Source organism: Notechis scutatus, chromosome 1 (assembly GCF_049901735.1).
Source record: "Notechis scutatus isolate UNSWTSFEM ecotype Mainland chromosome 1, rNotScu1.2, whole genome shotgun sequence".
NCBI lineage: Eukaryota > Metazoa > Chordata > Lepidosauria > Squamata > Elapidae > Notechis > Notechis scutatus.
Genome location: NC_142009.1, coordinates 291974446 through 292118624, shown reverse-complemented (window position 1 = coordinate 292118624; position 144179 = coordinate 291974446). Strand labels below are relative to the sequence as shown.

Genomic DNA, 144179 nt, shown 5'->3' with positions numbered 1-144179 from the left:
ACCAATACTGCAGAGGATGAGGAGCAAGTGGAACTTTATCCATGCTATTCTGAAAAGTTCACTACAAATTAAGGAAAGCAAAATCGTTTTGTAATTTTTATATAGAGGAATAGGCGAAAGCGGACAAAAGAGTAGACCATGAAGACAACCTGAAGTCATTAAGATTTTATAGCTGTAAAGTATCTTAACCTAAATTTGCGCATGATATTGTGCAAAAGACATCGTGTGAATACAATTGACACCATTTCTTTCTTCGTTGTTTTAGTCGACTAAAAAAAATGGCAAAAGCAAAATAAATGCAAGCAATTCTAAAATATTATTTTTTTAAACTATGTACTTAAAGACCAAGCTGAAAAACAGTATAGTGAAATAAGGGGGGAGAAAAAGAGAGATCTTTTTTTTAAAGGTTGCACCATAGTATGGAAGCTGGCTCTGAAAATCGAAACACACTTTTGGCATGTCTATTAGAAATACCCTCTATTAAAATAAATAAGATCCATCTGAAAGCAAAACTGAAGATAGCTTGCAGAAATATAAAAACCACAAAATAAAAATTCAACTCACACTGAAAGACTAAATTGTCAACAAATCTATAGTAGAACTTGCATGAAGCAAAAGTGCAAAAATAAGGATTTAAGAGCTTGGCATATTGTTGACTATGAAAACATACTATGATGTCAAGCTCAGAAAATAGCCAGATTGCTACAAAGGCAGAAATAGCCAGGAGTAGCTTACTGTATTGCATATAGATTTCACTTTAGCTAATGAAGACTGATATACCTAAAAGCTACAGTGCTCAGATTAATAAAATCACTTTTAAAATACAAGGGATGTTATGATGCTTTATATACCGTAATGGGTTTTTAAAGAAGCAAGATTTTATTAATTGATGTTCCATATAAATGCAATTATTTGTTGACTTTGCATGATGTAAATCTAATAGGTTATTCAGTTAAAATATATGAATGCATAACATTGTTCATCAGTGGAACTTGCTGTTCCTGGAAATAATTTCAAAGGGGATAGATAATATATGTTGTAAGAGTACATGAAACCAATTCAATAGCCTTTGCCATCACATTGTAACAAATGCAGCATCTTTCACTCTTAATTATTTATACTTTTGGTTTGAGGTCAGATGAAATTAAGCTGTTATTTGAAAAAGATACGAGAGGCACATAGCCTATATGTATCCAGTGTATGATCATAGAAAATCATTGTGCCCAAATTGGTTCCATGTTATGGTAGCCAGGTGTTCATTAGCTATTTGATACATTATGAGTCATGAACAATACAAAAATAGAAAAACTAATAAGCAATTTATTTCCAATAGTCATATGTAGGAGAAGCACATATCATATTTTTGCAGTGATCATATCATTCAGACGTCTTAAATACAACACATCAGATTGAACTGCAAAAAATAAAACTGCAGTGATTTTGTGGTAAACAGATATTAGAGAAAAAGCTAAACATATTCTGATACTCAAAGTCAATGCCTCCAGAAATTAATTTATCTGCTTTCAGTTTATCTTTTTCGCAAACTGCTGTAGTACTGATGAGAGCAGCAAATGCTACTGGGGAATTCTGGAAATGAAGCATAACTGATTAAGGATAGCAAAGAAGGCATGCAGAGTTTCCCTTTCTAAATATGGATTTAGACAGACATGCCTCAAAACTACAAATTTCCAAGAAACTCAACTTTGTGTCTCACAATGGAATGTTTCCTGTCCTGATCCATTTCAAGACTGTTGGCTTTGCCATTCTCAGATCCCATAATATATCTGAATGGCAATCCATTAACAGGATTCACCATTGAACAATTGCAGGGAGAGAGAAAAGTAACACTTGTGTAAATGTGGCCCATTATTTACATATTCTTAAGTGCTTAGCTGAACCTCCAAGAACAAATACTGAATTTTAAGGGAGGTGCTGGCTTCCAGTAGCAGAAGTTTTTAATTTATCAGGGCCTGGTAGAGTAAACCACCTGATTGGCTGGCACTGATTTCATGTAGTCTAATTAACTGATAACAGAAATACAATGAAGGTTTGTGCTCAGATAATAGACTCTTGCTGACAGAAAAATGCCCATGTAAAAAAGAAAAGGATTTATGAAAAGGGCTCAATAGAACTATTACTGGTAGAAAAATTAATTTTGCTTTATATAAGTGTAAAGGGAAAAATTGAACTTTCCCTTTTTCTGGACTCAGCCTCTAAGAAACCACTAGTCTGAATTGTCTCTATTTTTCATGAACTTCCCAAGATTTATACATAAGAATGGATCATATTAGAGTAAAATGTCTAGAATATTTCTCATATTCCTGATTTACTGTAGCTCTTTGTTATCATATATATGTTGAAGGCAGTGGGAAAAGCTCTTAAATAGGTGAAGATGGGCTTATACTAAGCTATATAGATCTGTTAGTACAAGATCCTCAAAATGAGTGTGATTTAATTTATGAAAAAAGTACATTTTAACTTCATGACAAAAATAACTATCAGTTTACCTGTATTAATACAATCCTATACATATTTGTTCAGAAATAAATTCCAAATAAATAGATAAAAGTGTTTCTATTTCATATAGTTCTCGGATATGTTGGCACAAAATAGTAACCTACATATACTGTACTTACACCTAGAAGTTTACAGCCTGATTATTACAGGCTATAATACAAAATGTTGAGGCAGGGTGTTTATCTATCTATCTATCTATCTATCTATCTATCTATCTATCTATCTATCTATCTATCTATCTATCTATCTATCTATCTCACATTCCCAAAACCAAATAGACACAGTTAACATCTTCGGTTGAACATTGCTAGGTCATGGATACCAAAGTATGTAAGATGCACAACCAATAATTTCCCACATTGGGAAGTATTCTAAATCTGGGATGGAAAAGATTTTGGGCAACCTGACTGATAGCAATAGCACTTAGACTTACATACCAATTCACAGTGCTTTACTGCCCTCTCTAAGTGGTTTACGGAGTCGGCCCTATTGCCCCCAACAATCTGGTTCTCATTTTACCGACCTCGGAAGGATGGAAGGCTGCGCCAACCTTGAGCCTGGTGAGATTCGAACTGGCGAGCTGATGATAGAAAATGAAGTCCAATGACATTTTGAAGACTGCTGATTCTGAAACTCTAGTTCTTAAATAAATACTTTTATAACATCCTGTCTTTGACTTCTGAAAACATAACAATAACTTCTCCATTTCTGTACTACTCTGCAAAAAATGTAAGTGTAAAGTAACTAAAATGCAGTTTCCTGTTTGTAGGAATTTCTGCCTCATCCAGTTTAGTAGATTAAATTACCAAAAGTAATTTCATTTCATCCTGTAGATCTCAGTCCATACTTGCCATACTTGTTCTTTTTTGTGAATTCAAGCCACCAAAACAAACTGCTTTAAAAAAGAAAAAAAAAGTGAAAGTACTGCAGATGAAGAAAATAAGCACAGAAAGTCGAATGTTAATATAGATATTGAAGAAGTCCAGAAAGTTTATTTTTTTAATTAATTGATCATGCTAAACAATCAGTGTTTTCAGCTCTACTGTCAAAATGCAAAAACCAAAAGCCCAGATTTTGGGGCTTTATTCAAGCGCAGCCCTGCATGTGCCAAAGACACACACTAGTCTGTCTGAAAGTCACAGCAATTTGAGCAGTTTGGTTAATAGCACCTCTTCTTCATCCTCTATCTTGTCAGACTTTGCAATGAGCAAGAAAGGACTACAGTGGCGTGCAAGTTCCCCCCAGAATAAACCCAAGGAAAGTCACAAAAAAGGGAAGGTCTCCCACGGCCTCTATTTCAATCAAGGGTCAACGCAAGAAAAAACAAAAAGAGGGGGATGCCCCCAATACTTTCTGGCTTTCTCCAATCCCTTCCCAAATTGAATGCTAAAAGCTTCCCACTCTCTCAAGAATTCTCTCTCTTCTCTTAGGAAGATTTTCCAAACAGTTTTAGACCCTTATGAAGAAGTTCTGTCAGTCAAGTGTGCACTCTTAAGGCATGCACATCTTGCTGTGTTCATGTGGCTCTTGCGCTCTTCTGCCCCTGGTGAGATGTGTCAGCCTTTAAACTGAAGAAACACAACACTGTGAAGCCTACAAACAAACTTCTTATGTCTGCCAATTGATAATTCCTCTCTGATCTTTATTGAAGGTGCAATTTGGTGGGCTCCTTCCAAATTGGGCCCCCCTATGGAACATTCATACATTTATATTCTTGTTTACATTTATATTGAAAGACAGGCCAGAAATCATTTAAATTATCTGAATTCTTAAGCTAAGGAATGAAAAATCTGTAGCCCTTCTAAAGTTATTGGACTAAGTGCAAGTTTGTTAATCTGACTGAACCCGATCAGATTTGTTGTACAAAATATCTAAGGAATGCTGCACTCTATCCTGGCTTTAAAATATAGATGAACTTTGATCACACACTTCAGCAACTATCTTGACTTTTTGACACACAGACACACACATCCTGTGACACACACATCCTGTGTAGATGTTTCTGAGACCAAAGGCAGACTGAAATATCAGATGTGCCTTGACGAGCTTATTTAAAACAGTGATTCTCATCCTTGGGAATTCTGTTGTTTGTGCTTCAACTCCCAGAAATCCCCAGCCAACATGAACTGAAGTTCACACATCTTAAGTCAAGGTTGAGAAGCACTTCCTTAAAGCATACAACTATAGTTCTGGTTCTCAAGGGAGTTTTCTCCTAACTGCAGTTCCTAATTCCTATTAATGCACATCCCAATACCCTTCTGTTTTTATTTCCCAGTCTTTCTCCAACCGATCTATTTTGTTGATATTTATGTTATTCATTGCCCCATTTGTAGAAAGTGCTTCCACGTTACAATGCCTGGAGCTGTGGCACCATTGCAGCAGTTCAGTCTTCTTATTGCAAGGTAACATTTATAACAATCAGTTCAGAAGCTCCAAACTCATAGTTTAGTTTGTTCAGCTTTTGATTTATATTTTCTGTTGCCTGAGGACATTTTCCCATGGAGGTGGGGAAACTGACCATCTAGGATTACAATGGCTAGTAACCTGAACCAAAATGATTATCGGTGCAGAATGCCAAAGTTGCAGTTTAACAGGAACTGGAAGGCCACAAGTTCCCTACACAAGTCTACATATAAATAAATGTGTAGTTTGATGGAAAATTAGAAAATACTATTATTTATACAGATATGTTCATGGTGTCTAATGCATTTCAGAAGTTCACTCTAATCCAAACCTCTGCATCTGCATGTTCAAATTGTTGTCCTCATTGGGCTGTCCACCAACTGATTTTGCTAATCGAACACTGGAATTTGAAGGCCAGTGGTTTTCTCTTAGTAGGAATTCCTGTTTCATCCAATGTAGCAAATCAAAGTATAATGAGTGAGTAATATGGGGATAGAAGGAAGTTAGGAGCGAATGAGGCTAAGTCAAATCCTGACTCCTTAGAATTTATTTTAGGTCTCCTTCCTATCAAACCATAGCATGAATTAAGACAATCCAGTTTGGTTTTGAATAAAAATAAACAGGAATGGTTTTGATATAAGAATAATCACCTAAAATGGACATTATAACTGACAGTTTGCATCATCCAGTGAATCACTGCTTAAGATTGTAAGGAAAGATTGCTACAGTTCCCCAGGTCTATCCACAGAAATATGAATAAAGCGGGTACAAATTTTAAAAGAGATGTAAGTACAAGGTAGAATGGTTTATTGCCTTAATTCAGATGCAGCTTTAGCATCTTCACATGTGTTCATTGTGGAATGCAAATTCAACCTCATGCAGGACAAAAGAAAATTTAGCTGGCCCAAGACTGAGTGGCAATGATGTTAAGATTAAAACATGACCATAACAGATAACAATGTCTTAAGTATGCAAAATGGAAGGAAAAAAATATCAATTTTGAACCAATGTTTACTTGCTTTTCTCTAGTCTCTTATCTCCTTAACTTTGACCTTGGATGACCTTGAAAAGCTCAAGAGGCTCAAATGTGGTTTTTACTTGGATGAGAGACCACCAGGAAATCCTGCAGCTGTAGGATTGCTGGGAAATCAAAAGACAATCTAGAAAGCAAGGGGAAATCACCTTTTTTGCCAAGAAAACAACATGGATATGCCCATGATGTCGCCAAGAGTCAAACTCAGTTTGAAAGGTGAATGATGTCGGGAAGTAATTTGCATGTCAGAAAAGAATCCAGCAGTACATTATCATCAAAGGCATACTTTCATTTCTGAACTACAGCACTTCTAACTTAACTAGTCAGAAAGAATTATATCAACAATAAAATAGTTTCATCCCTGTTTCTGGCAAACACTGGATGCTGTCAGGATCTTGTTGATGACAATAATGTTTTTGATATGCTACATTCCACAACCAAAACATGATTTTATAGGATTGCTCTGAAGATCTGCTACAGCTTTCAAGTATGCACAGTTCTTGTGCTTCTCATTGCCATTAAATACTCAGAAAGATACTCCCCCAGTATGTTTTGATCTGTCATCAAATTCTGCTGTTTCTGGAGACTGGGCAACCTTAAGTTTCTAAAGCATGCTAATAATGAGGTGAAATTTGTCTCAGTAATCTTACTGTCTTAGGCCCAGTACTCTTCGACATCTTCATAAATGATCTAGATGAAGGGATACAAGGAGAACTCATCAAATTTGCAGACGACACCAAGCTGGAGGGGACAGCTAACACTAGATGATAGACTCAAGATTCAGAGGAACTTTAACAGACTTGAAAACTGGGCCCTATCCACAAAATACAATTCAGTTGTGAGAAAAATACAATTTTACACTTAGGCAAGAAAAAGCAAATGCACAGGTATGAAATAGCTGGTACCTGGCTCAACAGTAGCAAGAGGGAGAGGGATCTAGGTGTTCTAATAGACCACCCCTTAAGTATGACCTAGCAGTGTGCTGCAGCTGCTAAAAAGGCTAATGCAGTCCTAGGTTGCATCAACAGAGGGATAGCATCTAGATCATGAGAAGTGATAGTACCGCTTTATACTGCACTAGTGAGGCCACATTTGGAATGCTGTGTTCACTTTTGGTCACCATGATACAAAAAGATGTTGAGACCCTAGAAAGAATTCAGAGAAGAGAATTTTGTTTTCAAATCTGAAGATAAGTACCTGAATCTGGTCTTGGTAAAGTATTAGAAACTCAAGTAAAAAGATAAAAACCCTTTAATCTGAACTTAACTCCTGATGACTAAATAAATAAGTGTGCAGGTGGAAGGGTGGTGATTTTTATTTTGTTTTGTTGGCCAATACGAATGGGATTGGCCAATGTCTTCTACAACATCTCAGTTTAACCTATGCTATGGGTGGTTTCCCATTTAACAACTAACCAAGTCCATCTCTGCTTACCTTTTTTCAAGATCTGCCAAAGTCAGCCAGGTGTTTCTGCTACTTGAAAAGGACCCAAAAGGCAGCAGCCTATAGTAGAAAATTTGCCAAGCTGAAGTAAAAAAAAAAAAACACTAGAGAAATAAAGTGAAACTCTAAACCCCACACAAATTCTCTGCTTTCTCTAAATGGGCACAAGGCCCCCCAAAATGTATAACCCTGATCTTGTGCCATGATATGCAATCAGACTGAAATTCCTGTCATCATAAGGCTCCAATTTCCAGCTGATGCATAGGTAAGATAACCATTTAATATAATAAAAGGGCAGCCTTAGCTACTTCTAAGTGTGACCTTGCCAAAAGAAGGCAGAGGGAGGAGGACAGGAAGCATAGAGAATGGCAGGGAATACATTTTATATGTAGAATGTCCCAGTTGAATCCCTTGGCATTCCAGCTCAATAAAACCATTAGAAATTGGATGAAGGAAAAAGGTGTTTATGGCCTGTGATTAGAGAGCTATGGCCAGAAGAAACACTGCCAACTGTCTGAAGAGGAGAAAATGAAAACCAGCCTTCTTAGCAAAGAGGGAAATAAACCAACTTTGTTTCTGGAATAGGGGGAACTCTCATCTATCTGTTCCTGCTTGGGCAATTCAAACAAGTGTTTGTTGTGAGATTGTTGCATCACAAGGATAAGGAGTAGCTATACACACACACACACACACACACACACACACCATGCTATTTTCAGATATCAGTTCATGAAATTGGTTTTCTGCTCCTATGATAGATTTATTTCTTTTTAATTTTTAATTTTAAAAATTACTTTTTAATTTTAGATTTATTTCTTACGTTTTAATTTTTATGTTGCAGTAGTGGCCACTACTTCCTAATGAGTGACAAGATAACTGACAGAAATTGCATTTGTTATAATACACATGAGAAGCTGATAAGCGTGCTACGTAAATCTGATTTTATTGCTTAATAACAAAATGTAGCAAAATAATAAAAAAGGACTATAAAAACTTGCATTTTCAATTGCCTTTTGCTGACATCTTAAGGCACTCAGGCCTAACAAGGTACTTTCTAGACATGTTGAGCTTGCAATTTTCAAACTTCCTAGCCAGTCAATTATCCACAATGGCTATTAACTTTGCTGGTTGGGAATTCTAGAATCCCAGACCTAAGACATTTGGAGGATACCATGTTGGAAAATTTGTTCCACTGAAAGTTCTTAGGGGGCAGGAAAACATGGAAACATTGCACAGTCTTACAGAACAGGTTAAAAATCAACACAGTGTAAGTCACATGAAAAATAATTATATTTTCCATCAGATAAAATGGGCAAACAATTATGAGACTGAAAAGGGAAGAGTCAAGGAAAAAATAACTTCATTTATACATAATAATTCAAAGCAAAGAAAGGGCCTAAATTCAAAGCTATTCTGTGTATATAAAGTGTAGAAGAATTTGGGGCTTTAACAAAGATCTATGTAAGCATCACCAAAATGTAACCCAAATGAGGGCAGAGTTTTCATATTTTATTACATATAGATACATCATATTGTTAGAAACATATAGTTACATGGCGCAAAAATCCAAATTAAAGAGCCCCTTACAGATAGCTGTCCAGTATCTATTAATGTACAATTAATGAAGGGAAACTCACCATGTTGCTTGGTATTTGGGTCTGCTGCTAAACTGCTGCTACACTAGGAAGTTTTTCATTACATTTTAGGGGACTCTGCCTTCTTACGACTTAACACCATTCTACCTAAGATGATTGAGAACAAGTCCTGACACTCTTCTGTCTAAGACTACTTGAAAAGTGCTATCATCTCACCCTTCAATCGTCTTGTCTCAAGGCTAAACAAACCCAATTCCTTCCGTTTTTCCTTGTACAGATGTATATGCTTCATTAACTTTCAATGACACTAGTCAACTTTAGTTGCTCTCAGAAAGGCAAAACAAAATTAGTATGAGTGGGTTAATATGTCTGATGGGATCACTAGAAAATTCCAGAGTTGTATGCTGGACTGAAAAGTATAAAGAGAAATTGCAGAAGAAAGTAATAGCAAAGTCTTCCAAATTGTGGCAAAAACAAACAAAAACCTCTCAAAACATATGAATCCATGATCAACAGGAGTTAAGATCTAGTCAGAGGTATTTTTTACATCTTAATAATCTTGTTTTTAGAATAACTTTTTCAAAAGTGGCATATACTGCTGTTTAATGAATAGCGAACTGATACTACACAGCATTCAACATCTGCCTAAGGCCTTTATCTGACAAAGTTGGAATTTGGACACAGATCTTCTGGGATTTTGTTTCTTTACTAGATAGCTAGATTTATGTCCCTGCCTTAGTTGATTTCTAACATTTTTTAAGCCACAGGAGGAGAGGGAGGTGATCATTTACAATTATAATAATGTCATTAGTTTTCCAAAGTTGGTAATTTAGTATTTACAGAGCTGACCCTTCATGTATAGCAATGAGCCATTGCAGATCTGTTAGGCAACATGTTACACAACCGATCAATTACAATCAATTAGGACTCCATCCTGTTTTTCTTTATTTGCATACTCTCCTGCTCTCCTGGCCAACTATTGATTTGCTATTATCTCCATTCACCTACCATAGAGATCCACCATCACTTTTACTGCCCAAAAGTAATTGATGCCATTCCTTCAATGACCTCTTTGCTACAGCCTCATTCTGAGAGGGTATTGTGGACGTGGTGGACATAACACTAGTGTTTTCTACAATAGCGGTATTATATAAAATATAGCGGTATAATATATAGTTACACAGGTAGCTGAGTAAAGGGAGGAGGTAGCAGTATAATCCAACAGTATTATTAAAATTACAACTTGTCATTTGTCACCAATGAATTCCATTGTGCATGTCAGAACATCTCTATTCTTTTTTTTCCGAAGTACATATTTTTGTTTTTGTTCAGTTTCAGTGCTTAGACAACCTTGGGAACAATTTATTTGGAATTTTTGTTCAATCTTTTTGAAATGAATAGGTACTGTGCAAGAATGCAGCAATTTCCATTCATTTTTATGGAGCTAGCTTCTTAGTGAACTGTAGCCTTTTGTATGGCATCGTAAGATAAGATAAATGTTACCACACATCTCATTTAATACAAATTAATTAAAAATCTGGCTAATCACTATTCCTTGTTAGCCAGGCACTACTGCTTTTCTGTCACTGGGTGCCTTTTTTGCTCCTCCATTAATTTCATCATATTTAGAATCATAGAGCTAGTGATGCCTCATAGTTCATTTAGTCTAATCCTTCACCAAATCAGACCACCAAAAATGGAATTATTGTATTTAGTGTAATGTTTAATATTACAGTTCCAATTGGATCCTGTGTAATGTCCATTCCTGTTTGTGTTCATGTATATGAAAATAAATGTTCAGAGCCAGTGCCCATGCATTTGGCCCTCTTCAAACCAATCGTAGTCACTCTTCCCAAAATGCTGGGTGAGGATTCTACCAGTTGCAGCCTCACTGCATGTGGACGGCACCAGCTGAGGGCAGGCTTTGTCAAAAGTGCTTATATCTGAAGATATGTGGCTATTTACAGTATAGCAAAAGTAAGGCACACTTGGGTCTGCCCCAAAAGTGTATGCACGACAGTACACCGAAAAACAAAGAGCTCTTAAAAAGAAGAGTGACAAAAAGGCATTCATTTTCAAGTATGGTCAAAAGCACATTTACAAGTAATCATCTTCAAAACATCAAGGCATTGCCTCATGAATATATTTTGTGTTTGTGGAAACTGGGCAGTTTTGACAGTCACCGTCATGGTATAATAGATCCTGTACAGAAGTTGATCATCTAACAAATGTCATTTCAGGACTCTGTTGCAAAAGAAATTAAGCACAATTTTGCAAAGGGTTCTAGAAGAGGAAGGGCACCTCTTCTCAGATTAACAGTCCCGTTTTTATCTCTTGCTCTTGGTGCAAGCAGCCAAGAGATGATGTTACGTTCCTGTCCTAGCTTCTGAGCTGTGGTCCTGGGTCAGCACAAGACATTTTGCCATTTGAATCAGATCAGGAAATGGGCCCACCACCACCCTGATCCAGATGCCTAATTGCTAAAATCAGTCAAATTATTTGCATATATTAGGCAAACAATCCAGAAACACTTTTTCCCTCTTAGAGGCAGTAAGCATATATCTTAGATTTTGCTGGTTTCCCATGATGCACTATTTCATTCTGCCTAACAGCCAGATCAATTTTGCTCGGCATCTCAAAATATGTCTCTACTCTTGTCAACTTAACCATGCCCTAAGATGATCAGTGGAAATCTTTTTTTCAGGTGCCCCTTTCAGTTGGAAATCCCAAAAGGTATCTCTGAGAAAGAAAGCTTTTTAAATTTCCCCTCCAGGTGTAGAAAGCTTTATGGCAGAAAACTGCATGAACTATGGCAGTTCATGCAGTTAAATCAGAGATTTGCAGCATTATGGTTTAGTTTGCACATAAACACACATTGGCATTTCATCATTTCAAGGACACAGCAAGCAAGTTACAAGAAAAGATGAGCTATTTTTTTTTAAAAAAAAAAAGCAGTTAAATATTAAGTATATTTATTATAGTCAGTGACTATAATATAGACTAGTGACTATAAACAACATTTATTTGTTTCAATTTGCATTTCCCAGATAGTTTGGCAACATAAGTATTTCCTAACTGAGTACTGAGAAGAGCCAGTTTGGTGTAGTGTTTAAGGCAGGGCCCCCCCAAACTTGGCAACTTTAAGTCTTGTGGACTTCAACTTCCAGAATTTTCCACTGGAGAATTCTGGGAGTTGAAGTCCACGAGTCTTAAAGTTGCCAAGTTTGGAGACCTCTGGTTTAAGGCATTGGGCTAGAAAGCAGAAAAACATGGGTTCTAGTCCCACCTTAGGCACAAAGCCAGCTGGGTGACCTTGGACAAATCCCTACCTCTCAATCAGAAGTCAACAATAACTCAAAGGCAACACATAGACAAAAATGAGCACTGCAATGGTCCTGTAGTAGCATAAGTAGAAATTTCAAAGGCTTTTAGTAGATCAAGTAGATGTCAGTCACATCCTTCCTGAAATTTTCAGAAGCCCCTCCTTGTGCTCACATTAATAAGAATGACCTCTTCCTAAAGATCCTTAGATGAAAGATAGTGAAAGTTGTAATTGATGAGTATAAATAAAGGCTGGTTTTCATCTTAATTCATGGATGGATGGATTCCCTTGATTGTCTGTGTGGACAGTTTTATATCTCTAAAAGAACAGTCATGTCAAGCAGCCCAGAGAATAAAAATCTTATTTGCCTAACCAATACAATAGGCTAACATTTCTGAATAAATAACACTAAAAGGAGAGTAAGCAGGCTCATAACCTATCACTCCATTTCCTGATCCATTATTTTATAGACTGACCAGTTTAGGAAAGCAGTTAATCTTTCTCTGCCTTTGTGGGGAAATAGGTATCTTAAAGCTGCCCTTGCAGCACATGGTGAGGGTTAATTAATTAATACTTATACATGGAATAAAACTGTCTTTGAATGATGGGTGATGATATATGTTACATGCTGAAATACCCATGGGAAGAAACGGCACATTGTAAAAAGTAAGAGCCTTGCTGTGTGCTCCCTGAATGTCATTCGGCCAGGCCTCCATCAGATGGCTGGGTAGAAGAGCCTCAAGCCAGCGAAGATTTCAGCCTCAAGAAGAATCACCAAAAGGACAAGACCACAAGGAGAGGAATAGGGAGGGGAAAGAACAAAGACTTGCAAATGCTGTAATCTAATGAATTAGCAGGTAACAAAGGAGTGAGTGGGGGGAAAAAAACACCCCACTCTCCATGGAAAACATAGCACCTTGATCATGAACAAAATTTAGATACAGCTCCCAGAGTTTATAGTACCCCAAAATTGAATGTGGTGTTTGGATTGTCTCTCAAGAGCAGGTCTAGCCCAGATCCAATGACTTTACACTGAGAAAATAATTGATTGCTGCCAACTCACTCAGATAAAGTTCCCATACAGCTATGCCGGTATTGTTCTCACTCCAGTGTGTGTTGATGACGGGCACCAAAAAAATGTGGTCATAAATGTGTGCATTTGCCAGAAAATGCTTTTTTTTAAAAAATTACCAACATATTTGCCAGTGGTCACTAACAAATGTGATTGTTTAATAACGAGTGGGAATATTTCAGTACTGCATTATAAGATTTCCACAGCATGGCAAAGGAGTAACTTCTTCTACCATATACAGCCACCTATGAACTAAGTCTTGCTTCACTGTATCTCATTATATTGTAGACCTGGGTACACATCACATTAGGCTTTGCACAGAATGCCAAGAACGACTCAAACCAGGATCGCAATTGTTGAGTTCTTCAGTACTGAAATAGTGCCTTCAGATTCTTCTGTCTTGAAACCCAGTTATCAGTACAGCTTTTTAGAAGAAGAAAAAATGTTTTCTTCTCACAGGCATATTGGCTTTCGAACAATGTTGTCTGAAATGTTTAAAAGCTTTGCAATTGGTTGAGAGAACATTTGATACTGATAAGACTTTATGTATATAATAAACATGCAATTAATTGATTAATTAATTAATTAGATTACACACAAGATTAGTTATCCTCATTTACACTCCAAATGTTTCCAGAGCTGCCCACCCAGCATCAGTCATTGGGTTGCATAACAACCCAAAGGAGTATAAATGGAATTAGGAAGCTATCCATATTCTTTGCTTGCTACATTTATTTAACCCAAAGACTTAAATTCCTATATTTTATATTCTCACACACACACACACACACACACACACAGAGAGAGAGAGAGAGAGAGAGAGAGAGAGAGAGAGAGAGAGAGAGAGAGAGAATGTACTATTTTTAGGGAAGGTGAAAAGAATTGAATTCAGGGAAGCCCTTGAGAATGTCAGTCTGGAGGGGACCAAGAATGCTATGGGGGTAGATTGACAAAATAATGTGGGTCTTTCTGCCTCTTCTCCTGTAAGTACATATGTGATTTCAATTCCACATTTAGGTCTCTTAGGAGGACTGCTCTTAATGTAAAAGTTATGCATGTGTAGAACAGATAAAAATAGCAAGGATCTTACAAGGCAGATTTTTCACTTGTGAAAAATGGTCTTCAGATAAAAGATCTTATGTATGCTTTCTGGAATATTTTGGAAGACAAGCTGCCGCCTGAGTAACACAGAGATGGGCTTAACTGAGGAAAGTGAGGAAGTTTGGTCGAGTGTTTTTAAAGCAAGATCCAATGAATCTGGAAAAGGGGGGGGTATTTTCTTACAAGTTTCCTTTGGAGCTTCATATTTTCTAGATTCCATATCTTCTTCTTCTTCTCCCTCCAGAGAAATCCAAAATGTACCATGAGACTCTTCTAAATTAAAAGCTAGAAAATGACTAATCCCCACTCTCCTAGCTTCCTAGATCCTAGGAAAGTTGTGGGGATGTCATTAACCACTAGAGGGTGCTAACCATCTCAAAGACGGAGTCAATGTCACGGAGCAAGCTCCCAAGTCACGAAATAATGGAGTCAGTTAAGAAAACCCTTATTTCCAGCAGTTGGAGAAATACGAGCAGAGAAAAATTAGAATATGAATAATAAATAAATCCGACCATGTATGCCTCTCCTTCTCCAGCTGCACCACACAAGCTAGAGAGTTTTGTCCCATTTGTCCTCTGCTGCTGTAAGAAGTCAGCACCCACCCCTCTCCTAGAAAAATGAAATATACTAGGAAATATTAAAAAGGCAGAATATTTCCCCTAAAAAGAGTAGAAACTCAGAAGCAGAAATGCACCTCAGAAGTAGAAGCTCACCCACACCTTTGTTAATGGGTGGGCCCCATTAATTCTGGTTTGGGCCAGAATTTTACATAACAAAGCTCTCCAGGTAGAGCTATAATAGAAATTGCCCAAAGGCCTTTCATTACATCATCATCCAGCAAGGCTCAACCAAGCCTGGCACTCAGGACAGCTTACAGAGTTGCCCCTGCATGGCCCCATGGGAGTCTGACAACCAATCAGAATACAAGCTCAAATTCAAATCCCAACAGAAGGTATATAAGGGACTCTCAGCATCTCGGCCCTCCCTCCTTTTCCTCCACCCCACATCTTGAAGCATGTGATCACTTTGGAGCTCCAAGCCACGTGGTCCTGTCCACCATTAAAACATCTTTCCAAATAGCCTCCATGTTTCCAGTGTCTTTCTTCCCCATTTGGAACTGAACCCAGAAGGATATTTCTTCCAACACTGCTTTGCCTGCCTGCACAGTCAGATGATTCCCAAGTCTGGTTTATGCTTTCCACCTAAATCTGGAATCCAAAGCCCCCCCCCCCAAAAAAAAAATGAGCACTTGATCTGCATGAAAGACATCTGCATCTAGTGTAGAATCCCTACCCTAAAACCAAGGAGGATGTTTCTGCACCATAGTAAGTCATCTCAGGAGAAGGAAGGGCCTGTTAAAAAGCAAAGAGAGATGAATCCTACACAAGTTCTGCCAGACAAATCCTGTTCGTTTTTACCCCTTTTGAAATGGAAGACTCTTGCACTGTTTATATACAAATCCATACACTGGGCTTGCACTGAATACACTCAAGCACCACAGAGCTATCATGCTAATCTGTATTGTAGCATGAAACAACATGAGTTACTAAGAGAAGAGGGGAGGTGTGAAAGCAATGCTACTTTTTTTGCCAGGTGACTGCCAAGCACTCTTCTTCTTTAACCCCATGTAATCAGGAAGCTGATGTAGTGTGAAGCCATCAGGTCTTGCAAGTCCTCTGTGCACATTTCAGCAAACACTTCATCATCATCATTCATTTACAGATTAACAGAGTTGGAGGTGACCTTGTAGGTCATCTCGTCCACCCCGTAGTCCACCCCCCCACCCCGCTTAAGCAGGAGACCCTACACCATTTCTGACTAATGGCAGTCCAATCTCTTCTTGAAGGTCTCAAGTGATGGCGCTCCCACAACTTCCGAGAGAAAGCTGTTCCATTGGTTGATTGTTCTCACTGTCAGAAAGTTTCTCCTTATTTCTAGGTTGAATCTCTCCTAGAGAAAGGTTCATCTCTGGACCAAACTAATATTAATAAACATTCCAGAATAAGAGAATCGGAAGGGACCTTGGAGGTTGTCTAGTCTAACCCCCTTGATCAAGCACCCTATACCATGTCAGACAAATGGCTGTCCGATCTCTTCGTGAAAACTTCCAATGATGGAGCATCCACAAGTTCTGAAGGCAAGCCATTTAATTGTGCTCATGTTAGGAAATTTCTCCTTAGTTCTAGGTTGGACTTCTACTTGATTTGAGTTTTAAACTGTGGAATAATTCACTAGTGAACCTTATCTCACTCATTATCTCTGTGCCCAAAGCAACTCACCTGCCATTCTGTATGGAAACAGATTGTTGGGTTCAATTAACCTGGAATTTTTACACCTATATGTGGAATTATTTACACATGAGTTTCCACATTTCGGGTTAGAGTTTGTCTTGCTCAGTTTGGCAAAGCCAGAACTCATTCTTAAGACTATTTGCATGTGCTGTATCTCAGAGCCACACACTTTTATTACTGCCCAAAATATAAACATTTAAAAAAAAAAGTTGGAACATTTGCAAATAACCATAACATCATATCTTCAGTTGTATGTATAGTAGATTAGATAATATATTTGGTAGTGTTCGTATTGATTTTAACAGATAACAGATAATCAGAGTTGGAAGGGACCTTATAGTTCATTTAGTCCAACCCCCTGCCCAAGCGGGAGGGGGTTGGACTAACTCTACACCATTTCTGACAAATGGCAGTCCAATCTGTTCTTGAAAGTCTCAAGCGATGATGCTCCCACAACTTCGGAGGGCAAGCTGTTCCATTGCTTGATTGTTCTCACTGTCAGAAAGTTTCTCCTTATTTCCAAGTTAAATCTCTCCTTGTTCAGTTTCCATCCATTATTCCTTGTCTGGCCTACAGGCGCTTTAGAAAATAGCTTCCTCTCTTGGGCAGCCCCTCAAATATTGGAAGACCGCTATCATGTCTCCCCTGGTCCTTCTCTTCACTAGACTAGCCATGCCCAGTTCCTGTAACTGTTCTTCATATGTTTTAGTCTCCAGTCCCCTATCATCCTGGTTGCTCTTCTCTGCAGTTTTTCTAGAGTCTCAACAACTTTTTTATAGTGTGGTGACCAAAACTGGATGCAGTACTCTAGGTGTGGTCTAACTAAGGCTTCTAAATATAGGCTACAAACCAACAATGACCATATGAAAATTTGTAATGACAACAGTAAATTTTATTTGATCTCAGTAAAGTTAGTTTCATTAAATCCAAGGGTTTTTTTTTGTTTTTTTATTTGTCAATTGCTTACAAGATAATAGGTATAAGTAAAAACATAGTTATGAATACATGGATACATATAAGAAAAAAAATAAAAATAAACAATAAAACAGGGACGGTAGGCACTTTGGTGTGCTTATGCACGCTCCCTACAGACCTCTTAGGAAAGGGGTGAGGTCCATAGTAGACAGTCTAAGGTTAAAGTTCATTAAAATAGTTCAAGATGGTGGTGGTGGTAATTTATTTAAGTTGGACTCCATCATTCAACCCAAAAGAAGGACCAAATGTATCGAAGCTGGAGAAATAATGAAATATTTATCCTTTTTAAAATAAATAAAGTAAGCACTGAAAACTTCTCTTGGCAGGGCAATCTGTAACAGGGACACCATCCCTGGAAGGTCTCCATTTCTCAGTAAGCCACTTACCACAACAAGGAGACCCAGAAAAAGATCTTCCAGAAAACATAGCATTCCAGTAGCTACAGTATATAAGCTATGTAACGTAGACTATTTGGACCTTCTGAGGACAGAATAACACAGAGATATTTTGCCTTGTGGTTACAAGTGTCCTTACCTCTGTTAAGAGATGCCTCACAGAGTCAAGTCATGCTACACTGGTGGTGCTGAAGAAGGCATTGAAGCATGCCAATCAGCCTCAGTCAGCCTGTTCACTTCAAGAAAGGGCATGGTGGGCCTATGCCATGCATGGTTAGAAGAACCTGTTGCCAGCTGAAGCAAAGCAGGGTCATTATTGTGCTTCAACAACTACAAAATTGAGCGCTTTGCTTCACTACGGAAGGATACCTCCCTCAAAAGTCTGATGCAGAAAAGTATGCGTAGTCTGATTAAATAAAAGCCAGTAGCCATGTAAGTGTCTTTATATTAAATTCATTCAAAATTTATTGGGTGGCGGGGTCAAGAAAACAAAGTACAGATGCCTTTCATGCTATTAAAAATGGATATAAACATAAAAAAAAAAAAAAACAATGGCACCCAATATGCATCCTTTGGGATATGAACTGTGTTATCCTGGCACTACTTGCAAGTTGCCAGTGAGAATCCAGATGATAAACGAGGTGTCAGTTTTCAGGAAATCTTTCTAGGAAGGTGATGAAGAGGAATTCTATAGAGACTATACTTCACACCATATGCTTGTTATATATTGTATGTGTCTGAGAAAAAGAGTAAGTGTACATAAAGCACACCCCCAGATTAAAGTATTCACAGGCAACAGCTAACAATAAATAAGATAACAGGGCTTGATTCATGAGAACTGACAGGAAATCTATAATAGGTGGGCTCAATAATCTGTTTGTTCCTTGCGTAGCAAAATGGAAGAACAATAAGCTAATTACGATGACTTTTCTGCTTTAGGGAGCATCTGCTGCTGGGGTCTTAGAACCAATAGGAAAAGTCTGTTGAAATCAGTTTTCAGGCTATTCAAAATCATGAACTTAGTTCCCCCAACCTGTTGCTTTCTAGATGGGTTGAAGGCATTTAATAGTTGTAGAATATAAAATACTGGTGTAGATTAGCCTAGACACGGTCTGCCTTTATACAAGACTATTTACTTTGTAAGTGAAATTCAAAGAGAGTCAACTAGTTTTCTAGATCTATGGAGCCACTGTCAAATCAATTTGAGGGATGCATGGCAGTTATCTTGATTTTCTAGCTGATATAACCATTTTATTTATAGCATAGTTTCTATTTATAGCCTATAGATTGAACTTTTCAGACAGCACTTCTTTGTTCTGCAAGGTTATTTTTATATGAAAATAAGAAACAATAAGAAAAGAGACCCAATTTGATCCAGTGATTACGGCACCAGATTAGAAACTGGAAGACCGTGAGATCTAGTCCTGTCTTAGGCATGAAAACCAGCTGACTGACTTTGGGCTGGTCACTCTCTCACCTCCAGGGCTGTAGGGAAGAAAGGAGGTGGAAAGAGTATTATGTACATTCACCATCTTAAATTATTGAATTATTTATAAAAAATAATGACAGAATAAAAATATGTTAAAATTACTATAGCACATTTCCTCTTTACAACAGATCCGTTGCCTCTGAGCCTGAAAATCTGATGTAATTTGTGAGATCTGACAGCCAGTGTAGTTTATGCATACTACCAAGCCATAATGTGGTTGCTTATTTTGTTAGGATGATGAGAGCTTCTGCCATTATTCCTTGGTGTTGTATACAAAATAGACCACGGAGGCCTGTTTGGCAAACAGGAGTTTAAAATCTTGGTTTGCCATTATCTTTGAAAGTAGTCACTATAGGGCAAGAGTTAAATTTCACAAACTCATTTAAACCAACCAGAGAAATCAGGAAATGGAAGCAAAACTATTGTGGATCAGGCTTCAATAACCTCAAGAAGGTCCCCCACAAAATGAGAGGTTGGTATGTATATGTAGTCATCACATTCAGTTTCATTTCCTACCCGCTTGACCAAATCTTTGATGTGGAGCAGATGGAGGGACGACTTCCTAATATTTTTACTTCCCACCAGGGTTCCCCTACCCTTTTCCTGGACAATGTCCAGACATCTTTAATTTTATTGTTGTTGTTGCTCATAAATTCACAAACAGTGGAAATGGATAAATTGGCAGCTGTTGAGCACGGAAGTAATAAAACATGGCCCCAATTTATTGGTCCTATTACATGTGTACATGTCTCCGTGTCTGTTCCATGTCTCGTGGCATTGACAGATGCTTCTTATAGGAAGGAGGAAAGATCATCTGCATAACACAATCAATACACCAGACTTCTGGAATTAACATGTGGCCATAGTTTCTTTCCTGAAACAAATCCAATCCTAAGCAACTGGTTGGACCCATAGCCCAAAGCACCAAAAATTTCCTTTCAAGTGCCAAGAAAAAGTCATGGGTTTTGCAGTGCAAGGATATTCTGGGTGTGCTGCTGCCCTTTCTCTGACACCTCTGCCACCCCCAGCCCCACTCCTTGTTATCTGTCAGTAAACAGTAATTAAAGATGTGGCCTGTTTGATAACACTCCTGCCCGCCCTCACATCGTGTGCCCTCTTGGACGTGTCTAATTAAAATCCTGATGAGAAGATGAAGAAATCTCAGCAGCCGGGCATCTGCCGATTCTCCCTGTACTCTGCCTCTTCATTAGCCATGACAAGGCAAGAGATATAAAGGACCCCAGGAAACATTCTGACAGCCCAATCGATAGGTTCTTTTGTGGAATGCGACAGGCCATTCTGGGCTGTCTTTTCAACTACATGGGAGAACAGGGCCGCCACAGTGGGGGACTAACTGACCAGGAGCTGATATCCAACTGATATCCAACTGTTGCCCCTGTGAAAGAAGTGAGGTTTAAGATTACTCTGAGGCAATTTCAGTGCACCTTCTTGTGGTGAAATGTAAGGGATGGGGTAGGTAAATAGTTATGGTATGGATCTTTTAAAAACAAAAACACAAAAAAGAGTACTCAGCCCTGGGAAAGAAGAAAGCATGGGTGGGGGGGAGAAACCTTCAAAATAATTCACCTAGGTTTTGTCCATGGAGATTCTCAGCCACTCAGGTCAAGAAGCAACTGGACTTTCTGGTTTTTCTTTGAAGATGCTTCGCTTCTCATCTGAGAAGCTTCTTCAGCTGAAGACTGGTATTTTGCCAGGTTTGTTTGGTTCACGTGACTTGTTGTGTTAGGATGTTTTAATGATATTTTTTGCTTTAAATTTGTTTTTTGATTATATTTATATATATTTTTAATGTTAGCCTCACAGCAATTATGCAATCAGGCAGGCTCTAAATAATGTAAATAAATAAATCGTACAGAAGCAATGGAATGATCTCACGGTTATTTACTTTTTGGAACCAAATGTCAGTAATATAACAATTATACCAGGGTCAACAAAAATATTTTTTTAAAAAATAGGCTGTCAAATTCCAGATGACCAGTAGTTGGGGGCAAAGAGAATTTTCTGCATCTCTTTGTTGATGCATAACATTTTGCATTCCAGATGTGATAGCTCTACAAAATGACCTAGCTAAATTCAGTTAGCACGACAAATGCTAAGTAGTATATAGCGTAAGCTGTTACAAAATTGGCAGGGGAAGGATACTGCAAAATCCCATTCCCTTCCCACCCCACTAACCTGCTTTCCAGCTCCGTTCTCCTATGCAGGGCAACAAAAGAAGACGCAGCCGATCAGCTGGGACTCGGGAGGCAGAGAATAGATGGGGGCGAGGCGAGTCAGAGGGGGTATTTCCCGGTTCTCTGAACTACTCAAACTGGTCAGAACCTGCTGAATACCATCTCTGCTCATTTCAGGTAGAAATGATCATAGAAATGAGAGCATGCAAAGAAATGATTCCATGGAACACTCCTCGTCTGCTGGATTCTAATGTCAGTTTACAAGGTCTAATGAAATCGTTCAGGCATGTTCAAATGCAAACATTTCATATTCTTTTTTTCTTACTTTGAAAGCAGCACAAATATGTTTCCAAAGCTTTTCCAAATGGGATCTCTTGCAATTTTTTGTCAGAAAATTGATAGCTCAGGGGTGAGGGGAGAAGAGTTTGCCATGGGACCAAGAAGTCACAAACTGATGGTGCGTTCAGAAAAGCGCCATATGCAGGATGCTTAAATATCTGTATTTTTGGATCTAGGTTAGAGATTTTGCCACTTTGTTCACATGATGGCCCAAGACAAAATATAAGAACAATGGCAATGGCAGAGGGAATATAGTCATTTCAGTGTCTCAATCCAGGTTATAATAACATTAACAGGATTAAAGATTAACAGAGTTTGGAAGGGACTTTGTAGTGATCTAGTCCAACCCCCCACCTCATCCAAACAGAAGACTACACCATTTCTGACAAATGGCAGAAAGCCTCCAGTGATGAAGCTCCCACAACTTTTGAAGACAAGCTGTTCCATTGGTTGCTTGTTCTCACTGTCAGAAGATTTCTCCTTCTTTCTAGGTTGAATCTCTCCTTGATCAGTTTCCATCCATTATTCCTTGTCTGGTCTTTGGGTGCCTTGGAAAATAGCTTGACCCCCTTCCTCTCTGTGGCAGCCCCTCAGATATTAGAACACTGCTATCATGTCCCCCCAGGTCCTTCTCTTCACTAGACTAGCCAGGCCCAGTTCCTGTAACCGTTCTTCATGTTTTAGTCTTCAGTCCCCTAATCATCCTGGTTGCTCTTCTCTGCACTTTTTCTAGAGTCTCACATCTTTTCTATAGTGTGGTGACCAAAACTGGATGCAGTATTCTAGATGTGGTCTTACTAAGGCTTTATAGAGTGATATTAGTATCTCACTTGATCTTGATTGTATCCCTCTGTAAATGCAACTTGAATAACATGAGGGTCAACTGGGAATTAAGGCTAAATTGTGCATAATGCTTGAACATATTTATAAAACTTTATTTTTAGTATTATTGCCATTATCCAGAAGCAACTTTAGAACAGAATAAGTAAAATTCTAAACAATGACATGCTGTGTCATTATTTCTTTATTAATCTTGTACAGTATGTCACTTGATTCTCAAGAACCATGACCCATGATTCTAGAACAAAGAAAGTATAATGCTGTCGTTATTTCTTTATTAATCTTGTACAGTATGTCACTTGACTCTCAAGAACCATGAGCCATGATTCTGTAACAAAAAAACGTATAAATGCTGGGATTTTATGTTGATATTTGATGTGCTTCCCTCTGTCGTATATATACTCCTTCAAGAACAATCAGTCCTAACAGTCAGTCATAGTGCAAAAACAGGAAAGACACTGGGGAGAGGGACACTGTCCAATTATGAACCTAGTAATTGGGGACACTCACCTACATAAAACTTGATTTTTTAAAAAATAATATAATAAACGACTACTTCTCAAGACTCATGCAAATGTTTCTCAACACTGATTTTGTAAAGGATCAACAGGTTGGGGGCAGGGGAAATACAATAATACATTCTATTTCCATTTATTTTATTAACTAAAATTGGCAGGGAGGGGGAATCATGAAAATATAGCTTAGTTATAGGATCTAATTCCACAGTCATTGAATGAGCAGTGATTGGGACCAAAAAAAAAACCTAAAAAATGTTTTAGTAAATCAGCATTTCTCAAAAGAAGCAGGGTGATAGTGAAGGAGTCAAGTGGATAAACATAATTCATAATAATCTGTATTTTTCATGAGATCTGAATGGCCTCCAGATGTCTACAGTAGAATTTAGAGAGGCAGTAAAGCTGCTGCTACTTTGCTATGCTTCTTTAAAATGTATGTTTCCACAATGTTCTACACTTAACAACTTTTGAAAGAAAATAGTGGATTATATAAATATTATTGTGCAACAAAAGCTAACATTTTCAGAGAATATTTGTTTGAAGTATATATATACATTACATGGAATTTGACAATTGGACAATGTAGATGGATTCCCTGTGCTCATATTGTGTCTAAAAGACTGATATTGCAGTAATGGAAAGCTATATGTATGGCTGTATTTATTCAAAATGCAGCCTGGTTGCTCTTGCCATTTATGAGTGAATTGCCTTGCAACACAGACTTTATACAGTGAAGTATAATAAATGTATACAGAACACAGTAGGTTAAAAACATATAAATGTAGTGTGTCATATAAATGTATTAGAAAATTAAATGTACTTGAATATTTGCACTAGACAAGCATATATACAATTGTAACTTTATTGTTAATAATGACCATTTTGTCATATTTTTTCACTTTTTTGTTAGAGCACGTTTTATGCTTTTTCTTCTCTTTGACAATTAATCAATATCAGTATTATTTTTGTGTTTTGTTCTTTTGTCTTTGTTATTAAATAAATAAATAAATAAATAAATAAATAAATAAATAAATAAATAACCTTGAAGTTTTGTGAACTCTGTTTTAACTACGTAATTTTTATGATTGGGTTTTATGCTATTGTTTTTATACAAGCACCTGGAGTTTGTAAAATTGGGCAGGATGTAAACTATATTAATAATCATTACATTAGCAATATTAGCAATAATTGTTCTAATCTCGTGAAACTAGAATTTTGCGACATGGAAGGAAATACGATAGCACTGTAATATAATGACTTGGCGTGCTGATTTTCAACTGCAGCTCTAAGACACCCCCGTCACTGTTGTACTGAAGCTGCCTCCTGAAGCAACAGCTAAATTCACCTGCTAACCACAACTACTGACTACTGAGCTCTTCTTTTGCTGCAAAATTGCCATACTGGAAAAGAGAACTCTAGGCTATTCTAAAGCAAAATCCCCTGGCTTCAAAGGACCACTCAAAACATTTGCAGTGCACCTAATGCAGTGCCACAGCTATGCTTTTTTCTAAAACGGTGCCAGATCTTACAAGATCACTGTGTTTAATCAGGAGCTACCCTATTTTAGAATTGCAGTATTTTTCCAGCTTTTTTTAAACAATCACTTGAAGAGCCACTTTTCAGCAGACCAAGACTTCAATGGGGATTATAGTGATACATGCTTGGGGAGGGTAGGGAGGGGATTTTCTCTCTTTTACTAGATAGGTTCAGCCTGTCTGAGGCTCAATATACTCACGGTATCTTCTTTTTTTTCTCTCCACAAAAGAGGGATTAATAGGAGCCCCATGCTACAAACTGCTCACCAGAAAATAAGTTTCTTTACACTATATTCATATCATTCAGTTGCAATTGTTCAAAATTTAACCCTCAGTCTCCAATATATTTGTGCTTCTCCCACAGCTACACCTTTGTTCACACGTTTAATTATTTCGGGATGCACTAGGAAGGTAACTGTGTACACAAATCTAGATTTTTTTCATCATCTCTGAATTCATTTCAAAATGTGCTGTTTGCTCACCAGCATTTAAACAGGATAGGAACAACATCCTCCCCGTTTTTTCTCTCTCTCTTCCTAATATGGTAAAAACCTGGATTCAACAGTAAAACGTAAAATTACCAGCAGGATTAAAAGCGAACAGGATAAGTTTAAGGAGAACGGGATAAACTTTTCTGCAAGGGAGAGGAGAGAAGAGACAGGGAAAGGAAAAACTCACTTTGAATTCCCTTGCACGCACAAGAGGAGACACTAAAGGGATAAACTCCTGGTGGAGAACAGCTTCCTGCCCTGCCCCAATACCTGCCTTGTTAAAATGGCACTGGGGCTACTGCAGGCTAATAAATAGAAGTAATTAACTAGCGATAAGATCCTGACAAACCCCTTTTTAATGCATTTCTGGAGCAAGATGAAATTGTTTCATTTGGGAAGAGACCTCCCCCCCCACTCCTTTCCCAGGGGGAGTTGCCTCCAAGCTCTTTTAGTGAGAGGGGAAAATATGACAATCATTAATGAAGGGAGAATTACAGGGCTTTTAATGCAATCAGAAAAGAGGTGCCCTGGCCAACTGGGGAATAAAAACCGTCCTTAAATTAGAGACTGGTTGCTGGAGTACAGGACGACAAGCAATGCTCAGCCGTAAACATCAAGTCATCCACATATTACGAATGAAATAAAGCAAATCATTTTAAGACTCATCCACTTACACCAATCTCTTATTCAAAATGAATTAATGCAAATATTAAAATAGCAATACAAGTCTAAAATGCAACCAGAGCCATTGCAGAACTGCAGAAAAACTTCAAAACCATCCATTTTTTTTGATAAGTCTTTAATATGTAGATGACCCAAATAAGTCACATTTTAAAGGAATATCATCTCTAAATAAAGGAAGCACAATATTCCAGTGGGCTTACAGTTGATACCCCACACTTGTGTCTCATAGTTCACACTTGCCACCTTCAAATCATTTCATCATCATAATATATGTTGTTATGCTATTTACAAGTTACTGTATATGAGTTCTACAAGGAAACATTCACAAAGAAAGACAAATATGTGGCCCATGGATTAAAATAATAAATCATGGTTGAGTGATCTGCATCCCTCTGCCCAATTTTAAGAACCATTTAGAAATAATGAGATCCTTGTTAAGAGCAATCTTTCCTTTCTACAAGAGCCCACTTGAGAAGGAGGACGAAAGAGACGACTGTTGAAAGAGACGAGAATGACAGGAAGAGAAAAATAAATAAATGGCAAATAGAGGAAGAGAAAGAATGAGAAGATAACAACTCTGGGCATGACTTTGGTCCTGCTTGTCACTATCATGCAGCTTCTAACAAACTCTCTGAGGAATATAACCATCAATGAAAATATTCCTCCGTCCTTTGTTAATATACCAAACTATTTGAATGTGGCATTTTCCTTATGATTTTGACTCAATGAAATAAGAAGATAAGGTCTCCTCTATGATTCAGTTATCTCAACCAGTGGTAAACTTGTCCTTTTGATTCAAATATTAACATTCTCCAACTATAAATCTCCAGCTCCATCAGTAAGGAAGGCCATGACCAGGAAATCGCCTTCCGTGCTCCATATTTGGCATCAATTCTCTTGGAGTAGTTCATTTAGATCACTAGAAACCTTTTATATCATGGCCAGTGCTACTGGTGCCACTTCCCATTAGCTGCTTTGCCTAGTGTATCACAACATGCTGAACCACCTCTGCAACACAATTGCGAAGTGAATGTGATGTTTGACATTCCACACTGGATAAACATGGGTATAATAGGAGTTGATTTTCCTTAACTTTTTGGGACCTTCATTTATTCATTGGATTAATGTTCTGCCTTCACTGGAGGATAACTAAATTACAGTTTTTGTTTTCTTTTAACCATTTAGTCATGTCCAGCTCTTTATAGGCAAATGCTCTCCATGCTATCCTGCCAAGCACAGCTTCTTTCAATTCTATCAGATTTGATGTTATCAAGCCAACATATTCTTTGCTTGCCCCTTCTTCTTTGTCCACTAACCATTCCTAGCATCATTGCCTTCTCCAATGAATTTTGCACACATAACATGGCCAAAGTAAATCACACTGGTCTTATGATTCTAGCTTCTATTGGTGTCTGGTTTTATATGAATTAACACTTGTTAGTTCTCTGGCTTTTTGTAGTTATATCAATATCTCTGCTTTTCCAGAACTTATTCATGTTAATCATTGCAGTGTGGCCTAAGGTTATCCTGCATTTGATTTCAGAAGTAGAAGTGCCATTGCAAACAATTTTGGATCCAAGGAAAATTAAATTACTACCAAATGATATTTTCAATTGAACATATAAATATCTAAATATCTCATGAAAAAATGTATGTATAATTGATTTCATTGTGATCTCTACTACTGCTCTCTCTCTCTCTCTCCTTCCCTCCCTCTCTCCCTCTCCTACTTTATTCTTTTATATATTTAATATATCCTGAAAGTAGATATTTAACATCTGCAGGGTAGTGATAGGATGACAGTCAGTTTTCTACTTTCTAAAGCAGTTACATTGCAAATACTTTTTGTTTGGGGGGGGGAAGTAGGAAAATGATATAATCAGTTAAGGAACACGTTAATTTGGAGAAAACCAGCTCTGTAGGCACATTTTCACTCCAGCCTCTATTTTGTTTTACCAAACCAGAATCCATTCTGATTTGATTCAAAAGCACAAAACAAGTTCCTACTAGACATGCTCAAGAAATTCCATCTCTAAATATGGAACTGCACTTGATAAATGCACAAATCAGCTGTAGCTATGGGTTGTTGCACTACGCTCATTTCCAAATACATAGTAGAGATTTGGATTTTAGGTGAATATTGAAATAAAATGTGTTTAGAACAGAAGGTTGAAAAAAATGTATGCTGATCCCTGATTACCCCACCATTTTCCAGCAATCACAAGATTTTTGTCTTCAGCTGCCTGGAAATCCACCAAATAATGTCATACTTATAGAGGGAAGGCGTTTGAAGAAGAGCACGGAAACTTAGTAACATAGTCTAATGCAGGGGTGTCCAACCTTGGCAACTTTAAGACTTGTGGACTTCAACTCCCAGAATTCCTCAGCCAGCTTTGCTGGCTGAGGAATTCTGGGAGTTGAAGTCCACAAGTCTTAAAGTTGCCAAGGTTGGACACCCCTGGTCTAATGCAACCAAAAAGAAAGAGTCAGAATAAAATCAAAGTTATAAAGAAATCATGATGAAAAGAGGTGAAATAACATTTGGTTACATTTTCTTCCAAACTGGAACACAGTGATCCCTGAAAGATGATGGAGAGTAGATTCCATTCAAATGGTGTCACAAAGCACAATTTTCCCTTAAGAAGGAAGGGAGGTATACACAAGATGCATCACACTCAGCAGCTCTACACACAAAGCTGCTCCATCGTAAATGCCTCTTCATTCGAGTTTGTTATGATTAAAAATGCTCGTCTTCCAGCGAAGCCTTGGAGTGGAACCCAGCTGGAAATTGAATCATTAATATTCCCCTCTCCTGTCCATTGCTACAATTTCTTGCCTTTTCATAAGCAATTGCTCCTCATGCAACAGTTTGTGCTTGGAAATTCAAGGAGTGGAAAGAGAGCCTTACGGTCTGTCCGGATCCTTTTCAGCAATTCCCAATAGATGCCAAATCTGACATGTTTTCCAGACAGGCACCACCACTCTCAATATTTATTTTATTTATTTATTTGATTTGTCAATCGCTTACAAGATAATAGATATAAGTATAAACATGAGTAAGAATACAGAATAGAATAGAATAGAATAGAATAGAATAGAATAGAATAGAATAGAATAGAATAGAATAGAATAGAATAGAATAGAATAGAATAGAATAGCTTTATTGGCCAAGTGTGATTGGACACACAAGGAATTTGTCTTGGTGTAAATACTCTCAGTATACATAAAGAAAAGGTACGTTCATTAAGAATCAAGAATCATAACGTACAACACTTAATGATAGTCATAGGGTACATAAACATGAGTAAGAATACAGGAAATAGGTACGAATAAATAGGGACAATAGGACAGGGATGGTAGGCACGATGGTGCATTTATGCACGCCCCTTACAGGCCTCTTAGGAATGGGGTGAGGTCAATAGTGGTTAGTTTGAGGTTAAAGGAGTGGGGGTTAGAGCATGTAACAACAGAGTCAGGTAGTGCACTCCAGGCAATACTGGTGGGGTTTTTTATTTACTTTTTTAGTCATTCTGTGCATCTCACTTGTCCTTTGCTTGGCCAAAGAAGCTCAAAGTCCTAACAGCTCTAACTCTTTCAGAAGAATGCTTCAATTTTATATAAATGTTGTAACTTAAGAAAATTGTACCTCAAGAGAAGTTTGTCACACATGTGGGCAACTTGGGGTGAGTCTCCAATAAATCTGTTTGATAGAACTTTTATCCTCTGCAACAGGGGTGTCAAACTCTATTTCATTGAGGGCTGCATCAGGTTGTGTTTGACTTGGGGAGGCGTGGCCGGGGGGGGGCATGGCCAGCTCGACATCCTGCAGCCCTCTCCCACGCAACCCTCCTGAGCTCCATTTTCAGCTGTGACGGCCTCCTGCAGCCCTCTGCCAGTGAAAACAGAGCTCCCCTTTCACTGGTAGAGACACTGCAAGCCGGTCCTTCACTGTTTGCAGGGTGGCCCCACGGGCCAGATCTAAGCCGCATCCGGCCAGCAGGCCTTGAATTTGACACCCTGCTCTACAATATTCTCTTCTAAATGTATACTATATTCATCATCCAAGATGATGCCGATGACAGCTGCCTCAGTGAAATGCTCTCTAATGGTTTTACTGAGAGTATTTGCGCCAAGACAAATTCCTTGTGTGTCCAACCACATTTGGCCAATAAAGAATTCTATTCTATTCTATTCTATTCTATTCTATTCTATTCTATTCTATTATTCTATTCTATTCTATTCTATTCCATTCCATTCCATTCCATTCCATATATTCCATTCCATTCCATATATTCCATTCCATTCTATTCTATTCTATTCTATTCTATTCTATTCTATTCTATTCTATTCTATTCTATTCCATTCTATTCCATTCCATTCCATTCCATTCCATTCCACATATTCTATTCTACTCTACTCTACTCTACTCTACTCTATTCTAAAGTAAAGACCTTGCTAAAAGCAGACTGAAGACTCTTTTCATTGTTGTGCTTTCTAGGCAGCGTCACAATCTGACTGGGGATTCTATCTATAGTTGGGAGAACCAATTGAACTAGAAGGTACCAATTCCCCTTATAAAGTAAATCTCCTGTGTGTCACTGCTCACACCATTGATATCCACCATGAGATTAGGAAAGAATTTGATGATGGAGAAAACATATGAATGCAATGAAAAACACCAGTCTGACCTCCCCTTCTTCCCTCTCTTTAGCTAAAGCCTAATCAGTGAGAAATATGACAACATATTAAAACAGCTTTTCTGTTACCACTTTATTTCTACAGCTGTCACCTACACATTTTTAGGAAGACTCTTTCACCCAGAATCTTGTGGAATTGGGCAGCCTTCTAAACTTAAGTGAGCAAATTTAGCAAAATAAAATGACATCGTGGCTTTGAGGTTCACTGAATTAGAGACTCTCAATTTTTGCTGTAGTACAACCCTCTAAAGGGATAAATGAAATTGTGCAAAACTCTTTGTAATATTACCTCTCTCTACTATAGGCCATATGGGCAAAGCAAGGAATAAAGTCCAGAATAAATTAATTTTTTATTTGTCTGGGCAAATGTGATTTCCCCACCCCCCACCCTAAATTGCTCACGATGTCTTAGGCAGCTGAACCACCATTTGAGAATTCCTGCACTAGATGACACTATACAAGGAAGGAGGGAAAAAAGACCTTACTTGATCTTATGCATGGCAGTCATAGATACTTCAAATCAACGTATTCCATTGTAGCTTCAACATATGAGATACTGTATATTGCTCTGGATCTTTCCCATGCACTAAGTCCAACTTCAACATAGCTAACACAACTCCAAATCTAAAATATGCCTTAGTAAAACTGTTTTACATACCAATGGCAGTTCCATGGGTGATGGCAGTTCCATGTATGTAAACATGGAACTAATCTAGCCATGTGGAAATGGGACTTATTTTTTCATTTCAAAACCTTTTATAGAGTTTGATGGTTACGATGGTATTTCTTTGGTTACAATTTTTTCCTAAATTCTAAATGCAACAAACATTTCCTATAACTCCCGCCCAGAATGCTTTGCTCTCAAAGGGCTTTTGTTTATATCCCTTCCCAGAGCAAATTTCAGCAAAAAATACAATAAGTCATTGCAAGGCAAAAGGGTAAATAATTGAACCTTATACTAATTTAAAGGAAGGATTAGATTCCACTTACTTTCTGAAATGTCCATAATGACAAAGAAGTATCTTTGACTGTTCTTTAAGTTTAAAAAGTTTACAGGGTGTTTGAAAACTAAAGGCTTCTTTTTGGGGTGATTCCAAAAGTGACAGTGGGTACAGTGGTCACATATCCAATTCCCCAGAAGTTTTAAAAACAGCCTGGCACTGAAATTGGCTGAATTTATTTTTTAAAAAAAAGTTTACAAAAGAGAAGACAGTCTTTTGTTTTTGTTTTATTTGTTTTGGGGTTTTTTTCGTTCTTTCTTTTGGAGAAGGACAAACACTAGTTTTGTCCTAGCTAGCATTTACCCTTCTGTAGATCTGCCGCTGTTGAAACCCTGATTCACTTCCTCCAGGACTTATCTGTCTCTTAACACTGAGATACTTGAGGTGGCCTTTCCCATCAATCTTCTTCCCTCGTATTATACCCAGGTAACCAGATATGGAAATTGATCAACTGTCCTAAGTTTGATCAAATGTCTAATTACAGAAACAAAGCCTGAAGTCGTCTTCATTTCCTCCTCCTTCCTCCTCCTCCTCGTTGTTGTTATATGTTGTTGTTGTTATTGTTGTTGTTGTTGTTGTCACTCTAACCTCAGCTTCATTATTCTGCTATGCTGGGACATTACAACCTGTTAATATTCAACCCTGGGTTGTTGTCCACCACCCTTGGAGCTGGTGGTTTTCACAGAGAAGAAAGCAGAAAGACTCACCTGGGATGGTCTCCCCTTCCCAGCTAATTCTCCCCGTCCTCCTCGGACCCTGGCTGGGCTCCCACTTCCCCGGGTCCCGAGCAAGCACTGGTTGGCTGACTTCTCCCGCTCTGGTCTTACCTCCACGCTCCCCAAGGACAAACAAAGTTATTACGGTAATGAATTAGCCCGGCTGCTTACCGCTGCCAGTGGCGAAGGCAATTATCCCACTCCCTGTCCCCAGCCACCGCTCAGTTCCCTCATAAAGGGAGGCTTTGGGGCTGCTTTGTGCTTTGATTGGAAATGAAGAGATTGCTAATTAGGGAATCCCTGCTGGGATCCGGCTGGCAGGAAGAATGGCAAAACGGACAGTGCGAGTCCGTTTCGGGGAGGGAGGGAGGGAGGGAGCTGACAGGAATTTGCATATCTCCGGAAGGTAGTTGCATCCACGCAAGCCACCCTAAACAATTAGGGAGGCCATTTTATTGGGCTTTTCACCTCTTAAGACAGGCTGATTTGTTGGGAGGGGAGGGCCTGTAGTTTGGTTAAATGCTGGCCCAAGTCAGTAGCCAAATACACGCACGTGCCGGCAGAATCGGCTTGAATCGCAGTCCTTTGAAATGCACGCTCTGCCTTTCTGTTTCACCCCCCCCCCCACCTCCCCTCACTGCCCCAGATAATATTATTCCAATGTAATTTTTAAAGGGAAGGTCCCAAAGGGTTTACTGTGTACATGTTTCTGAAACAAACAAAAAAATCCACAATTAACTTTTTTTTCCCCCTTTAGGTTGACTATCCATTCTCTCCACTCGCATCTTTTCTCAAGCAACAGAACGCTGCTTAGTTTGGTCCACAAGGAGACAGAGTATTTTGGGGGGGAGGATGTCTTGCTGAAGGGAAAGAGGGGTGTTGTATTGCTGAAATCGTGCTACTGCATGCTTCCCCTCCACCTTTCTCCCCCCTTTCTCATTTTAATGTAAGTAGATATGTGTTCCAATCCCGGAATAAGAAATTGCAAAAGTAAAAGGGAACTGAGTCAAAATTGGGCTCTTTAATCTGCCAATTCTGTGTGGATTCTAATTTCCCCTTTCAAAATAAGACATTTTTCTTTTCCTTGTTGGATTTCAGATTTCAGGTGCAAAAACAAAAGCAGCTTAAAAAAATTGATGATAATGATAATGGTGTCGTTATCACTATCACATCGGGTAATTATTCAGAAAGGATTGCAGTTTTCTCCATTGCAATTATCAAGATCCTTCTTGATGACATAACATTGTCACAGATGCCGTTTGAATGATAGGAAATTCCTGAATGAAATGCGTGAGATACAGAAAACCTGGTGGACTGTTTGTCTCACTGAAGAACCAACTGTACAGCACAGAGCTGAAGGGAGAGAGGAAGGCAGGAAAAATGCTTGTACTGCTCTTATTCTCCATTTGATCTGTACGCCCTTGGAAAAAAATAAAATTGGAGAAGGCCAAGAAAATCAGCAATACATCATTTACCCTGGATTCCACTGCAGTATTAAAACACTGGTATGTGAGTGGGTGCAATTACTACTTTCTTTCATGAGATTAACTGTGATGCAAATCACCCTTGTCCAGACTGTGGCTCTCTAGCTATAGTATCAACTCACATAATCCTCAGTAATCATGGCTTTTCTCCAGAAGACTACAAAAACTGGCCTAACTGAGCACTGAAAACTTGCCTTTTACTGTAACAATTTTATTTCATAAACCATTTCATATAATTTGCTTCTTCTAGTCCTGGAAGACTGAATACGTCCAAATTCCCTGAATCATCATGTGTTTCCTAGTTCTACCTATTATTACAACCCCTTGTCTAGTAGAGAAGATCATGTATTTTTACATAACTTCCATACCCTGAAACTTTAGAGATGTTTCTCCCCAAATGTTACTACTCCCAGAGTTACTCCGAGATGAGCACTCAAAGAACTATATATATAAAACTAACATTCTAATTATGATTACTATTGTTGTATAAGAGGTTAATTTATTTGCAGTCTTTGAGGCAAAAGTCCAGTTTCCTTTAATTAATCTGGTCATTTCTAAATATTTTCATAGTTGTAAAAAAAAATCCAATCATCAACACAAAATATGAAGGCAATTCCTACTGTGTAGACACCATGGCTCAGAGGTTTCCAAATTTGGCAACTTTAAGACTTGTGGACTTCAAATCCCAGAATCCTCCAGCCAGCATAGAATAGAGAATTCTGGAAGTTGAAAGTCCACAAGTCTTAAAGTGGCCAAGTTTGGGGACCCTTGCCATGGCTGGCCTCAAATCCTTTGGTTCCTGTGAGGATGTGATAATGGCAGTCTTTCTTCCAAGTAAAGGCATGGATTGCTCAAAGAGATCAAGTCATTTAGGCAACTAAAGCAGAGCCTGATTATTTTCAATGCTGTCCACAGCACACAGAATTAGCATCATGAGACAGTGATGTTTCACTCTCCAAATGTAGGATCTGGATTACTGATGGTGCAAGTTTCTAATACAGATGCCAATTATTTAATCATTGGAGTCATGCAGATACATTTATTCATTTATACAGATACATTTATTCATTTATGCTATTTCTACAGTCACAATACAGCTAAAACAGGGCAAGTTACCATATATGAACAGACAGAAAACAGCATTCTAACATTGGAGACATTATCTAGTATGATAACAAACATCTACAAGCAAACAACCAAGCTCAGAAAACATCAAGAACTCCACAATAGAATAGCACATTTCACATAGACAATTACTGACTTCCTAAGTAAAGTTAAGCTAAGTTTTAAATCTGGTTTGCTGAACAAAACATATGGTTTGGTTCTCATATAATATTCACCCATATTAATAAACTTGTACATTACACTAAATTCAAAAGCATGCAAGACATATTGTGGCTTAGCATTATGTTTGGGCAAATCATTGTAGTTGAACCATGGTGCTATTCTCCTCTAAACTGTTACTCTCTATATATTTCCATCCTGTTCTTTACTTCCTGGTTTAATATGGCTATATTTTAATGTGACATCCAAATTATGGAATTCATAGTTTCTGCAAAACATGGTTTGCCATCCAAACAAGCCAGGAAACCCACCTCCAAAGTTGTTTCCATTCATGATTTAGAGGTAAACCCTAATTTGCAATAATCATATTGTGCCCATTCAATCTCCTCAACCAACTGTGGGCATTCCCCAAAACTAATGGCAATGACATTGAGCATATGAGGAAAAAAAGGAGGATGGAGAAGAAATCAAAGTAAAAAAGTGGAGGGATACAGTTCTTGAGACAATACTCTGAGATTAAAATATCTTTCTGATCTATGCACAGCATTGTCTAAGTGATAAGGGAACATATTGGTAATGCTGATTAGCAAAGTTGCAGAAGTCTAAACTACATAGACTGCTGGCTATGAAATTCAGCTTCCATACAACCTCTTTTTTTTTTTAAAAAAATGCATAAAATAAGATAAAAATCACCATGTGTAAATCAAGTGTTTATCTTCATCTGGGTTAGTGCTCATGGTTTGTGCTTCTTGTCTGGATTACCTCTATAGGTGGTTGCCTCCAGAAGTTGTGCGTGCACAATCACTGGAGGTTTTAAAGAAGAAATTGGACAATCATTTGTCTGGAATGGTATAGACTAGAGCAGGGCTTTCCAACCTTAGCAACTTTAAGACTTCTGGACTTCAACTCCCAGAATTCCTCAGCCAGCAAAGCAGGCTGGGGAATTCTGGAAGTTGAGAGTCCAGAAATGTCTTAAAGTGCCAAGGTTGGAGACCCCTGGACTAGAGTATCCTGCTTGAGCAGGGGTTGGACTAGAAGACCTCCAAGGTCCTTTCCATTATTCTGTATTCTGAAACCTTGAAGGGTTGATATCAATTTTACAAGTCCAAAAGCACTTCTTTACTTTTACTTTCAAGAAAACTAGTGAGGATTCCTTCTGAGACATTTCCCATGCCCCTTTTCCTTCAGTGGGCTTTTGCATTATGGTTTGCAGCTTTTTCTCCTGTCTCCCAAGGTCACTCTCATATACCATTACAATCTGCCTTCTCAATACTGTGACTTCGCAAAGTATTTTGAGTACAGTTCTCAACATTAGAGTCTGGTGCTTATCCCTTGCTGATTGGGAATTCAGGGAGTTAGAATCCTACACATCTGGCAGGTACCAAAGACATACTGTAGACATAGGGAAGAGCAAGTAGAAAGTGTCCAAATTGGAGCTGAAGGAGAAAAGGAAGAATATGAGCATATGAGTTGGTGCCAGAGAGAGCCAAGATGAGGAAAAACTTAGGAAACAACCTTCAGATTATCTGTATCTGTATCTAACTTCCCCCAAAAAAATGTTCTGTATCTAACATCCAAAAAAAAAATGTTCTCTGTGCAAAATTGGTGTTGTTAGAAAAACTTCCAATTACATAAATAATTCTAGTTGTGATCTCTTGGAAGTGTAAAGCTCCTTATAAACAGAAAGGATTACAGTATATGAAAGCAACTGTCAATTGATTTTTTTAACAAGGTGTCCTCCTAATTCATAAGACAGTGTCACAGTGTGCCACATGAAGGTTGTAGAAGAACCTCTGACATCAGACTAAAGCTCTTAAAAGTTCATGGAAAAACTCTTTGGAATGCCAAGTTGCTCCTAGGATACCTAGATTTGGTAATAGATTAGGGAAAGTGAGATAGAGATCATAAGAAAGCCAATCTCCCCACGGTCTCACAGTCTGTCTATATGGCAGGGGGGTTTCCTCCTTCCCTTCTGCTTGAACATTACTAACCTGATTTTGTGGCTTTCCCGCGTTTTATAGGATGTTGTACCAAAGGATGATTTATACTTTGCCTGTTACAATCAGTGCTGAAAATAGCAGCCAGGTCTCTTTCTGCTTGCTCTCTCTTTCTCTCATTATGTTTAGCAAGAAAAGGTCATGTGATGTACCACTGTGTGATCATGAGCTTTCCTAACTCTGAACCACTTGATCATTGGGCTGTGGGGGAGGGAAGTGAAATGCAGGGGCATCATGGCATATTTTTGCCTTAAGAAACTTCACAGAGGCACACAGAAGAGAAGAAGGGACAAAGCTGCCACAAGACACAGCTTGGACTACAACAAGAAGTAATCCAAAGTAACAGTGAACAATGGGTCAGTGTACACATATGTAACTTATTTTAATTTGTAGGTTTTTAGCATTCTGAAACTGCACAAGAGAGGCAGAAATTTAGAGTAACATTAGAGAGACAGACAGATGCCAAGATGCTAGCTGGGTTAGCTGACTTTTTCTTCTCTCCATTTCAGGAATGATCTTTCAATAAATGAGAGCTTAGTTTCATTTGAAAGAAGAGCTGTCTATACAGGAAAATCTTACTGTTGTCTACTCTCAAGGGAAATATCAGATTTTGGAAAATGGCATACTTGGCAGACAGTAACAGAGAATGTGAATCCATTTTATAGCCCAGCACCAGAAACCTAATCTTGACATTTAAGAAAATCCAGGAAGTAGTACTCATGAAAGGAGCAAGAGAAAAAGAAAATGGCATATACAGCCCCATATAAATGTCCACTGAGATCAGCTATGGAGAAACACTAGCAGGATTTGATAAGGCGGCTGCTGCTGCTGCGTTTGCAGCTGGCGAGGGAGAAGGCGTGGAGGAGGACAATACTAATTCACAATCTTTATTGATTACTAGGATGCATATATTTAGCAGTGCCTAATGTTGTGATTTAATATCAGGAAGACGTATGTTGATTTGATAGACCACACTGCCCCTCCTCACCTCAAGCCCCGATTAGATGATTAGACGGGCTATCTTTAATTCAATTAGCACTTGCATGAAGGGCTCCTCTCAAAATAAAAAGCAAATGTGGGGAGCCCAGTCCAGATATTAATTTCTCCATTACGGTCACTCCTCCATTCTCTCACGTTTTTGCCATTTGTGCAAAAAGGAAAGTTTAAAATAGCACAACGTCCCTTTCTCTTCCAATACAAGGATGAGTGCAGGAAAATGGAGTAACACAGAATTGAAAATATGATTAATATATTACAACAAATAAGGAGAGCAATGGAAAGATTAATCGAAGCAATCATCAAAGCTCGACTTTAAAACCAAGGTGATATTTCAAACACAAAGAGATTGGGAACAGGCTTAGGATCAATCCACACAGTGAAATGAATTCAACAAAAACATATAACTAAACAATCTAAAAAAAGGGTAGTCTTAGTCAAGCTTAACTCCCAGTGACAAAATGGGCATGATTTTACATATTTCTTTGGCAACATAGGTGGTTTGCCAGTGGCTTCTTCCAAGATGTGTTTATTTCTTTGTTTCCCAATCTAGCCTACAGTCTTCAGCTTTGCCAGTGTTCTCCCATTATACTATACTCATCCAAATCTGAGCATTTTTTTTCAAGGCCAGTCAAGATTGGTAAAATGATGATGCCATGTCTGGGGGAAACTTCCAGCATTTTGTCAACAATATCATCCACATTCTGGACAGAGAGGACCGCTGGTTTGAAGAGGGGTCAAAGAGGCCATCTACTCTACGTTAAGATTGAACACCTGTGTCTCAACAGAAGGGGAGAGATACAACATCACCTATCTCCTGTTTACAATGCAGTCCTTTCAGCAGTTCCAAGAAGATTCCACCCCCATTTGCACTATTCAGGTGATTCTCGGGGCACAGATAAACCTTCAAGAGGCTTCAATGATTCTTAGAAATAGTGCTAATGACTAGATGACTGCACAGAACATAAATTCTTCCATCTTCCACCATTCAGTCAGAACTGAAGAAGCTTCTTGGATGAGAAGCAAAATATCTTCAAACAAAAACAAAGTTCAATTGCCTTTTGAAAAAGCAACTTTGGAAAATCATGACCTGGATGATTGAGAAGCTCCATAGACATTTGTCCACAATATTTACAGACTCCTCACATCCCGGACATAAACTGTTTCAACTCCTTCCCTCAAAACGACGCTAAAGAGCACTGCACACTAGAACAACTAGAGACAAGAACATTTTTTCCCCGAAAGCCATCACTCTGCTAAATAATTTCCTCAACACTGTTCAACTATTACAAAGTCTGCACTACTATTACTGTTAATCTTCTCATCGCTCCTTATCACCCATCCCCTCCCACTCATGATTGTAGGACTGTAACTTTGTCACTTGTATCCTTACAATTTATATCAACTGTTTCTTAGTATGATTTGATTGCTGATTGTACCCTATGACTATCATTAAGTGTTGTACGTTATGATTCTGATTCTTAATGAATCTATCTTTTCTTTTCTGTATACTGAGAGTATTTACACCAAGATAAATTCCTTGTGTGTCCAATCACATTTGGCCAATAAAGAATTCTATTCTATTCTATTCTATTCTATTCAATATAGTTTTCACAGAGGTAGGTCTATCTTCTCTGGCTTATGCATTCCTGATTTAATTGTATGACCCCTTCCCATATTGGGGCAGCATGAGAAAACCCACAAGCTGAAATCTTTCTTTAGCCTCGAAGTCAATCAAGCTTCAAAATATATTTCTTTCATGTTTTGCTGTCCAGCAGATATCCTGTGAGTTCAGATATTTTCTAGTTTTGAGGACATATGTGACAGACAGCTGATTATGTTTGATTTTTAACACTTGATTCCCTAATTGACATTTTGCACTATATAATACTCTGCACATGAAGGTTATGTTTGGTATTTTGCAGGATTCAAACTTAACATGCAGCGATGTATCAGAAGGGATATCTTGTTCCAGCTTTTAGGCATAACCATAATCAATGCCAATAGAAATACTGAACATTTCACTAGGAAAATTATTGTGTAGCCAAATGTCTTTCAGCTATTTTTCTACCTGGAGTACAATTTGCGAGTTACTGATATCCATATCTGTCAAGGCTTGGTAATTCACATTTACTCTTATAATGAATTATAGATAATACACAATAGTTAACATGCAACCTAGGAGCAATTGGTGGGAGAACATGTGGGACTGATTCCCTCTGCCTTTTCAAAAGTCCCCTGGTTCCCTCCTCTTCCAATTTTTAACCAGTATATTTTGATGGCCACTTCCAGAGATTGAAACATTATGCTAGTACACACTTGAAGCTTTTTTTAAGCTTTATATCTAAATAGAGAAGTGGGGGTTCCATAAAGCATTCTCAGGGTTTCTCTTCTCTGCCTTGAGCTGCCAGACAGCTTAAAGAAGCCCCTCTCCGATTTTCATTCTGTTATGTTCGGAAGGTCGGGCTCATAAAGACGAGAGACTTCGGTTCAGTAACAACAGCTCTTTATTTGTCGGCTAGAACAAGCTAAAAGAAATAGCAGCCGCGGCGGCTCTTTTATAGAGCTCGCTGTGGCTTGGCAGCCAATGACACCGCTTCAAGTCTCCCGTGCTTGGTTTTGACCAATCGCGACAGACTCTTAGCGAGCCAATCATAACTGCCCAGGCTGTCCAATCAGGTAGCGGTTGAAATGGACCAATGGGAATGCAGGGTTTCAAGTCTGCAAATATGGAACACATTCTGTACCTCTATTTTGACACAGAATTGGCCTAGTGTTCTATACTTCAATTTGTTTACCACTGCCCTATACTGGTGGATTCTCCTGCTTTTTAAGCCCTCCTAGACCTCAAAGTCAAGATTCTAGCATTGTTTGGGGCATCATATTCTTAATGACAAGCCCCACATATAAACCATGAAGTTGGTTCCCTCAGTGTATAATACATGATCTGAGAGTAATAATAATTAAACTAGGATGAGATGGAGATTTATCAGCCCTTGAATATGGGTTGCTAGCTGAAACATTTAAAATAGTAGAAATATGATATATGCTTGGCTATACAGAAATCAGCATGCACATATCATATCTAGCAAGAGTTCATTTAAAGAGATGCAATACATATCTGAACTGGTTTCTACACAATCATGCAAATTCTATCAGAATTATATTCTGGGCAGACATGCGGTAGTTATATGGACTGGCTTCTATTCAATCATTGAGTATTTCATTCATTCATTCATTCATTTATATATTCCAAATACATAATCCCAGTAAAACTGTAAAAATACCCCACCCACTGAGGATTTATTATCTGATAGACATTGGAACTTATTCCTCTACACTGCCATACTAGATATCTAAACTGAATATCATGCACCTATGCAATATACATCTGCAAAGGCTCTTATATAGATGCCTGTCCTAGATCAGAATTAAATATCAGGCTACATATGTATTTTATTTAAATAGTTTGTTTATTTATTTATTTTATATTTGTTCGTTTGGCTGACCATCTTAAATAACTCTGAGCAGCTCACAATAATAATAAAACCAATAAATGTAATAATCATAAAGCAATGTAAAAAAACAATGAAACATTAAAATAAAACCCTTGTACCATAATCATCCTCCTGGGATTCCCCACAGCCGACGCACTGCCCACTTTGCATACTTACTACCAGTATCTATATTGTCCCAGTGCCTAAGTAAAGAACCATGCCTTAATGATGTTCCAAAAGGATAGAAGGGTGGGGGCCCTATCAAATCACCAATGGGATGATGTTCCACAAGGTAGGGGCAGCTGTGGAAAGGGCATACTTTTGAGCTCACTATGGCAAGATTTCAGGGAGAGGATTTGGAGTGAGCTCATCCGGTCTAACCTATTGGGACAGGTAGATATTCTTAAGGAGAGGCGGTCCTGAAAATAACCAAGTCATATGCCATGTAGGGTTTCCAAAGTGATAACCAGCACCTTGAATTGCAACTAGAAGAAAATTGGGAGCCAGTGCAGCTTGCACAATAAAGTTGTAACAGGAGTGAACCTATGGGAACTGAATACTGTACACTCTGTTGCATTCTGGACCATTATGTCTTTCATATGTGTTCATTTTTCAATGGTTGACTTGACCTCCAGTTATTTCCTCCCAGGGACTAGCTAAATAATGAAGCCTGAAGGAGGCAACAGAGTGTTTGAGGATTCAGAGAAACTGCCTTAATAAAGAGACTGCCTGACAAAGACTGTGGAAATCTGTAAAGCTGTATACAATACAACATGAATTTTATAAGGTGAGGGAATCTGCTTTAGGAATATTCCATGATGAGGTACATGGGCTTATTATTTTAATGCCAAGCAAATGCTCTTCACTGCACTGAAATCAATATAGTATTTCCTTAACGAATCTTCCTCATTATTAGACCTTTCTATAATTGCATCCATTCAATCCTTTAATAAGAATAGTTTGTTAATCCTTAACAGAAGTTAATCTCTCTCTCTCTCTCTCTCTCTCTCTCTCTGTGTGTGTGTGTGTGTGTGTGTGTGTGTGTGTAAAAACAATGCTTTCTCTTATGGTTTGTTTTTTAATACAAGATGCAAATGTATTCCTCACATGTAAGAACCAAGTGCACATGATAGTAAATATCAATAGGAAATAGTTGTGTATTTATGAGAATTCATACCTGAAACATATTTGAACTGAAACATTCAAGGAATACTGAATGTATATATTGTGAACTTGAATTTCATTTCAAAAAATTACTGACAAAAATTAACCAAACTTCTAACCCATTAATTATTAATAGTTACTAAAGAAGGTGTGAAAATATTTACAGACCCCTCACATCCCAGACATAAGCTGTTTCAACTCCTACCCTCAAAACAACACTATAGAGCACTGCACACCAGAACAACTAGACACAAGAACAGTTTTTTCCCAAAAGCCATCACTCTGCTAAACAAATAATTCCCTCAACACTGTTCAACTATTTACAAAGTCTGCACTACTATTACTATTAAACTTCTCATCACTCCTTATCACCCATCCCCTTCGACTCGTGATTGTAGGACTGTAACTCTGTCGCTTGTATCCTTACAATTTATATCGACTGTTTCCTAGTATGATTTGATTGCTTATTGTACCCTATGACTATTATTAAGTGTTGTACCTTATGATTCTTGACTCTTGATGAATGTATCTTTTCTTTTATGTACACTGAGAGCATATGTACCAAAACAAATTCCTTGTGTGTCCAAACACACTTGGCCAATAAAGAATTCTATCTATTCTATCTATCTAATGTTAAATTCAGTTTCTATCTTCTAGCCACATTGGCATGTCTGGAACAAAGCAATCTGTTAAGAGAGAGTTCAATCAATCTCATCTATCAGCCAGAAAGAAACATATATAGGTAGTCCTTACAACCACAATGGGAAACAGAATTTCTGTTTCTAAACAAGGCAATTGTCTCATCAAATTTTACAACCTTTTGGGCAAGTCAAGTGAATCACTGCAGTTGATAAGTGAACAGTGGGATTGTTGAGTGACTTTGCTTGTCGGAAGTCATCTGGGAAGGTTGCAAATAGTGATCATATGTCCTTGGCATGCTGCCATTATCATGAAGATATGTCAGTGGCCTAGTGCCTGAACTTCAATCTTGTGATCGTGGGGATGCCACAAGATTCAAAAATGTGAGAACCGGCTATAAGTCACTTTTTTCTGTCCTGTTGTAACTTCGAACAGTCACTAAACGAATGATTGTAAGCCAAGGACTACCCATCTATTGGATATAATGGAGGGAAGACCAGTCACATGATTGTGCTGTAATCCACAGCACAAAACTCATTTCACTAAGCCACCCTGCTCTGAAGTAGCTCCAAAACTGGATACATGTGTGCAAACGACATGAATTACACATATTCTTTGAATTATTTAAGAAAAGGAAACGTTTTTTAAATGCGATGAATTTTTAATACGTCAACCCTGTTTTAAACAAACAGGGGGAGAAAAACCCTTGTTCCTGGCACTCAAAATATCCACTATTTGTATGATTATTTATTGTATCTTCCCGGCCTCTACACATCCTTGCTTTCCATATGTGTCTACCTCAGGAAAAGTATTCTTGAGCATCATTTGATTTTGTTTTAAATACCTCACTGCTGTTTCCATTTTTTCTTCACTTCCCACAGCCCAACCGAAGAGAAGTTGTACAACAGTTGAAAATGCTGATGGCTTAACTTTTCAATATTTTTCCACGGCAGCCCTGAGGGGGTTTAACTCTTTCCACTGTGCTGAGATCTTTCTTTTGGAGTTCAATGTTTAACTCAGGCTGGGAGACTCATAAATATTCGGAGTCACTCTCTCCCTCTCTGTTTGATTAGGAAATGAGCATTTAACTCAATGTAATCCCCAAGCCATTAACAAAAAAGCCCTCAACAGCTCCACTATTAGAATTTCACTTCTAACCCACCGAGGATTGAATTAGATTAACATAACTACCAGCAATCTGAGTTTATTTTCTGTGCCAGAAAGAAATGTATTTTCCAGGAGAAAAAAAAAGTGTGCTCACAGCAGGGGAAGAGAAGCGATAGAAAGAGTAAGCATAATGAAATGTAAAACTGAGATATGATAAAAAGACAGGGTGAGGTATAAGTGAAGAGATAGCAGAAGAAAGTGAAATAGATGGCTGCATAATCTTTTTAAAATGTGCAGTTCCAAAGTCCTCCCATTCTAGAAGCCTTCATGATTTATAACTAAGCAATTATCCAACTGATATTTCTTACCTTCCAGGTGTCCATTTCATCATTTCAAGTTTACAAACAGAGGAAACCAACAGGTACATTTTACACACCTGTGTGAGGTTCAGCTTTGCATGCAAATGTTATAGAATATTCATGATGGGAAATTCAATAGAACGATATTTCTTAAAACAAGTCAAAGGCCATTACTCATGATTTTATTCATGACTTTAAAGGCAAACAGATAGAAGAGGGAAGGCTTCCTTCTCAGAATCATGAACAGACTCATTTTTTAAAAAAACTGTATTTGAGAAGAAAATTCAGATGGGATAGTGCTGGGACGGGGTTCCAGCCTGAAAAGAATAATTGCTATAGAAGTGGCTATTAAGTAATATCAATCAGCAAGGTACCCAATTAATATTTCAGAAAGTTCTTATCATTTATCTAAGAATCCATAAAGACAAAGAAGAATGTCCAATATTCCCTAAAAGGACTTGTGTTTTTCAAAAGCAAGAAAAAGAATCTACTTACTGAACAGAAGGGGAAATAAGTAGCAGATCACACAAATATTCAGAGAGCTAAACATACTTCTAGGCATGCCAAGAGATGCCTCAAAAATGCCAGAAGAAAATAGTTTAAAATATTTCCCTCAATTACCCAAAAGCCAACATTTTTAATAAGCAAGAATACTGAAATGGCATATCAGTAGGGATTTATTCCTGTTTTGTATATCTTTGCTAGTAAAGAAATGGGGGTTACTTGAACCTGCAAATAACATTCGTTTTTAAAAGTAATAAATGTAGCAGGAACAAGTCTAAAGAAAGGGGTTCTGAGCATAGTCTATGTTTTAATCTTATTGCAAAAAACAAAAACAAAATTCTTTCCTTTTAGCTGCTAGGTAAAATTACAATTGTGCATTTGTCTTCATGGGAAAATTCAACCGCCACTCCTGAACATGAAGAATGAAACAAGGAAAAAAAATCTAGTGATGACTTTATGTAAAACCAACATACAATGGCTTGGGACAGAGTAAATACATTTAATTTTGTATTTGAATAACAAATAAGTACAAAGAATACTTGATTAAATTGCTAGATTTTTCAGGATTCTAGGTTACCTTCCTTAAATTGTTTTCTACAGAAATATAAATCATTCTTTATGTTAAATTGCATTAAATAAACTTACAGCCCTGTTGTACTACACTAATACAGACATTTATAGGGCTCCCTTTATTTTTTCTAAGAATAAATATAACACAATAAAGTAAACTTATGTGAAGGAGTAATGTGTTAACTGTAAAATTTTAGTTCAACACAAATGAGGAATTGGTTACAGTGAAAATGTATTTAAGATATTTCTCAACTATTCACATGTTAACAATCCTTAGCTATTTCATAACATCTTCACATCCACTCTAACTTAATATAATATATATATTTGTCCAATTAATGCAAAGACATTGTTTATTGCTGTTCCATTAAGTTCATTCACACACTCTTTGAAAAAATAGAGGTATCTTTACAAATTGGACAGATTAATTTTGAGATTACTTTAAAGCAAATGGAAAAGAATTTGAATAGGAAAATTAAGAGGAAAAAAATAAAATTTGCAGCTTTTAAAAAGCATCCAATAAGAATTTCTTTCCTATTCAATAAAATGAACTAAAAAGGAATTTAATTAGAAATTTACAAAGCTCTGAGTGATAGCTATTGAATACAAATTATTCTCACTGTATTAAAAATATATACCTATAAACAGTAATTACTGATGTTCTTTGCATTTTCAATTGGCAATTATCTGCAATTTTGCTTGTATAACAGGCATATCACAAAAGGAATTTTTGTATATTCAATTTTTTAAAAGAATTCACTATATTAATAAAGGTAATCTCTAAATGGTTTCCACTCTTGGGACATCATATACTAATCAGGTATATATACACATAGAGCTCCCAAATTTTAAAAATATCCCCTTTTTCACATGATTTCAATACATTTTTACAAGTGTTTGTAGTTATCAATATCAAGATGCACATTTCTTGCAAGAGGTCTTTAGTGCTAAAGTTTTTTTCCCTTTTTGGATTTTACAAGGCTGCTGGAAAATTGATTACCTGTCCTTGATAAGCCCTTAAGCCCAGTTCCCTTCCTATTTGCCATGTGGAATGCTGGCAATCTATTTGCATTTCCCAATTAATAGTATAAGGCACAAACTTTCACTGGCATAGTTCAAAATAACCTGAAACTATTTTATACACTGTTAAAAGTTCTGAAATTGCCCTCTGTGAGCTTCCTTTTAAAAGGCAACTGGCAGGGTGGGAATCCTATCTCCTCCTTCAGTTCTGTGTCTGAAAGGGTATGCATCCATAATTTCAAGTTCAGATAAAAGAGCAAAAATAGCTGAGGAAAAGAAGCCAGAGCCTCAAGATACTTACATGCTTTGGGCTGAGAGATCCTCAAGGTAGGGGAGACTTTCTCAGGTGCTGTTGAGTGAGTATCTTTCAGCTCTGCTTGCACAAACCAGAAGTCCCTTCCGTGTCTCTGGCTCTCTTTGTAACTGAGGACACAGCACTCTGAGTCCCAACCTATAAATAGATCCCAGCTCCGTGATTGATATAACAGGCAGCTGACAAAGAAAAAATAATAGTAATAAGTAGGTCTTAGGCAAAGCAGCAAATGCTGGGTTCTGAGTTCACCCTGCATCTGAGAAGGAATCTCCCCACACACACACACACACATATACACACAAGGTCCTAGGTGGGCTCAGGAAAGGAAAAAGTGCAAAGCAATTACTTCCCCAGCAGCATTGCGGGGAATGTGAAGCAAGGAAAGCAAAATGAACAATATCTGATTCATGAAAAATGCAAAATGCAAGCCAGTCTCAGATTGGTCTGTGTCTTCAGAAACAGAGTTGCCAGGTCTCAGAAATACTTTTTTTCTTCCCAAAGTGGAAGATTTACACCTTGGCTGGCTCAAGCAGTTTTCTTTGACAGGGGCTTGAAAGAAAAATAGCAGAGTGGCCTCTTCTTAGCATACCTGTTGATCACTCACTGCCAGGAGTTTCTTCTCCCCAAAAATATTGTCCCAGCTGAAGGTATTTCCCAACCGTGATTAATCGTCTCACATGCTTTGCTTTTGGCTCTAGCTAATATGTACACAAACGGCTATAGCAAATTTGGAAGAATGCAGATCTGGGGTTTTTAAAATAATTTTCAAAGACTTTTTCAACTCCCAAGAGAACTTCTTACAACTAAAGGGCCATAGAATAGAACTCAGAGCCATTTGGCATTACAGTTACACTGTAACTGTTGGTAATTTTGGAGTCAAGATAAAGTTGAATGAACTTTTGTCACTCCCTGTTTTTATTGATTGTATACAAGTTGCTTGCATACATATTGCAAAAGTGGGGGAGGAAATAGTAGCTTGAACTACACTTGGGAGAAGGGACAGAATACTGATTTTTTATATATATAAGAGTAGAAGCCCATGCATATTTATGGATTATAGCCACTGACTAAATCTTGGGGACAATGCACACCCTATGAAAGTTTGATAAGTAACTCCCAGAAGTTGTTCAGAACTTGTCTCCAAAGGACAAAAATATTAACTATATGAGGATATTTTATGAATGTTATTAATTTTAATTATAGTTTATGTCCTGACTGTGACTTTTTTTCCTCTGATCCAGATCTTTTATTAGCTACCTGTAACATGGCCCAAAACGACTTGCGTGCTTCAGTTTTGCCCTACAAACATTGGGGTCCATGCATCATAGCAACATTAAAAGAGCAGTGGCGATCAATCAAACCATATGGAGTCTGTAGTCCTTTCGTCACTGCTGCAATTTGAAAAAGTTCACATCTGCAATAGATTGGCTACCGTATTCCTCTATGTTACAGTTTACCATATGGTTATATATGCTTCCGCATTTGTGTGGGTAGATCAGAATCTGATGCACTCCAGATGTTTCCACTTTGTGGAACTTCAGTGAAGTTTGGCACCTGTAAGAATAGTTTTTACTGGTAGAGCGGGGCAGGGAAGCTCAGGCAAAGTGATTTCAGATATCAGCCTTTGCAAATTTGGCTTCACAAGCATCCTCAGAGAGTTTCCCTAAAGACCAGAAAGTTGTCTCCTGTTTCTTGGAAAATTGTGTTACTGTTTTGTTCCCTAAAATTCTAGCAGTGAAACCGTTAGTACTTTGCAAGATATAATAAAACAGCTTCTATCTCGACTGGTGTCTTAACCGATCTCATTCAGCAAGGAAATTAAACTAACCACGAAGGGAAACAGACACCAAATGCTGGAAGGTGGAACTACATCCAAGGCAATTTCTCCATCTTCCAGACCTCTGCCTCTCTTGGTGCTCTCCAAGGTGCTGGTCATCAACTTGTCTAATTTCACCATGTTCTTTCTCTGTCCATGGAACCTGGATCCAGCAATGCCTAATATTTTCCCCCAGACACTGATAATGTTGAAAAAATATTCCCTTACTTTACACTCCCCAAATCTGTGATGGACAACTTAGAAATTGCTGGAGATTTAGGCTGAGATGGCAAACTGGTGGCAAGGAGAGGAGAAGAGCAGAAAGTATAATACAGGTATTCCTTGACTTATGACCACAATGGAGCCCAAATTTAATGTTGTTAAGTGAGTTTTACCCCATTTTACGACCTTTCTTGGCACAGTTGTTAAGTGAATCACTGCAGTTGATAAGTTAGTAACCTGGTTGTTAAGTGAATCTGGCTTCCCCATTGACTTTGCTTGTGAAAGGTTGCAGAAGGTGATCACGTGACCCTGGGACACAACAACAGTCACAAATATGAATTTTGATCACGTGATCCTGAGGATGCTACAAAGGTTGTAATTGTGAAAAATGGCCACAAGTCAATTTTTTTTCACTAAATTGAACTGTTGTAAATTGAGGACTACCTGTGCTAAAAAAAAGGACTTCAGGTTCTGTGGTGCTGTATTTCATTTTTAAAGGAATCATTTTAGGTTGATCCACAATTGCAGTCGGGGTAGGAGAAGAACCACAGGTTGCATTTCCACACACACTCAATTGTAAGTTTGGGGAATCCTTGCAAGATTGCAGAATGAACCAGTTTTTCTGTTGTAAAAAGGAGTGGTGAGAAATAGTATGAACAATAAAACTTAATTAGCCTTTTTAAGATAAATTGTAATAAAATACGTAGTATGACCAGCAAGAAATAGTTTTAATGGCAGCCCAGAAGCTAAACTGTTGTTATAAAGTTCATATTTTAACTTGAAAATGTTAATGAAATATGGACACTTATTTTGTGCTGCCTAACAGAATGTCATTTTTTTCACAGAATTCCTCTTAAATATTTATCTATTTGTTTATATTTTGTTTTATGGCAAAACTAGTCACCTCACAGACTTCTCAGGTATTAAAACATAAGAACAATACAGTTATTGAATTTCAATGCAAGCAGCTTATGATATTTAATTATCATTCAAAAATGTAATTCTGTGTAAGTTATGCTTGCACTCACTTTGAGTGTGGGAAACAATTTCTGAGCAAAGTATATGCAGTTGGGTAGTAGATGTGGGGAAAGCAAGTTGGGATCGTATCAGCTTGTCATAATAGAGCCCTATTTCATTATAAGACCACTGAAAGCTGCATTAAAAATTGTGTTGTGAATTCTGCTGTTCAACATTCTGCCTATGCTTTTCCAACAACAAAATGTGTCTCCTCCTTTTCTCCCCAAGAAAACAAAAAGGAAAGGAATGTAGTTAAATCTAGTTTATACAGGATTTATATACATCTCTTCGTACCCTTCTATCCTTGCAAACCATCTTTGCTTCTATTATGAGCCTCAGTGGCACAGTGGTTAGAGTGCAGTACTGCAGGCTACTTCTGCTGCCTGCCAGCTGCCTGCAATTTGGCAGATTGAATCTCACCAGGCTCAAGGTTGAGTCAGTCTTCCATCCTTCTGAGGTGGGTAAAATGAGGATCCAAATTGTTGGGGACAATATGCTGACTCTGTAAACCGCTTAGAGAGGGCTGTAAAGCACTACAAAGCAGTATATAAGTCTAAGTGCTATTGCTATTGCTATGTCCATATAAGCTCCATATATTTTATTCTCTCTTTTTGAGTATCTTATCTTGCTTTTCCCTCTGTGTCCCTTCACTTTTCCTTCATATATTTATTTTTTATTTGATCTTCAGTAAGTAAGTACCAGTAGTAATTCTTTCTAGACAACCAAGGTGCCTCAACCTACTTCTTTTGTATTGATCTCTTATTTTTGTATTCTACACACATTCATTCTCTATCCATTGCTTCTTGGCCTTATCTCTTTTCTGCTTAATCACAAATACTCCTTAAGTATCCCTTTTCATTGTGTTCAAATTAATTTTACATTTCTTCTGACATACCCAACTCTTACTTCCATCTAACCAAATGGACAGATTTGTACACAACTCTTATATGTATTAGTTTCACTTTTTAATAAACATAAACCTTCCCAACAGATTTCACATTATCCATAGCTTTTTTTTTACTAGTGTTACACATCTTGAAATTTCCCTATTCATTTATCCACATTTTATCAAGGCACAATATGTGATTTGATGTAGTTTTTCACCACTTCCTATGATATACAGTCATTCATTCCCTTTTTCCATTACACACAACTACCTTGGTCTTTGATTCATTAATTTTCAAATCCATGTCCTTTGTTGCATCATGCAATCTAATATTTGCGACAGATCATCCTGCTTCTCGGACAACAACATGGCATTGTCTGCATACAAAAGAATATCTGCATTCACATCCCCAACCAACATACCTCTACTGTCACCACAAGCATTCTTTAAAATTTGCCTGTAAATAAACACCTTAAATAACCAAACAGACATCACGTATTCTTGTCTTACTCCTAAATGCATACTCCACCATTCGTTTCCTAAATTTTGCTCATTACCACCTCTCATACAATTTGATCAGAATTATGCCAATCCCCCCTCCAGGCATAATTAACAAGCTAACCCCCTGCAGTTTTTGCATACTCTGTTGTTACTTTTCTCTTTGTTTCCTGGAACAACCCCCCCCACACACACACACACACACACTTTCCAGGCACAGTGGCAGTGTTTACCCAAATGTTAAATATGACACAAATATGAAACCTTACTGGAACATTTCTTCAGCTATATCATCTACACCTGCAGCCTTACCTTTTGTCAACATTCTTACAGTATTGATATTTGCATTTAATTGTTTTCTTTTGGTCATTAAAATTATATTGTCTGTTTCAGTTCTACAACTTAACAGATCACTGTCATTTAAACACAGGTGACTAAAATACATTCCCAGCAATCTCTCATTCCAGTTTCCTCTCAAAATGTTTCATTACTTTTATTTTAATGCCATTCAGTAAAATGGAGGCTGCTTATTTAGTCTTCTTTGCCAATCCCAAAATATTTTATATATTTCTATCAAAGTTGTTCAGCATTTTCTCTGCCTCTTTTAATCTTACCCATTCCTGCCTGTGAGAGTAGCTCACTCTGTATTTCATTATTATTGAGGTATCTGCTGTTGTTACATGTTACTGATTTAGTATTTTTACAATAAGCATTGGAAGGGACCTTGAAGGTCATCTGGTCTGATCTTTTGCCAAGTCCGTGAATATGCTACTAATCTTCTACAACAGCCTGATAAATGGTAATTCAGCCTGTTTAAATAACATCAGTGAAGGAGTTTCTACTACCCCCCAAAGGTATATTTTTGTTATATAAATATGTTGATACATAACTATGTAATCAATGTAGGAAGCTGACAGTGTTAGTTGCATTCCGTTATCCAGCTCTGCAGGTTTTCTAATTCACAACACTTCCAATTTGTCCAGGAAGAGTTCTGCACCTATCTCCAGTCTCCAAAATTGTATGTTGTGAGGAATGTCCAATATCCCATTAATTCTGAGATCCTTCCATTCTCCACCATCCAGTCAGAGTTGAAGAAAATTCTTGGATGAGAAGCAAAATGTCTTCAAAGAAAAACCAGGTCTAGTTGCCTCTTGGGGGGGGGGGGAAGCACTTTTGGGACAACCATGACCTGGTTGAAAATTTGCTGAGACATTAACTCTGAGAGTTGCCCATGCATGTGTCCAAAAAAGAAGAAATGCATCATTAAAAAGTAACTACAGATTTACATGTATATGCACCAAATTTATGATTGCTGTTGTTCAGTTGCCAAGTCATGTATGGACACCATGGGTCAAAGCACATGAGCCCTCATGCCCTTCCTCCACTGTCTCCCAGAGTTTGTCCAAATTCATGTCAATGACACTATCTAACCATCCCATCCTCTACCATCCCCTTTTCCTTTTGCCTTCAATAATTTTATAATACACATTTTCAAATACATATTATAACCTGGAAATGCATTTTAGTCCAGCAATGAACCCTACAAGTCATAATTGACTTGTTTTCTGAGTTAAGCCTGTAAATACTGAGGAGCAACTTCAACTTACTTACTGTCCTCCTTTAATCCTTTTTGGATTGGATTGCATAGACCTTCAGAAAGGACATATTTTAGTCTAGGACTAATCTTTGCAAAGGACAGTATCAGACCATCCTAGTTCAGTCATAGAGATAAGCCATTTCTCTCAGAGCTTGATGCTATTTAACTTTATAAAGCATATTAGAGAGGGCTGTTTCTGAGAAGAAGTTAATAAAATTTTATTTTACACTCTGCTACTTTGCCCAAATGATCAATCTATAAGTTAAAAGAAAATGGCTTGGTCCTTTGGAAGGAAAAAAATCATTTTTTCTCCACAAGTAAGATTTCATTGTATTGTAAACTGTTCACCTATTCTATATTTATTTATGCAGTTATTTTACTGAATTTGTAAGATTACCTAATTATCAAACTACTCAAGGTGGGATACAAGACAAATTAAAACTACAGTATAGAAAAAGAACCAAATGGTGAATAACCATCCAGAGAATACAAAATTAAAACAGCCATAGCATGCTAGTGGGTTCACAAATCCAATGGCCCTGGGCCTGCTAAGAGAGCTAAGTCTTTATTAAACATTAAATATTAAAGAATGAAAAAAAAACTTCACTGTTGAGTATGCAGCATCAAGCAGAAAGATATTCAAAGTATATGTATACCTGGAAGGAAAAGCTGAAACTTTCTTTCAACAATTGAGGGAAATCAAGACAAAAGTACTAGGAGTTTTCACCATTAAAATATTCATATTGTAGTTAAGGACCTTCCATTGAAAATTTTCTGAATTCAAATCTATACCTTCACATTGAAAACAGGCAATTCAGACTCATGGGAACAATTCCACTACTGTTCTGATCATGCTGGGTGTCTCTGACAGAGGCAAAGTTTGCATGCATACACAATACCAAAGAACTGATTTGACTTCTAGATTTTCAAATTTGAACAAGTATGTATGTACCTTTATACAGGATATATATCAGGCAACATTTACTGACTCCATTGGAAATTGGGCATACAGATGGTGGCAGTTTTGGGTTTGCATCTGTAACATTATAGTCTTTATTTCTTTTTAGTGTTACTTCATCCGCCTCCTTCCCCCCCTCTCCCCCCAAATAAAATCTCTAAAAAGACGTTTTAACTTTAACTTTTTACTTTTATTTTTACTTTTACTTATTTTATATGGCTACTCAACTTGAATATTGGGACTTCAGGTGCCATGCAATAGATTATTCAAAAGCAACAGATAAATAGATAAGTCATTCCAATTAAAATTCAACCAAACATTAATAAGCAACCAGAAGCTCATATTCATACTCCATTCCACAACATGGAAATACTCCTTTCTAAATGGAAACTCCAATTATTGTGGCCCTGAAAGCCAAGGTTTTTATTGCCTTTCTAAAAGCCAACAGTATTGGGACCAGCCAAATATCAAATGTAATCCCATTTATAAAACAGTAAACCAAGTACATGACAATAATAGTAACTAAAAAAACATAGATAATTCCAGCAGTAAGTAAATAAATACAAGGGGCAATAGGGAAGGAAGGAAGGAAGGAAGGAAGGAAGGAAGGAAGGAAGGAAGGAAGGAGGGGGGGAGAGAGGGAGGGAGGGAGCTTGACCATTTTATTTGGCATCCAAAGCCACTTAGAGCCAACTCTACAAAAACAGCTATCATCAAATCAGTCTTGAATACTGTTCTTTCTCTACTTCCACTTTATTTGCCTCCTCATCAGTCAAGAAACAAACTACAGTGCAGGAAATAGCCTGAATCTCTCCTGTTGATTGTTTCCTTTCAGAGGATGCCAGCTCTACAACTAACAAGCTACTAAAGTAGATAGAATCAGCAGCAGAATGGAAATCCTATATGTAAAAAGTGAACAGTTTGCATCTCAGCATATTAGCCTGATGACATTCTTGCAAACTTGCAGCCAATTACAATGGAGAAATATAACTACAGTGTTTGGTGAAAGATGAACATTGTACATTATCAGCAATGAACTGTTAGCTAAATTTTAATTAATATAGTTTAACTTGTAGCTGGTGAAGCCTGAAAAAAGTTATCCATTTTGATGGTGGCACTTACTATACATTAAAAATCTAAGCCAGGTTTCAGCTAAGAAATGATAATTTAACTATAATTATGCGAGGTTTGCATTTTACTTATTACTGAATATCAAGGTTCTGGTTTTCCAAGAATGAGTAGCAGAAATGTTAATAATAAAGTCATTATTCTTGTAAATAAAAACATAAAGTTATTATCAAGATAGCACATTTTATCCACTGTGTACATATTCACAGATTCAAGAGACAAGCCTGTATTTGTGTATGCAACTAAACTGAATAAGGGCCCATATACACTGTGAACATTGTGTATATTCAACACATTGAGACTACAGGCCTATATACACAAAATAGAACTGTACAAAATGTTAATATGATAGCATTAATATAGTAATGTTAGCCAGATATCATTGCATTTGTATAATATATTTTTCAACATAAGCTCTTACACTCAAATTGGTTCTTGTTAGAATAGAAAGAAAAGGTACATATCAAGGAACACAAAATGTTGCCTGCAGAAGTCCACCCAGCCTAGCATAATCAATCAATACATTGACATTTAACTCATGGTATTTTGCAATGCAGTTGTAATGGTATGTGGGAATGACCTTGAGAGAGGGAAGAAGCATCATGTAAAAGGTATCTCAGTCCATAGGGGGGGGGGGGGGGGGGAGAAAAAAGGGGGGGAAAAAGGTTTCAAATAGAAAAAGGGGGGGGGGGAGGGAAATTCAAACAAAAAAAAACACTAAAAACAGGGTGGCAACCCGGGCCCATCGCGTGGTTTAACCGAGGGACAGAATTAAGGTTGATGTGAATATGAAATGCATTACATTTGAAGAAGGCCTTCTCACACAGTTTGCCCATCTCAAAGTTTAGAAGTCAAGAGGCCCCGACCAAAAAGTTTGCCCAGACTTGCAAGACTCTATATCCATATGATATTTCTGTTTTTGGAAGTGATTATATTTTTAATCTATCTCCTTCAGTCTGATAAGGAATTCTGATGGATGCAATCCAAAGCATTTGGAGGGCATCAGGTTGGGAAGTCTGTTTTATTCCATTCCTATCTGAAGTTTTGGACAAAACAAGAAGAGGTTGCAATGGCTTCAGTAGAGTATGAGGATTTTCCTATCTTCTGCCTGAATAAGACCAGATGATTCTTCTGGCAATCTTTTTCTCCTGGCTCCTAACCAAATAAAACAGCCAGTTACAAGAGTGGCATAGCTTCTGAGACTTTAAAGACAGTAAGAATGTAAATCATTCAACAAGGTACATCTTTCTCTTCCTCCTAAAAAAATATAAGCTTCATCTATATGGGTCAAAGCGCACTACTTGAGGTCCTAGGAGCTACATGTGGCCCTTAATACCCTTTAAAGAGTAACCAACCAATTGTACTTTTTTAATATGCTAGAATGGGGAAAAAAGATTAAATACACGGTACACAGCAACACTGATTATTTTGAAATAAGTTAAAAGGCAAATTAAAACAAATCTAGTTGTAGGCTTGGCGCCACCCACATTTTTCTCATAATTCTATATTTGTTTTAAAATGCAGCCTCTGGTATGCCTCTCAAAAGTCAAATGCAACTTTTAACCTAAACCTGTTCTGAGATAGATCTAACAAAATGGAAATAAAAAGTTGCATCCATATGGACTCACATTTCGCGGGAATTCCTTAAAATAATCTCCCATAGCATCTTTTCCCAATTTGGCATTCTATTTCAGAATACTAAATAAAAATTCTGGAAATTTCAGACCCAACATATTTGAAGGATGGCAGCCTGGGAAAAATTGCCCTACAAAATTCCATCAACATTTCAAAATATATGTCACCCCAGTACTTTTTTGAATTCAAATATGGTGCCACTCAAATTCCTACTTTGGTCCAGTTTCCTGCAATAATGGAAAACTCTAAGAAATTAAATCGTTAGTCATCCTCAGTGTACGGTACTTTAAAATAATTTCTTTTGTAACCATCTGACTTGAGCACATTCAATATCTCTTGTTATTCTACACCAAAAGCATTCCAGCAGCAGTTTTCCAACTAGCATATCTAAGATGCATTTAAGGTCAGGCTGCAAATAGGGATCTGGTTTCATGTTCTTAATGACTTTGAAGATGTGGGGAAGGAGGAAATGAGTTTATCTTGGACAGCTTTTCTCTCTTAAAGTAAAATGTACATCAGTATGGTACACGCAAACTCTCCTAACAAAGAAAAGGCAAAAGAGATGGAGACCAAAAGGTAAACTGAGTTTAATGCTAAACTAATTTAAAAGCCTATTTAGTTTAATGTAATGTTAATTTAGAGTTAGTTTGCTGTTGTGGTTAAGGTGCTGGCCTAGAAACCAGGAGACTGTGAGTCCAGTCCCACTTTAGGCATGAAAGCCAACTGAGTGATTTTGGGCCAGCCACTTTCTCTCTCAGCCTAATGTACCCCACAGGATTCTGGTTCTGGGGAAAATAAGTGGAGGAAAGAATTTTAGATGCAGTATATTCACCACCTTCAGTTACTTATAAAAGTGATAAGGTGAGATTTTTTTTAAAAAAAAAATGGAACTGCCAGCACATTTTCCTTACAGATTTCTCAAATTCCATGTGAAAAAATATTGAACATGGGTTCAGACATTATACAGAAACTACTTTATATCAAAAACCAGATTTAACTCTAAAATGTCCTATTTTATTTTTTTCCCAAAGTAACTTGAAGAAGCCCAAATAATTATTAGAGCTAAATGGACCTAGCTGATTCCAAAAGATCCTTGGGTGATCAACTGCTGAAGAAACACTTCAGAGAAAGACTGGAATGGTGTCATTATAATATTCTTTATAGAACAAAATCAAGGTGTATCAACTGACCAGTAAGTATCCCAAGCTGGATTTAGCCCAATTCCTCATTATTATTATTTTCATCCTTAACCCCAGCCCATTAGGTTTCTATGGTATTTTTTAGAATGTGTTCAAATATTTGCATTATTTTAATGCAAGTTAATTTGCATTATTTGTAATAACGCAGTTTTTTTTATATTTTTCCATAATCTAACCATTCTTGCAACCATTTTTCCAAAATGCAATGTAATTTCAATGTACGTTGTTTTAACATAGACATTTTTTATGCAAGTAGTAAATAGCTTAGTTAAATTTGAAAACCCACGGACACTAATTTAGAATTGTATTCTGGTTCATATATATCTTTGGAAGCACAACAATAACATGGATAATTGATTTCCTTCTCGTCCCTATTAAAATGTGAGATTTGTGGTTGGAAAGCCCTTGCTTCTTTCCATATTTGTAGCTGAATTTTGAGGAGTAAATCTCTTCTACATAAAAGATGGCAATGATCAAAAAAGACATTTAACATTTTTCCCCCAAAATGAATGTTCAATGCAATATGTTAAAACATTTCAAGAAACCAGATCTACAGAACTGGGCCAAATTGCATATACTTCCTTCCTTTGGGAAATTCTGCATTTATATTTTTAGGTAACCCACTTGCTAAGTTGTTGCCTCTTTTGTGAAATTATTTCTGACTTAGACATACTTAATTTTTTTCCAAATATTCCCCTTTCCTTCCTCTTTTTCATCAAGGATGTATAGATTACTAGTAATGGTCTAAAAACCCCACAGCCTTAGCTGTGTTCTCTGGTAATCTTTTTATGCTTTCAACTCCAGTGAAATTGAGAGGTTTTTTTATTTTTATTTGATCCATGCCCCTCCTGATTCCTACATAGACCTGTGGGGATGTAGTGTGCTGGATCTGGGAGAATATCAATGCCTTTCTTTGGGGCAGATTATCAGCAAGCATGCTTGAAGGAGGTTGTGGTATTCCCCCCTACTTATGAAGTTCTCCGTGGATCTGGCTAATATTGACAATGATCATCTAGTCCAGTGATCCCCAACCTTTTTTATGCCGCGGCCCAGTACCGGCATCAGCTGGGCGCCGCCATCTTTTTTGATGAAAAAGTGCTTCTGGTGAGCTTTTCCGGTAGAAAGCTCACCGGAAGCACTTTTTCATCAAAAAGATGGCGGCCTCAGCTTCTCGTGAGCTTTTCCGGTAGAAATGGCTTTCTACCCGGAAAAGCTCACCGAAGCGCTGGCGCCGCCATCTTTTTTTGATGAAAAAGTGCTTCCGGTGAGCTTTCTACCTGGAAAAGCTCACCGGAAGCACTTTTTCATCAAAAAAAGATGGCGGCGCCCAGCAACCAGCGGCCCGGTAGGACTTGTTCCGCGGACTGGTACCGGTCTGCGGACCGGTGGTTGGGGACCCCTGATCTAGTCTCAATATTAAGCGAGAGATGGTTTTGCAGCTATAGAGTATCCTAGAAGAACAGGATTAGTAGTATATGGACCTCAGTCATGGCTCAGGTCTATACATGGGCTCCAAAAGGCACTGACACTTTGATTAATGGATCAGAACATGGGTAATACACCCCTGTGGGTGCTGTTTCATCTCTCAGTAGCCTTCAATATCTGTGAGGATTGGGCATGGGTGGAATTGTTTGGCAGTGGTCCGACTCCTTCCTCAGCAAGTAGTTACAGTCAGTGACAATGGAGGACAAGCAATTGGTCCTGATGCTATTCCTGCATAGGATGCCTCAGGGTTCTGTTTTCTTTCTTCTCATTTTAACATCATTCTTTCCTTTGAGGTAAACTGCTAAATGACTTAGCATCAAGGGAGCTCGATTTTACAGTGTCTATTAACCAGGTGATTGAAAGGAAAAAGTGGATTATGTTACAGAAATCTTGGCAACTTAATATTTGGCTACCCATTTATCTTTATGCCATGGAAACTTTTTGGTTCTCTTACTAAACCACTTACTGATGCAGTACAGAGGTGGCTTCCCTTTTTCCTGATAAAGGAAGAAGTGCAGATATGCCAAATTTGTAATACTTTGCAAATACATTCTTTTCTCCAGCTCTGGGTAATATCATCCATATGCTGATAGTACAAAGTTGTATACCCAAGACTTGGCCAGATGCTGTGGAGTTTTTGCCCCAGTTACCCAGTACCTGGGAACTACTGAGCTGGCAAGATCCTGCTTCTGTATTATAGTTTACTCTATAGCCTATCTCAAGGATTCCGTTCTTCCAGTAGAGTTTCTTTCCTGCAGTCTGCTTATGCTTTATCTACCATCTATATTTGGTTAGAGTGCAGTACTGCAAGCTACTTCTGCTGCAACCAGATGGGTGCAATTTGGCAGATCAAATTTCACCAGGCTCAAGGTTGACTCAACCTTCCATCCTTCGAGATGGGTAAAATGAGGACCCAAATTGTTGGGGGCAATATGCTGACTCTGTAAACCGCTTAGAGAGGACCGTAAAGCACTATAAAGCGGTATATAAGTCTACCGTGCATAAGTCTCTAGCTTGTTGCCTAGGACATAGACTGTTTCAGCCCTTTTTGCCTTTATTCTTGCCTATTTCCCACAAGGTCATCTCCAGAAATTTTCCCTTGTCACACTTTTGGAGACTTCCAAAAGAAAAAAACAATGCAATAGAGGGGCAAGCTCAGAATGGCTGAAATAGTTTCAAAAAATGGCCTGAAGATCTGCTCTCTCTGAATTGAAGAAGACAAAATAAGAGGGGATCAAACTCAACTAAATAGCACTGATTGATCACTGAGATATCTGGAGTTAAGGTATAGATTTATTTTTATGTTTTGTAAATCCAGGTAATTGTACAGCTATCAAAGTAAGTTGCAAAAATCAAGATGGCACACTGAAGTACGAAAAGAGCTCATTGCTGCCCTCTATTGGTTGTTTGTATATTTGGAATACCGAAAGGAAATTGTGTATGTATGTACAGTATGTATGTATGTATGTATGTATGTATGTATGTATGTATGTATGTATGTATTTCAAAGAATCCATGATTGTCTATTCTCTTTCTATGGAATCCTAAGTTTTGCTTCATATATTAATATATTCATGATCACATTTATTAAAAAAAACATGAAAAAGCAGTGAATATAGGTAATCCTGAATTTCACAGTAACAATTATATTTCTTATTTCTTGTGGGACTGGGAATGGCTGGGATTGCTTACATATAGTAAGGAGGAAACCAAGAAAGGATTACTATTAGATATTCTTTTTCCCCCGGTCAAATCCATTTGTATGTCAAGATCTTAGCAATGTAGTTTATAGGAAAAGAAGCGAAAATAAATATATATTACTGAATTGCTGTGCAATCACAAGATATCTAGGATTGCCCCCTCCCCAAGCTCCATAAAACCTATCTATGTGTTCCCATAGAGTATTTTTAAAAAAAATTAAGATACATCTTTGTGAATGGAGTAGAGCTGAATGTTGAGGGTTGAAATGGAGCTTACTGGTCCTTTCTGTGAAATAAATCGGATGCTCAACCACACTATCTAGCTAATAGTCAAAATAGTCCCATGCAACCGCTTAGAGTGAAAGACAGGTCAATGATGACATAGAACAAATTATAAGCTTATGAATCTTCCCACTGAGTGCAGTTTACACAATTAAACAAATTGCCTGAGTATGCAAGAGGCACTGAAACATGAATGAACATGACCTTATTATACTGGGTAGCTTTGAACAACATGCTAAGTGAATGTTGAAGGGGGCCTATAGTTTAGCACTTTGTGTCAGCCCTTTGACAGGAAACCAAAACCCTGAGCACTAATACTGCCTTTTTTATATGCTTACAGGAACATAATTTTGCAAATCTAAAAGCATTTCCCCCCAACCCCTGTCTTTACTTTCCAGAGAACTAGGGAAAGTCCACTGTGACATACTCTTCTTTCCAATCTGTCTGTTGGACCTAGACTTCTCTTATCACATTGTTGTCTAGACTGTGGATCTTCCTCCTGTCTCCCAAGGTTATTCTCACATCCTTGTGAGAATCACATATCACAATCACACATTGTGAACAGAGCAATCATTGATGTCTCAACTGCAAAGATAGTTGGATTTAAGAGCAAATTCTGATTTGATTATTGAATCCATTACTTCTTTTTTCTTCCTTCCCCACTATAAAGTGTAATCTAAACAGTTACATTAATTTGTTTTTGGCATGGTCCTTTAATGCCTCACAATACAATGGAGATAGAAGAGACAAATCAGTAAGGAAGCTTTAGTAGAATAGACATTAGTAAAATGGAATGGAACAGGATCAGACTTATAAATCAAATCAAACACTGTTTCAAGTTACCCAGTCTATTGCATTAACTAGTTCCAATGCACATCTAAAGTACATAAATATTGCTACAACTCTAGACCCTGGGAACTGAGGACTTCTAAAGCCAGGTTATTTGAAAGCAGCACAGGTATACTTATCCTTAGTTAAAAGCACTGCATCTCTGGATCTAAATGCTCTAACATTTAGGGTTCTTTTGCCTTTGTGTTTTAAGTTGCCTTCTTTTTCTGTGTCAAAGGCCCTCTATCTCATGGCATCAGCAACTCTATTTGTAGCATTCAAGAGCTCTGGTTGAGTATCATCATTAGCCAGCGTGCCAACTGGAAGTTCAGACAAGGATCATTTTAGGACAGATTCTAGAGCATTGTACCTTGAAGCACTACAAAATACAAACAGATATACCCACTCCCCCTTCCATCCATCTACCCATATATACACGGAGACAATGATCTCATTTCATTGCTCATCAAAGTTGGTCCTTTACTTGGTCCTTTCGGCATCTCTTTGCTTTCTTTTTCTTCTTCTGCCAATAAAGGAAAATATTTGTAGTTTAGGGTTGAAAGGCTGCACTGATGATGTTGCCTAGTTTGGGCAAGGAAATGTCTGCAAGGAAACAAACAAGCTCAGAGAGACCAAAGATCCCTCTTTTCTTCTTCTTCTTCTTTCATCGTCTACATTCTCTTTAATCACTGCCCTGGTTTCTCCTCTCTCTTCTTTTTCCCATCCACCCATCATGTTGTGCCTCATCTCACAGTACACAATGTATTCATCATAGGATGAAGTCCTTCATCTACTGCATAAGGCTCTGTCCATAATGAATGGAGAAAAGGCCAAGGAAAGGAATTAAGGAGGAATTTAAAGGAAGGTAAGAGAAAGATGGAGACAGAGGAGTAGGTAAAAGAAGGGGAGAGAGAGGGGCCATAAATTCCCTTCTAATTCCAAATAATTCCGATTACACGGATGAGTAGTTTTCAATCAGAAAGATAATCTCAAAGATAGATGGCAGGATAATTGCTCGTCGGCGCGACGTAAATATTGTGTCGTTTCTATTAATCTCAGCGAATCAGGTGTCAGAGTTGTCACTCATTCATCAAAACAAATTAAAAAAAAAACATATTAAAAGGAGAGAGATGCCAGGAAGGGGGGGGTTGTGTATCCAACCAACAGTGAGAGAGGCTAGTGCACAGTAATAAATGTTGCTTACATGCTATTTGTATTTTTTTTTTAGAAAAGCCTGAGGTAAACAGGCTGTAACAGGTCTTTATTAACCTTCCTGTTGGAATAGAAACTGCTACTGCCACAGGTAGAAGAAAGCAAGACACACAAGCACACAGACACAGCCGCAACTGGACAAAGAACAAGGTGAGAACAAAATACAAATAGATACAGTCAAACAGCTTCCAAATCTGGTGGCAATGGCTTTTAGGGGCCTTAGGAAAAGCACTTTGAGTAGGAGATAGTAAAATACATTAAAGGTTAACAAGAGCTGAAAAGCAAGGACAATCCATATTCTAACATGAAACAATCACTTTGGGCTACATTTTCCTGAGTGAAATGGGTTTTTCCCCCCTCACTTTTTCTGAAATATCTGTCTCTACATTTTAAACAAATGAATTCCACTCCAAAATATAGATTGGTGTCACTTTGATCCAATTTGGGATTATTTTAAAATGAAAATGGCCACAGATTAATACATTCGTAAAGGCAATATTGTGCCAAATGCAAAATTGTCTAGGGAATAACAATACTGAAGAAGTACATTAGAAAGAGGAAAACAGAAGATTTTTTTCATTTCTCCATATAAATAGCAATTTAGAATGGATGTTGAGTTTGGAGATGTTCAATATGAAAGTAGAAGTAGCCATACTGCTTTACTATCTGGAATAATTTTGTTGCATGCATATATTGATTTTTCATTGAAAAAATAAATGAAGAAGCTATTCCTTAGGAGAGGGGAAAGGGAACATTAAAAAAAGGGTAGCAGAAATTACTGGGATATTAGAATATTGGAATTTTATCTTTGAAACCAGCCAAGGAGGACAATTTGTATAAAAAGGAAATTGAAGCAAATATACATACTTTTATTTAAATATATATACAATTATTTAAGAGATGATTAAGGCAGCAATCCTGTTTTTAAGGCAAATCAGATTGAATTCATTGGGTTTGTTTTTCAGTAGGCACACCTAGGACTGTACTCTATGGTTGCAGTATCATACGCATATAAAATGGTAGTAAGACTAGGTGTGATTTGCTTAGCGGAATAAAAAAATAAGAAAACTAGGGTGGTGTGTGGTTTAGATATTATATTAGGACAAGATAAAACCAAGCTCAAATTCAATCTTAGCCATGGAGCTTGCTAGGTGAATTTGGGCCAATATTATTTTTATATCTCTCCCTTTCTCAATCCAGTCCATCTCACAAGTTTGTACAGTTGGAGAAAAATTTGGAAGAAAGGAAGTTATATAATTTGGTTTGGACTTCTAGACAAAAGGCACAATACATGTCTAACTAATAAATATAATGAATGTGATTGTGTTCCATGACAAATATTCAGCATTAGCATAAGAAACACAATATTTATTTGAAGTGACATTTATTTAATCTTGAAGATAGTGTCCTATCTGATTGAACATTCTAAAGCATTTGGGACAAGAGTGCAGAAAATATGTAAGAATATTTCATAGCATTTTTCACCATTTACTTAAGATATTCTAGTAATTTCTCAGTTCTGTGATCTAAATAAAAATAAATAAACACTCATTTTGAATACTCAAAATGACAAATGATGGGGGGGGAGGGAGGGAGGGAGAGAGAGGGCAAATAATATTTCATTCCCTTTTTACTGACAAATTGAAACAGGAAGTCAATGACTCTGAGATGTTCCTGACATCAGCTTAGCTGATATAACTTCAAAACCCTCCTTGAGCCTTCATTAATCTTCTGGGGATGTTGGACTATACAGGTCCCATTTACTTCATTGATTCTGGACAACAGTCCTAGCTGAAGGTAGCATGCACAGGTAAAACCACTTATTATCCCCTCTCACCCCAAGTTCTACCATCTGAAGTGTCATTGCAAGCTTTCTGGAAGGAATGAAACCTGCCTCAGGTGTGTTTCCAACTTATGGACCCTAAGCAATGCAATATCCGCTGGGAGATTTTGGCTGTCACTGGTCTTGGTCTTATCTCATAATCTGCTAGTATAGGCCCACTGCCTAGTGAAATGCCCTTCCTTTTTCCCTTTTTTCAGATGGAAGTGAACTTATGTACCTGGTATGAGGGGCTGACAGACATGAACTGAAGGGCTGTCAAGGATCTTCTGAAAAATAGTAGGTTTCTCTGGGTCAGATTTCGGGGTCTAACACTGCAGCTTTCTGTCTTCTGAACAGCCAGTCTATAGAGCCTTTGATAAGGAGCCAAGGAGCTGTCAGCAAAGGGTTGGCCTCCAAGGCTAAACTTTGTAGGCATAAACACCTGGAAAGGATGCCCTAAGCAACAGAGAATACACCAAGACTATTGTAAATAGAAATGCAGCACAAGGTCCCTCCTTCATATCCAAAGGGGAATCAAAACACAAGTGCTGATAAATGAGGGGAAGAAGTTTTTGGCACCCATATCTGTCTAAAATTAAACTAAAGGAAGCAACTGTTAGGAATTGATAGTCACCTAACAGTTGGATTGGAAATGTATAAACCAGGATAGACATTTAATACTGTCTAAGGGAATGCTAAAATTGTAATTGGGTGTGGTTCCTCAAACGACCATAAGATGGAGCCAGAAACCTGGGTTGTTAGTTCTGTTGTTGTTAGTTGCTAGATGTTCTGATGTTCTGTTGTTCCTGGTTCTTGCATTTTTCCCTATTGATTGTTGCCTGATCGTTGTTCTTCTTGGATTGCTGTGAGTCTGTTTACTGAACTGTTTATGATACTGGACTTTGTTATTTGGATTATCCCTGGACTGAAAACTGACTGCTATAACCGTGTATGACTTGGACTGCTTGTTGGACTTTGCTTAATGTTTCTGGAAGTAAAAACCTACATTTACTGTACAGTGTATCTGTGTGCTATGTATGTGTATTATTCAAACACTACTCTCAAATACGTCTCCCTGTATGCGCTCATTCTCCTAACGGGGAATTACCTCAACACTGGTTATGGGCCCAAGCCATACCAGGCTCAGATAACTAAGAGTTAGTGTAAATACACAGTACTGTATACAGACAGTTGTTTACTGTTTAATTGTGGTTTACTGTCCTGGTAAAGATTGCACAAGACCCGTCAACAAGTCTATCACTGATAACCCGGTTGGATGGAACAAACCATGTTTCCTGGTCTATGAAGTGCAGTCTACTTCTGCGTAGAGAAGGGTTATGGGCTGCAGTTCAGAATCCCCCAGATGTAAATGCTTGGGATCCAGATGATGAGGACGATGCCAAGAAGCTTGCTGACTTTAAACGGAACAAGGAACGAGCTCTTTGTATAATTGGACTAACACTGAGTGACCAGCAGCTAGTTCATATTCATGGAGAAGGGTCTGCTGCTAGGTGTTGGGAGAATTTGAAGAGGATTTGTTTGTGACAGTGTAGGTGCACACATACATCTTGCACGTAAACTGTTTAGAGCACGTCTTCTGAAAGGTGGAGATCTCCCTGTGTGCACTCATTCTCCTAACGGGGAATTACCTCAACAGGTAATTTGTGGGTGTGGCTTGGTGGTAAATTTCTCTTGGGGAAAAAAGCATGGACAATTCCAAGGAGGTGTGTTAAATGCCCTAGAGCAGCGGTCACCAACTGGTGGGCCACGGCCCACTGGTGGGCCATGAGAAAATTTTGGTGGGCCGCAGAGAAATCTCACCCCAGAGCACCCCCATAAAGCAATTAATCCAGGCTGCACAGAAACACAAGGCTGCTCAGCCCATATGGCCTGTGGGAACCCTCACTGCCCGTTCACTCCTTACCTGGCAAACTTGTCTGCTAAGTTGCTATTTTTCCTTTTTCCGACCATCATCTGTTCTGCTGTGCCGGGAGATTTAGATTAGCTAGGAAGCAGGAAATGGTTGGATTTCTTGCTTTCTAGCTAAGCACAGCCGAACCTCCCTTAGGACTGAAGGTTTGCTTGCAAGCAAATTCAGTGCAGACTCACGGCAAGCAAATTTGAGAGACTGAGCTAGCCGATGGCAGATAGATAGATCACTGAATGATTCTGCGAGCAACTTGATCTGCCTACCTGCTTTGCCTGATTTTGGGTAAAAGTTGCTCTTTTTTAAAATAAAAAATTCAATATTAACATGCTTGGTGTGTTGTGGTTTAATTTTATGAGTTTGCTTGCAAGACTGAGCTAGCCAATGGCAGATAGATAGATCTCTGAATGAATCTGTGATTCTGTGAGCAACTCAGTCTGCCTGCTTTGCCTGATTTTGGGTCAAAGTTGCTCTTTTTTAATAAAAAAAATCAATACTTATATAAATATTTATAATATTTACATACAAGCCATGCCCAGCCAATCACATGACCACCAAGCCACACCCACAAATTAGGCCACACCCACAGAACCAGTTAGTGATCCCTGGGATCTAAAATTATGAGTTTGGTGGTCCCTGAGGTCCAAAAGGTTGGCGACCCCCTGCCCTAGAAGACTGTTGCCAAATCAATAGCAAACCAGTGCTGAATAAACGCCAATAAACACTAAAGGGTATGTGTGTCAGTGTCTGACTGTGTGTTGTGTGGGGTGTGTGTGTGAGAGAGAGAGAGGGAGGGAGGGAGGGGGAAGAGAGGGAGAAAGGGAGAGAGGGGAAAGGAGAGAGGGAGGGAGGGGGGGGGGAGAGAGAGATTGTAAATATAACGTTTATGTTTCACTAGAACCTTCTTCAACCAGCTCCAGCTGATATAAAATCTTCCTCTTGCAAGATTTCTTTGTGGAGCAAATCAATTCCAGGTCAGCACTGGTACAGATAATCCGTGACCAGCAACGGTATTCAGCAGGTTCTGACCAGTTCTGGAGAACCGGTAATGGAAATTTTGAATAGTTCCGAATACCACCTGTGACTGGCCCCGCCCCCATCTATTCTCTGCCTCCCGAATCCCAGCTGATCGGCTGGGTCTTCTCTTTTGTTGCCCTGCACAGGAGAATGGAGCTGGAAAGCAGGTTAGTGAGATGGGGAGGGAATGGAAATTTTATAGTATCCTTCCCCTGCCTTTGCCCACCAAGTCATGCCCACAGAACCAGTAGTTAAAAAATTTGAATCCCACCACTGTCCTTGACTTACAACAGTAAATTTAGTGTGAGTGTTTGAAATTACAACAGCACTGAAAAAAGTGTTTTCCACATTTACAACTATTGAAGCATCTTTGTAGTCATGTGGTCCAAATTCAGATGCTTGGCAGCTGACTCATTATGATTGTAGTGTCCTGGGGTCATGTGATCATCTTCTCACAAGCAAAGCCAGTGGAGAACCCAGATTCACTTAACAACCATGTTACTAACTTAAGAACCGTGATGATTCACTTAACATCCGTGGCAAGAAAAGTGGTAAAAGGGAGCAAAACTCACTTAACAAATGTCTCACCAACAGAAATGTTAGACTCGATTGTGGTCGTAAGTCAAAGAATACCTGTGTTCTATACCAAATGGAGATGATTTTTTATTAACTGAAGAGATGGGACTTTATTTTCTTTGGCTGGATTTTTAAAACAGAGAATGTAGAATTCAGAGAGCTACGGGAACCCATAGTGCTGTGTGATTGACTCATTACTGATATATAGCATCTATGTTGATTCATTCTGGATGATAGTCCAAAACCTTTCTTCAGATTTACTTAAAATGTAAAGCCATCAACTTTCAGGTTTTGCTTAAACATAGCATTATAGAAAATTATTGGAACCTTTGTCAGTATAAACATTGTTTTATTTCTGTCTTAACCGCCTGCCTATCAAAAACTGTATTTTTGTCAATCAGGGAGGCAGGATTTTACATTTTCAAAAACATGGGCAGCCAAAAAAATAAATAAATCTGTTAGAGCTTCTAAAAAAAATAATCTGATCAGCCAGCAGAAATATTAAATCCTTGGTTCATTTGTATGTTTAAAACATTGTTATATAAATATAACACTATATCCCTATTTTGGAAATGAGAAATAATACAGAAAAAAATAAATTGAAGTCCAGTTTACATATGTATGTAACTGCAACATATATGCACATTTACATTCAGTCCACTATTTACTTTCTTTCCACAGTTTTAGGAGATGCATCATGGAGATTGGTCATTTATTTCAGCATCCACCAGATCATAGTTCCCCAGATCATGGTAAACCAAAATAATGGAGAAGAGTTGTCTTAATATAGCCCAGTATGTGAAGTCAGCCATTGTAGCTTATGAAGTGTGCTTTCAACTTAGCATTATGTGTGAATCAGACCACTATTAATTATTCAATAAATCCTGGTTAAAATGATATAAGTGCATGAGTAAATCAATCACAGTGTGTTATGCTCTGTAACCTGGGAGTTTATATACACTGCATTATTGTGTAAAAAATGTGTTCTTAATATTTGATTCAAGTTGGAAGTGTCAGGCTAGTATTTCTGTGTCTTTGAATTGAGAATTTTATGGGGAGTTTTTTTTCCCAAGGATCACATTCAAATTTGATTTTCCAGTAGTACATCAACTGAACTTCTGTCACAAAATACACAATATATATTTCAATTCTTCCTTTGGATCTGATCTTCACTTTTGAGATGACAGGTCTCTCAGATAATGACTAATTATAAACTTAGAATTCATAAACTCCCATGTATTATGTGCCTTGAAATTGCTAATCTTAGAATTCACAAATTGCCCTGTATTATGTGACTTGCAAATCCATCAGGTTTATTGGTGGGATTCTGCTAGGTGCACTTGATTTGTATAAGAGAAATCAAGCCAGACACTGTGAAACTTAGTAGAAAAAAAAATTAAGATCAGATTTGTTGATAAAAATCAGGGTATAGAAATTATCAAAGAGAAAGTTATTCTTTAAGGATAGGAAAGGAGTGAAAAAAAATGCTCTGGTTTCTGCTTCTCCTAAGGCATTAAAGGTTGGGAAAGAATTGATTTATTTTTTAAAAAAACATATACAAGAAAGAAGGAAAGATAATTTGAACCTGATGGTGTATGCAAAGAGAAGCCTGGGCTTAAAGAAATGAAACACAATAACTCTTGGAGTTTGGAAATGTACTGCTTCTGGTTGCTCAAAATATAGAAGGGAACTCTCTAGCACAGGGGTGTCAAACTTGTGGCATCACGTTTTCATCAGGTGACGTATCGTGACTTTTTTCCCCTTCGCTAAAACGGGGGTGGGTGTGACCAGCATGTGACACATCCGCCCCACAGGCTGTGAGTTTGAAAGCCCTGTTCTAGGACCTTCTTCTGCTGAGGTTATAAGAGTAGTGTCTCATATACATGTTACAAGTACAAAGAAATGTCCCTCGTGTGACACGGACCTGCATTAATGCTACATAAGATCCTAATCTTTCATTTTACAGCCTCCTCTACTTCTTGATTGTATCAGACCTTTGCCATTTGCATCCATCTTAGATTGCTGCAATCAGAATAATGGTAAATTGGCCAGTTTACATAAAGGTAGTCACTGAATACAATTTATTCAAAGAAGGTTGGATGTTTGACAAAAACACAAACCCTCTGTGACTGCCGGGAAGGCTTTTGATTAGATCATCCTGTGAGTCCTGCTGAAGTATTTGACTTGTGGTTGTTTCTCCCCCACACCCCCACACCCTGCCCTCAGCTATCCCTCTTTTCCATCTTTTCATTCTGTACTTTTTTTCCTCCACTTCATCAAACATCTTGGCTTGACAACCGTGTTTACATTTTTCCTCCACCACAGATTGTCCTCGTTTTGTCCAAACACAGTGCAATTTTATTTCTTCCTCATTTTTAATCTACTCAAGGCCGTCTGCATTATTGCTATTTCCTCACTCACTTGTGTTTGGAACACTCCCAATTAAGTATGTCTGCAGATTTAATTAATGGACTGTTTACCTCCTCTTCTAGAGCACTAATGAAGAGGATTAATCACACTAGACCTAACATGGCTGCTTTCTCCTCTTACTGGATTACACTTCCCCCTCCCCTCAGCCATCTCAATTATTATTTTATAACCAAGGGGACATCAGGAATCTTGCAAATATTCCTTCTGTTACTTGAAGACTTATTTTTCAAGGTTTGCTATTTTGGGCAAGGTTTCGATCTTCATAGCAATCCTTTCATCAAGAGACCATTTAATTCTAATAAATTATGTAAACTACACTTCCAGTTATGGCATTAAAAACATGGCGTTTCTTTCTGCTACTTCATGCACACACACACATATAAAGGAATATTTTGATTTACTGTTTCACAAAAGTGTAGCATTCGTATAGTATGGTAGTGTCAAGTGCCCCTACTAATGGCCATGACTTTTATAGATAAAAATATATTTTTGATCAACAGTAAGGTAAATCACACGTTTTCATCCCGCAAATGATGAGGAAAATATTATTTAAGTATTATCTAAAGGTGCATATTTTTGCAGAGCAATCCGTCGTGAGCTTCTTCATGAAAATAAATAAGTCTTGATTTATAGATATTTGTTGTCTTTGTTTTCTATCTGATTCACTAATTCTTTCATAAGAATCATAACTTGGCTGTGTTCCTGAACCTGGGGCCCTGAATTTGCCAAGAGCTCCATATCCTGCTGTTATTACTAACAGGCCAAATACCTTGGTCTTCTGTATGTTGAACTGGATGTTTTTTAATATTTTTACTGGTTTATTGTTTTTATTGTTTTAAGATGTTTTAAAAAAATTAATTGTAATATATTTTCTGAATTGTAAGCCACCCAGAATTATTAGCTGAGATAGGCAGCCATAGAACATGAATGAATGAATGAATAAATGAATGAATGAATGAATGAATGAATGAAATTATTTCCATTCCATAGTTCAGCAGCCACTTGATGTACAGCAAGAGATTTAACCAAACTAAGTCAGTAATTTTTTGAATTTCTGCAAAATAGTGGCTTGTGTGGAGTTTTCCATTCCTGGATTGATTACAATCATGTTCAGACATTAAACCAAACTGGTTCATGTGTTTGTTTGCTGAGAGTAATTGACACAAAAATGACATTGTTGTGCAAATGCTATTACATCTTTGCATCGGATGCAAATATATAAGTCACAGCATTTTCACAATGATTTAATGTAAGCAGGGGTGGGATTCAAATTTTTTAACAACCGGTTCTGTGTGCATGGCTTAGTTGGTGGGCATGACGATGGTCATGTGACTGGGTGGACATGGCTTGGTGGTCATGTTATTGGCTGGGCGTGGCCAACTCAATATCACTCACATCGAGGCACGCATCTCCTCACCTGGCCTCTCATGACTGTGGGGATGCTGCAACAGTTGTAAGTGTGAAAAATGGTCATAAGTTATTTTTTTCAGTGCCATTGTAACTTTGAATGGTCACTCCACACAAGTATAGTACCAGCAAAGGAGGGGGAAAAAACTCCAGAGACGTTCCTGAGACAGGAAGTCTAGTCCTGTCAAGAATGTAACAGAAAGACCAGAATGTTTCCTTCTTGCCTTCCTTACAGGATTAAGCCAGTAATTTCTTCTGACAACTGGTTCTCCAAACTGCTGAGAATGTTAACAACCGGTTCTAGCGAATAGGTGCAAACTGGTAGAATCCCACCCCTGAATGTAAGGCTCCGATTGGCTGTAAGAGAAAAGTCTCTCCTGCACTTGAAACTGGCTAAAAATATTGCCAAAATGTTTCTGAGTAGAGAAGCAACCCTGGACTGAAGCTGTTTTTGAAATACAACTACTCACAGGCTTGATGCTTATTTCTCAAGACGATTTCCAGAATTTGGGGGCAGGGGACACACAAATCATATGTTTTTCTCTCCCCCTCCCCTTCTATAAGAATGTTCCCTGTTGCAATTGCAATGGTAGCTTCCATCTTTATTTCTCCCAAAATCAAAATTTCAGAATGTTTATTTCTGGTCCAAAGTGGTTGGACCAGAAATACTCACAATACTCATAACAACTGCCATTGTTTTTTTCTGGCAGCATGCATCCCCATTTGTTAGCTATGATGTGAACTTCTAGCATTCTGAAGTCTTTATTTTCATAAAATACCACCAGAGCTGCAAAGCAGATCAGATAGGAGATATATAAGGATGGACTTGTTACAGGTATGTCAAATAATATTTGTTGGGCTACCTACTTATTTACTCAATCTGTATATGTATACATAATGCATAAGACATAATACATTATACAAATACCACTGATCTATACCAAGCCCTATCAAAGGAACTGACCTTACTGGTTTGTCCCTACAATTCCTACCAAAATTGTGGCAACTGCAACCTAGCCAATCCATAAATAAAGCCCCTTCCAAGAAGCATACAATTATGGCATAAGGACATATATCCATATAAAACTCTCCAACAGAGAATGCACAAAACCGCTACTCAGAGCAGCAAGGCTTCAGGCCAGAGCACTTGAGTGTTGACAACTGAACTGACAAAACAAAGCAACATCTGACACCCACATGAAACTTACCTGACTTACCCTCAGGCCAGTCCTAGAACAAAAGACTCTCCCATTAGCCTATTCTTCCACCTGTCTTTTTTTCTCTCCTGTCTCATCCTTATCAGGCCAATGATGGAATTATCTCTCGGCACTTCTTACAAGGAGGAAGTACCCCGAGATTGCTCTCAACATCCAGAGGAACTCTGCAGCTTTGGTTACAATTATTCTGCTTAAGCAGCAGGTTGATTGTAAAGCACAGTGCTGACAAGTTGCGCAACAGAGTTGTGGGGTCAGATGCCTGGAGATAGCCAGGACTCATTGATGCCTGTGAAATTTAAGTTGTTGTTTCAGTCCAAGTGTGTTTCAAAGCACTGCCATACCATTCAGAAGCTGACAGTGATCATCTTCACTTCTGCCACTGACAACATTTGGGACACGCCATATAAGCCAATCATTGCTCACCTGCAACTGAACAATAGAAAGTGTGTGGATCTGTGTGTGTGTGTGTGTATAAATCTAATAAACATCCCTCCCTGAACTACAGTAGGGCAAACAAAACTAGGAGAAAGAAATAATTTCCTGACACATGAAAACTTTTCCAACACAGTCCTGATTGTCTTATGAAAGTATTTGAGAGTGGTTCCAGTATTTAATCTTCGACTTGATAATATTAATGGGTTTGTACTTCATCCTAATACAGTTGCTAACCCAGTTTATTTTCCTGTAGTTCCATCTATAAATATGTGTAATCTATGTATTGCAATCACTACAGATGAAGACCGTCTGACTCAATCCAACCAAGATTGAGTGGCTGTGGATATTAAGATGGCTGGGTCTGCACTTTCCCATTGAAGGCTGGTGAGAAATCTGGGGCTCTTGAACTCACAATACCTACTTGACGAGCAGGTGGCAGGTGTGGATGGGAGGGCCTTAGCACAATTCCACCTAGTTGAATTGGACTGAATTGAATTGGACTGAATCTCACTGCTTGTGTTTGGAAAGTGTCCAGGACAAATAATTTTAATTTGCGTAGCACTGTACATAAGATACAGGACTCTAAGCTGTGTGCTTCTTCTATCTGATTACAAAGTTATCCCTCCTCCTCTTGTTTTCTCTCACACACACCTCTAAGTCCAACATGTTAAAGGTCACTACATGATCTACTGAGCCATCCCTGGCTCTAGATCACAATGTTAACGGAAAGGGTACCCCAAAGATCACATATAACCTATTGATTTCTATCACATTCCACCCAATTCCTATTTTATTCTTGTTGAAGCAGGGATGAAGATGAATTAAAAATAACTTTTACAGTCTGATTTGTCAGAATGGAGGAATGTTGAAATCCCCCCTTCCCCTTCCACCTATGGAAACTATACAACAGAGTCAATAGCTGATTGGTATAAAAACACAAACTGCCTGTTAAGAAGTGCCAGAATTCAGAATAACACATAACACTTGTGGAATGAGCATTCCTGTATTTCTCTTCATATTTTACAATTATAGCATATAATTGTATAGAATATATAATTATATATTCTACAGAAAATATACGTTAAGAGAATCAGATTTTGCTGCATGTATTGTTGTTCTTTATCTATAAATCTTATTTCTAATATTGAATCACTAATTACTTGAATGTTGTATCTTCATGACTTTCAGTATAAATAAGACAGTAAAATCTACCCAAGAGACTGCCCTTAAACGTTACTCAGAAACTGCAGTTGTCACCCATGTAGTGATGTGGGTAGATTGGCAAGAAGTGCAATAACTTATTTTCTGAAATAGTTCTTTTTGTTGTTATTTCCACTACAGTATATGATTTCTATTTGCAATTCTCAAAGTTGCAATTCTCAAAGTTGCCTGCATAAGCAAAGGGCCAAATCATCTAATATAGATCCTTGGACTTCATGGGTGGAAGGTTCATCATGCCAGCTTTGGAAAATGGCATTTTGCTATAGACACACACCACCACAATCTGTGATTAGCAGAAAACCCACTTCAAACTGTTCCACCTACTTGCTAAGAAATGTCATTGGGCCTTCGTCTTGATTATCTCTGTTTTGTTATTGTGAAGGCTATTAAGATGAATAAGTCCCTAGTTTGCTCTTTGCTGTCATGCTGCCATTACAAAACATAATGAAAGAAATATAAGTACCGTGTTTCTCATAAAATAAGGCCGGGTCTTATATTTTTTTGAGCCCCCCAAAAATGGCTAGGCCATCTTTTTGGGGGTGACTTAATTCCCCCCCTTGCATCCTCATCTAGAGCACCCCGTGGGCAGCCTCTCCACCAGCCGCTCCTAACGGGTGATCATGGCGAAGCGCAGAGAGCTCCCTACTCCCACCAAACACCTTTGCTGCAGACCCAAGACCTTTGGCACCCGCCGCTGTTGCTTTCCCTTCTGCCCATTCCGCCGCCACGTTTGGAGCCGCTGCTTCCGTGTTTGGAGTGCCGCTGCCATTTGGAGTGCTGCCGCCATTTGGAGCACTGCCACCACGTTTGGAGCTGCCACTTCCGTGTTTGAAGTGCTGCTGCCATTTGAAGTGCCGCCGCCATTTGGAGCACCGCTGTCATGTATGGAGCTGCCACTTCTGCGTTTGGAGCTGCCGCCATGTTTGGAGTGGCGGCGGTGCTCCAAATGGCGACGGTGCTCCAAACAGCGGCAGTGCTCCAAACGCGGAAGCGGCAGCTCCAAACGCGGTGGCAGCTCCAAATGCAGACATGGCAACTCCAAACAGCGGCAGTGCTCCAAACAGCGGTGGGGTTCCAAACACAGAAGCGGCAGCTCCAAATGCAAAAGCAGCAGCTCCAAACAGCAGCAGTGCCCCAAACAGCGGCAGCGCTCCAAACGTGGAAGCGGCAGCTCCAAATGCAGAAGCGGCAGCTCCAAACGGCAGCAGTGCTCCAAACAGCAGCGGTGCTCCAAACATGGAAGTGGCAGCTTGAAACGCGGCGGCGGAATGGGCAGAAGGGAAATCAACAGCGGCGGGCGCTAAAGGTCTTGGGTCTGCCGCAAAGGTGCTTGGCAGGAGTAGGGAGCTCTCCGTGCTCTGCCATGATCACCCATTAGAAGCAGCTGGTGGCGAGGAATTGCTGCCCATGGGGCGCTCCTAACGGCAAGTCCCCCCACCCTTCCCCCCATTTTGCATGTTTTAAAATAGGCCTAAATTTGGGGGGAGGGGCTTAATTTCATTTTATGCCTAGAAAACATGCTGGGTCTTCCTATTGGGGGAGGTCGTACTGTTGGAGAAACACGGTAGTCCTCATTTAGGGATTGCCCCCAACCTATGACCATTTGCAATTACAAGGGATCGTGCCTGCATTTAGGATAACAAAAGCCTGAAGTGGGGAACCGACTAAGATCTGTTCTGTTTCAGGCATCCTTTGCAAGCCAGCAGGAGGGATCTAATCAAGTAATTAAGCTGAGCTTGTTAACTTGCCTTAGCCCTTTCTAGAGATCCACTGCAGCTCAGGAAGGGACCGCTCCTTTAAGGGATCTCTCCATCCTGCAAGTGGGCAAAAAAAAGGAAAACAAAATGGATTAGACACAGGACACTGGATGAGGGGACTTTACCTGAATAAAACAGCAGCCACCAGCAATCTTTGCATCCCCCTCTCTATTATATGAATCACTTTGCAACCAAGTCAATTAGGGAACATTTCACTGAAGCAAATTGCAGTCATTAAACGAGGACGACCTGTATTATTTTAGGTCTGCTCTTTGCCCTCAGGGAAAGCAATGGCTTCTGGATTAGCTTGTCAGCCTGAAATGGGCCATGGTTGCATGGCTGGCTTCATAGAAATGGCCATTTCCCACACAGCGATCATTCTACCATGTCCCCCCCTTTTTTTCCTCACCATTATTCTAAACAGCTCCTAATTTCACGTTCTTTCCTCACAAAGGAGAAACTTCACCCGCTTGAGAATACTGTTTGCTCTCTTTTTTTTTTTTTTTTTGCATTGCTTCCAAGTCTATCACAACACTTTTAAGCCTTGCTATAAGTGTAGATAACCCTAACTCTAATCCTGATGAGTTGCACCTAGAAGCATTTGAAATAAAAGCTTTTTGTGCCGAAATTCTTCCCAAACCTTCCTCTTTTTTAACGACAGAGGAATGGGAGACCTCAAAGGGTGAAGACGGTGCCAAGGGTTAACCAGCGGTGCCCTCCAATGCTTATTTACAGGTGAGGTGAAAAGGCTGAGAATATGCAGGAGGAAGAAGCCTTTTGGAGGAGCCGGCGGAGACCAATGGCAGCGTGAGGTGAAGTGCTTTAATTCTGCGCTCCCTCCCCAACTCACCTCCGGTGGTTCTGTGGGCGATTACTCTGAAGCACCCAGCCGTACCAAAATCAATAAACAATTTCAACGCAGCCCAGGGAACTTTGCCACACTTAATAAAAGTCTCCAGTCACAGTTATGGCTTCATTTCACCTTAACGTCTTCTTTAACTGTCCCTTCTTTTCAAGATCAATTAGAGACATGTGCAAAGAGAATTAAACAAAAACAAAGCACAAGGTCATATCAGCTGCTGGGATACACTCTCTCCTCCCACAACAATCTACACTGAAGGAGAAGTATGAAAATCCGACAGCCCAGCATCTAGCACACCATTGACATACTAAATACACCTTCATGTAAAAGTACTGGTAGTAGATATACAGTGATGAAGTTAAGTAAAGATTGCTAGAGTGACTAGAGACAAACATGGGTGAGATCCTCGATGTTTTTGTATAAAACCAGCTTGCTGGTAGCTGTGTTGTGGCCTCGAGATGCTAAAGTGTAGCACATTCCACAAATAAAAATTCCCTTTTTGGTCCAGTGTGAAGGAGGAAGGTACTTTTCTCCTTTGCTTAAAAACCATTGTTTCTACATTTTGTCACGCAGTCATCCATTCACAGAATCTGATGCCAAAGTTTAGGTGCTGATTTTTCTACTTGTGACCTTCCAATTTTTCCCCACTACATCATGTCTTTCTCCCTACCAAATAAAATAAATAAATCTATCAAAGATGGAGAAAGTGGAATTGTCACACAAAGTCTTTTCAATAGTCAGGGCAGGAATTCTCCCTCTGAAGCAGAACTTCAGAACAAAACAAAACTTTTCCATGGAAAACTTAAGAATTTTCTGAAAAATTAAACGAAGGGAAATTCATTCTGGCTACCTCATATTGATTTTTTAGTTTTTGAGATTGAGTTTTTCTCTGTTGCCCTCCCCCCAAAGTTTACTTCTTTTGTATAATGAACTCACCCAGCCTGGTGTATTGGGACCACAGTCCTGGGAATTCCCTCTCAGGTTTTATGATTGGGAGGGAGGGAGGGAGGGAGGTGGCAGCCTTAATATTTACACCTGGATGACTACAGACTTCTGATGTTCTGGGCATTGCAAAAGTCCCCAACCAGCATGACAATAGTTGAGAATTGTAGAAGTGCATTTCTGCATATCTGCAAAGTTGAACTATGCTTACACCTATTCTCAATCCACATATTTTGAAAGCTTTGAAGTTGGCAAAGGAGGAATCTGATTCTCACAATGAAGAAAGATATATTTTAAAACAAGAGACAGAGAAAAGAAATCTTCAAGACCAGAAAAGAGACATTTCAATGGTTTTGACTTTAAAACAAGGAAAGAGGGGAGCAAAAATTTAAACCTTGAGATTAACATATACACAGGGCAGTCCTATTAACTGCTTTTGGAACCAATATGCCTCACCACAATTCTTTGGCAAGGAAGAGGATGTTGGTATGTGGAGGCAAAACACCTTGCCAAAATGGAGGCTACTCGTTTATAATTTCTATTATGGCCCAACAAGTTTGAGGAAAAAATGGATTAAGAGTTACGGGCATTTCCCCAACTTCTATGTACCTGTATGTACTACTATATGACTTAATGCAGAATTCCCCAACATTTCTGACTTTGCAGACCGGCAGCGGGGAGAGGATGGTTCACAAAAGTGATCAGCAGGCACACGTGCACACACACAGCTCCATTTCCACAGTCGGTGTGCACAGGAGCCTACTGCTCATGCAAATGGAGCATGCATGCACGCGCTCGCCTGCCACTCGTGCAAGTGAGGATGTGCATTCATGCGCGTGCAAGCTTGCTGACTGTTTTCATGGCCTAGTTGCAAAACCCTCACAACTCATTAGTGGGCTGTGTTCCACAGGTTGGTGACCCATGGCTTAATGCAGGGGTGTCCAACCTTGGCACTTTAAGACTTGTGGACTTCAACTCCCAGAATTCCTCAGCCAGCAAAGCTGGCTGAGGAATTCTGGGAGTTGAAGTCCACAAGTCTTAAAGTTGCCAAGGTTGGACACCCCTGGCTTAATGTATGATCTGCTCTGACGTGGAGTACAGATCTGTTGACATCTAAATTTTCTAGATGGATTTCCAAGGATTTCATAGAGACGGTGAGACGGGTAGACACAACCAGAGAAACAGGAACTCAAACCATACACAAACATGTGCAGCAGCAACATTGACCTTGAACCATTACATTTAGCACTACTATAGTAGCAAATTGAATGACAGTACATTGCACATTGGCTTGAGAAAATCAGTAAAATTCAATTAATTATTCTGATGGTTGGAAAATGCCATTATTATTGTTATTATTATTATGAAAGATTTAATCTTCAATTCGATTCACAGTTTGGAACTGGTAAAAAATCCTAAGCAAGGTGTCAACTAAAAAAATACTTCTTTGGTCTTTTTAGTTGCCAGTAGAAAGGGAGTGGGAAAAGTAGGGCATTCCTTAAATGCTTCAGATAATTGCTAGGCAGCCGAAGCTGTTGGTGTGCAAGATTATTACTGGAGGGCATGATTGATTACTCTTGGCTATGGATGTGTCCCATTGGATAATATACATCCAGGTGGTGGGGGGAAGACCAGGAGCTGCTACTGTAATGTCCGAATATATAGACAGTTCCAAGTAAGGTGGTTTTTGGCAAAGTCAGAATATTCACATCTAATTAGTTCAAAATTTCCATGTATCTAGGCAGTCCTTTGGGTATTGCTCCAAGGGCTCCTATTACTGTTGGATCAACTATTGATTTCTTCCTCCATAGTTGCTCAACTTCAATTTGCAAATCACAATATTTTATTATTTTTTCTAGCTGTATCTCTTCAATTCATGCATCACCTGTTATTGCAACATCAATGAACCAGACTTTTTTTCCCCACAAAAGTGATGTCAGGTGTATTGTGGGCCAGATGTCAGTCTGTTTGGATCTGAAAGTCCCACAGGATCTTGCTCATTTTCAAGAACTTTTGTCAATTTGGTCTATGGCAGGAGTCGCTAACCTTTTGGACCTCAGGGACCAACAAACTCCTAATTTTAGATCCCAGGGACCACTAACCGGTTCTGTGGGCGTGGCCTAATTTGTGGGTGTGGCTTGGTGGTCGTGTGACTGGCTGGCCATGGCTTGTTTGTAAATATTATAAATATTTATATAAATATTGAATTTTTTATTAAAAAAAGAGCAACTTTTACCCAAAATCAGGCAAAGCAGGCAGGCAGATTGAGTTGCTCACAGAATCACAGATTCATTCAGAAATCTATCTATCTGCCATTGGCTAGCTCAGTCTGTCAAATAAATTTTGCTTGCAAGCAAACTCATAAAATTTGCTAGCAAGCTAACTCACAAAATTAACTCACAACACACCATGTATGTAAATATTGAATTTTTTATTTAAAAAAAGAGCAACTTTCACCCAAAATTAGGCAAAGCAGGCAGATTGAGTTGCTCACAGAATCATTCAGTGATCTATCTGCTATCGGCTTGCTCAGTCTCTCAAATTTGCTTGCCATGAGTCTGCACTGAATTTGCTTGCAAGCAAACCTTCAGTCCTAAGAGAAGCAGAGTGAAGATCTAAAGACTAACTAGAAAGCAAGAAATCCAACCATTTCCTGCTTCCTAGCTAATCTAAATCTTCCGGCACAGCAGAACAGATGATGGTTGGGAAAAGGAAAAATAGCAATTTTAGCAGCCAAGTTTGCCGGGTAAGGAGTGAGTGGTGGGGAGCGTTCCTGCGTGCCATGTGGGTGGCTCTGCGCAGCCTGGATTGCTTTGGGAGGGTGCTCTGGGGGTGAGATTTCTCTGCCGCCCACCAACATTTTCTCAAGGCCCACCAGTGGGCCACGGCCACTGGTTGGTGACTGCTGGTCTATGGAGATTCTCAGTCATCCAGGTCATGGTTCTCACAAAAGTGTTTTTTCAAGAGGCAACTGGACTTTCTGATTTTTTTCTTTGAAGACGAAGAGCTGAAGAAACTTCTTGGATGAGAAGCAAAATGATTTTCACCAGAAAGTCAGTTGCCTCTTGAAAAAACATCTTTGTCAATTTGGTAATAACAACAATAACAGTACCAACAACTGCTACTGCTGCTATTACTGCTACTACTATTTTTAGAGATGAAATGAAGTAAAGAGCAAGCAATTCTCAATTTTATTTCACAAGTCGTCTTCATCTGTCTCCTGGTAAGTGGGATCCCTCTTCTTTTGCCAATGACACAGAAGAGAAGGCAAAAAGGAAGAGGAAAAAAATAATGGGTGCCCCATCTACTGGCTCCATTTCCACATCCTCCAATGTGCCAAAAATATACCCTGCAATATAAAACAATTTCTCATCCTTGCTGTAATGCAGTGCTTTTCAACCACAGTAAATTTTAAGGTGTCTAGACTTTAACTCCCAGAATTCTCCAGCCAGCATGTTAGCTAAGAAATTTTGTGACTTGAAGACCACACACCTTAAAGCTGCTCTGGTTGAGAAACCTTGCTGTAATACGATATATATTCTTCTTGATTTGTACTATAGTCCCTGACTCCTAGTAACTGTCAAACTCACAAAACTCACAAATCACTTCTTTCTGCTCGCAGCTTTCTTTGCAACTTCTTTGGGAGAGACTCTTTGACAAGATGTTCACTTGTAAATGGTCAGAACCTTTTCTCAATAGGTAATTCTCCCATAGTAGACATTTTTCTGACTAGCCTATCATATGTGCCTATTGGTTTCCAAAATTCCTATTCATACTCTAAAGCAGGGGTGTCAAACTCAAGTCTCGCAGGCCGGATCCAGCCCACAGGGTGCTTAGATCTGGCCTGTGAGGCTGCCCTGTAACAGCGAAGGACCGGTCTGCAGTACTTCTGCCAGCAGAGATGGCCCCTCGCGAGCTCTGTTTTCGCTGGCAGATGCACCCTGGGCCGGTCCTCGTGTTTCCAGGGTGGCATCATGTGAATAAATCTGTTTTACTTGGAAAGAAGACTGAAATGGTGCTGCTGTTGACTCAAATGTTTCTAGGACACAGGTTCAAGAAACTGCTTTAGGATCTTAGCATTCACAGCAGCACTAATTCCTCTCAGCAGCTTTATCCCTGAATCCCAGAACTTGAAAGAGAAAAATTGGTGTGCTGATAGAATGTGACCAATCAGCCTGCAGAAAGCACTTTGTTAAGTTGGAACATCCATCTGCAAGGGGATCAAACCTGGTCTCCTGATACCAAGCCCCCGTCTGTTCCACTAAATGAAGAAACATGACAAGCTTTTAACTCAAAGGGCTCTCCAGGAAGTTACATTGATTATTCCAAGTTAATGCTTCCCCAATCCATCATAGGAAAATGGGGAAAGGGAATATAACAAGAGCAGTATCTGGCACCCAAGAAGGAAAATCCATTTGCTTTTGGTTCTTCTTTTGTCAAAATCATCTCTCCTCAGGATAAGCCCTCCTTCTAACTGCAAGAAAAAAAAACTTTTGCTATTTTTTCCATTAGAGGCTTAAGGCAACAATTATCTACTTTGAATATAACCCTAAAAGTTGCAAGCCATTTCAATTACTATGTTTTGTATATTTTAGTAGCCGTTTGTAAATGGGTTGGCTGAAAAATCTTTACCAAAACAATGAACTTATATTCATGCTATCTTGAAAGGAAGGCTGCTGAAAAACAGCAATGGTCCAAGCCATGGAAATATTTTACTGCATTATCGTCTGCCTCATTAGCTACTAGAATATAAGACACAGCACATCTCATGGGCTGTGTTAGAAGGAGCTGAAAATGCAGAAGGAAAAATATGAAGAAGAAAAAAAAGCAGATGGATATCAAAGCTAGGATCCCTGAAAACAAGAGAAATGTTTCAGCACTCTGGACAGAGCTGGAGCAACAACATTTTGTGCCAGAACTACTAAGTCACAAGCAAGCACTTCTGTTTTCCAGTCAATGATACTAAAAGAGAATATTTGTAGCTCAGGGTTGAAATGAGGGGTTCTTCGTGCTCTCTGAGCTTGCTTGTTTTCTTGCAGATGTTTCATTAATGAAGGTAATGAGTACAAAGCCTTAAGAGAGTCCTACACCTGGATTCAAACACGCTGCCATGTCTCCCTCTTGAATCTTTGTAAGCCTATTAATACAGTATTATATATGTTTTTAAGACCATACATTGGTTTGTTATTACAGAATACAGGTGACTTGGAAGAAAATATGCAGTGTCAACTGTAAAACCGGAACTTAGTCCACAAAAACAAGAAAATGCAAGAAAGAAACTAAACATTGTCCCATCTTGAGTCTTTTTGGTATGAGAAGACAAGTGGAAACACTGTCAGGCTTTCAAGATGCTTACTATAAACTATATCAATAGACTTGTAATATTTTGTGGTGTGATCCATTTCCTAACCTGGCCTGGCCTACCTTGAAGAGATGACAGCTAATGAGGTGGATATTAACTAAATGGCCTCTATTTCCCTTTATTTGCGTATCTGTGGTACCATTGCTATGTATTTAATTTGTATATTTTTATTGTTTTCATTATCATCTCCAGGCATCCATTTAATGAGTAAACATGACATGAAGTTTTATCAAACCATAAGGATATATATCTCATTTGCATATTTTTATTGTTATATTACCACACATGAATCAAAATAATCTCAAGAGGAATAAATTAACAATAATTAATTATCTGTAGTAGAGTATTACTATGGAGCAGAACCTATACGAACCTTCCTGTCTTTTTATGCCTATCATACATGAGAAGGCTGTCAAATGATTAACATACACCAGTCTAGGAAACACAAGCGTGCACTGAATTTTTAAAGTGCAATCAGAAACTCAATTCACACGAGCCACTACCTACAGTTTCTTCCTTTCCCCAACGTACACTTTAAGCCAAAGTTTTGCAATTTGCTAACCAAATTAATATCCCGATTATGTAGCTGCATTGCAACATATTTTAATGGGTTGTCTTCCTAATTAATGCACTGTAGGAAACTGCTATACAGCAATTCAGGAAACATCAACAAGAGGGAGCATGTCTGAATTGTAAATTTACACAGGAAGGATTGTTTTATCTTGGTTGATTGTTGAGGAATCAAAAGTATTTTGAGCCTTGTGTTTCTTAAATCTAAAGTTGCTAAATATTGGTTTATTGCATGTATATGCTGCTGCAATCCAAATAGACTCTTGGTGGCTATTTGAATACTTGAGGACTAATATAAGCATAGTTCATTTTTTCTCCAGAAACCTGCTAATTTCACTTCTTGACAGACCAATCATGTACCCTTATACCAAAACATAAATGATTGCTTCACATTAAAAAGTTATGTCTAGGACCAGGAATGTTGGAAAAAGCATTCAAGATAATTAAGTAGAGATTAAGAATGTTCACACTCCTGTAAGCGAAGCCAACTCCAAACTATTCAATGTATACTCCTCCTCTTGACCCCTGTTCAGGTGAATTCAGCATCAAACTCTGAAGGATTGAATGAGACCACACATATGAACTGCTTTGTATATAACCTTAAGACAATAGTTTTAATTAGTCTGTTGAACTAGCTTCAGGTTGCCTGATACATAAAGTACTAAACTCTAACTTTATACAAATGGTAACTGTACATCAAAATTTTTGAACCAATTCTGCTTCTAAGAGATCTATGTCTGAAATGTCTCTTTTAATAAAATGTATTTCACCCTGATCAAATTTAATATTGCAATTGGTAGGGGAAGCTGAAACGTTAAGAGTAGTAATGAATGAAATAAATCCATACCACGGTCAGGAGGAAACTTTTATTCAACACAAGCACATTATTACTTTAAAAAAAGTATTTTCTAAAATAAAATTCCCAAACTAAAACAGCATATTTTTACAGTACTTGTCCTAAACAAAGCTTGTAAAGGCCTCAAGAATTCAGGACCTGCTGAAAACAAAATATACATGCAAGTAGTTTCTATGTAGAACATAAGTAGGACTTTTGCAGAGATTACAGTGAATGGTCAAACTCCTATTGAAGTACCTATTTTATTAATAATTTGGGCCAGAATCTCAACTTATTTAAATCCACGAAGTCCCTACTCTGGGTTACCAAGCTTCCATAAAGATTACTCATGAATAGTTCCATGGATTCTTAGTTCTCATCATGGTTCTAAGCTATCTCTAGGGTTCAGACAGACTTAAAAAGGAACTTAAATAATTAATTTTGCTCAAAGGAAAAAAAATCCTCTATGCTGACAATTAACATACCAGTAGGCTTAGTCTCCTACCACCAGGATGCTAGTTTTCTATATGAAAATATAGGAATATGAGATAAAGAGATTTGAAAGACAAAGTAGGCTCTCTATTTTCTAGTTTGAAGGAAAGAACACTTCCTTTTGTGCATAGACCCATGATGGCAAATCTATGGCATGCCTACCACAGGTGGCACGCAGAGCCACTTGTGCTGGCACGCAAGACGCAGGCAAACTTACCTCATTGTGCATGTGTATGCCTCACACCTGATTTTGGCTGGTTTGAGGCCTTTTTTGGCCTCCCAGGCCTGAGGAAAGCCCCTGCAGCCTGAAAAGTAGGCCCGTTTCATCACTTCCTGTATTTCCGGAACTACCGGAAGTGACAAAACGCGCCTATTTTTCAGGTTGCAGAGGCTTTCCTCAAGACTGGGAGGCCAAAAAAGGCCTCCAACCAGCTGAAAATCAGCTGGGAGGCTCAGTGCAGGTAAAGGGGGCAGGAGGATTGCGCGCGCATGCGCATGGGGCAAGCACGCACACAATTTTTGGCACAGGAGCCCAAAAAGGTTAGCCTCCACTGGCATAAACCTTCATTTCAGGGTTTAATCCCTTTGTCTCTCAACCTCACATAACAACTAACCTGATGCATAGCATTACGTATCACCAACCCCGGCAGGATTTCAAAAATAATTGGATAATTACAAAGTACAGGTAGTCCTCGGCTTACTTAGTGACCATTCAAAGTTACAACGGGAGTGAAAAAAGTGAGTTAGGTCTGTTTTCACACTTAGAACTGTTGAAACATCTCCATGGTCATGTGATCAAAATTCAGATGCTTGGCAACTGACTCATATTTATGACAGTTGAACGTCCCAGAGTCATGTGATCACCTTTTGTCAACGGGGAAGCTAGACTCACCTAACAATGGTGTTACTAATTTAAGAACTGCAGTGATACAAATAACAACTGTGGCAAGAAAAGCTGTAAAATGAGGCAAAATTCACTTAACAAATGCCTCACCTAGCAAGATGAATTTTGGGTTCAATTGTGGTTGTAAATCAAGGACTATCTGTAAACATTAACCAATAAAACATTGAAATAAATCATGTAAAAATCACAAAGCTTGACCATAGTACCTGCAGACTAATGTTCCCATGAGAAAAGGTATTGTGGCACCATGAATCCATTTGCCTAAGCAAAATAGATGGAAGTATCATTAATACCGTGTTTCTCCCAAAATAAGACCCTGTCTTATTTTCTTTTGGGCTCCAAAATAAGTGCACCCCATGCACAAGGATGTGTGGACCAATAGTATCCATCAGCAGCTGCAGCCCGCCAGTCCCTTGGTCGGTGCACTCTGGGGCTGCGCAGAGCAGAAGGCTCAGAATGGAAGGTAGGCAATCCCGACATGCCACGCAGGCTGCAGGAAAGCCAAGAGACATGAAGATGAGCCTCCCAGTCGCTTGCCACTCCAGCCCACCACCACTCAGCTTTCCCACATCCCACACAGTGTGTCCGGATCACTTGCCTCCCACCTCCGCTTGCGCCTATTGCTTGCACAGGTACTCAACTCACCTGTCCTGTGTGGGCTGCAGCTACTGCCATACACCATCGGCCCGCACACGCTCACTGCTGCCTATGCTCAACCCCCTTCACTAGGGTTTATTTTTGTGGTAGGGCTTATATTAGGCACACATGTAAAACAGGTTAGGGTTTATTTTGGGGGGTAGGTCATATTTTTGGAGAAACACAGTATTCTGCCATGAGAGGTAGACAGAAAAATCAGATGGGCAGCAAATTAAACCGATCAACTTCTTAAAAAAAACAATGTATCAAGAAAGGGCCCCCTCTGTCTTCTATATACTTCTCTATCCAATAATATTACTCATTGAATGTCTCTCCTGGGCAGGCTGCTATTTACAAAACGTTTGACAGCATTATTCATGCAGAGGATGGAACAAAAGCAAGAAGCCTCAACCGAGATTTGTATGGAGATTATTACGATAATCAGCAGAAACATTCAGTGCATCTAATCCTAATGCTCTGAACACCCCAGAGATGTTCTGCAGAGGCTAGACCCTAATTCATATACAGAGGCAACAAGGGTTTCAGCATCAACAGCCTGCATTGCAAATTTCTGAACATTTCTCCAGGAAAAAAAAAAAGGGGGGGGGGGGGTCTGTCGTTCCAATTGGAAATAATCTGTGTGCATCTGCAATACCAAGCTGCATCCTTCGGGGGTAGAAAACACTAGAAACAGATTCTGAGCTATTTCTTTTCAAGGTGAGTCACTTTAAATCATGCCCACATGGTTCTGCCCAGGGAACAGGCTATTTCATAGGTGTTGATTTTCCATGTGGGCTTGTTTATGTGCCATCAGGATATAATTAGGGCAACTTAAATAGGCCATACAGTGAAAGCCAAAGCCTTAGCAAGTACATACTTAACAGTCTTAGCAAGTATACACAGTATTTTCAGATCAGTCACTACATGCAGTTATGAGCAGTTTTTATAGTATGTGAATTTTCTGTCTGTCTACTGAGGACTCATATGATTTTCAGAATTTCTCTCACATTTTCTTCTGTGTACAGGGAGTGACAAACAAAAGTCCTGCTGGATCTAATGATTTGTCCATTCTCCACAATAGCCAGTTGGGTGTCTGATAAACAAAATCGCTTTCTCTTACATTTGCTCTGCAGTCAGAAATATTCAGTGCATCTTGCTAAAGCTGAAGACTTTGTTGAGCAAATTTGGGTACTACAAATAGTACCCAGTAACAGATTGAAGCCATCTAAGTTAATGATCAACACTGTATCACCATATCATCTGGCAGCAAATCCCATAAATCATGTATTATGTTAAGAAGCTACTTTCTTTTATATATTTCACTGTTTTGGGGGGATGACTTTGTGTTATGGCTTCCACACCAGGTGTCATTTTGTAAAGCTCCATCATGAAATATATCAGATGTGTTAAAATTCCAGTAACTTAATCTAGAAAGAGACATCTGTGTACAGTATCAGCCTTGCACAAGAAGATGCTGGAGAGATTCCCCCATTCATTATCTGCAACCAGGCCTTAATTAAGTTGTTGCACACATCTTTTAATGGGAGTTCTCCGATACTGTAATTACTAATAATTAGATTTGGCACAAGGTCTAGTTTTTAAAACTCATTTATTCCATCACTGAAGTGTATTATTTATTGTTATTATTATTAAATTAAATGTATAAGCCACCCAACTCCCAACAACCTAATAAGCAGCAATGCTCTACAGATGATACAATTTTTGGATCACAATAATTTTATAAAATTAAAATAAAAAGCACTGAAATAGATACAGAAACTCTAACTTGAAAGATCAGTAAATATGATATCAGAATGCAGCCACAGCTTAATACAGAACATTTAAAATATGCAAGCGTCAAGGTCCTAGGAGTTCTGCACTCTTATGATAACAGGTAATCCAGCCGCCACTGCTTTCTCTTTGTTGTACCACATATCACTTTATGTATTATAAAGAACTCCGTAATACTGTAATCAGAAGTAAACCTGACAGTTTGTTTTTATTCTAGTAACAGAGTTGTAACTTTTTCTTGTTAAAAAGATGTAAGTATATTTCTTATCCAAGATTTCAAATATATTCTGCATGAAATTCATAGGGCCCTATTAATATAGTGCTAACTAAATAATTATCTGACTACAAATATAGTAGCAGCTATGAGTGTAAATATCAAATATTCTTATGGAAAACCATTTTTCCAAAGATGAGTGGAAATAATACTTTCATTAAATTGTTAAGTAAAGTTAATCAAAGGATAATAAAGAAACAAATCAATAGATTTAGGCTTGTTTCTATTTCCTTTGACTCTGTCAGCTCCAAATGTTTTGTCATTTTTTTACAACTAACATGCAGAACAAAGTTGTTATTTTAAAAGAACAGAGCAATCATGATAAGAAACTAATGAAACAGCAAACAATGCCCTTGTATCAAACTGTATTGAAGTATATATATTATAAATCCCAATCTAACCTTATTCAAGAAATGTCAACTCTAAATCTGAGAACACAGAAAAATTAGGGAGAGTTTTACAAGACGTGTCTAAATGTGTAGTATATATTATGCAGCATAGGATCTGAGGCATAGTGGAGCTTCCATTCAGTTCTATGAGAATTTATACAGGAGACAATAAAATGATTAATCTGGAAACAACAGTTATGATAGTGATTTCCCCAAGGCCGCTCAATCTTCACAAAGCATTCAAATAAATTGACTTGTGCATCCTTTATATATGATTAAAAGGGGCTTTTCTTGACAATAAATTTCAGAGTGTATTAAGAGAATATAAGGAGTCTACTAATGAAGATCTGAATCTGTGCCTGGGAAACATGGTTAGCATTAATGGCTTGGACACAGGGACAGCATCACTATTTTAGTAAGGCATGCATGAACTTGCAGTATGTTACCGGATAAACCCATATCACCACATCTTGCAAACTCTATCAACAAAACCAGTGCCTGTTTGCATTCAAATATCTATATAGAATTAGTGTATTTCTTATTTCTGTATGTAATTCTTTAATATTATCAATTGACATAACACATTATAAAAGCATATGAAACATACCAAACCTTTCTCTGTTCCTAAGCATCATTTCAACTGCTAGCTGAATACACCAAATATCACAAGGGAGAATTGTTGCCTACTTGCATTTCAAGATCCACCCAAGTCTGCAGCCCCATTCACCCTGATTTTTGTACCCTAATATATTGGGTACAAATCAAATGTATTACTGTGGTATCCTATTCAACACTCAATCATTTTCAACTTGTCAACATTAAATCCAGCAGATTTCTAACAGAGAAGGGCAGATGATTTAAGAAAGCACCAAAAGGCATATAATATAGGGTAGAAAAGCGTGCTGGACTGATTATATGGACATCTAGTTGTCAGGCTCCTAAATATGAATGCTGATACCTGAAATGTGGACTATTTTGCAGTCCTGTTCACATATGACTCTTTACCACGATAGGAGTAACAGGGGAAAACATACAAAATAAAAAATATAAACCAGTAAGCAGTGCTTCAAAAAAAATACCATTCACAAATATAACTGTATATACACACACATACATAAGTGATTCACAACAGATAAAATGTAAAAGCTTCTCCCATATTAAGCTCATCTGGAAAATATTGCAATTGTATTGCATGCTACTTCAGAATAAGGGAAAGCCATTCCTTTTAAACTTTTATATCTGTGCTATTACTTGTACCAACAGATAGTCAGTTTAAATGAACATCCTTCTGAGCTCTACAACAAAACAGCAAAAATATGGAATATTTTTAAAAGGTGGAAATCTCAATTCAGGGTGGTTTTGCTTTGTTGATGTGAGTTTTTTATCTGTGTCCAGGAAACTAAGCAATATTTATGCAGCTGTGCTTAGGAGTATGTCAAGAAGAGTGATAGTTGAGCTGTTGTTTATGTTCTATGCTGGACAGAGATTGTAAAAGATGAAAAGCCATGGTCGTTGAGATAAACTCTAAGTGAGGACCATGAAGGAGCCAGAGGGGTAGAAATCAAGCGGGAAAGGAAGACCGCTGAAGCAATGGCTCAGCCCCTGTGAAAAGGCCCTAGAAGCCTGAAATAGAGATGGAAGTTTTTTATTTGGCAGTGGGATTTAGGACAAATGTAGCTACTATGTTCCACAATGACCCAAATGCAACCTAGCTACTTTTTATTTAAAACCAGTTGTGTGCATGGGCTTTCAGAAGTTGATGGCTCCAAACTACTTTGTCTAAAAGGCTGTAATACAGCCACATACATCAGGGTAATACAGCAGACGTCTATTAAGATAATATACAGAGTATATCCTGCTGGTCGCCCATTTTCATTATCCATCACTTCAAAATACTATGTATTTCAAAGTTTCTTGAAACAACAATTCAGTCCAGAAATTATCATTCTGTTGTTTGTTCACAGGGAAAATAGAAAAGTGAGCTCAAAGGGGAAATGCGTCTCATTTAAATCAAGTTTAGGACATTCCAGTGATTCTGGAAGGAAAAAATCAGAAAGGATCATTCTACATAAAGAACAACTTAAAAGGGATTTAACTAGCACACAGGTAGTCTTTGGGTTATGATGGCAATTGGGACTGGGAAGGGGGTGCTGCAGGATGGTGAAAGAGTAGGAACTTACTGGAGCAATTGGCAACCTTCCCTGCTGGCTTCCCTACGAAGTGAACAGGAAAGGTTGCAAATAGCAAATCCATAATATGGTTCCCGGTGATGTTGTATCAGGAGTCAGACACCCAGAAGATCAGATCGCAATTGTGTGACAAGGCCAAAACATCTTGAGGACCAGTTGCATTTTCATTTTTTCAGTGCCGCCCAAACTCTGAACGATCACTGAATGAAGGGATGTAACTGGAGGATTTCCTGTATTGTGCTTGATTTTTTTTTCTAACAAGTAACTGTTGGGAAGATGATCCCTCTGTAGCCCTCAGATTACCCAATTCATACCAAACATCTACCGTATTCACTCTGTTCAAATAATCCATGCTGGAGTGACAGAGTCTGCTTCTTCAAATACAGCAAGTAGAACGTTTCCCTGTTTAATACAGAAATTCTAGTACAATGGATACAATATGAAGAGGTCAGTAACAAAAGTAAGCATTTTCAATAAACAATAACATTTTGCACATATCCACAATATTTGTTTGCTTTGAGAACAAAGAAGCAAGGGTGCATAATAACTATTTTGCACACCAATAGAAACATTACTAGTATAGAAATCTCAACACTGATTACATCTGCATTTTTATATAAACATGATTTGCAGGATATATTGAGTAATCAAATAACATTGACATATCACATAATAATACTGAGAGACATTTAGTGCCAGTCAAGGCAACTGATAAAAATTGTGATATCCTCTGGTGTCCAACAGATTAAAAAACAGAACTAGTTGCCAATAGAAGAATTGCCTGCTTTTAGTACCGTCTCATATGGCATTTTAAAAAAACTGTTGGAAGTAGTCATGGTGATTCTTTCTGATGGTGGATCGATTCTGGTTCCAGAGTCAGTTCTGGTGGGTCACAGGTGGATCGGGGTTTGATGCATCTATGTGGATAGATAAAGCTGCTAGAACACAACAATAAAGAAAGAGTGAAGAAAATACAGTGAAAAGTAATGCCAAACAGATAACAAAAGCTATCATTTTTAATATCAAGATTTATGTGCCAAACCCCACCATTTATTCATTCCTGTTATTACTAATTAATTTCCTTTCAACCATTAATTTATTTTCAACCAGTCTGGGGTGAGGGTGGAGGCAAACTACTAAAATAGTTTAGGTTTCTACAACAATATTTTATTGCCTGCTTGATTTTTTTTAAAAAAAATGTAAACTTGCAAGCCGCAGTTCACTGATATTAATTTGTTCTCTGATCAATATATTCTGTCCAGTCAGTCACTACACAAACATCAGTAAAACATTGTTTTGCCAGACTGCAAAATGCAAGAAGAAAAAAATCAAATCATTCACAGCTCCTATGAATTAACTCACTCTAAATCAGGGGTGTCCAACCTTGGCAACTTTAAGACTTGTGGACTTCAACTCCCAGAATTCCTCAGCTGAGGAATTCTGGGAGTTGAAGTCCACAAGTCTTAAAGTTGCCAAGGTTGGACACCCCTGCTCTAAATAGTGTTTCTCGATTTCTGCATGCTGGCAGAAGAATACTGGGAGTTGAATGCTGGCAGAAGAATACACACATCTTAAACTTGCAGAGTTAAGAAACACTGCCGTCGATTTCATTAAGGGCCACATCAGGGTTGTGTTTGACCTCGGGGGGGGAAAGGGGGCAGGGGGGCATTGACAGCTCAATGTCACTCATGTCGGGGGCGCCTGTGGTGGCCAAGTGCTCTGCCAGAGAAAATGGGCTCCTGAGATCTGTTTTTGGCTGCCACCGCCTCCTTGCAACCCTCTGCCAATGAAAACTGAACTCAGCGAGGGCTGTGGGTGGGAGAGCTGCATGCCGTTTTCATTGACAGAGGGTTGCAAGAGTCTGTGGCAGCTGAAAACGGAGCTTGGGAGCCTGTTTTCGCTGGCAGAAACACCATAGACTTGTCCTTCACTGTTTCCAGGGCGGCCCCGCAGGCCAGATCTAAGTACCCTGAGGGCCAGATCTGGCCCACGGGCCTTGAGTTTGACACCCCTGCTCTAGAGCTTTTGAAAAGCACTTCTGAATTCACATTGGACAGCTCCGGTAGTTACAGCAAGTCCTCCTGTTATTACACATTGTGGCAGGGAAGCACACTTCTCTATCTGTTCTTTCTGCTTTATGTATTAATACATCCAGGGTTGTGCTTGTTTTATGCCCGGTTGGAAAAACTGGATTTTGTCGCCAAAATAATTAAAAGTCTATGATGAAAACAGTAAGGAACTATCTATAGTCTTCTCAGCTCCAAAGGTAGTTCAAAAACATCTACTGCGTGTAAAAATGCAGGATAACCTTGTTGAATCTACTTTACAAACAGTAATAGGATTCAGACTAAAGACCATAAATATCTTCTAGGCAGTGTGGAACAATTTGTCTACCAAGAGAATGAGACAAGATGGAAGAAATTGGCAGCCTAAGCCATGCTCAGTGCCTATCCATAGCACAGGAAAAGGATCAAAGCGAGAACCGGAAATGTATTTTTTAAAATCCATTGAGAAGAAAAGTCAAAGATAGGTCAAGATCATACAGATAGAGATAAAGGACCATTTATGAATTCAATGTCTTCATAATTATATCACTGAACAACGAACAAATACAAGCTCAATTCCAGGTCTAATATGCGAAGTGTTTAGATAAACTATCATTCTGGACCCCACCAGCTGACATTTCCTGGGTACAGTGGAAGGAGCATGTTCTTCTTGCTGATCAGGTAGGGCAAGCATAAACTGGGGAGGGACAGTTCCATAAGTAAACCAGTCCTAAGCTACGAAGGGCTTAGCCTATCTCTTCTGGCTAGATCTTTATAGTCTGATGGCTCCATCTTCAAAGGCTAGAAAGCTGGATTGCTGGGAATCTTGGTCTCAATATGCTAAAGGTTAAAGGTAGGTTTGTTTGCAATAAAGCCAACCACAAATTGATGGTGAATGAGATAGCAGACTTTGGGGGCACACATTTCTGAAACCTGGTCAGAAGAAGGCAACAGTGTCACCTTGTCTAAAATCTGTTCAGCTGTGTAACAATCCCTTTATCATAATTTGAAGAAAGCCAGGGATGGAGGTGGGAATACCTATTAGATTATCTGTAGCCAAAGACTCTGCTCTCAAGATACTGAGGTGGGAGTGCCTATCTGTTATGCTGGAATGCAGAGAAGTTTGGAATCTTACTGATATATCAGCCATCCTCCTGCCCAGCAGGCTTCCTCAACGGACTGCTGGAATTGGTCTCTGGACTGGTGTGGAGAAACACTATCTTCTGATCAGGGACTTCAGCCTCCTACTTTGGAAACTGGCTCTGGGAGTTCATGGCCTCCAGGGCAATCATGAGTTCCTCTCAGATAATCTCAAGAGTTAATAAAGATGGATAGTCCTATATTACACATCAACAGCAGATCTGGTGATGGAGGAACGTTCTATTTCCCCCTGGCTATAGCCATTTATTTGTATGGGTTTGGGGTTTTTTTCCAGGAAACCACCAAAATACGGCAGAAACTGGCAAAAAAAATATCATGAATTGTAGTCATGTGACCACAGAATGCTGCAACCAGTCATAAAACTAACCCACCCGACATATAGTCATGTGACTAGGGGAGCAATGTGACCATTTATGATAGCCAGGCATACTTTATGGGCCATAAAGCATCCATTCCATGGTCATTATAACTTCAAGCGATTGTAAAACGACCCATCTTTAAAAGCAAGGATTACCTGTATCCAAGACATTAAAAAAGGAAAAAAAACAGACAGGTCCATATCAATAGTATACCATTACATTTAATTAAGATTTTAAAAGAGAAAGAACTGTAGACTGACGCTTTCCCTTCCACCATAGAATGAGGGCAGCATCTTCGGTAGACTAACTGTTACTATCTAAATTCAGTCAAAATTCAGCAAAACTTTTCATAAATGGAGGAAGGAAAGGGTCTATGACAGAGGAAGATTTGTTGCTGCATGTTTAAGAAAGAAGCTAAATTCATCACAGTGACAGGGCAGAGTGTTGGCAGAGATTTGAGCTATTTATTCTTTTAGGAAAATCCTATAAAGAATGACACGAGGAAGCCTCTATCTGCAGTCTTGTTCATCACGTTGGTGAGGAGTCTGATAACAGATGTATGCAGTAGCATGATTTAGTGCCGGGAGCTGGCCCCTGATGTGTATTAATACAGCAGCAAAGCGGAACGAGCTTCTCTTCATCACTCATCTCTATAAAAGAGGTGGAATCCGAGATGGCCTGATGTTAGGCAGAGCAAGCCCATTTGTTCTGCTGACTGATGGAGCCAGCTCAGGCTGTGTCCTTCACCTCGGTGGGGCACTCAGGTTGCATAAAGGAGTTCACTGAAGCAGGACCTGGTCAACAAGTGAGTTGAGAGCAATCCAGCTCAGACGGAGATCCGTGCTGCTGAAGGAACATCCTTGCGTGTGTTACAGACTCCCTGAACTGAAACCTGGGTCTGAATTCTGATTCATGGCCAACTTTTACTGAAGCCACAAGAATTTGTCAAAAGAAAACGGCATCCGCAGTGAAAGTAAGTTGCCGTTCATAAGCTAATCGGAGGAACTAGGCAATGAATGGTGACTGAAACAAGCTGCAGAGAGAGGGAGGGAGAGGGAGAGAGGGAGAGAGGGAGAGGGAAAGAGAGAGAGAGAAAAAGAGAAAGAAGGATTGTCCAATAATTAGGGATGCTCATCACACAAAATACAGAAATGTATTTTGCTTTCTTGGAATAACAAAGCATTCAGTCACACTTGAAAAAAAAGATTCACTTATGACCATAGAAAATGCCGCCCCCCCAAATCAGGAACCAAAAGAGACCCCCAAGTTAGTTTTTCAGGTAGAGTTTATAAATTCTGCTTTGTCTTTCTTTCTTTCCTTGCACTCTACTCCAGTGATCTCTAACCGGGTCTCTTTGCTGGGATTTAATACTGTTTGAATAAATGATGCTGGATACCCGGCAAATGTAAGATCGCTATTCCTGCACTGGCTGCTGATGTGTTTCCAGGTGCAATTCAATGTGCTGGTTGCTACTTTTAAAGCCCTACAGGGCCTGGGACTGGGTTACCTGAAGGACTGTCTTTTCCAAGAGTTTCTATCCATCCAATCTGGTCCAACAGATTGGACATGCTGCAGATTATATCAGCCAAAAGTGTCTACTGGCAGGAACCAAAAGATGGACTTTGTACAACACTGTAATTGTACAACACTGTACAATGACTGAAACAGCCATGTTGGCGCAGTGATTAGAATGCAATATTGCAAGCTAAATCTGCCCACAACCAGGAGTTCAATCCTGACTGGCTCAAGGTTGACTCAGCCTTCCATCCTTCTGAGGTGGGTAAAATAAAGAGCCAGATTATTGGGGGAAATATGCTGGCATTTGTAAACTGCTCAGGGCTGTAAAACAGCGGTCGCCCACCAGTGGGCCACGGCTCACTGGTGGGCCGTGATAAAATTTTGGTGGGCCGTAGCATGCTGAGACGGACAGGCAGGGCAATCCAGCAGTCTCCCGTCTCGTGGCTGCTGCCTCCTGCCTCAGCGCATCCAAGAGGCCGAGCAGCAGCAGGAAGAGCGCGGACCTCCTGAGCCGCAGGAAGCAGCTGCCCTCAGGTGGAGATGTTGCGAGGGGGAGTCTCGACCCCCTCTTCCTCCTCACCAGAAGCGCTCACACGCTCAGCAGGAAGGAGGCAGCTTGTTGGGGGCCAGAGGGGCAGTGAGTGTTTTGCGCGTGAGTGCTTCTGTCGAGGAGGAAGAGAAGCTTCTGGGGAGGTCGACATCTTGCAACATCTTCCCTTGAGGGCATCGCTCAACCTCCTCGATGTGCGGAGGAAAGAGGCAGGAGGTGACACTAATTCAGAGGATCCTTTCCCCTCACCCCTACCCCCTCGCAGGCTAGGCCTATGCATCGGTGTCAGTTTCCTTATCCCTCTTGGTGCTCTGCTCTGCTGGCCCCCCCCTCACGGCCCCAGCCATCGCTGCCCAGGAAAAGCACAGGAAAAGCTAGCAGAAACATAGCTCTTGCTGGGGCGAAAGAGCTCAAATCAAGAAGGCACAGGCAAGAGAAGACGGAAGCTGCCACCTTTGAAAAGCGCTGCTTTCTGTTGCCTGTGCATTCCGATCTCCACTCTTTCGCCCCAGCGAGAGCTGTTTCTTCTCGCTTTCTTTTCTGGGGGGGGCAGCAGAGACGTCAGGGTTGCTCTCCCCCCTCAGCACACCAGGCCTGGAGGAACGCAAAGAACGAACACACGTTTCCAGTGCTCTCTCATCTGACCCCAAGTAGGATTGAGTGGTGGGAAGGGAGCAGGGAGAAGGATAGGAGGGAAGAAGCCCGACTGGCTTTCCTTTGGCATGGGGAGGGGGGAGAACAAATGCACAGACCAAAAGAGGGAAGACGGCTCCTAATAACCAGCCCGTTTGTGCAAGCGAGAGCTCAAGCTTTTCTGGGCTTGACACCCCTCCCCCACCCTTTTGCCTCCACACAGGGAGGGATCCTTCTCTGCTTGGAAGCAGCGGGAGAAACTTGGAGCTTAGCTTCAGGGAGTCCTCTTCTTATATGAAGGCCAAAGTGGGAGGGTGTTGCCTGGTTATTAGGCAACTTCCAGCCCGGCCCTCCTTCCCTCCCCCAACTCCAGGCAGCCACACCTGGCAAAGGAGGCAGAGGTTTCCTCTGGCTTGAGGGAGATATGAGATGGCTCTGCTTTTCTTCTGTTTGAGGGGGAGCCGGTTCCTCCCCGTCCAGATCTTCCCAGCCTCCAGACACCATGTGGCTTCTTAAATCCTCCCTCTTCCCCCCACAAAGGATGAGAGAGACCCCTCCTTTCCCTTCACTTTGTCCCACAGTTATGATTAAGCATTTACAATTTTGTTATAATTAAATAAGCATTTTTATATTATATGTGTGTGTGTGTGTGTATAAATTAATTTTTTAATATTAAATTTATATTTAATATAAAAATAATTTTTTACATTAAATATATTATCTTTAAAAAAAAAATCGTATTAGTGGTCCTCGTGATTTAAAAGTATGAGTTTGGTGGTCCCTGAGGTCGAAAAGGTTGGCGACCCCTGCTGTAAAACACTATAGAACAGTATATAAGTCTAAGCGCTATTGCTACAGCTACCACTTTTGGCTTATGTGGCCTGCTCCTTGCTGTAGCTTTAGAAAGTTATACAAAGATGGCTGTCTTGACAAGAATTTGGGCACTAGTGATGGTGACAGGTTGCTTTTTTATTGGGGAGGGTTTTCATTGTGGTAGATCTGATTTATGAGGTTCTGATTTTAAGGGGAGTGACAGGATATTTGGATTTTATGTCATGCATGATACTGTAAGCCATCTGAGTTATTGTGATTGAGTGATATAAATCTAAATAATATATGAATCAAACAAACTGCAGCAGGAAAGGTTTTAGTTCATCTCCCCATAACGTCTTCCTTTCACATAAGCTGTACTCTTTAAAGGTAGTTTGGCATGATCAAAATATAATGGCCTGTGTGTCATCATTTTTTTGCCCTAAAAACAGAAATCTTCCATTTACATTAAATGTTAGGCATTTGTACTTCTCTTGGATTCCTTCAGACTCTCTCCCCTTCTCCATTCCTCAGCTGTTTTGAGGGTGGTTTGAATTTCACCAGCAGAATGATAAAATTGGATGCAAAATGGATACACATTTAAGTCTTTCCTCAGCCATGTAAACTCACTGAGCAACTTTAGGCCAGTTGGTTTTTTTCTCAGCTCTTTGTCCAATTCAACACTTGTATACTAATAGTCCTCAACTTATGATAAAACACTTAATGACATTCAAATTATGACAGCCTCAGGGAAAAGAGCCCATCCAAAAGTTATAACTGTCATACTACTCATAGTCGTATGATTATACTTCGGGTACTTGGCAATCACCTTGCATTTATGACTTACTGCAGCATCCTGCAATCACATGATTGCATTTTGAGACTTTTTTGGAATTTTCTGTGGGCTGCTCTGCTTATGTTCTGATGTCATCTGAAACCACATCATGCTATTAGCAGAGTCCATGATTGATAAATCACAATGGCTGGCATTGTACAACATAGTTAACCAAAGTAAAATTGACCACATACAGCAACTGTGTACAATGTGTAAAACTGGCAGAGATTTCTTGCCATAAATGGTATATTATGTGAGCAGGAAATCCAGGCAAAAGTTTAAGTACCCCTATATTAAACAAATTCTGAAAAAATATATCTTCACTGGGAACAGATCTCTGCATGATATGATTATTTATTAATTTTTTTCTGACCCATCCAAGTCATAGGGATGGCACCGCACAGTATATTTAGGGTACCCCTAACTATTTTAAATCTAAGCTTCTCCTAAACACAGTAAGGGCATTAAATTCTATGGCTCACAATACAAACTCCTTGGTACTGTCACACAAAGGAACTTTGGCAGCATTTTTCATATACCAGTATGTTAATATTTGCTCATTGATAGTAATATATTTCATAATATAAAATGATTTTATTAAATTGGGTCCTTTTTAAAAAAAAAAAATAGGCACCATGCAAAATAAATGACAGGAGTCTAAAATATTGGGAAACAGATTGGGAAAGACTTGTCTAGATTACCTTGGGATCTCATCATGCTTCCTGTAGCAAGAACTAGCACTGTACTTTAAAACACAATATAATTTTTCCTAGTAAGTATGATGTTCTTCAAAGTGCCCAGATACTGACATTAAAAAGCCATAAATATCCTACTTTTCTAAATCAAAATCTTTCTAAGGAACCATAACTGGTGGCTGGACAGGTTAATCTTAAAGGAAAACAAATTTTGTGGGAAGCAACACCACATTGTGCAGTGCAGCTGAATTATGTAAAACGAGTCAAGTTTGCATAGATACAACATACACATCTTTTACCATACAAAATAATTTGCTTCTGTGAGCTACAAAACACAATGTGCTGGGAAGGCTCCAATTACTGCTGACATCTGCGTTTTCATCAGGCACTTTTCAAACATTTGCAAACCAACAGTTACTATCAAAAGGGCAGTTTCCAATATTAAATTTGGCATTTGTATATAACAAATGAAAAATTGATATAATATTGCCATAGGATGCCTGCCTTTTAATATGGTCAAAAACAGTTGAAAAGGCAGATCTCTTAAACTGTGGATCTTCTCATGAATTTCAAATAATTTTCCCTCCAAAACTGCCACAGTCCATATCACTACCACTGAAGAAAGTTTTACCTGAGTTGGGGCTGGAAAGTGAGGCTGTTGCCATGACTGGTTTGCGTTTTCTCTTGATATCCCTTGAGCATGGTGGTCCCAGATGTATATTAGTCTGCCTAAGGAATGAATAAACTATACCAATTAGAAAAAGAAGCCAACAAACATCACACTGATGGTCTTTTAAAAGGAAATGCATCAGCCAGATAATTTTTAATTAGCATTTACCGTGCACTATTTTTATAATATAAGAACAATTGTTTTTATTAATTGATTGATTTGATTTTAGCCTGTTTCTTTGCTGAGCAATGAATGCAGCAAACAAAATTTAAAAAGATTTTAAAAAATCAAAAACTTAGATTAAAGCTAATAATCTAATTATGAGTATGGAGTATGGAGTATGGAGATTTTCAGTCATCCAGGTCATTCAGCTCTTAGAGCTGAAGAAGCTTCTTGGATGAGAAGCAAAATGTCTTAAAAGAAAAACAAAGTCCAATTGCCTCTTGAAAAAGCACCTTTGGGATAACAATCTAATAATGCTAACAGTATACAATATAGCAAAACCTTACAAAAGAAAGGGGACTTGAGAGATATTCTACATTACTGAGGGAGTAGGAAGCAAAAGCAACCTCACAGGGAATGTTTTCCATAGCACTCTTCCAAAGAGCAGAGATACTGTACATTTCCTATCCTATGAAGAAACAATTAATGATAATGCACTGCCAGACACAACACCACTGTTTCTCATGGGACCCAAGGTCATCTCCACAGGTGTCAGATGAGAATGAAGAGGAGTGCCTAGGGAGCCCATCAATGAACCTAATTGGACAATGTGACCTGTGACACTTGGAGAGGGGTTCATTTACTATTATAACTATATTGAAACTGCAGGAAATAGTCACAGTTGGTTTTACACTTAATGGTGCCAATATGATGTGCCCAATAAAGTTATTTGAGAGAGATCTGAGTCTCAGAGTTCTGATTTGCTTGGGCTCCTTAGTCAGAACCTTGGCAAAAGCATTTCTATCAGATTTAAGCATATTTGGTCCACTAATAAATGGGCTAAAGAGAAATGGAGATATCCATCAACGAGCATATTCACTTTTCTAATAATTAACTACATTCTTATGCTACTCAAGAGAATTAGCACACTGCCAACTGCAGGAAAAACAAATAAAGCCCTAGCATTGGGCCAGAATATCAACATCTCTAAACAATAAGAATCATTTAGAAGTGATGTTTAGTTGCAAATACAGTACTCAGAATGATAATCCAACTAAGTATTCCCTGGAAGCAGGAAATAAGTCCTTTCGTAATGAAATATTGAACCCGAGCAACAATAAAAGATTTCAAAAAAATCCAAGATATACACCCTTTAAATCTACATACATATAATTGCATATAAACGAAGGGTCTATAATTAACTCACAGGCAAAAAGCAGAATGTTAGACATTACAAAAAAAATCTACCTTAATTTTCTACCAGAAAGCACCCAAAGCAGAATTGAAATATTTTAAATAACTTGAATTATATGAACTATACTAATGGAATTGCACTACAAAAAGGTGTAATACAGGATAACTGGTTGTCTTTTAAACAACTTATTCAGCTATCTTCATGGAAAGGAACCATTAAGAAGAAATACTTCCTATCAAGGGTATTAGATTGACAGTATTCAGCTCAGCTATTGCTGTTGTACACACTGCATCCACAGCAGGCAGCATAAAAGATACCTTTTCTAAGCCTTGAGGTACCACCTGGGGCTATTTCTGATGCCTTCAAAGGTCAAAGTTAATAGTGAGAACAGAGCTCTTCTGCCTCTTTGAAATGACACCAGATAGCTGAACAACCATGTCTGATCTGCACACTGCACATAGAAACCAGTGTTCATCCAATCAATTCAATAATCACATATTTGTATCCAGGAAATAGCTCATTATACAGCATGGACAAGTGCCCAGGTATAAAAATTACATCTAATTCAAAAGCTTGTCTACTCCAGAATGGCAAATAAAATGCCTTAGTGAAACAAAAATTCCACCGTTTTCCTCCTGCCCCTTAACACAGCCATACAAAGCTAATAATCAAAATGTATGGGTAATTAATTAACAATTACCCAGGTGATTAATTCTTTCCACCTTTGCAGCACGTAACACAGTACCACCATCTAACACAGCGGTCGCCAACCGGTGGGCCGTGAGAAAATTTTGGTGGGCCACAGAGAAATCTCACCCCCAGAGCACCCCCACAAAGCAATTAATCCAGGCTGCGCAGAAACAGAAGCCTGCGCCGCCCACATGGCCCGCGGGAACCCTCCCCGCCCACTCACCCCTTACCCAGTAAACTTGCCTGCTAAATTGCTATTTTTCCTTTTTCCAACCATCATCTGTTCTGCTGTGCTGGGAGATTTAGATTAGCTAGGAAACAGGAAATGGTTGGATTTCTTGCTTTCTAGCTAGTCTTTAGATCTTCGGCTCAGCACAGCCGAACCTCCCTTAGGACTGAAGGTTTACTTGCAAGCAAATTCAGTGCAGACTCACGGCAAGCAAATTTGAGAGACTGAGCTAGCCGATGGCAGATAGATAGATCACTGAATGATTCTGTGAGCAACTCAATCTGCCTGCTTTACCTGATTTATAAAAAAAATCAATATTTACATGCATGGTGTGTTGTGAGTTAATTTTGTGAGTTTGCTTGCAAGCAAATTTTATGTGACAGACTGAGCTAGCCAATGGCAGATAGATAGATCTCTGAATGAATCTGTGATTCTGTGAGCAACTCAATCTGTCTGCCTGCTTTGCCTGATTTGGGGTAAAAGTTGCTCTTTTCTAATAAAAAATTCAATATTTATATAAATATTTATAATATATACATACAAGCCATGCCCAGTCACATGACCACCAAGCCACACCCACAAATTTGGCCACGCCCACAGAACCGGTTAGTGGTCCCTGGGATCTAAAATTATGAGTTTGGTGGTCCCTGAGGTCCAAAAGGTTAGCGACCCCTGATCTAACAGACCTACCTGCAGGGACAAGTGAAGATTTTTTTCTGAGTGGCTAAGCAATTAATATCTTCCTTTAGACCAGAGACATTTTCTGGAGTACAAAGGTAATTGTCCCAGGAATTCATTTCATTGCCTACATTGACAGAGCCAAATGTTCATATTATTTTCACCTACTATGCATTCAACTGACCATCCAATGAGTCCAAAATATTACTTTTCTCTGTTTTTTAGGTAAAGGATTCAACAGGCACTGGCTTTGCTTGGGAATTTACCATTTAAGCATGGTATTTATCTTTTATTTATTTATTACATTTATTCAGCCATATATCTTGCAAAAATATGACTCTGGATGGATGACATGCAATTTATTAAGGCAATGAATTTATAAAAACAATTATTACTAAAATTACAAAACAGTCATTATTTAAATATAAAAACCACATGGCCCAAGGGGGAGTGAATATCAGCCACAGTGATAGAGCCATCTAAACATTTCACTGGTCCCTTGGGATTCCCATAGCCAGGTCTTAAGGGACTTCCTGAACATTAACAGGAATGACGCTAACTTCATTCCTTGTGAGTGTTGGCTCATTAGAACTTTAGCATAGGGATCTCCAACTCCAACCAGGATGCGCAAACAAGCAAAGCCCTATCCACAGGATGCAGGCAGTATGTGAAACCACGCTCCCTCCGGTCCACGGAAAAACCTCTCCAAGGAACTGGTCCCTGGTGCCCAAAGGTTGGGGGCCACTGCTTTAGCACAGTACCTGTGTAAAGGAAAGCTGTAATCATCCTCAAAAGGAGGCATTCCATTATTAGACAATACTCAGTAACATGGGGAAGAAAAAAATCAAATCTGCTGCCACAATGCGGTTCATAGATTTCAAAACCAAAAAAACAGTGCAGAGAAAAGTGCTCACTGCCAACTTCTTCATGTTTTCTACTGCAGAGCACAGTCGAAAACAGAAGTTATGATAGGCAAGCATGATTAGTAAATGCTTTGTGCCCTTAAAGAGCAGCAATTACAGGCATGTGAAGAGAAGGAAAAGAAGCCCCTGAGATGCTCTCCGTCACATGCCTCCCAAGAGGCAGCAGGCCATTAAAATTCCATGATGTAGAATCAAAAAAGCCTGGGAACAGCCAGGAGGCAATACAGCAAATTAATATACCAACCATCTCCAGGGAAAGAGACAAAAAAAAATGCAGAAAACTCTCTTCACATTGGAAAATAAAATTATACTACTAATGATAACAGCCACCAAACACACACAGACGCAGAGTACTTCTAATGATGGGTGTGGAATTCCCAGTGCTGCTTCTAATGCTTTGAGAGAAGTCTCAACACATCACAGACAGAAATCTAGAAAAGAAATCTTGCTATAGTACAATTTATACAGTCTTTTAACTGCATCTTCCAAGGAAACCTCAACAAAGCCATCTCCTTGACACTAAAGAGCTCCTCCTTGCACACTTGTGGCCTCGTATGCAACAATCTAGCTGGCGGCTCTGTTTAAATGAAGCAGTGGGTTACCAGGTAATCACTACGCTACCAAAATAAACTGAATCATAAACCATTTGAGAGGCAAAGAAAATATGGGCTATGATACAAGGCTCCCTCCCTCCCTCCCTCCCTCCAGGATCTGCTTGACAGCAGTACTTCCAGTAATATCATACATCTGGCAAAGGCAGGCAGAACTAGCAAAAATAAAAAATGGCAGTCTAAAAAAATTGGGAAACAAATTGGTAAAATAGAGTGGGATAGAGAACTGCAACCAAAACTAACTGCAATTTCTGAAAATTATTTATTCATGTTTCTTTCATTTAGTGAAAGAGGAAAATCATTTATTTAACTGAGAAAAGACTATGCTAAATATAGTGTTATTTTTTTTGGGGGGACTGAATATTTTGTACCTTTAATTGAAAATTCAGATTCTTACAAGAGAATTAACAGAAATATAGAATATGTGAATAGAATATAGTACATGAACAGTGATGCATGATGCAACAAATTTGGAGACTGAAATTTGGTTAATAGAGTCCATTAAGTGTTACCAGAGATAAACAACATATCTATTTTAATCTTAACCAAGTAAACCAACATTGTATATGTTCCTTTTCTAACATCTTGATCTTTAGTCCGTTCAACTAATGTCCTCGAACTTAATTTCTTTTCGTTTTTTCTTTGTCTCTTCTCACAAAATTCCTCTTTTGAAAATCCAATATAGGAAAATTATCAGGTCACTCTCTCAATTTCTTATTGGTACATCCCTTTTAATTATTAAGACAACAGCAGGTTTCTTTTGTATATTCTGTGTAGTATCTATTTCCTTGTCATTCTTGTAGCCTGCCATTTTTAAATCCACTTTCAAATCAATATTAAGCTTGTCAGATAACAGTTGTTCCTCTTCCATAACAAATTTTAAGCATAATCTATCTATATCTTAAAATTAATTTCTGGGTCCAATGTTCAAAAATATCCTTCAATATGTCCAATGTTAAAATATTTTGCTTCGTTCTGTAAGTCAAATTTCAGTGATATTCTCATTTAATTGTAATCTTTAGCTGCTTCTAGTTCCCTCTAGTGTTCAATTTTAAACATTTAATCTCATGTTTTTTAAATTCAAAACAAAGGCATTTTCCCACGGGAAAGATTCTTATAATCAATTCCCAATTTATTTATTTTTTTCAAATTTGTCTAGAGCCTTATTCCATTTGTAACTTTCTAAATCAAAGTTTTAATCATCCTTTTGCTGGTTATTTAAAAAAAAACCTAAGTTCATTTAAAGCTTATTTTCCTAAGGACTGAAGGAAATTCACTCAGTACTGAAAAGCTTGTCAATCCAAAGGTTCCTAATAAGTGAAAAGCAGTAACAAGTAATTTCTAAAAGTGATTAGAAAATGAGGTATACAAAACTAGTGCCTTTTTAAGGGTGCCAACTGTGTTTTGAACAAGATGGCTATTTCCTCATCTTGCAGATCTCTAAACTGGTCAGGCACTACTGTCTTGCAGTCTCCTCATGAGCAGCAACTGTCTGGAGTTACTCCTGGGTGATCTCAAGTCCTCTCCTTCTCTGAAAAGGAATTATGAAGAGCTGGTCTACTTGCTGGCTTTTCATCCCACATGGTCATCGGCTCCACTTTTCATGGAGCCACCTTTTTTCTGCCGTTTCTTTCCAAAAAGTCATACAGCAGGCCTTATAAATTAAAACTGCTAAACTAATTCTTGAATGTCATTGCTTCTTCCCTATCCCTTGGTTTTTGTAACATCTTGTCAACTGAACAGTTCTTTAAAACTGTATGCATTTTGATCAAATAATCATTATAAATATTTGGTTGGTCCTAATAAAGGTACATCCCATGGTGTTTTCTCCCCGTAGAGCAGGGGTGTCAAACACGTGGTTCACGGGCCAGATCAGCCTGCAATAGGGCCAGAGTTGACCCATGGGGCCATCCCAGATATGGCGAGGGACCGGCCTGTGCCCAGCCCATCCTGACCGTGCCCACCCAGTCAGCTGCAATGGCCAGACCATGCCCACCCTGACCCCTCATAAGCAAACAAAATCCTAATACAGCCCATGATGGGATTGAGTTTGACACCCCTGCCATAGAATAATGGGTGTGAATATGATTGTGTTTCATTATAGTGAGTACTTTTAATGCTTTCTTGTACAAAGCTCTTTTGCTTTTGTAAAATTCTTGTCTATCATATATTTACTTTCATGATTATTATTCATCTTGGATATCCATCCAAGGTTCTCTTTAGAAATGATAGAAATGAAATTTTGGATAAATATATTGTATGTTTTCAGACCTATATGTTCCAAAACCAACAAAAAAGTACCATTCCATGTGATGTGAAAACAAAGCATGTGATTACCTGGCTGAGCAGTGTGCTGGTGAGCATCTTCGGTGTGAAGCATCAGCAAGAACATCCAAGGAATACAGTGGAGATAATGGACTAAACTATAAATTTAAAACACAGGTAGTTAATAACATGCCAAGTTATATCATCTGAAAAAAGATGCTTGAATTCAATCCTATAAAGTGTATGACTATTTATGGTATCATCCAGTATAGTGAACTCTGAGTCAATCCCACATCTACCAATTGTGCGTCTAACGTATTTGCCCCAATTGAGAACCAGTTGAGAACCAAATGTTTTTCTCCTGTTTTAAGATAACATCAGGAATTCATCTTCACAACCCAAATCTCCAAGATACAGTATCTCCAGAGTATTGGAAAATATTATTTTTTTGGCTATCAACCCTATTCTCATTTGTACACGGTTTCTTACAAATCGGTTAACAACCTTGTCATGAGCCCTGACAGCTTGGAAACTGTCATAAATGCCTCTTTAATATTACGAACAGAACACTGACAGAGTGACATAACATAACAGCAGAAGCTGTTATTAAGAATGACATAAGGAACTGAATGTATTAGCTTTACCAGCAGAATAAATTATTTATCAGAAACAATTAAAAAGGTATACTCTATTTATTTATTTATTGTATATGAGCTATTGGAAAACCAAAACTTATTCACAGATAGATTTTCTTCTTGAACACAAAGCAGTGACTGAAGTTCTTTTAAAAGCTGTGAGCTGTTCAAACATTAAGCAAAGCAAGTGGCACAGCCGTCCTTAGAGTAAAATCAATACAGTAGCATATTCTCGTATGTTAAAAACTTTTCTCTGGGTGTATATTAGAAGTAGTTTACCTTAGATATTTCTATCTGATAAGTCAAATTTGCATATTCATTTGGAGATTTCAAGATGGGAAATCATTCAAACATGCAATTCCCAACTGCCTTGCTTAATTTTTAGATCAACTCTATCTTCAGAAATGCCTTCTGACAAAAGACAGTGATGAAAAACATAAAGATCATATTACAAACTCCATCTTCATTAGTCCTGCAAAATTTTAATGTTAACGCCATTTTCTATCTCCTTCCTAATTAACTCTGTCAAAAAAAAAAAAATTCTTGTTTTAATTTTGAAGACAACATTCTTCAATTATTACAAGATCTTTCTACCAAGGAAGCGTAAGTTGTAACAAAAACAACTAGAAAAAATAAATGCTCAAGCCTGCTATAATTAAATAATCCCATTAAATTAGCTCATTTGATCACAGATTCTAATATCCAAATATATGGTAAAGAGGACATTTCCCTCAGATTCATAAAGGAGCTCTCCTTTCTTTTGCATCTGTCTGTCTCTCTGTCTAGAACAGGGGTGTCAAACTGGCAGTCCGCAGGCCAGATGCAGCACACGCAGGTCACGCCCACCCCGGCTTCATAAAGGCAAAAAAATATTGCGATACACCACGTAACGCGATCGAGTTTGATACCCGTGGTCTAGAAAGTACAAATTCACCCAAAAAAGGTCTGATTGTAATATCTGACTTTCAACAGTCCTAGATATGTAAAACAAAAGTGAGTTCAGAAAAAGAGTGTTTGGTAAAATTTTAACATTATTTAGAGTGAAACAAAACGGGTTGGTACTGAACAGAACAAGCACTGCTGATTAAAACTGAAAATGAGAGCTGCTTTTCTATTAAAAGATGAAATATGATTTCATTTTACTAGCATAAGTGGTACATGAACTAATCTGCACACTCAGAAATTAAACACATAACAGGTATAAGTTTGTTGAGATTTTGACATCAGTGGGCATCGATGTAAACACTATATGATCATAAAACAATATCATAACTAGAATTCCTGTTTCTCTGCTTCACAATTGTATGTAAGTAGGTATTAGCATGATTGAAAATGTAGCTATAAAATATGGTAAGAAAGTGGAAAAATTAGGAGACTGCATAGAGACTGAAAAGTCATAAATACAGAAGAATTGACAGAAACATGCAAATAACATTTGCAGCTACAAAGAAAATTGTAGAAAGCTAACATTTTGGGGTTCTATTTGGTACAAGGAGCCATAGTGGTCTGCTGGACCAAAAAATGGGGCTGCCTTACCTCTTGGACCCAGGCTGCAATGTGGAAGAAAGTGGAAGCCAGCACTTTGTTCTTTCTAGAGAGATAGAAATCAAATGAGAGAATATACAAAGTAGAGCCAGCTTACCTGGTTGCGATCTCTCATTCCCATTGATGGCAACCAGAAACTAGAGATGGTAGGAGAGATGAAGTTGAACGGAGCAGGAGAATAGAGTTGGAAGAAATGAAGAAACAAAGAAAATGTGATGCATAAAGAAGAAAAGAAAAAGATTAAATATCCATGTTAGGCAGATTTGCTAAAGTTATAAGACAATAGGAATTAATCTAAATATTAATGGATGACAGAAAATTCAATCCAATGGAGCACATCCACAGGAAGCCACATTATCTTTACACTCACCCAAGATGAGATTATTAGGGTATTACAAATACTCTCTTTTTAGAAAGGTAAATTTCAGTATATCACCCATCAAAAACCTATGATTAGGATAATCTAACACCAGGAAAATATTATTTCAAAAATGCTGAAATGTTTACTACTAAGGTATCCTTTCTATTATAACTAAGCAGCTATACTATTTAGCATTAACATCCCTTTTGTTTATTTGTGTTGGGATTTTGTGTTTTTTTTATACATGCACATTTAAAAAAACTAAAGTATATGATTCAACTAATAGGGAGTAGTCCAATAGCCATTATTAAAAGGAGGTGGGGGGAACAGGAATACTGTGTCAATATAGAAGGGCAAATACATTATCACTTCCTCAAATGGCAGCTCCTTATTATTTGTTTAAATTTCAGGACTGCCTGATTTAAACAACTCTGGGTAGCTTACCAATGAAAGGAAAACAGCCTATATCTAAGAAAAAGAATCCAACTGATTAGAAGACAGAATAAAAAAATCAAAGGGACTCAACCACATCTCAATCCAAGACTTCGGAGGACAAGAACTCGCAGAAAAACTAAGGGATTAGAAGAATGTGGATATCAGGGGGGATGTCATTGTAGGATAACAGCAGCTATTGCCAAGAAGGCATAGCAACATGACACTGCTTAATCAATAGGATCCAAAGTGTATCCTCAATAGCTGATCTCACTGAACAAGCAGGAGACAAGTGGTCCCTCAAGGAACCAAGCTATATGACATGAAGAGGCAGCAACCAGCATCTTGAATTGCCAACTGACAGCCAGTGCATCTCAAAAGCAACAGGGACACACGTGTGTGGACCGTAATAATTTCAATTCAATTGTATAGAATGTGAAGGATGTGTGTTTGTGTTTTATTTTTCTAGTTATAATGTACACTGAAGGTCACATTTAATTTCATTGTACGAGGTTCAATGACAATAAAGTTAACTAACTACGTAAACTAAACTAACAAACACACATTACTACATACCACTGCACTGCAATCTGGGTCATTTTAGCTTCCGAGAGGTTTTCAAGGACAGTCCCATGTACCACACATTATAGTGGCCCAATCAAGAGTAAACAAGAGACAGGTGGCTATCTGAAGGGCTATCTGAAGGGCTTCCTGGAAGAACCTATGTGAAGGCCTTCTTGGCCACAGTTGCGACCTTCTTTTGGAACAGGAATTAGTCCAAATGAATTGGGGTGGGTGGGTAGTCAAACAAACACAGCCATTGCTCGCTGAAATATGCTGAAACAATTTCCTTCAGCATTCCTATAAAGTGAAAAACAAATCTAATTCTTTATTATGAGAAGAAGCGCCCACAGGATCTGATGCTTTCACATATTCAGGCAGCACTATGATATACATATAAAGGGCTGGAGCTTGCAGTGTGCTACTGCTTTCATCATTTCAGCCCCTTTCCCAACACTCCCTATGGATGCCTCCACGGACAGACTTTCATATTTGAACTACGACATACATTATAATAAACTTAAACTAATGAATATTTGCTTCCTGCCCAACCCCCAAGTTCTAGATCTTTATCTACTGTGCCCAGGTGCTTACTCTTTTTGGCAGGAATCACCAATGATGTGGCTAATCCTCTCAGTACCCATTGCATTCATGATGGTCTCCTGAAACACAAAGTAAGAGGGGGAAAGACTAAGACTAAAACTACACTGACTCACTTACTGAAACCTAAGTCAGCCTCAACTAACTATAAGTAGAGTGGGGTAAAAGCAGGGGTGGGATTCAAATTTTTTAACAAACGGTTCTGTGGACGTGGCTTAGTTGGTGGGCGTGGCTTGGTGGTCATGTTATTGGCGGTCATGTTATTGGCTGGGCATGGCCAACTCAATATCACTCACATCGAGGCATGCATCTCCTCGCCTGGCCTCTCATGACTGTGGGGATTCTGCAACAGTCGTAAGGGTGAAAAACAGCCATGTCATTTTTTTCAGTGTAACTTTGAATGGTCACTCCACACAAGCAAAGTACCAGCAAAAGAGGGGAAAAATAACTCCAGAGAAGTTCCTGAGACAGGAAGCCTAGTCCTGCCAAGAATGTAATAAGGGTTAACGGAGAGGCAGTTTCTGTAAGCAACACCAGAATGTTTCCTTCCTGCCTTCCTTACAGGATTAGGCCAGTAATTTCTTCTAACAACCGGTTCTCCGAACTGCTTAGAATGTTAACAACCGGTTCTAGCAAATAGGTGAGAACCTGCAGAATCCCTGGGTGAAAGTGCTGTTTTGATCCAAAAAGAGCATGCAAGACTTCTTGGGCAGCGGAAGAAGAGAAGGAGAGAGGAAAGGAAAAGTGTGTATGAAATGGTACAATCTTTTATGGGATAAGAAACCATTTTCAGCTTTTTCAGTATCAGAGCACAGTTTCAAAATGACTGCCACAGAAATGGCATTAATGATATAAAACAATTGCCATAAATATGTGGACACTTTTAAGAATGAATTCAATTAACACAATAACACTGTTCTTTTCCTCCAATTCAATCCCACAAAAAAGCCTAGATACATAGCAAAAATAAAGCTCCATGATTCCTCTCTGGGAGGAAAACAAAGGCCATAAGGCTTGCTTCAGCACCACTCATCTCCAGGAAAGAATAGCAAAACTACTATTAAACACTGCTATTAAAATAAGGCAACAGCAGTAGCGAGAATGAAGGTACGAAAGTAGAAGAGCTACAAATGCTACACCTTCCTCTGTCAAGCCCTGCAAACCTGACAAACTCAAGAAACAAGAACCACTTGGTTTCTGGAAAGATCAATGTTGCTAGCAGGGTGATATAACAGAATCATGGAAGCCTATCAGAGAAATTCTCCTGCTCAATTTATACCTAACAATAAGTAAAGCACAGTTGCTTTGTGCCTCTTTCTTAAGCTTCTCCATTCTCCAGAGTTGAGGTGTCTCTTTTTGGAAGTCCTCCTTCACTTCCCCAAGGTCTGTTATACATTCCATCACATTCTCCTCTAAACAGATGTGCTAAGTTGGCCAGCAAATTGAGGCTGCGGTCATAACCAGGGGTGGGATTCAAATTTCTTAACAACCGGTTCTGTGGGTGTGGCCTAATTTGTGGGTGTGGCTTGGTGGTCATGTGACTGGGGGTAGGAGTGGCTTGCTGATTGGACGTGGCTACGTGGTCATGTGACTGGGGTGGGCATGGCTACATGGTCATGTGATGGATGGGCGTGGCCATGTGGCTGGCAACCCAAATTTAAGTGGTCCTCGCTTAATGACCAGGTGCTCGCTGAGTGGCCAATTGCTTAGTAAGTGCTTTTTGCCAGTTTCCAAGGCCTGGAGAAGCCCAGGCAAGGCCCGGGCAGGTGGCCATATGGCTGGCAACCCAAATTTAAGTGGTCCTCACTTAATGACCAGGTGCTCGCTGAGTGGCCAATTGCTTAGCAAGTGCTTTTTACCAGTTTTCAAGGCCTGGGGAGGCCCAGGCAAGGCCCGGGCAGGTGGCCATGTGGCTGGCAACCCAAATTTAAGTGGTCCTCACTTAATGACCAGGTGCTCGCTTAGTGGCCAATTGCTTAGCAAGTGCTTTTTGCCAGTTTCCAAGGCCTGGCGAACCCTGAAGAGGGCAAGGCGAGGCGCAGGCAGCTACGGGAAGGGCTGCAGAGGGCTGGGCGAGGCCAACTCATCACGTTTTTTGCCCTAATGACTAAGTATTAAAAAAGATATACCAAAACAAAAGGTAGTTTATTATGTCATGTCTTTAATGCTTAAATAATAAAAAGGTACACAAAACTATATTGTTACAACATTTTAAAATATTAATCAAAAACTATTACATAACAAAACTTTACAAAAAACAAAACTTATTTAAAGTACTCCCAAATTGTTTTTCTATTATCGTCCTGAGTTACAGTTTTCTTGTGTTTAACACGAGCATCATCAGCTGTGCCAGTAACCACCTCTTTACTATAGGAACAGGGTCCCATTCTTGCACAGGTAAGCCAATTAGACTGATGGTCAGAAGGTTTGTAATATTGGAAATTATAAGGCGACTTCTGCCTTCTGAACATATTATGTTCATCTGTGAGAAGCTCCTTTCCACCTCTGCTGAACTGACTGCAATAGTTTTAATATCTCTAGCCTTTTTAATGCTGCAAGGAATTGTATAATTTTTAGAATCTTTTAGTACATTTTCTATGAAATCACGAATAATCATTAATATTGATTTCATAATTGAAAATTTGACCAAATGCAACCAATTGTCCTTCAGCTGCTCTCCATGGAACCACCACTTCTTCAATGTTCCAATAATCTGGCTCCAAATAATTTAGAAATTTTAATTGATCAATGTCTTTAAATTGGCAGCCTGTCTTTAAATATTTGCAATCCATCAATCTTTTCTTCAAATTAGTTACAATGCTTTGTATAAGTTTTTCACGAGGAAGTCCCACAAATCAATTATTTTGTATAAAATTTATATTTTTAAAGGTTTCTGAAGTAATTAATTCATCAACCTTATTTTCGTATGAACCCTTTTCCTCTATAAGCATTTCAAATGATCTAATTGATCTTAGCACAAGTTTTTCAGCCTTTATAATGTCTATGTTTCTCGCTTGCAATGCATTAGAAAGGAGAGATATTTCAGATACCACATTAGTCATCAAGGCCAAATCAGTGAGAAAATATGAGTTTTCAGGGCGGGCAGCCATATCAGAGTATTTTTTATTTGAACAGAAAAATTGATGTAGCGCTGGATAAGCCTGCCACACAGCTAGGGTTGATCTTAAACTACAGGCAGCCCATCTTGGTCCAAAAACTCTACCAATTTTTATCATTTCAATCTCAAGTTGTTCGGAAATTTTGTTAAGTTCAATTAGATTCTTATTCGATTGATGGAAAATAGAATATATTTTATCAATAAAAATTTGAAAATGATTGATTTGCTTTATTTCCCTAATAGAATCATCTAAAACAGGGGTCCCCAACCACCGGTCTGTGGACCGGTACCGGTCCGTGGATCATTTTGTACTGGGCCGCAAAGAAAATAAAAATAAAAAATAAAATAAAAATGGCGGCTTTCTTCGCCTTCGGTGAATGCTGCTGGGATCAGGGATCAAGAACACAAAGGAGAGAAGGGGAGGGAGGAAGCAACCGAAGCCTGTCCTGCTCTCCGGCTCAGCGGCTTCGGTTTCCTCCCGCCTCGTTCCTCTCTCAGTCGCTCTCTCGCTCCTCCACCAGCCCAGGAAGAAACTGCTTCAAAGAAGCCGGCAGGGTGGCTTTTCCTGTCGGCGCAGCTCCTCCGAAGCACCCGTTCACCCCCACCCCGCCACCCGCGGTTCAATCCAGTGCTCCATTCTGCCTGCCTGCCTTCGTTTCTGGTGGTTTCGGAGCAGGCTGAGAAAAAGAGGCGAATAGTTATTATTCTCAGCCGAAGCTGCTCCGAAACCACCAGAAACGAAGGCAGGCAGGCAGAACGGAGCGCTGGATTGAACCGCGGGCGGCGGGGTGGGGGTGAACGGGCGCTTCGGAGGAGCTGCGCTCCGAAACCACCAGAAATGAAGGCAGGCAGACAGAACGGAGCACTGGATTGAACCGCGGGCGGCAGGGTGGGGGTGAACGGGCGCTTCGGAGGAGCTGCGCCGACAGGAAAAGCCACCCTGCCGGCTTCTTTGAAGCAGTTTCTTCCTGGGCTGGTGGAGGAGCGAGAGAGCGACTGAGAGAAGAACGAGGCAGACACCTGAGGGATGAGGCTGAGGGAGGCAGGGCCAAGAGGCGGGGCTTCTCAGCCGTCCTGCAGGGACTTGTCCTGAGCCGCGGAGACAGCCGTGGGCCGCCACCGCCCAGCACTCAGTTTTGAAGGCGCTCCTCAGCCCGGCGCAGTTGCTGAATCTGCAGCTGAAACCCTCCGTTTTAAATGTCCCAATAGAAGAGAATATCTGTCGCTCAGGGTTGCAATGAGGAGGCATTGGCGCTCCCTGAACTTGGTGGTTTGCTGGCAGACGTTTTATTACCCGACTAGGTAACAACATCAGATGTTACCTAGTCAGGTAATGAAACGTCTGCAAGCAAACCACCAAACTCGGATTCTTCACACACACACCCCCCGGTCCTTGAAAAAGTGTTTGTGCTTGAAACTGGTCCCTGGTACAAAAAAGGTTGGGGACCACTGATCTAAAACAAGTTGCAGACGATGTTTTAAACAGTGCCATATTATAATATTTGGAAACACTTTGGCAATCCTAGTGCTTACCCCAGATTTTCTCCCAAGCATAACACTGGCTCCATCAGAGCAAAATCCAATTAAATGTTTCTCCAGATAGTTTCTATTAAACCCAACTTTATTCAAACTTCCTATAACCGAACAATATATTGTCTCTGCATCTTGTTTATCTAATTCTACTAGTTCAAGGAAAATTGTTGGTGAGAAAGCTGGACCCTCAACTTTTAAGTACAGTATAAGAACTGGTTTGGAATATATTGTTGAGGCTTCGTCAATTATCAAAAAGATTTTGCGAGTTTTCTCAATAATTTTGGTAAATAAATGTTTCCTGATATCTTTTGCAATGAAATCTACTATTGCAACTGCAGTTCTACATGAATGCAACCCTGTTCCCATTTCTTTTTTGTAACTCAATCAGATCTTCTATATATGAAAATGGTCTGCACGTTTGTGCCAGACTATACACTGTAATAAACACTCTACATGTACTACCCAGATATTTCTCACTCATCTTCTCCAGGCCTTTGCTTATGACATCCTGCTCACATTGTTTTAACTTCTCTGTACAGATGTTGTGAGCCTTAGATGAGAAATGTTCCTTCAATTTCTTTCTGAGGGAAGCTTGCTGGATTTCTTTACTCCTTCCTGATCGTTCAATTTGGTAATTCTTCCACTCCTTAGCTCCGTGGACACTTTTTTCTTTGGTCAAAATTTCAAATCTTCTGCAATACTTGCAACCTAATTTTTTATGGGAAACGTCCAGTCCATCATATTTTTCCCTAAAATTATTGTACTGCTGCAGTGTCCAGCAGTCAGGAAGGTTCCCTTCAATGTCTGATTTAGCTCTTCCAGTACCTGATGATGTGCTGGCTCCTTCCTCTGGTCGTGGTGTGGATGATGTTCTGGCTCCGCTTTCTTCGATGGATGATGTACTGGCTCTTTCCTCTGGTCGTGGTGTGGATGATGTTCTGGCTCCGCTTTCTTCGATGGATGATATGCTGGCTCTTTCCTCTGGTCCTGGTGTGGATGATGTACTGGCTCTTTCCTCTGGTCGTGGTGTGGATGGTGTGCTGGCTCCGCTTTCTTTAATGGATGATGTGCTGGCTCTGCTTTCCTCAAACTCCAATGGTTGTGATTGTGACTCTTTTGGATCTCCTTTTGTTTTCTTGCCGAAGAAAGCAGACAAACTCATTTGCCTTTTCATCTTGGCAATATGCTGCAAAAAAAACCAACAGTGGTTTGGACTCGATTGTTGTTGTAAGTTGAGTGGTGAAGGCAGTGGCAAGCGAAGAAAGCAGGCGAGGAACAGAGATCAGTAATACTCAGTTACTTTTAAGAGTCCCTGACACTATAGCTAGTTAGTGTTTAAAAGATGTTATGGAAGAGGAACAAGTTTCACCAGACAAAAATGAGACGGAACTGAAAGTGGATTTGAAAATGACAGTCTATAAAAAAGATGTTGCACTGTGTATATAAAAGAATGGCTGATATTTTCATAATTACAATTGATTAATTGAAAAAGAAACACTTAAAATGGAAATACTATTAACAAACCAAGGGAGTTTGTTATTTTGTGCCAGTAGCGGCACAAAAATCTTTCCTAGCCAAGACAACTTACCTGGACCAACAGTCCCTAATGGAATGCTCTCTCAATAGCAGAGAGAGAGAAGCCAGGGGAAGCCATGTTTGGTTGCCTAACCTTTTTAGAATGCAACTTAAAAATATATTGAAGCTTTTTACAGCGTTATGCAGATATATATAGTACAAAAAAAAGATAATAGTACAAAATCATCTAATAAGTTAGATTACAAATGGAATTGATAGGCACATTCACAGAGCAATACTGAATTCTTTTTCTGAAATTTATTCCCCAGTTTAAAAAACTGGAATATATGAATTCAGTATTCGGCACTGCTAGTGTAGCTATTCAAGAGGATATAGTATCCAGGTTAGCAAAAATGATAAAGCAACATATAGATTTAAATTTTAAAACCAGAAATATTTTGTTGGTACCCACATAAAAGGAGTACAATACATATTTAATGTTATATGTGTTAACAGCAGCTAGAATTGTTTGTACAATAGTGGAAAAACGAAGAGATCCCCATAGATGAAAATGAAATTTAAAAAATTACAATGTGCAGAAATGGATAGAGATAAGAGGTAGAAATTAGATGGAGAATGATCATTGCTATGTATGAATTAAATACAGAAGGTTGATAATTATAAACATGTTGATATAATTAACAAAATTAGAAATAAGTCAATACAAATAAATTTAAATAATTTTTCTGTTACACTGCTGTACTTATTGATATTTGTTTCTGCTTTGCTTTTTCATTTATGAAATATTTTATAATACTTTATAATATAAGTATAATAGAATTACAGAGGTAAGGTAAAGTAAGGATATATTGTTATAAAATAGACTGGTGATGATGAAATGAACATTATAAAGCAGATTAAGTAAAAATGGTGATTTGCTCACATAAAATGATGTAATATTAGTAGTCTAGTAGGTAATTAATAATAGTAATAATATAAATATATATAGTGGATTAATGATATAAGGATTAATGCAAATTGGAAGGGAAAGACTGCAGAGATTGTGCACAAGTGACAACACACTATGTAACTGAAGATGGTTTATGTTTATGTTTGTTTTGTTTATGTTAAAAAAAACACTTTTATTTTTTTAAAAAATCCATTTATGTATGCATGCAACATCTTGTTACATTGATGTTGCTATATATTGATTTAAGCAGAAACATACAATGTATAACATCAATGTAACAAGAAGTTGCCTGTCTCCCTTTTGGTAAGTTGCTTTTTTTATTTCTGTATGTATTTATTTTTTTACTATCTGTTTTTGTTTTTATTAATCATAAAACAGATACTAAAGAAACAAACACATAAATAAAAATTATTTTACTATTCATCTTGATGTTTCTTTAAGCAAAGGAGAGACATCAAGATGAACAGTAAAATAATTTTTATTTATGTGTTTATTTATTTAGTATCTGTTTTGTTTTTATGATTAATAAAAACAAAAACAGATAGTAAAAAAATAAATACATACATAAATATAAAAAAGCAACTTACCAAAAAGGAGACAGGCAAGTTGGCTAGTCAACCACGCCAGGGTCCTCCTCAGTCTTCTAGCTTGCTGCGGCAAGGATGGCCGGCGCAGAAGTAGGTTCTCAACCGGGCTAGTGGCAGCGGCAGGAGGAGGTAGGGGACTGGCCCAGCAGGACTTGCTGCTTTGCCTCCTCACTACCAATCGGTGGTAGGAAGGCAAGGCAGCAACAATGGAGGGCCGTGGGTGAGGCAGGGAGCGTCAGCAAGGGCAGAGTCGTCAATCGACCAGGACTGGCGGTAGTAGGTAGGCGACCGGGTTGGAGGTCATACTTACTGATCCACGTCTTCGGAGGCCGGCAGGATAAGCAGTCAGGGCGGGCGAGGACAGCTAGCGGTGGCGGCAGCGGCGGCCGAGGCTTGCATCTTCTTTAAGGTAAGGCAGGCAGGCCAGAAGGCAGGCTGAGCAAGGCAAGCCTGGGAGGCTGGCCGGCCGGGCAAGGACAGTTAGCGGCGGTGGCGACTGGGGCTGCAGCTTGCCCTCACTCACTCAGCAGGGCGGCAGAAGGCAGGCAGCGACAGCTGGCTGGCTGGCTGGGCTGCTGCTGCTGCTGCTGGTGGTGTGAGCGATGGCGCTGAGCAGGATATTTTTTGTAGTTAGCGCACATGCGCTATAAGTAGGGGTGGGGGCGAGGCGGGCGGGGGAGAATGAGGAAGGGATTTTCATGCATGAGCAGTAAAAACCCCGTTTTTTAAAAAAACCAATTGTTTTTACTTTGGAACGGTGGATAGGGGTGGAGGCCTGGGCAGCAAAGGGAGGGGCGGGCAGGGGGAATGAGGAAGGGATTTTCGCGCGTGCGCAGTAAAAAAAATTGGTTTTTGGCCTGTAGGAGCGGCAGGGAGGGGCGGGGCCAAGCAGGGGTCGGTTTTACCGGTTCTTAGAACTACCGGTGATGTTAACAATATAGAACCGGTGCGAACCGGTAGAAACCCACCTCTGGTCATAACACATAGTTTTAAGATACTGTTTACTTCCTGAGCCAAATGAAGTAATCATCTACTGCCTTGAATTTCACAAAGCAAGGCATGATAAATTAGGGAAGCAAAATCCAATTTAAAATATTATTCGGCTATAGCAACTTTTTTAGAGTTTTAGGAAGATGGACAATCTTCCTAAAAGGTACTTCAGAAGAAAACTGCCAGTACCCCATATTACTGAGTATATTACATAACATTTTCCAAGCAAGACCTAATACAAAATTGGATGTAATAAAAAGCGAGGTTCAAAATGCAAACTGCATTCATCCTTGTGTCTCTTCCATATAAATGGCCTTCAATCCTCACATTAAATGTGATTGTGGTTGGCTCAATTTTATCCTCTCTTGGTTGCTTTTATTTGATTTCTATTTTGAGAACGGAATCAGACTCAATGGCAAAATGATCCCTTCTTACTCTATGATTCTATATTGTTTGAATCTCAGACAGTCTTTCTTCCCAAAGTAGTCTTCCTTTACAAACCAATTCTAAATTCATACTTACATAGTATGATATCAACCTCTGAGAAATTAAAGAATATAGCTAAACAACCTTACAAGTTAACTTTCATGCTCAATGGAATCATTTTATCTAAAGCAGGGGTGTCCAACCTTGGCAACTTTAAGACTTGTGGACTTCAACTCCCAGAATTCCTCAGCCAGCTTTGCTGGCTGAGGAATTCTGGGAGTTGAAGTCCACAAGTCTTAAAGTTGCCACGGTTGGACACCCCTGATCTAAAGAGTACAGAGAGAGCCAGTTTGATGTAGTGATTAAGGTACTAAGCAAGAAGTCAGGTGAACATAAGTTCTAGTCCTGCTTTAGCCTGAAGCCAAATACATGACTTTGCACTAATCACTCTCCCTCAGTCTTGGGAAGAAGGTGGCAATGGCCAAATTTTGCCAAGAAAATTCTACACGAACTACTACCACAACAACAACAAACATCACCAACAACACAATCACTGCTTTGTTTAAAGTTGGATCAAGGAGCAACACCTTAGTGATATCAAAAAATTAAGGAGACTGAATCCTGGTTAGTATTTAGATGAGAGATCACAGCAAATCCCAGGACCGAAGGTTAACCAGGAAGTTGGGGGGAAAAAAACAGAATGCAGGAGAAACCCACTTCTATATTTCTGCCAAGAAAAGTATGTAAACATATTTATATAGCTATCAAGATTCCAGCTCAGCTCAATGGTGCCTTAGCTAATATTATTCTGCTTCTAGGTAATAGTCCCAAGGTAATAATAGTGCCTCAGCTTGAATCTGATTGACTTTGAGTGGTCTAAGAATAGGCAATCTCAAGACCACACAAAAAGTTCATCTGCAACCTGGTTGAAAAAGGCAGTCTATGAACTTTGTCCTGGAAGTTTGTACCAGTGAGTTCAATGGAACTTACTTGAAAGGCTGTATTACAATGCTGTATAATTATCTAGATTGCAAGGATAATATTCCCTACAAAGACTTAGTTTCCAACTTTGCTAAAAAAAAACCAGAATGAAACAGCAAGCATTTTAGAATATCTGAATTGTAATTTACTTCTATGGAAGTTGGCATAAAAATTATGCTTATTCTATGTATTTCATATAAGATGAGCCACATTCTGCCATGTTTGTCAGGCTTCTTGTCCTGTGTTCCAAGCTAAGATTAAATCTCAGAAACAACTCACCTGTGCTCTATTTAACTATAGTTGAAGTAGTCTGACAGACTGTAAATCATACATTTTTTCATACTCTGTTATTAAACAATGCCGTCACTAAGTGAGAAATCGTGATCAGGAATTTCTTTTTCTCAATCCACTTCCCTTTGAAATGTTCAGTCCTGTGCTGTTTGACACCTTCTGCCTTTGTTTGCCTCCTAATTCCCCGTCCCATAATTAGCAAGATGAGAATTTTTTTCTGTATTTACGTTCACCGGAGAGGGAGGAAATAGTCCTTGAGCTAGATCATTCATTCAGCAACTATTCAAATTTATGATGATAACAGAACACCAGAGCTGAATGGGGCCTTGGAGGTCTTCTAGTCCATCCATGATTGCTGAATGAAGGTGATTACAACCAGCCCTCGTAGCCCTAGCAGTCCCACATCCTTGCCATCCCCATTTGTGGCCCTCCCTGTCAGCTTCCTCAGAAAATTAAGAGAAGGTCGTGGGTCATTGGGATAAGCCTCTGCCACCCGTGAACCTTCCTCCAGCCCCTCTGAGGTTGAGCTATACTGACCAATTACATATCCTCATGCACCCTTCCCAATGTGCACCACACCTCCACACATTCTCCCTAATTGACGCTATACCCCCTCACACACACTTTCACACACACTTTCTGCACTGCGCCTCTTGTGCACTCCCTCACAGCCTCTCCCTGACCCCTGACTCTCACTCACACCCTCACCCCATCCCTGACCCACACCACACCCTCATGCACCCTCCACGACCCTTCCCAATACTATTGCACATTGTACTGTCTTGTAATTCTTTCCTCTCAAAGCTCTCCATTTTACTGTGGGGAGGGGGGGGAGAGATAAATAAGCAATTCCAATAAGCAATCTTTCCTGTGCATGACCGTTTTTTTTCTTTCTCCCTCTCACAAGAAAAGATTTATTTTTATTCTGATTGTGTTATTTTTATAAATAACTCAAAGTAGTGAACATACTTGACACCCCTTCCTTTTCCTCTTTTCCTCACAATAACATCCCTGTTAAGGTGAGCAGGGCTGAGAGAGAGTAACTGGCTCAAAGTCACCCAGCTTGCTTTCATGTCTAAGGTAGGACTCACAGCCTCCCTGGTTTCTAGCAAGTTCACAACTCCCAGCCCTGAGAACGTTTAGGGATGCTGACGCCACAGTATTTCTTTCAATGTGTATTTTCCATTGTATGCCTTGCTTACTTTCTTGTAAAAGCAACAGAAAAACAGAGATAAGGCATAGGATGTGTAACTGATAGCAATCAAATGTGACTGAGTAATGTTGTGAAGGTCATAAATGCAAATATTGGTCGCATAAAGTTATTCTTTTTAGTACCTAATTTATCCCAATCCTACTTCTGAATGATCACTGAATGAGGGAGATAATAAGAAAGGACTACCTATATTTTCTATTCCATTCAAGGAATCAAGATGGGACCATTTATGACAATTGTTGGGCTGTGGATTATAAGGAAAGTTAGGGGGGAAAGGTTACCATCAACTATATACCAATAATTTCTATTCATCGTATTATTAAACTACACAAAAATTGAACACATCATTTTAAATGGTATAATCTTCTAATTTTAGATCTAGTTTTAGAGACAAATTAAACCCTTCCTTCTTTAGTCATGTTCCAATGAAAATTACCCCTCTGTTTGTATCAGCTTTAGAGAAAGCATACATTAGAAAATGTTATCAAATTTTAAAAAAAACTGACATAGATTCTAATGACATATTTAGCATCATATTATTCCCCCAAGGAAATGATGAAAGTTGAAGGGCTTTGTTTACATTTTTTAAAAGAAGGTGCACATACATGACGATTCAAATCCTAACCTTGTTAATTACAATTAAGTACTTTGAGTTAATTGCTGAATTCTCCTATGAAAGCTTGTTAGCTTATTCTTAGCTGTATATATTACATAGCATACAGTACTGTATCAAAGATTAGGTCCAAGTCTAAGAAACAAAGTTATTTAAACAAATATTTCCTTTAACTGGAACATGTTTCCTAGACAATTATCAGCCATTTCTGTTGCAAGGCTATTCTACTTTCACCAACTTCTTATAACCAACAGTTCCATAAAAGTTTTTCTTTCAATTGAATCAGCCTTAAAGGTATGTAATACTTACAGCAATAATTCTTATAACTGGGGTTAATTATTCCCAAAGTGGAAGTTTGGGCATATTCTGAAAATAATGGAGCAATTTGTAATTGCTTCTTTGAGTCTAGGATCCACTTTGGGACGGCCACTGCCAAGACCCTTATGTAAAACAATAGTGTGCATTTTTGTGAGGGCTATGACCTTAATTCAAGACCAGGAAAAGGGGTAATTGGATCAAACCATTTCAGAACCATTCTGCAAGAAAACAGAGTAGCATTTATATTCATATACTGTAGCACGTATTGTTGTATGTATATATTCACATGGCTTCTATAAAGATAAACTGCCTGAAAACTAGGATTTCATTATCGATAAAAATGTGAGTTGGTATCCAGAAACACAAAACACCGTCAAATGAAGGCAACAGCAGGGATGAAAGATGAGCTATATGCTACAGTAGAGAAATTATTAACTTAAACTGCCGTAATGTTTAAATTTACAGTTTATTACTGTGTAAATTACAAGCGATACTTTGGGTAATTAGCAGCTTGCTGGCAGGGAGCTTTGAATGAAACTCATTATTTATTATTACAATTTAGAAGAGAAGAGAGGAGGGGGAGCAGTGACCTCCACTGCGAATGACATAGATCCCTTTAAGGTGATGAAGATGAATTAAACGTAAATATTATTTTTCTCATTAGAGGAATCTTTAAGAAGCCTAGGACCCTAGGCCTTTACCAGTGGCCTAATAGTCCCTTGCCCAAGACATAATATTCACTATAACTAGAACATATTTCAACTCCTTAACTTGATTAGGTAAGTTGAGAGAAAGGGCTTGAAGAATTTGTTGAAGATGGAAGAGGCACTTTGAAATAAAGAAGCAGCCATTCACACATTAAGCTAATTAACCGATGAGTCAAACCTTTTTAACACATAAGATTCTTCTTTCTAGGCACAAATGAAATTCCTAAAATAGCAATAACACTTAGACTTATATACCGCTTCATAGTGCTTGACAGCTCTCTCTAAGTGGTTTACAGAATCAGCATATTGCCCCCAACTATCTGGATCCTCATTTTACTAATCTTGGAAGGATGAGTCAACCTTGAGCTAATGCAACCCAAACTGCCAAACTACTGGCAGCTGACAGTCAGCAGAATTAGCCTGCAATACTCCATTGCACCACCACAGCTTTAAATAAACTCCACATAAGTCTAACTACTGTATTTTTACACATGCTTGCAAATTAAGCTCTCCCAAAATCTTTCTGCTTAATATGTGGGATATTGAGATTGCAGGATTCCAGCTTCACACACAAAACGATTCCAAGGTTGGTAAGAAATGCTTGAATATATATATTTCATAAAGAATGAAATGAATTGCAAATGACAGGCACAACTCTGGGCATTTAAATCTATTGTAATACAAGAACCACATTAATATGTCAATCAATATTTATTTCCTCCATCCCAACTGTCAAAACAGCTTCCCTCATCCCAGGAGTCCATTCCTTTTTGCTTGGTACCAACACTCTTTCTTCTATTAGCAGATTCTTTTTATACTGCACACATTCATATTTAGGCAGCCTCCTTTTCATAACAACGGATTATTTTCCAACAGAACCTCATTGACATTTTTTTTAAAATTATCAATACATTTATACATAACTAGAGTTTGTATATGAATACACATTTGAAACTGTTAGAATGAACCACATGGCACATTTCACCAATAACTGTATTTCTTGACATTATGTGTTAAACAAATTATCATCCCCTATAAAGCAATACCTTGCTAACCAGCCTTCTACGGCCCTTCCTAAGGCAACGGGTAGTAACACTGGGAAGACGGTTCAAGCGAGGGTGAAATCCTGAAAAGAAAGAAGAATATAATGAAGAAATGTGAAAAAAATACAAACAGAATCAGCTGGAATAAAGAACAAGAATCTAGATGAGCTTCTGATTTCCAGGTTCTGTTCTATGGAGCTTACACATATTATAAACTAGGGTGAGAATGCACTATGTATTGCAGTGCCTTATTTTCACAAGAGTGTGCTATAAAGTATATGGTCTATTTCATTGTTAAGCAAGCCAATTCCTTACAGTCAAAGAACTGAAATTAATTCAGGTGCACAAAACAGAATTAGAACATATCACTATTACTTCAATTCATATGTATGCAAATTCATATTGGTTTCTCAGGTATGTAACTATGATCCCTAGTTTCTACATTACAGTATAATCCAAGCTACTATTCTATTCTCTCCAACATATACTCTGAAAGTTGCACCTGCCTATCACATGTCTGATTTGAGCTATGGTACAGTATATCCACAATATGCAAGTATTCACGTAAGAATCTCACCTCTTGTAACAGGCCGAGAGGGCAGAAGGAATGTTGGCTCTGAGATTTTGTCAAGGCTCGAGTCCATTCGTTCCATATCAGACGGGCAGTCAGGTCCCCACTTGGGCAAAAGGTTGGGGACTGTGAATCCTGAGACACATTCACCCTCATAGAACCAATCACTCTGTTCATCATCACCTAGGAAAGAAATAAAAAGCTATTCAAATATATTCTTACTGGGAATCTCCTCACATACACTAAAAAACCAGAACCAATGAACAGGCAAAAGTTATGAAGCTGTGAGTAGAGGACAATTTAAAGGTAGTCACAACTTTTTTTTTTTTAATCTTACAGGCTTGGAGAGGCAAAATAGGAGCACTGTCAAAACTCACTCAGGGGTGTACCAGTTGCAGTGTGACCAGACAATCTGGGAGCACCTTTGACTTCTTTTAATGGAAAGAGGCAAAGCTGGAGGCAAAGCTTATCCTGGCCTTTGCTATTTTGCCTGCAGTTGCATTCCACCAATTTTGACATCTTTTGTGATATGTCAGCTAAAATGTAATTGTTAAAAACAGTAAATTTACTTCTTACCAAGACTTGACATAACTGAAATCATTAGATTTATTCATAGAGGATTCACACAAATTCATTAATTGTTTTAGGGGACTGGTTTATTACAAATTTTGGGAACCACTCTTCTAAGATAAATCTATCCCTAAATTCATACATGACAATGAAATCTTAAATTATAATAATAGGTACTGCATCTTGATGACTCTATAGTTATCTGTATCTCCATGTCCCACTCAAATGAACCCGTAACTATCCTTGCCTTTCTTAGAAGAGACAACATATTTAATAATAACTCAGTGCATTTTTAGGCCATTTTAAATGTTTTTACATTATTACAGAAATGGTAATACTCAAGTGCAAGCCCACTTCCCCTGGCCACCTCTCCAGATATTACTAAAGTGCAACTCACAGCAACCCTCATCATTTTAGTTGGGTCTGTTGAAACTTACAATTCAGCAAAATACCAATGGCCACAACATGTTCACCTTTGCTTTAATAAATGGCATGGGATGTAAAATGGAGAGAGCCTTGCCACAAGCGATCACTAAAATTCACACGATCCTTTAAGGCCTAATGCTATAGAGCCGCAACACAGGCCAAAAAACACAGTTTTATACCATGCAATTGCTGCAACTGCAAAAGAATTGCAACAAGAAAAAAGAAAAAAAACACCTCCAAAGCATGCAGAGCAATCAGGAATAGGCATTGTCTTAGCTGAACACCATTCCCCTTGTAGGCTGGGTCAGACAATGCGTTGCTCTTGTCCTAGCTGATTGGACTGAGTCTGTCAAAAAGGCTGATTAGCCTAGCTCCGCCCACTGTGGGTGGCTCCTCCCAGCTTTCAGCAAAGACATGACAGACAGGGCTGCCTCTGAAACACAAATGGAGACCAGTTATTGGCCCCCCTCCCATCAGCTCACATCCCGGACCAGAATAATCAGCGTGGGGCTGACCTATCTAACCTACAAGGAAAAATGGCATTCAGATAAGGTAATGCCCATTCTCCCTTGTAGGGCTGCGATAGGTCAGACAATGGGACATACCATAGCTGGATTGTCCTTGGGAGGGTTCAAGTATACTCCTGGTCCCCATGCTCCGTGACCACTCTTTGCAGAACTCTTTTGCCAAACGCAGCATCCACCGAAGTGAAAGTGTCCAGATGGTAGTGGCAGATGAAAGGAGATGGGGATGGTCGACTTGCTTTGCAGACCTCTTCAATTGAAGCCTGCGTTGCCCAGGCTGCTGTTGTAGCAGCACTGCGAGTGGAATGAGCCGTAATGCCCCTGGAACCGAAAGGGCGCGACTCAAATATGCCCTAGAGATACATGACTTGATCCATCTGCTGACTGTAGATGGAGTTACCTTCCCCCCCAACTTGGCAGGTTGAAAGGAACAAAAGAGGGATTCCATTCTGCGGAATTCTGAAGTTCTTTTGATATAAATCTTCAATGCCCTGTGCACATCTAGAGTGTGCCAAGATTTCTCCAAGACATGGACCAGTTTGGGACAGAAATCTGGAAGAATCCATTCTTGTGATCTGCGAAACAAAGGTTGACTTTGGGAATAAATACTGGATCCAACCTCAAAACCACCCAGCAAGGGTGGTATATACACAAGTCTGGTGAACTGAGAGAGCAACCAACTCAGATACTCTCCTGGCTGAAGTGATAGCCTTTGGAAATGGCTCTGGAGAGCCACCACTGAAAAGATTGCACCACCTTCTTGGGCACCTTAATGTTCATCAAGGAGTGACTCTTACCTAATTTTTGATGAGGCAAGAGAAACCACTGGAGGGCCCTGGAATGAAGCCTGACCCAGGGAACAATGCTAATACATGATACCATCTTACCTAAAAGTTGGGAGAGATGAGCCAATGGAATGGAACCCTCTCTCCGGATACGTTTAGCTAGCAACTGCAGGCTGTCCTGCCTGTCCTGGGAAAGGAAAACTTGACAAACCAGCGGGACAATAGTAGCTCCCAAATGAAGCAGACGAGTGGAAGGAGTAAACTGGTTCTTTTTTTACATTTATTGAGAAACTAAGCTCCTGCAGCACCAAAATAGTAGTCTGCAGGTCCCTCTGTGCCCCTTGAAAGGATGAGAATAAGATCAAAATATTGTCTAAGAAAGAACACAGGTGCGCTGCCAAGGTAGCCAAAACTTTAGTGAAAACTCTAGGGGCAGAAGATAACCCAAAAGGAAGAGCCCTATATTGAAAATGATTTCCCAGATAACAAAAAAATACATAAGAAATTCCTATGGGAATGACAAATTGGAATATGTAAGTAAGCTTCCGTCAAATCAATAGAAGTGAGGAAGACCCCTGCCTAACGCTCTCCAGTATAATCTGGAGGGAATGCATTTTAAAACACTATGAATTTATTGAGCATTTTCAAATCAAGAATTGCAGTCCACCCCTTGAGGTTTTGGGGATGACAAAGAGTCTGGAAAAAAATCCCTTTCCCTGTTGGTCTTCCAGGACTGTTTGGATGGCTCTGAGCTCCAGCAAATGCTGGATAGCTGATTCCATGAGCCCCCTTCTCACCTTGTCCCTTGAAATAGGAGATAGGACAGGAGATAAAAAAACCTCGGAGGAGTGGAGTAGAACTCTAACGAAAGACCTAATCTTACAGATGTCTGATGTAATCTCTCTCCATTTGTCAACAAACCGAGCTAAACGTCTGCCAATGGGGAAAGATTGAGAACTGTTAGCGTTGGTGACGGTACGGCGACTTCCTCCTCCTTGAAAGGGTCGCTTGCCTGAGAACTGCTGTCTGCCCTTGCCTGGTCGATCTGATGGTGGCTCAGGATGTTGATAAGGGGACTTGGCAGACCAATGGAAGCTGGATCCAGATTCCGCCTGAAAGGACAGGTGCCTGAAATATGGGACAGGCCGGTTCTCTGCCCTCTTGTAGAGCAATGGAAGCACTATCCTCTTATCCTTGGTTTCCACCAGGAACTGGTCTAATGCTTTCCCAAAAAGCTTGTCATCTCATACAGGAATCGATGCTAGCTTCCATTTTCTCCTGCCATCAGCCTGCCAATTACGCAGCCAACACATGCGTCTGGCTGTCACAGAAGCAGCAATGGCTTTGGCGGCAAACCTGGTCCCGTGAAGAGTGGCATCCGCTGTGAACTCTGCTGCAGCTACTATCTTATTAAGATCTTGATGAGTTTGGATGTCTGCCACTGGGATCCTGTCCTGTAGCTGCTTCAACCAATTAAGGGACGTTCTGGTGAAGGGAGGTGCTGCTGTGGATGCCTTCACAGCCCAGGCAGCCGCCTGGTGAGATCTCTGCAAAGACTGCTCAGTCCTTTTCTCCTGCGCTTTGAGGATGTCTTCCGGATCAGAAGGAGCCGTAGAGGTAGAAGCCAATGATGTTACAGGTGCATCAACCATGGGCACTTGGAAACTCTTGGTAAGCTCTGGACCGACATTGAAGAATCTGCAGTCAGAAAACAAGGGATTGGGTCCTGAAGCTGGTGAATCTAGCTGTTTCTGTAACACTTTCAGAAAAAGTCTGGGGATGATACCACCTCCTTCCTCATGGTCATCTCATCAAAAAGAGCTTTCAACTCCGTGGAAACTGAGCTCCAACGTCTTCATCATCCGCATCTTTCAGGTTGGTAGTGTTTCTAGCCTTGAAGAGTAAAGGGGTGAATAATGTATGTTTGAACAAACCTGAAAATACTGGAATTTCAGGGGTTAGATCTTCATCCTCAGACATATCAGATTCCCTTTTTTTTCTGTCTCCCCTATCAAGGAGAGAGCAGCAGCAACAGGTGGAGCAGAAGCAGAAGCAGCTGGAGGAACACATTCCTGAATCAAGGAACCCCTGATTTCTGATAGCAGAGCTACCTGTTCATGGGATGGAATCACAGATTCCTCAGGGTATTAAGAACAAGGACGACCAGATTTAAGAACAGTTTTTATCCAAGTGCAGTTTTGAGTTTGAATGCGGGGTCATAAGAATAAATTCTTATGTCTTATGTCTATACCTCTGAAGAATGGTGGACAAACCGTTGAATGCCTTCAGAGATTCCCTTTCTGATAGCCCTGTCTATCAAGAGCTGCATATTAACAGGGACTCCAGGCCTACTGCACTCTTGCTCCTGCCAAGGGACCACCCTGAAACCTCCCTGATGATCTCTATAAGGCCTTTCCCTCAGCAGTAGGATGTTGTGTGGAATCACCTTCAGCTACATCAGGGGACCAAGTGTGAGCCATGGTCCTGGGGAAAGGCCCAGGTTCCTGATCCTGTAGATCAACTGCACTTTGATGTAGAAGCAGGAGAGGTCTCTTTGTCTGGAGATCTGATCTTTGAGGCTTTTTGTATCTTGGCAATTTGCTTCTCTATGGCCTTCTGCCACCTGGAAGCATCCATCTCCTCCGCCCTAGAGACCTTCTTAACCGGCAAGGCCTTCTTTCCTTGTTTGCTGCTTGAAGCAGATGAAGCTGCCCTGTGGGGTTTTCCTGCTCTGGAGGCCCTGCTGCCTCTAGGGGTGTCCACCATGTTGAAATAAGAAGGCCTTTCTTGGACTTGCAGCCCTGTGCATGGAAGGAGAAGCACACGAAGGGAATTAAACAGGGGATATCTTCTTGCTTATCCCCTAGCTCCAGACCACTCTTCTTCAGCCCTATTCAACTTCAGTAGCAGATTTTAGCACTTCCTACTGGGACTAACACCCACTGGGGCTTAATAGGCCTTCTAAATATAGACCAGGCCTGGCCTGAAGCCTGGAGGCCCTGGTCTACCTTGGAGAAAGGGACCAGGTCCCCCACCGGAACAAAGAAATTTTACAGCGCCTACCCTTCGTTGTCTTCTGGGCCAGCCACTTCCAGAAGCCAAAGGACTAGCGCGGGTCCTGGCGCTGGAGTGACTAGAGAAGCAGGCCGAACCTCCTGCCGAACAAAATGGCCACCGCCAGCCACAAGTCTTCCTGCTTCACCGAGGAGCCCGAAAACAGGCTCCTCGGCCTTTCGCTGCTCCCTGGAGGGAAGGAATAGCTCCTTTGGTGGCCACTCAAATAGCAGCCTCCTTCTTCACCACGGAGGCTCAAAAAGCGGCCCCATGGCCTTTGCCAGCTGCTCCGGATTGCTGGAGCGGCCCTCAGCTGTTTCGCGGCTCCAACAAACAGCTGAGAGTCGGAGCCATTTTTTGACCTTTTTTTCTTTTTTTCGAGGAATAAATTGAAGTAAGGCTGCCTTTGCTGAAGCAAAGGCAGGAGAGGCAATCGAGATGCGTCTGTCCTGCTGGGAGGAGCCACCCACAGAGGGCGGAGCTAGGCTAATCAGCCTTTTTGACTGACTCAGTCCAATCAGCCAGGATAAGAGCAACCTACTGTCTGACCTATCGCAGCCTTACAAGGGAGAATGAATGACTTGTTGGAACTCAAGGAAGAATCAGACTCCAGCTTCAAAATAATGCTTTAAAGTTTCCTTCTTTTCTTCTCTTCCTATACAGATTGATCACAATTACATGTGCCTGATTTCAATTTCATTTTAATGTAAGCCAATTAACGTACATTTAAAGTGACAATAAAGTTATTCTAAATCTAAGTCTGATTTATCATTCAAAATACTAAATTGTAGAAGAAATAGGGACATGACCTATTCTTACCTTGGCGACCTTCATCATTGGTAAAAAGGCCAGTATCGCTACTGCTGCAAACACTGCTGGTTTCACTGGAAAGGGAAAACAAAGAATTAAGTATATATACATTACATATATACTTTTTTCTAAGAATAAATCCTTCACTGCCAGGTAACTTCTCACAAACTTTCAGCACAACAAATAATAGTGGTATTCCTTTATTCATCTCAACAATTTGATTTATCCAGACATGGGTGCCCCCAAAAATTGGATGGGTAAATATAAAATATATGGAATGAAAAATAAGTTAGGAAAATATTCAATAATCTAAAAAAAGAGACTAAGGAGACTAAGGAAAAAAAATACATGAATGCTTTCAGGGACTGCTGAAAACAGACTGCACATTAAAGAAATGCACAGCTTCAACGGTTTGTCGGCTCAAGCAAGAAGAACGCCGTCTGCCATTTTTAGTAATAGGCAGCATGTACTTATCTAAGGGTTGTCCTTAAGTCAGACATTCTTAACCCAGAGACTGCCGTCATTAAAAAATATAAGAAACAGCGTATTAAAAGGAGAATCAATATTGCAGAGAATGATGCCAGGCTGGAAGCTTGGGTGAGAAAAAATTGCCTCTTAACAGAATAAAGCTGGTGTAAAAATAACCTTTAAGTGAGCATTCTAGAGATATAGCAAAGCTGCTGAACATCATCTTGCTGACTGCAGCTCACCTAACATTAGTTTTTATGAGGAGACAAGAGACATGATGGAGGATATAAGGTTTAGTCAATCAAATGGGTGGATATAGAAACAGAGGGATCTAAGCTATTTAAACCTTTGGTGCTGCCTTCCAGAACATCTGAAACAAGCAGCCTTTAATGATTTGGGGGTTGTGTCCGTACGCCTTTGGGTCATATTGACTCCTGACCATCATCTGGACAAATTCTCAGTTTTCTTGGCAAGATTTTTGAAGCAATTTGCCATTGATTTCTTCCTAGGGTGAAAAGAGACGGACTGGCCTAGTTATCCAGTTGATTTTGTGCCTAAGGCAAGACTAGAATCATAGTCTCAAAATTTCTATATGATATCTTAACCACTATACTTTTTTTGGGGTTTGGGGAAGAAACTATACCAAACTGTTCCTTTTTAGTAAATTACATCCAGCTAGTAACTATAGTTTCCATGAATCCTCCATGAAGAGTAAGCAATGATTATTTAAGTTATTCATCATTGTACAATGAACATATAAAGAACATGCCTAAAAATAATTGTAAGGAATAATCATATACCAGTATTGCTAGTAGAAAGTAACAGATATCTATTGGTAGATAATAAGAGAAAATGAGCACAACTGATTGGGCACCTACACAGATGATTGAATGATGACATGAGGCACATTGTACAAGCAAAGGCAACATTACAGATTTTTCTCAAACCTCACAATTATTTTGTTACTTTTATTAATTAAACTGCTTCAACTTAGTGTTTCTTAACTTTGCAATGTTTAAGATGTGTGGACTTCAACTCCCATAATTCTCCAGCCAATTGAAGCCCACACATCTTAAAGTTATCAAGGTTGAGAAACATTGCTTTTGCAGCCAGACATCAGATCTTTAACTAGAATAAAGGGACACAAATATCATGCATAATAAATATACATTTTTTAAAAAATAATCTTTTAATTGGGAGGAGGGGTAAAAAGCAAAACAATTTGCAGGATAACATCGTGCTTATATTACATGCGAGTATTCTCTCCATTTATTTCACTAGAAAGGAATGATAGACCTTCCTGGATAACACATACACCTCAAATCAATAGCCAGCATTCCAAATACTTCGATAATCATCACTCTGCTAATTATTATGATATGTGGTCAGCTTCATATTTTGTAAATAAAAACAAAGCAAGAAAATTAGGTGCCCTTGAATTTCTTTAAACAAAAGAGCACCCTCCGACATTCCTTCTGTTTATATGCTGTAGTTACAAATGTCAAGTGTATCTGACAATTACTTGAGGATCAGGTATGTAAGATACAGTGGCGGGATTTTTTTTTTTTTTTTTACTACTGGTTCTGTGGCCATGGCTTGGTGGGCATGGCAGGGGAAGGATACTATAAAATCTCCAGTCAGAGGTGGTATTTGCCGGTTCTCTGAACTACTCAAAATTTCCGGTACCGGTTCTCCAGAACTGGTCAGAACCTGCTGAATACCACCTCTGATATGATAGCATCTGATTTATATTTACTTATGTGGGGTATCTTTGTCAGTGTGATTAGAAAGACACTAAAAGATCCCATAATAATCAGCTTCTGCAACCATCTGTATCTCAGAATTAAATGGCTATGTTCAAAAATAAAAACATAGGGTCTCCCTTTCATAATTACTGAAAAATACAGATATTAATGAGGATGGGAGACTTAACACTTATTACTTGCTCAGTATTTTCTTGTTAAAAAACGTTTATTGCAGCTTTAGAGAACAAAACCACAGAAAGCATTACAGGTAGCCTCAACTTACAACATTTAGTAACTGTTCAAAGTTATAACGGCACTGGAAAAAGTGACATGACCGTTTTTCACAGTTACAACCATTGCAGCATCTCCATAATCATGTGATTAAAATTCAGATGCCTGGCAATTGGTTAATATTTATGACCTTTGCTCCCTCCCAAGATTCGGGAATCACCTTTTATAATCTTCTGACAAACAAAGCCAATGGGAAAACTAGATTCACTTATCAACCGGTTACTAACTTATCATCTGCTTAACAACTGTGGCATGAAAGGTTGTACAATGAGGCAAAACTCACTTAACAAATGTCTCACTTAACAACATAAATTTTGGGCTCCATTGTGATCCTAAGCCAAAGTCTACCTGTATACGAAAGCAGACACCAATAGCTTCTCTAAAATTGGCCAAGATCAACTTGCTTCAATCGTACATTTCTCTTTTGTTAACATCAGGGTTGTACAACTTGATAGCAGAGTTGGAGTTATGAGGATCACCTCTGTCTTTAAATTGCATGTCTGGCACAGCACTATAAAGAGGAATAAAGCTATATAAAAATGTCTGAAAAATGACTGAGGGACAGCAATGAAACAGTAATATTATAGCCTATAATTTTCTGCATCGCCTGAGAAAAGTTCGTCTTCCTTCCTCTGTCCTTACCACTTTCTATAGAGGGACGATCGAGAGCATCCTGTCATATTGTATTACTGTCTGGTTTGGAAGCATTACTGCTCCAGACAGGAAGGCAGCGCAGAGAGTGGTGAGGATGGCAGAAAAGATCCTTGGAAGTTCACTGCCTTCCGTCTATCCAGGACATGGCATATAAGCACTGCTTGGGCAAAGTCTGCAGGAATGTCAGGGATGCTACACGTCCTCTCCATGATCAGTTTTCCTTGTTACCTTCTGGGAGGAGGCTTCATGGTATCTGAAGCAGAACATCTAGATTCACAGTGTTGTTCCGTATAGCATCAATCTTGTGAACTCCGAAGTTACCTCCTTCCGCTATGTATTCAAAATGAACAGTGATATATTGGGGGGAGGTATGTGCAGGTATATATTTATGTATGTATATATCACGTGTATATGTGTTAGGTATGTGTTTGGGTAGATATAAACTTTCTCTTGAGAGCAGGCAATAGAATTTCATTTTTAACATGGGCCAGTGTGCTCACAGTAAAAAAATGACAAGTTATCTTATTTTATCTATCTTATCTTAATTTGTACAATTATTTAACTGTTAAATGTAAACTGACAGTGATTCTTGTTCTCATTTCTCAATAAAAGATGTGAGCAAATTAAAATGGGAACATGCTGTCTTATAAATAAATTCTACCATACATCTACTTACAAGTCTTAAGTAGATAGGAGATAGTAGGAGAAGACAGTTAGGTAATTGGCAACCAAATTTAGGGTATAAAGGTATGTGGTTTTGACACGTATTTATTTTGGAAGTACTACCAAATCCTCAGATAGAATGAAACAAAAATAACCAAGTGACTAAGCGTCATTTCTTACTTTTCTCACCCAAATGGTCATATAAATTAGGCCCTGGGTTATTTTTACATTAAATTTTTACTGGAAAGTTCACAGTTCCTTAGTACAGGCCATACAGTCCAGTAAGCACTGATTAATGACCTCCAGTTATAAAGAAGGCCACTTGCCTTAACCAGAAAATAATGAAAGCTATTGATCCAACAAGCTACTGCTATAGAGTTATTGATCACCCGATCTTTGCTTAAAATGGTCTTCATTTAGCAATTGTGCTATTGCCAACACCTGGACCAAAGCACGCCTGTAATTAAATAGTTCAGAAGAGTTAAAGTGAGAGGTGATGGACAGATCTCAGCTCTCCCCCATTCAGTTATGCTTCTGAGCTATTGTTTGTGTCAAGAAGAGTATTGATTTTCTATAAAAATAAGAAAACAAGAGGCACAGAGGGGGTGCAGAAGGTCAGGCTGGGCTGAAGAAGGAGGGGGAGGCTAAACACTCCATCTCTGTCACTTGCTCTGTCACCAAACAGGCAAGCACTCAGCTCTCTTTACCCCCAAGTTCTAAAGTAGCCACTTCAGGCTACAGCTTATACTCTTCACATCTGAGGAAAAAGAAAATAAGCTAAAAAAAAAGCCCAAGATGCAAGTTAATGATTTCTCATATTTGACACACTACAAAATGTATAAACCCATAGGAATAATGTACATCTATACATCCAAACTAGACTGTGTTGTTTCGCTGTGTCATATGTATGTGCATAATTTTGTATTCATTTATTTATTTATTCTGTCATGGTTATGTCGTGTATATTGGAAGTGGTGACCCTTTGAGAGATGCATGCAACGAAATTTCATTTTAATGTATGCCTATTAGTGTACATTCAAAGTGACGAAGTTATTATTCTATTCCATGGGCATCAAACTCATGGCGTCATGCTGCAGTCGTGTGACGTTTCGTGACATTTTTCCCCTTTGCAGAGCTGGGGTGGATGTAGCCTCAGCATGACGCATCTGGCCCATGGCCGCCAGTTTGACACTCCTGTACTATTCTATTCGACAAAATACTATTCATAATCTTGGCTATACTTTTCCTACTGTCCCTCCAAAGTGTAACTGACAACTTTACAACCTTAATAAGTAGAACTGTTTTAGACTCCATGCCTACTTCACTAAAGGACTATAGGACCAGGGGTGTCAAACTCGCATCTTCGTGGTGGCGTCAGATGACGTATCACGGCTTTTTCCTTCACTAAACCAGGCGTGGGCATGGCCAGCATGTGACACATCTGGCCCGCGAGTTTAACAGCCCTGCTGTGGACCTGCTGATTTTGATTAAGGGTGCAGAGGAATTGGGATGGATATCTCTGCTCATTTAAGAGAATTCAGAAAAAGCCTCACTTCAACTAATCTCTTCCTGACTGCTTATGGGTTACTAAATCTAGCATTCTTCTGAATTTAGAAAAGGCCAACATGTAATTCAGGACTGAATCAGTACGTATACTGCCCAACCAGTGCTGTCCACCTTATTTGACCTCTTACTGTCAGAAAAGAATTGAAAGCTTCTGCTTTCCTAATAGTTCCTTCAACAGGAAAGAAAACAATATACATGGCCATACATGGCCAAAAGAAAAAAGAAAAACATATAAGAAGGGAGAAGAGGGATAAATGGTATGACTTTGATTAAACGCAAGATGATGAAGGGAAATATAAAGCAGTTCTTTGATTGTTTATTTGTATAAAGAATTAGCAATGAATTTCAGTTACTTTACAGCAGGAGTGTCAAACTCAAGGCCCAGGGGCCAGATCTGGCCCACAGGGTGCTTAGATCTGGCCCACGGGGCCTCCCTTGAAACAGTGAAGGACTGGTCCATGGTGTCTCTGCCAGCAAAAATTGAGCTCAGGAGGGCCGAGCTCCATTTTCACTGGCAGAGGGTTGCAGGAGGCTCTTGCAACTGAAAACGGAGCTCAAGCGCTCATTTTCTCTGTCAGAGCGCTTAGGCCACCATAGGTACCCCCAACATGACTGATGGCAAGCTGGCCACACCCACTCCGGACTCCTGAAGTCAAACACAACTCTGATGCGGCCCTCAATGAAATCAAGTTTGACACCCCTGCTTTACAGGATGTGATGACTAGATTATTCTCTTTACCCAGAAGCTATTTAAATATGGTACTAGTATGGGTTTCCTGAACTACTATTTCTAATACATGTTGAAAACCAATCATTAAGATCAATTCAAAGATCAATTTCAATAATATACAACCCAGGCAACAATACTTTTGTAGAGTTCTATCAAATAATTCAAAATTCATTCTATAAACCATGGAAAACACTTCTCCTCAGTATCCTAATGACTACCCTCTTTTTAGTTCTATCAAAAATTCTTCCATTATTTAAATATCAAATGTATAGATTATTAAGAAAGATATTTTACTCATCATATCTGACTACAATATCACACCTTTCACATATTCAATCAAAATGTAATAAAATATTTTTAAACAGATCAGCAATTCAATAAAGTCTGAATAAAAGTGTAGCCAAAAAGGTTTTCTTAACTACACTCAGATAACACTCTCAAGGTTACTCCAAAATCTACGGTATCTTCCAAGATCTTAGTAACTAAGGACATAATGGAAGAGCCAATTGGGCCTCTTCTTCTAACAACTTTGCTTCATTCTAAGTCTCAATCAATTGCTCATATCTTTTATAACTGATGACAAGAAACTGTTCAATTAAAAATAGCACGTTGTTGGAGGTAAGTGGTTTCAGAAAGTACATGCAGAACCATTTCTTCTCTCAATCTTCCTACAAGTGAAGAAATTTCACTTGAAATAGGCCAACAATTACATGAACCTTGACTTACTATTACAAGTTGCTAAACTCCATCTGGAACGTATTATTCAGACCAAATGCAATTCATCTAAAATGAAGATACAAGTTATATGCCTAGAGAATGACCAGCAATGGAGATCATTATACATTCTCATTCAACAACCTTTAATTAGACTGGGGTGCTTAATGTTCTACTCAATCATTAGCATGAATTATGGCCACCTCAACTAATAGTTTCACAAAAATCAAAATAGTAGCATTTTTCTTGGAACATCTCCATTTCAACATCCAATCACTTTTCAGAAAATAACTGTCATTTAAAATAATGCTGACTAAACAATCACACTTTATTTTCTTCTTAACACTGGAAATTAGTCTCACACAAAATACTGGTCTATACAAGTATACCCTGTAAAACATATTTCCATACATTATCTAAGACTGGATCCAGTTAGTCTAGTTAAAAAGGGAACTACCTAAAGGAAAGAGACACTACTTGCAAAGAAACAAAGTAAAATATTAGAGCCTCAGGTAAGAGAAGAAATGTCTAGACATCTCACCATTCTGACATGTTTTCATCAGAACCCTGTTTCTGTTCATCTGCTTCACACTCCATCCTTTCATTCCTGCCCCCTTTGCTGAGGAAGGCCCTGGTCTCTGCTGACTCACAGAGTCCCCGGCCAGTTGATGTCCAGGGAGCATTCTCTTTCCAACGGGACAGGCACTGCTTTTTAGCTGATTTGAATCTGCAACCCTTCTCATAAGTCCATTCCGATACTCGGAGTTTCTGCTGAAGACTAGCTGCCACTTCTGATGTCACACGCTTAACTTTTCGACGACGCCTTAAGGGTCGACAAGGTGCATTTTCAGTGAAGGAGTCTGATTCATGCCATGAGTGTTGCTTATTCTTGAGAGCTGTGTTGAGAGTTGGATGTTTGGCTACTGCCATGTCATCAGAGTCACTAAAGTAAGCAGTTAGCACTTCCCGGCAGTCCTCCACAACTTCTTCTAGACTGGATTCTGAGGCCCCACTGTAGCAGCAAGCATGTTCTGCTTGGTGTGTAAGGTCTGAACGCCGCTTGCGTCCCCGTCTCTTACGAAGCTGCCGACGCTGCTGCCTTGGGCTCAGAGTCATTTCTTCCCATAACTCATCCAGTTTGTTCTGTTCAGAGGTCTGCTCAAGAGCTGAGGCCAAATCATGTACTAGCTCATCCATCAGCAATGTCTACCAAAGTAAAAAGGACACAATTAAATCAGCCATTTTGCATGTCATCACAATGGCAGAATCTATTTCCAAGTGACATAATATATTTTTCAAAAAATTACTTTAGCTTTACTTTTTAAAGAAGGAAAGAATAAAAAGAAGAAGATATAGTTAATCTATATTGTGTTACTATTTACAGTACTGTCTTAATAGTTAATACAGGTGTTAACCTGGTCTCTGTACCATATACTTCAATGACTTCTTTTTACAGAGAAAAGAAATTTAAAGAAAAACAAATGCTGTTCCTGAAGATAGGAGAAGGTCTTCTTGAGGTGATGAAGAATTGCAAGAATGGCTCTAAAATCCACTGAGGACTAATAACCCAAACTCTGTGTATTCCATTTCTGCAGAAAGGCACTTAGATGTAATATACAACGGTAATACTATTTGTTTATAATTGTCTCTCAGGCTAAACTATTTTACAGAATTAAAGAAGAGGCTTTATGCAATGGCCTAAAATCTATGATGTAATCATGGGAAGAAAACAATAATAATGGAAGGGACCATGTGTAAAATAGGCAATGTAGATAAATAAATAATGTAGATAAAGAGTTAGTTATATTACAGGTGGAGGGAGTGCATAACTTAAAATTTACCACAGCACCTACTTCCTCTAACATGCATCTTTCTGTTTTATATCCATTCCAGTCAACTGACACCTTGCCAAGCCAAATTGAGAGAGAATGGCTATAAGGAAATGGCCCGTTATTTCCTTTCTCTAATCAAACGATCAGCCCACTGGTGTCCGAACCAGCTACCTTATAAAAAGATCATCGCTGGGATCAAAGCGACTCTCCCAATTCTGTTTACTTAGACCGCCAAAGGCTGTTGGAAAACAAGCAACCTCGCCTGAAATTGTGGGGAACCGGTTCTAGATAGCGCCGAGAGGGAAAACAAATGGCGATCTAGTCCACCCACCACCCGCCATGCCATCTCCTCCGCAAACACACTGGGGGAGGCTCGGGTCATCACCTGCTGCTGCTGCTGCTGCTGCTGCTGGAAAGCAATAGCCGAAAGCATCGAGCGGTCTTCTGCCCCCGGACGACAAGGATCTTTCGTCCGATCCTGTTTTATTCCGCCCCCGATGCTCTCACACAAATCTTCCCATCCCTCCCGGCGCCGCCGCTGTTTTCCTGACTCTCCCAAAAACACGGGTGTCTCTTCCTCCTCCCCACCCCCACCGCTCCCTCTCCCCTTCGGAGGGCGAAAGGCCTCCTCGACCCACCCCGGCAGTCCCACCCCGCTTTCGTTTCCGAGGCGGCTAGGCCACCGACGCTCAGCGCCGGACGCTCCCCGCTTCGCGCATCGGCTAACTCACTCGGCTCCCGCAACAACCTCCCCAACTCCTTCACCACAACCACCTCTCTAGGCCTTCCCGACTCGGCGCGGAGTCAGCTCCAAAAAAAAAAAACACCACCCGCTTCCGGTCCTAGGAGGGCGGGGAGGCATGTCCTCTTCTTCCGGAAACAATGACGTCACTCCTCGCCTCGGTACCAACGGCCGGGAGGGTCTCGCTGGCTCTCTCGTGCCGACGCTCGCAACGAGGCAAGGCTTGTCTAGGCGGTTGGGGGTGGGACGCTGCTCTGCCGCCCCGGCGATTTTTCCCCTGTTAGGGGAGGGAGGACTCTCGCTTGATCACTCCGCTTCTCCGGGTTAAACTCGCCGCCGGGAACTGCTATACCCACTTTGACAAAGAAAAGCCCTTATGAATCCAGCGGGATTTACATTTGGGGAAGCCGAGCCGAGGAACCCATGGCAGTCGCGTCCGGAAAGGGGGACTTTCTCTTCTCCCTT

General features: G+C 39.1%; 1 protein-coding gene across 14 annotated transcripts; it reads right to left on the bottom strand.

Annotated features, from left to right (window-relative positions):
* Nucleotides 1-93482: 93482 nt before the first annotated feature.
* On the bottom strand, nt 93483-143913 carry GPATCH2L (G-patch domain containing 2 like). 14 transcript variants are annotated; one of them, XM_087951945.1, is made up of 10 exons: nt 143704-143800; nt 141682-142346; nt 134319-134383; nt 128147-128323; nt 127573-127652; nt 113259-113326; nt 111408-111447; nt 109203-109288; nt 102339-102436; nt 93483-94039 (listed from the first exon to the last, which is right to left on the bottom strand). In XM_087951945.1, the coding sequence occupies exons 2-10, from the start codon at nt 142335-142337 to the stop codon at nt 93978-93980; spliced, it is 1332 nt and encodes a 443-aa protein (XP_087808071.1). In that variant the 5' UTR covers nt 142338-142346; nt 143704-143800; the 3' UTR covers nt 93483-93977. The 14 variants fall into 14 exon arrangements, with proteins under 14 accessions (XP_087808071.1, XP_026520164.2, XP_026520165.2 ...); XM_026664379.2 differs by lacking the exon at nt 111408-111447 and adding an exon at nt 111302-111356 and having other exon boundaries at nt 93483-94036; nt 143358-143778; XM_026664380.2 differs by lacking the exon at nt 143704-143800 and adding an exon at nt 143358-143534.
* Between the last annotated feature and the right edge of the window lie 266 nt (nt 143914-144179).

What these genes read in the sequence shown, in the direction of transcription:
- GPATCH2L (XM_087951939.1), bottom strand. Translation starts at nt 143,405, where the DNA reads ATGCTTTCGGCTATTGCTTTCCAGCAGCAGCAGCAGCAGCAGCAGCAG. An exon ending in GATGAAAACATGTCAGAATG is followed by an intron (nt 134,384 to 141,681) that starts GTGAGATGTCTA and finishes TTCCCTTTCCAG; the next exon opens with TGAAACCAGCAGTGTTTGCA. An exon ending in GTAGAAGGCTGGTTAGCAAG is followed by an intron (nt 119,102 to 127,572) that starts GTATTGCTTTAT and finishes TTTTTTTTGCAG; the next exon opens with CATATTGCCAAGATGAAAAG.